General features: G+C 43.7%; 1 protein-coding gene across 4 annotated transcripts; it reads right to left on the reverse strand.

Annotated features, from left to right (window-relative positions):
* Positions 1-18163: 18163 nt before the first annotated feature.
* LOC139560674 (zinc finger E-box-binding homeobox 1-like) lies at positions 18164-115881 on the reverse strand. Of its 4 annotated transcripts, none has more exons than XM_071377676.1 (9): positions 115755-115881; positions 70105-70269; positions 30640-30825; positions 30276-30487; positions 28030-28147; positions 26982-27451; positions 25221-26690; positions 23949-24129; positions 18164-21472 (listed from the first exon to the last, which is right to left on the reverse strand). In XM_071377676.1, exons 1-9 carry the CDS (start codon positions 115810-115812, stop codon positions 20556-20558), a joined length of 3777 nt encoding a protein of 1258 aa, XP_071233777.1. In that variant the 5' UTR covers positions 115813-115881; the 3' UTR covers positions 18164-20555. The 4 variants fall into 4 exon arrangements, with proteins under 4 accessions (XP_071233777.1, XP_071233776.1, XP_071233779.1 ...); XM_071377675.1 differs by having other exon boundaries at positions 23949-24132; XM_071377678.1 differs by lacking the exon at positions 115755-115881 and adding an exon at positions 114614-114703 and having other exon boundaries at positions 23949-24132.
* Between the last annotated feature and the right edge of the window lie 28298 nt (positions 115882-144179).

The raw sequence follows: 144179 nt of genomic DNA on the forward strand, positions 1-144179 counted from the left end.
AACAAACCTATGCATGCGGACGCCTTAAACGCCAGCCGAAAATAGAGCCCGTGGTCTAAATCAAACACGTAAGGGCACAGAAAGCGGTGCAGCCCAGGAGACAGGCGTCCATAATGTCATCTCATCAACTTATTCTGGTTCAAACTTCAGTAGCCATGTACTCCCTGACGCACACGGACGCACACACACACAAACTGTAGTTTTACAAGCTCATAAAGCCAGTAAAGCTGTAAATGAATTTATGTTTATGAAACTGGAGCATCATACGGTAGATATGCAACCTACAGGTCGTTTGTCACCTTTGCACTTTTTTCAAATAATGCACCATTTCCTCCAGAAAACTGTTCAAATAAAAACATATTTTGGTATATACATACAGTACCAGTCAAATGTTTGGACACACCTACTTATTCACAGGTTTTTCTTAATTTTTTACTATTTTCCATATTGTAGAATAATAGTGAAGACATCAAAACAATGAAATAGCACATATGGTGTCTTGTTTTGCACACTTTGTACAATAATAATAAAATGCAGTACTACAGGATATTTCTTAACGTAGCTCTTTATTAGCTAGCTATAACTGGCATGTTCACATATCGCCAACCAGGATCAAACTGACCATCACCTAACCATTTGGGTGGTCTTAACCAATAAAATGGATCCAATTATAATTCAGTATGTTTGAAAGTATGAAAATTACATATGGAATCAAGTAGTAACCAAAAAAAAGTAGCCACCCTTTGCCGTGGTGACAGCTTTGCACACTCTTGGCATTCTCTCAACCAGATTCATGAGGTAGTCACCTGGAATGCATTTCAATTAACAGGTGTGCCTTGTTACAAGTTAATTTGTGGAATTCTTTACTTCTTAATGAGTTTGAGCCAATCAGTTGTGTTGTGACAAGGTAGGGGTGGTATACATACAGAAGATAGCCCTATTTGGTAAAAGACAAAGTCCATATTATGGCAAGAACAGCTCAAATAAGCAAAGATAAACAACAGTACATCATTACTTTAAGACATGAAGGTCAGTCAATACGGAACATTTCGAGAACTTTTAAAGTTTCTTCAAATGCAGTCGCAAAACCCATCAAGCTCTATGATGGAACTGGATCTCATGAGGACCGCCACAGGAAAGGAAGACCCAGAGTTACCTCTGCTGCAGAGGATAAGTTCATTAGAGTTAACTGCACCTCAGATTGCAGCCCAAATAAAAGCTTCACAGAGTTCAAGTAACAGACACATCTCAACATGAAATGTTTAAAAATATATATTTTATTTCACCTTTATTTAACCAGGTAGGCCAGTTGAGAACAAGTTCTCATTTACAACTGCGACCTGGCCAAAATAAAGCAAAGCAGTACGACAAAAACAATAACACAGTTACACATGGGATAAACAAACGTACAGTCAATAACACAATAGAAAGTCTGTTTACCTAGCAAAGACTTATAGACGACCTGGAGCCAGTGGGTTTGGCGACGAATATGTAGCAAGGACCAGCCAACGAGAGCATACAGGTCGCAGTGGTGGGTAGTATATGAGGCTTTGGTGACAAAACGGATGGCACTGGGATAGACTGCATCCAATTTGCTGAGTAGAGTGTTGGAGGCTATTTTGTAAACGACATCGCCGAAGTCAAGGATTGGTAGGATGATCAGTTTTACGAGGGTATGTTTGGCAGCATGAGTGTAGGAGGCTTTGCTCCGAAATAGGAAGCCGATTCTAGATTTAATTTTGGATTGGAGATGTTTAATGTGAATCGGGAAGGAGAGTTTACAGTCTAGCCAGACACCTAGGTATTTATAGTTGTCCACATATTCTAAGTCAGAACCGTCCAGAGTAGTGATGCTAGTCGGGCGGGCGGGTGTGGGCAGCGATCGGGTGAAGAGCATGCATTTAGTTTTACTAGCATTTAAGAGCAGTTGGAGGCCACGGAAGGAGTGTTGTATGGCGTTGAAGCTCGTTTGGAGGTTTGTTAACACAGTGTCCAAAGAAGGGCCAGATGTATATAGAATGGTGTCGTCTGCGTAGAGGTGGATCAGAGAATCACCCGCAGCAAGAGTGACATCATTGATATATACAGAGAAAAGAGTCGACACCCATAGACTGCCAGAGGTCCTGACAACAGGCCCTCCGATTTGACACACTGCACTCTATCTGAGAAGTAGTTAGTGAACCAGGCGAGGTAGTCATTAGAGAAACCAAGGCTGTTGAGTCTGCCGATAAGAATACGGCTTTTGACAGAGTCGAAAGCCTTGTCCAGGTCGATGAAGACGGCTGCACAGTACTGTCTTTTATCAATGGCGGTTATTATATGGTTTAGGTCCTTGAGCGTGGCTGAGGTGCACCAGTGACCTCAACTGTTCAGAGGAGTGTGAATCAGGCCTTTAGGTTGAATTGCTGCAAGGAACCACTACTAAAGGACACCAATAATAATAAGAGACTTGCTTGGGCCAAGAAACACGAGCAATAGACGTTAGACCGGTGGACATTTGTCCTTTTGGTCTGATGAGTTCAAATTTGAGATTTTCAGTTCCAACCGCCGTGTCTTTGTGAGACGCAGAGTTGGTGAACGGATGATATCCGCATGTGTGGTTCCCACCAAGAAGCATGGAGGAGGAGGTGTGATGGTGTAGGGGTGCTTTGCTGGTGACACTGTCAGTGATTTCTTTAGAATTCAAGGCAAACTTAAACAGCATGGCTACCCCAGTATTCTGCGGCGATACGCCATCTCATCTGGTTTGCGCTTAGTGGGACTATCGTTTGTCTTCCAACAGGACAATGACCCAACACACCTCCAGGCTGTGTAAGGGCTATTTGACCAAGAAGGACAGTGATGGAGTGCTGCATCAGATGACCTGGCCTCCACAATCACCCGACCTTAACCCAATTGAGATGGTTTGGGATGAGTTGGACCGCAGAGTGAAGGAAAAGCAGCCAACAAGTGTGGGAACACCTTCAATACTGTTGGAAAAGCATTCCAGGTGAGGCTAGTTGAGAGAATGCCAAGAGTGCGCAAAGCTGTCATCAAGGCATAGGGTGGCTACTTTGAAGAATCTCAAATATAAAATATATTTTGATTTGTTTAACACTTTTTTGGTTACCACATGATTCCATATGTGTTATGTCATAGTTTTGATGTCTTCACTATTATTCTACAGTGTAGAAAATAGTACACATAAAGAAAAACCATTGAATGAGTAGGTGTGTCCAAACCTTTTCCCTATGTAGTGCACTACTTTTGACCATGGCCCATACATAGTGCACTATGTAGGAAATAGGGTGCCATTTCGAACACATTATAGCTCCCATGGAAGACCTGGCAAGAGCTCACTCAATCACACAGGTGATTAAACCAATCTTAACACTTCATTTTTCTATTCTTGAAATGTTGTTTGAAGTGTATCTAGGAGTATTGATCTCCTTACCTTTGTAACTGTTGTGGGTCTACACTTGAGGAACCCTTTTGAGAGTGTCACTCTCCACTTCCATGGCCCAAATGGCACCTTATAATATTTCCTATATTGCACTACTTTTGACCAGAACCCTATGGTGAATAGCGTGCCATTTGGGCGATACATTTGTCAGCATTTCACTCCATGCATTCACAAAGATGGTCGAATGGTTATGCAGCATTTTTTTTAATCAGGAAAACATTGACGAGGTTAATTGGTTCAATTAATGACATCAGACAGCAAGTAACACGTCAGCTGAAATGTCTTCATCTGTGCAGCAGAGGGCAGAGTGGAATCTCTTCATGAGCATCTCTGACGATAAGAAGTGTTCCTTCACTTCACTGTCAGGGTTACCCTTCTGTCCTAAAAAAAGGTGCTATCTAGAACCTTAAAGGGTTCTTTGGCTTTCCTCACTGGAGAACCGTTTCTACACAGAGTTCTACCTGGAACCAAAAAGAGTTATCATATGGGGACAGCCGAAGAGTCCTTCTCAGCAGCAGAAGTTGTTCTGCTTACTCTCCTGCCTGTGCTTCCCTCAGGCTCTCCTGTGTATTACCATTCCTAAGATAGCACTAACAGACTGGTATCCCAGGCTGTCATTCGGCTCCTTTCCTCTCCTTGTCGTGCCAAACATCTCATGATTGGCATGACAAGGAGTTGGAATGATAGCACAAACAGATCTGGGACCAGGCTATTCTTAAGCCATCTTGTATTGATAATGACCGTGGCACGTAGTCATAAAGCGTCCCAGAGTAGGAGTGCTGATCTAGGATCCGGGAACCCATCCGTCGATATAAAATATGATTCATTATGATCTTAAAAGCTAAACTGATTCCAGATCAGCGCTACTACTCTGAGATGCTTTATGAATACAGGCCCAGAAACAAGAGGATGTGGGGTGTTCACAGAGGCTGGGAGAGGAGAGGGGTCTGGTCTAGCAGAACTCCCCCCCAGGCATTAGGAGTCAATCTACTGTAACAAACATGCTACCAGGGCCATCTGGCATGTTAGTTCATAGAGAGATTAGAGAGAGAGAGAGAGACACACACACACACACACACACACACACACACACACACACACACACACACACACACACACACACACACACACACACACACACACACACACACACACACACACACACACACACACACACACACACACACACACACACACACACACACACACACACACACACACACACACAGATGTTGAAACACAGAGTATAGGGGCATGTACAGGTATGACAGTATTAGTAATGAAGCGCTAAGCACACATACATACACACACTCAAAATCAATGAATAATGATGTTTCAGTCCATTCCAAAAACAACATTTTGTTTATTGCTTATAGGCCATACAGATTATGTTATTTTCATCCATATTGTCAGAAAATCAATCAATTTGTTTTAAGATGAAATACGTATTAACTGTTTCAAACTGTGTCAAAAAGTCCTTCAATTTGTAATATTTGTGTTGTGGAGAAATGACCAGGCAGGAGACGGGAGTACAGTTAGTTTTTGTTTACTCAAAACCTCTCGTGCTCTACAGTTCCCGGGCACACTAGTGCGCATGTGCATTTCCTATTAGGTGTAGTAACGTAACACTGTCGTAATACATCACCGCTTAGTAACAGTCGCCTAATGTTAAGTCCAAGACTTTGGAAAGCACTGGATCTTTCCTTGTTTCCTCTGCTATGTCTGAAGCAGATATGGGCAGTTCGTCAATGAGAGAGATCTGGAAGACTGCTCTATCATCTTCACTGTCGGAGTCACTATTGCATGGTAGTCTTGATAGTGCATCTGCATTTGCGTGATCACTGGATCGTCTGTACTCAATCTTGTAGTCGTAGGCTAACAATATCAGAGCCCAACGTTGCATTCGAAGTGCAGCAAGGGTTGGTATAGCTGATTTTGGTCCAAGGATGGCCAACAGAGGCTTGTGATCTTTCAGCAGTTGGAACTTCCTTCCGTACAGGTATTTGTGAAACTTCTTCACTCCGAATATTATGCTCAGGGCTTCCTTCTCAATTTGAGCATAATTTTTCTCACTTGGTGACAGAGTCCGTGATGCAAATGCAATAGGGTGTTCTTCACCTGACGATAGAACATGTGAGATGACGGCTCCTACTCCGTATGGAGATGCATCACACGCGAGTCTCAGCTTCATCTCTGTGTTGTAGTGGGCAAGCCGCTTACTCTTTAGCAGACGCTGTTTGCAAGTCTTGAATGCTTCTTCGCATTGTGGGGACCAATTCCACTTTGTATCGGCCTGCAGCAGTTGGTGAAGCGGATGCAACAATGTGGACAAGTTTGCCACAAACTTTCCGTAATAATTCAGGAGCAAGGTGCTCTCCAATGGTTGGTGCTGACACGAGGATGTCGTCCATGAAGCACACAACGTTGTCTATACCGTCCAAGATCTGATCCATTGTGTGTTGGAATAACGCTGGAGCTGTCGAGATTCCATAGGCCAAGCGATTGAATCTGAATAGCCACTTGTGTGTATTGATGGTCAGATACTGTTCTGACTCCGGATCCAGCTTCAGTTGCTGATAAGCGAATGCCAGGTGCAGCTTACTGAAAACCTTCCCACCAGCTAGAGTGGCAAACAGATCTTCAGCGTTTGGTAGTGGATATTCCTCTGGTAGTATGCAGCGATATACTGTGACCTTGTAGTCACCGCACATTCTGACGGTCTTGTCTTGCTTTGGGACTACAACAATCGGAGCGGCCCAGTCGCTCCTCGCTACTTTCGTGATTATGTTATTCTTCTGTAGGCGGTCCAGTTCCTTCTCTACTGCTTCCTTAAGAGCATAGGGAACTGGACGTGGTTTGTGAAAGATAGGCTTGGTTCCTTCTTGCACTCTGACTTTTGCTGTGAAGTCTTGTATTTCGCCGTAGCCATCTTTGAAAAGTTCTTTGTGCTTCTCCAGCATGTTAGTGAGTGTAGCCTGACTCACTGGTTTGTCCTTTCTCAGACTGAAGATTTCTCCCCAGTTCAACTTGATATTTTGTAGCCAGTTTCTGCCTAGCAAGGCTGATTTTTCTCCTTTAACAATGACAAGCGGTAGCGTCCACTCCTTCCCCTCATACCGGACTGGTACCTGGATCTGCCCTAACACAGGAATAGTGTCACCAGTGTATGAAGAAAGGCAGATGGATGCTGGCTGAAGAGGGCACTCTTTCAGTTTTTCTTTGTAGAGTCTCTCTGGAACCAGAGATACAGACGCTCCGGTGTCCAGCTGCATTTTTACTGGTTTTCCCGCTAACTCCATGTTGAGATAGATTCCATCTTTTTGTTGTTGAGCTGTGTACACTGTGAACAGTTCCAATACTGTTTCAGTTGTACCTTCCTCTTCTTGTGCTGCGTCTGACACTTTGTGCGCTCTTGCTGTGCGTTGTGAGGCTTTACACACTTTCTGTAAATGTCCAACCTTTCCACAATTGTGGCACTTTACATTTTGGAATCGACATTCACTGTGCTGATGATTATCTCCCCCACATCTGTAGCATCTTGGCTTAGACCAGGGGTGTCAAAGTCAAATGGACGGAGGGCCAAATAAAAAATTTAGCTACAAGCCGAGGGCCGGACTGTTCGAATGTTCATTGAAAATTTTTTAAATGACGCATATAGTCTAGTGAACCTAATTGAACCTACTGAAAACCTAACAAATATATTCCAATATGATCAGATAAATAAAGCAATATTTTCTTATGGCTCTGTCAGTAATCTTTAATTTTCAACAGACACAAAAGACAAATTTCCTTTATATAAAAATCCCCATAACATGAACATTAAATGAAAGAAACCGGTATTCAAGGCACCATCAGTAGCCTATATTTTCTATTTTAGCAAAAGTGGGCTAAATTTACTTCAAAGAAAAAAACAATAATAGCAATTTTCTATCATCCACTCAACTGAAATATTTTTAAAATATAATTGGATTGAAATACAATAAAATAAAGTGCAAAAATCTATTAATCAAAAACAACACTTTGTTTAAGGAGAAGTAACATGCAGTGAAAACAAATATTAAACTTTAACTTTTAAACTTGAACTGAGTAAAAACTCTAAATATGTGATTGCACAGTAATGTTCACTTGTTTGAGGTTGAGGGTGATACTTGGTGGTGTCCCATCTTTTCCACAAGTTCATCAATGTTCGGGGTAAGGCTCTGAGCTGAGGAAATCCTCAGAATTGAGTGGAGGTGTTCAGCAGTAAGTCGACTTCTGTGTGATGTTTTGTTCAGGTTCATCAAAGAAAACAGTTGTTCACACAGGTATGTGCTGCCAAACATAGACAACGTTTGAGCAGCCTGGATGCGCAGCTGGGGCATTGTGTCGGGGAGGAAACGGGCGAACTCCGCAGCACCCACTGCCGCATATTTTGCCCTCAGTGCATCATTGCATTGGAGGTCAATCAACTCCATTTGGAGGTTTGGTGGTGAGCTTTCCACGTCAACAGCAAATGGGTTACCGAGCAGTTCCAACCTGCTTTTTTGTGCTTCAAAGTCAGCAAATCGGCGTCGAAAGTCAGCGGCAAGCATACCTATTTTATCAGCCAACTGTGCGCTCGGGAACGCACTGGTAGAGAGCTTCTCTTTCATGGTCTGGCAGCTGGGAAAGTGGCTCAAATTTTCTTTCCGCATCTGCGTCTCCCACAGAGTCAGTTTGGTTTTAAATGCCTTCACTGTACTGTACATATCAGAGATGACATGATCCCGACCCTGCAGCTGCAAGTTCATTGCATTCAGATGACTCGTAATGTCACACAGAAAAGCCATTTCACACAGAAACATTTCGTCTCAGAGTTGTGTTGTGTCTTTCCCTTTGCTGTCCAAGAACAGACAAATCTCCTCACGAAGCTCGAAACATCTTTGAAGCACCTTTCCCTGGCTTAGCCATCGCACCTCTGTGTGATAAGGCAAATCACCATGCTCCGTTTCTAACTCCGTCAGAAATGCCTTGAACTGGCGGTGATTCAAACCTTTGGCTCTGATAAAGTTAACTGTGCGCGTGATGATGCTCATTACATGCTCCATTTTCAAGGCTTTACCGCACAACGCTTCCTGGTGTATGATACAATGATAAGCTGTCAGCTCACCTGTCGCGTTTTCCTCTTGCATCTTTTCCCGTATCTTCGCCACCAGTCCGCTCCTGTGTCCACACATCGCAGGTGCTCCGTCGGTTGTCATGGGAAATGGGAAACATGGGAAATGTAGTATTGGTGCGTGTAAAAGATCTGCGGGCTGCCGGCTTGCTGCGGTCTGCGGGCCGGTTCTAATAATAAATCAAGATCATCCCAGGGGCCGTAAAAAACCTTCTCGCGGGCCGGATGTGGCCCGCGGGCCTTGACTCTGACATATGTGGCTTAGACCTTTGAGATGTGGGCTGCTTTGTTCTTGTGTAACCTTGAGGACGGGACTGAGAAAAGTGTGACTTTTGTGAGCCTTTTTCACCACGTGCATCACTGACCTTGTGAACACCTTTCTGACGTTCTTCATATCCCGATAGCTCAATAGTATCCCTGTGGGCAAGCTCGAGTCCAAGTGCGATATCACAGGCTTTCCGAAAGGTCAGGTCCTTCTCTGACAGAAGCCTTCTGTGATATGCTTCACCTGTGAGACCACATACAAACTTGTCTCGAAGAGCATCATCAAGAAATTGTGCAAACTCACATGTACTTGCCAGCCTTTTCAAAGCAAGGATGTAGTCAGCCACGGTTTCCCCTTGACTCTGGTGACGTTGGTAAAATCTGAAACGTTCTGCAATGAGAATTGGCTTAGGCTTGAAATGCCTTGAAAGAGTTTGTCAGTTCTGCATAGTTCAACTCCACTGCTTTTATTGGTTCAATGAGACCTTTCAGCAATCCATACTCAGTTGGACCCAAAACACTTAGAAATACGTCTGCTTTCTTTTCATCTTTGATTTCATTTGCAGCCAGCCAATGCTCAAAACGCTCCAAATAGGAATCAAAATCCTCTTTTGTAGCCTCAAACTCTGGTACTCGACCAATGGTTGCCATTTTCACAGTTAATTGTTCAGTTTCCTTATTCCTTGTATTCCTTAATTTTCATCTAATTCTTCACTTCAGAAGTTTCTGCAATTACTTCGTTCACTGCACTCATTTGTAATAATGTACACACCGTGTTACGTTCCTTCTTCCTTTTTTTTCTTCTTGACAATATTTCTCCACTGAGATCGCCTAATTTCAATGGGTTCAATGACAGTTTTTCTTTTATTTAACCACCAGAGGGCAGTGTCGCTATTCTGGACTCCAATAGTCTTGCTACTTGGCAGCTCCTGAACACTGTACCTGCTAGCAGTGCTTAGCCTTTTTTTACTGGCGAAAGAAAATAAAAAATAACTGACGAATTACATAATTATTTTGAGTTTCATTACTCACGCAACATTCTTCCCTTCAAGCAATGTCCGTTAAAGAAGTTTAATCACCTCGTCGCCACTGTAATATTTGTGTTGTGGAGAAATGACCAGGCAGGAGACGGGAGTACAGTTAGTTTTCGTTTACTCAAAACCTCTCGTGCTCTACAGTTCCCGGGCACACTAGTGCGCATGTGCATTTCCTATTAGGCGTAGTAACGTAACACTGTCGTAATACATCACCGCTTAGTAACAGCATAGTAACTAATATAAACAGATGTAGATCCCAGATACTACACAATTATCCTCTTACAGTACATGGTGAAGAGCAGGTGACCACTAAAAGTGCTGTGGCGATTTCCATGATCATTTATCTGATTCCCAGCCCCGAGATGCATGTAGACCACATCTTCTACCTCCAGTAGCAGTGACACTCCATTGGAGGAATTAACAACATGGCCACTACCTTGGTGATCATAAGTACAAGCAAGCCATTTGTTGTTCATTCTTAAACTTCTTGTCAATAGGGGGGCGCCATTCGACTTTGTAAAAATTCGTTCCCAAATTAAACTGCCTCGTACTCAATTCTTGCTCGTACAATATGCATATTATTATTACTATTGGATAGAAAACACTCTCTAGTTTCTAAAACCGTTTGAATTATTTCTCTGAGTGAAACAGAACTCATTCTGCAGCACACTTCCTGTCAAGGAGTGAGATTTCTGAAATCGAGGTCTCTGTTCTGGGGTCAGTTTATAAATTCCCATGTAAGCTATGGGGCTACATGCACTGCATACGCCTTCCTCTAGATGTCAGTAAGCGGTGAGAATTTGAATGGAGTGGATTGCACCATCTGGGGCACTATAAATGCCCGTGGAACGGAAGGTCCGACCTTTTCAACGGGGCGCCTGGCGCAGGAGGGACATCACAATGGCGTCCTGAAAAGCTTTCGTTTTAGCAGTTCTATATCTCCGGCTCTGATTTAATTAGATTTTTGTCTTAAAAACTTCATAAGGTAGTTAATTTAAACCGACTTATAGCAGTTTATATCAGTTTATTGCGATTTTCTGGAATTCTTTGTCACGCGCTTTCACGAGTTGGACACCTCTCCTGCACATAGCTAGCGTTAGCTGCTATTTCTACAGGAGAAGAGGACATCTTTCAACCAAAAGACGATTGTTCTGGAGAAAGGACACCTTGCCCAAGATTCTGATGGAAGCTCGTCAAATAGTAAGAAGTCTTTATGCTGTTAATTCGTATTTATGTTGACAAATGTTAAACAATAATTGCGCCATGAATTTCGGTGCGGTCTCGCTTTAGCGCACGCTGTATTGCGCAGTAACGTTAATTTTAAAAATCTAACACAGCGTTGCATTAAGAACTAATGTATCTTTCATTTGCTGTCCAACCTGTATTTTTTAGTCAAGTTTATGAATAGTTTTCGATTAGATTAGGTGCCTCTCCAAGATGGCGCCGGACAGATTGCTTGAAGTTTTGACCACTACTCACATTGTATAACCACGATTTGTGCCGCTACATATGCACATTTACGAACAAACCCTATATGCATTGTGTAATATGATGTTACAGGACTGTCATCTGAAGAAGTTTATGAAGGTTAGTCAAATTATATATCTTTTGCTTGCTTGTTACGATCGCTAACCTTTGCTGCTGGTAAATGGTGTTGTGTTTCTGGCTATTGTGGTAAGCTAATATAATGCTATATTGTGTTTTCGCTGTAAAACACTTAAAAAATCTGAAATATTGGCTGGATTCACAAGATGTTTGTCTTTCATTTGCTGTACGCTGTGTATTTTTCAGAAATGTTTTATGATGAGTATTTAGGTAATTCACGAAGAATGCACATGTAGGTTGTGAACTAAAAACTCCATATACAAAAAACCTGAACAGGTACAGTTGAAGTCGGAAGTTTACATACACTTAGGTTGGAGTCATTAAAACTTGTTTTTCAACCACTCTGCAAATTTCTTGTTAACAAACCATAGTTTTGGCAAGTCGGTTAGACATCTACTTTGTGCATGACACATGTAATTTTTCCAACAATTGTTTACAGACAGATTAGTGCACTTAATTCACTGTATCACAATACCAGTGGGTCAGAAGTTTACATACACTAAGTTGACTGTGCCTTTAAACAGCTTGGAAAATTCCATAAAGTGATGTCATGGCTTTAGAAGCTTCTGATAGGCTAATTGACATCATTAGAGTCAATTGGAGGTGTACCTGTGGATATATTTCAAGGCCTACCTCTTTGCTTGACATCATGGGAAAACCAAAAGAAATCAGCCAAGACTTCAGAAAAAAAATTTAAGACCTCCACAAATCTGGTTCATCATTGGGAGCAATTTCCAAACGCCTGAAGGTACCACGTTCATCGGTACAAACAATAGTATGCAAGTATAAACACAATGGGACCACGCAGCCATCATACCACTCAGGAAGGAGACGCGTTTTGTCTCCTAGAGATTAATGTACATTGGTGCGAAAAGTGCAAATCAATCCCAGAACAACAGCAAAGGACCTTGTGAAGATGCTGGAGGAAACAGGTACAAAAGTATCTATATCCACAGTAAAACGAGTCCTATATTGACATAACCTGAAAGGCCGCTCAGCAAGGAAGAAGCCACTGCTCCAAAACCGCCATAAAAAAAGCCAGACTACTGTTTGCAACTGCACATGGGGACAAAGATTGTACTTTTTGGAGAACTGTCTTCTGGTCTGATGAAACAAAAATAGAACTGTTTGGCCATAATGACCATCGTTATATTTGGAGGAAAAAGGGGGAAGCTTGCAAGCCGAAGAACACCATCCCAAACGTGATGCACGGGGGTGGCAGCATCATGTTGTGGGGGTGCTTTGCTGCAGGAGGGACTGGTACACTTCACAAAATATATGAGCATCATGAGGTTGGAAAATGACATGGATATATTGAAGCAACATCTCAAGACATCAGTCAGGAAGTTAAAGCTTGGTCGCAAATGGGTCTTCCAAATGGACAATGACCCCAAGCATACTTCCAAAGTTGTGGCAAAATGGCTTAAGGACAACAAAGTCAAGGTATTGGAATGGCCATTACAAAGCCCTGACCTCAATCCTATAGAACATTTGTGGGCAGAACTGAAAAAGCGTGTGCGAGCAAGGAGGCCTACAAACCTGACTCAGTTACACCAGCTCTGGCAGGAGGAAGGGGCCAAAATTTACCCAACTTATTGTGGGAAGCTTGTGGAAGGCTAACCAAAATGTTTGACCAAAGTTAAACAATTTAAAGGCAATGCTACCAAATACTAACTGAGTGTATGTAAACTTCTGACCCACTGGGAATGTGATGAAAGAAATAACAGCTGAAATACATCGTTCTCTCTACTATTATTCTGACATTTCGCATTCTTAAAATAAAGTGGTGATCCTAACTGACCTAAGACAGGGAATTTTTACTAGGATTAAATGTCAGGAATTATGAAAAACTGAGTTTAAATGTATTTGGCTCAGGTGTCTGTAAACTTCCGACTTCAACTGTAGATTCCTCACAGGGATTTTCACAGCACCAGTGAAAATCCCTGTATCAGAACACAACATTAATGTAAAAACAGTGATCATTCAGAATACATAACTTTACCACCACATTTATTGCCCGTTTCCTAGAGAAAAATATAAACATACTGAACAGAATTAAGATGAAACAGCATCTATTCTCCCTCTGTTGTTTAAACATCTATGAATTCAATTCCCATCAATTTGATTGTTTATCAAAACAGCAGGTGATATATTTACTGTGTCTGTGAAGTTCTATGAATAATCACCATGATTTCAACTGTCAATAAAGATCATACCAGGACAATGGATCATTACATTTACTGTGAGTACAGACGCTGGGAAACGAGAAGCAAGTACAGGGAGTGAAGATTTAATGGATTAACAGACAAATAACAAAACAAGAACAGCGTCTTGACAGGGGGAACAAAACGGCATTAATGCTGACACGGGGATGAAACAGAGGAACAGACAGATATAGGGAAGGCAATCAAAATGTGAAGGAGTCCAGGTGAGTCCAATGAGCGCTGATGCACGTAATGATGGTGACAGGTGTGCGTAATGATGAGCAGCCTTGCGCCCTCGAGCGCCAGAGAGGGGGACGGGAGCAGGCATGCGCTGGACAAGCCGGGTGAGGCGTGGGAGCCGGGTGAGCCTGACGATCCCGCTGAGACGTGTGAGCCCGACGAGCCGGCTGAGGCATGACGTGAGGTGGGAGCCTGCCGAGCCCACCTTGGCAAGGAAACCTCTCGAGCCAGCTAAGGCGTGAAAGCCGGACGAGCCAGCTGAGGCACCCCCGGTTCCATTGGCGGTGGCACCCAGACCCGATGTCACCAACAAAAACAAACCCAAAAAGATCTCCCTGATGCTTCAAATTGTGGTGTCAGCATTCCGTGAGGACAGACTCTTGGAGACAGGAAGCAAGTACAGGGAGTGAAGATTTAATGGATAAACAGACATATAACAAAACAAGAACAGCGTCTCGACAGGGGGAATGACAATTAACTGTTTGATATCGCATACCAGGACCCTATATACTGTTTGCTTAATAAAGCTTGAATCATGCTAACTGCACATAAGCTTTAATGTGTGTGAGTTACTGCAGTCCGTTTTAGGTAACAGCACATATGAACAATTACAGCAGGGTCACCTTATGCATAGCGTTTTAGTCACATTCTCCATGTGAGACTTTTGGGATCTGAACCATCATTATGCACACCTGGCACCATCGTTAAGCGCAGCTGCACTTCATTATGAGACTCACCTGGACTCCATCACTTCACTGATTACCTCCCTTATATTTGTCACTGCCTTAGGTTTATTCCCATTAGCAGTATTGATTATGTGTTTGAGGTCCAGACGCTACTCTTGTTTTGTATCGTTCCATGGTCATTGTATTATTAAGCTCACCACCTTCTTCTCGTCTCCCAGCGTCTCTGTTACAGAATACTGCCTCAACAAATGGAAGCAGCAGGAAATCATGACATCTCCCAGTCGACGAACAGGTATATCTACGTCGTCAACAGCACGGCCAGCTGGCGCAACTGGGGATGGCTATGGAAGAGGTTCTTCGCAGTCTTCAACATCTCAAAACATACCCGAGAGGCGTTGCCTTCAACTAGGGGAGGATACTCTAACACCAGTCGAGCCAGCACACCAGTCCATTCAGCAGTCTGGCCAGGTTAGCGATGCCCGTCTGTCCCTCCCGGATAAATATGACGGAACTCCATCTAAATGCCGTGGCTTCCTAGTCCAGTGCTCCCGCTATTTTGCTCGCCAGATGGGAGCCACGGTTATTTCTCTGCTGACTGGGCGGGCGTTGGAGTGGGCTACGGCCGTCTGGGAGAGCGAAGAGGAGGTGCTGGCTTCGTATGAGGGGTTCATGGCTCTGTTCAGAGGTATCTTCGATCATCCACCGGAAGGCAGAGAGGGGGGTGAGCGCCTACTCCTACTACGGCAGGATGATCAGACCGCTGTCAAGTACGTTCTCACCTTCCGGAGGGGGGGTGGTGGTGTGTGTGTATGTCACGTCTAGTCCCTCTTCGGCGCTCGCCGTCACCGGTTTACTAATCACTGGCTCTGACAACCATCATTACGCACACCTGGCACCATCGTTATGAGACTCACCTGGACTCCATCACGTCACGGATTACCTCCCCTATATCCCTCACTCCCTTAGGTTCATTCTCCAGGCAGTATTGATTGTGTTTCATGTCCAGATGCTACTCTTGTTTTGTATCGTTCCATGTTCATTGTGTTATTAAACACACCGCCTGCTTCAACTCCCAGCATCTCCGTTACATTCAGTTTGATTCTATTCTGCTGATGTGTTTCCCCTGAATGAAAATGTGCTTTCTCTAGATGCATTGCACTCCACAAGCTGGCTCTGTGTCAGAACTGTAGAATACCTTTGGTCCCCAGAATATTACTGGCATAACAGATAATGTTCAGGAAATAGTCAGGTATTTCATTTTAAAGGCCATTTCCCTGACATTCGCTTTCATGGTAAACGCTGCGGAAGACGGCTCAAGTGTAAATTACCTTTAAAAGGCACATTGTAGATAGTGCCTTTGAATGAACCCAAACCTGAATCTCTGATATGGTCATCTGATACAAACATACAGTCAGGTCCCAAATTATTGGCACCCTTGATAAAGATGAGTAAAAAAAATTATGAAATATTACAATTACTCAGTTGAAGTCGGAAGTTACATACACTTAGCTTGGGGTCATTAAAACTTGTTTTTCAACCACTCCACAAATTTCTTGTTAACAAACTATAGTTTTGGCAAGTCGGTTAGGACATCTACTTTGTGCATGACACAAGTCATTTTTTCCAACAATTGTTTACAGACAGATTATTTCACTTATAATTCACTGTATCACAATTCCAGTGGGTCAGAAGTTTACATAAACTAAGTTGACTGTGCCTTTAAACAGCTTGAAAAATTCCAGAAAATGATGTCATGGCTTTAGAAGCTTCTGATAGGCTAATTGACATCATTTGAGTCAATTGGAGGTGTGGATGTATTTCAAGGCCTACCTTCAAACTCAGTGCCTCTTTGCGTGACATCATGGGAAGAAAAAAAAAATCAGTCAAGACCTCAGAAAAGAAATTGTAGACACAAGTTTTGTTCATCCTTGGGAGCAATTTCCAAACGCCTGAAGGTACCACGTTCATCTGTACAAACAATAGTATGCAAGTATAAACACCATGGGACCACGCAGCCAACATACCGCTCAGGAAGGAGAAGCTTTCTGTCTCCTAGAGATGTACGTACTTTGATGCGAAAAGTGCAAATCAATCCCAGAACAACAGCAAAGGACCTTGTGAAGATAATGGAGGAAACGGGTACAAAAGTATCTATATCCACAGTAAAACAAGTCCTATATCGACATAACCTGAAAGACCGCTCAGCAAGGAAGAAGCCACTGCTCCAAAACCGCCATAAAAAAGCCAGACTACGGTTTGCAACTGCACACTTTTTGGAGAACTGTCTTCTGGTCTGATGAAACAAAAATAGAACTGTTTGGCCAAAATGACCATCGTTATATTTGGAGGAAAAAGGGGGAGGCTTGCAAGCCGAAGAACACTATCCCATCCGTGAAGCACGGGGGTGGCAGCATCATGTTGTGGGGGTGCTTTGCTGCAGGAGGGACTAGTGCACTTCACAAAATAGATGGCATCATGAGGCAGGAAAATGACATGGATATATTGAAGCAACATCTCAAGACATCAGTCAGGAAGTGAAAGCTTGGTCGCAAATGGGTCTTCCAAATGGACAATGACCCCAAGCATACTTCCAAAGTTGTGGCAAAATGGCTTAAGGACAACAAAGTCAAGGTATTGGAGTGGACATCACAAAGCCCTGACCTCAATCCCATAGAAAATTTGTGGGCAGAACTGAAAAAGCGTGTGCGAGCAAGGAGGCCTACAAACCTGACTCAGTTACACCAGCTCTGGCAGGAGGAATGGGCCAAAATTCACCCAACTTATTGTGGGAAGCTTGTGGAAGTCTACCCAAAACGTTTGATAAACAATTTAAAGGCAATGCTACCAAATACTAACTGAGTGTATGTAAACTTCTGACCCACTGGGAATGTGATGAAAGAAATAACAGCTGAAATAAATCATTCTCTCTACTATTATTCTAACATTTCGCATTCTTAAAATAAAGTGGTGATCCTAACTGACCTAAGACAGGGAATTTTTACTAGGATTAAATGTCAGGAATTGTGAAAAACTGAGTTTAAATGTATTTGGCTAAGGTGTACGTAAACTTCCGACTTCAACTGTATATTGTAATGATTTTTAAAAATATGTTATACTAATTGCTTAGAGAGATTTTTGTTTAACAAGTAATAATTATTTCTCAAAGACGGTCAAAAGTATTGGCACCCCTGTTTTCAATATCTTTCAATACTTCACATTGCAAGGCACTGAGCCTTGTCCTAAAATGTTTTATGAGATTGGAAAAAAACATTGGGAGGGATCTTAGACCATTCCTCCATAAAGAATTTTGTTTACATTTGTTGGATGACATAAATGTATTTATTTGGCGTTGAAATAAAGATGTATAAGCAGAAAATAACCCCATACCTAATGTAAAATATGGTTGTGGGTCCTCTAGCAACGACAAGCATCAATCACTACATCAACCATTGTCTCCTGACTCCCACTAAGAACTAAAGAGCAAGTATACGATATATTACAGATGAATTAAACATTGTTACATAAAAATAAAGATCATCCAATCTCAGAAATGCTTTCTTGTATTTTATTGTGATGTTGGGGTCATAAAAAAAACAACTATAAAAACAAAGATTAAACAGGAAATGTATAAAACAAAGTGTAGCCTCTGACATATAACAGTACAATGTAACAAATTGGCACAAAACTGAAAGAAAAAGAGTATGTTGACAAAAAAAAAGGAAGTTACGTATATATCTTCATAACAACAGCGAGGACTCATGCATTTAGTCACACAGTTAGTTTTCAGTAGCTTCACATCAAATTAGGGACAGGTCAGTCTAACCAACTAGTCTGATGATGGATGCACATGGAACACTTTCCATTTCTCTCTTCATTTGTATCTTTTGTTCTTCCCCCCCCCAGCTTAAACAGACATCATGTTAACGTAATACTTCAGGTTGTTTTTTTTTTAATTAACAACCTTCATGACTCCTAGAGCTGTACTTCAGACCGCTCTGGATTCATTGACCTTCAAATCATTTTTCATACTAAAATATATTATTATTGTATCAATTCAAACTACAGTATTGTACACTACAATGTGTGTAATAAATAACCATAAAGAAATATAAAAATAAGACACATAAATAGAAAAAGTCCTCTAAAAACTAAATAGGTACACTTTCATCAGTGAAAAGGGTTCTAATACTGCCATTGTTGAAAATGCACACATACATTTTTTTTTACTAAAGCCAAACTGAAAAAAGAATTAAGTAACACTGTTAGGTAAAATCAACTGAAAAACGTCATAAAACACAGGGACCATATTCACTAACATTTGTTACCTGAAGTGAGGGTTAGTTTGCCACCATTTAAAAAAAAACAAGTGCACTCAACTAATAATGGCTGACTCTCCAACACAGGAAAATCCCCTTAAATACAGTAAAAACCTTTCCTATCCATCTTATTCTCTTTGTCACTTTTTGTTCACACACACATGAAAGATTCCTTATTCATGCTATTGTCCGCGTCCCGAATGGCCACTTCTTCCCTACATAGTATAGTACTTATAGTGCACCAATAGGGAATATGGTGCCATTTGGGATGAAGCCCTCTTTAACAAAAAATGTGTCCAAGCAAGTAAACAAACATTATTCAATATGGGCCTTGCGCAGATTGAAAGATGTACTGGCTACATCCGTGAAGTCAAAATAACACTGTTCAATGGCACTTACAGCACACAGGACTGGTCTTGCATAAGGCTGGAGGCATTGGGGTGGGGTACAATGCAGAACTGCCCCCCTCCTGCTTCATATGACCCTATAACACTGATGATCATTGATTAACAACTAACCAAACCTAAGACAAGGGGTATGTCCCAATAATCGAACCTTTCTCCAAACGTGTGCACTTGTTCTCTTCCCTTCATGGATTTGAAAGGAAATGACTGGTATACAAAATATGATGGAAACGTCTTCCAGTTTAGCCCATGCCGACACCAATCCAATGCTTTTCAATTTGTGGGGAGTAGTAAACAAGTGCACACTTCAGGAAGGAGAGATTATTGGGACGCGACCAAAGGAGGAGCATGGTAAGAATGCTGGATTTGAAGTTGTGACACCTTCCCTGATAGGACAGTTTGGTTATGGCGCCAGATGCCACATCATCATCCCCACCCTCTCACCCCTCCCCTAGCCTGGTCCCAGATCTGTTTGTGCCCATCGCCAATTCCATTGCTGTCCTTGACAAGCCAAACATGGCAAGCCAATGAGTGACAAGGAGTTAACATGATAGAACAAACAAGACTGGCACTCAGGCTAACCCCCTCCCACCCAAACCCCAGAATCCTCTTTACTTCTTAAGGCTGACAATCCAACTTAAAACAAAATGCTATGCTAAGGTTAGCTAACATAAAGAAGATCTATAGCTAGTGTGTACATAATCATACTAAAGGGCGAACAACACATCATGAGGCATGTTTTATCCATAGGTAAACCAGGAATACTGTAGTGCAGATGTTTTGTTTTTTTAGAACTCAATAAAATACTGATTTTAGCAAACACCGTCATTTGGCAATAAAAAGGTATAGAAATGTGTCTTCAACTGTACAGGTTAAAAGGTTCAAACATGAGCTGCAAAATTAGTAATAACACTGACAAACAGAAATGACCTGGGATCGGATGTCTCACTCTCAGTAACAAATGTCCATGGGTGTTTTTTTTCTTCCTTCTTTTAAAATGTATAATACTTCTATAAACAAGGTCTAAGTAACACTGATTTTCCCCCCCACAAATAAAAGTCACTTATTTTTTGTCTAGTTCAGGCACACCTGGGTTTGAACACAGTAGTGGACCGACAGCACAGCATCAACATGGCAGCCACGTTCCTTTTGTTTCTTCCTTTGACAACAAGACAATATTTTCCTGTCCTGCTATTTGACATTTTCAACACAAAATGTATTTTTCATTCACTGTTCATCTTGTTTTCCTCTGTTTCTTTCTGTCCATTTTCTAATGTATCTGTAATGTTCTCCTTGTCCACATGCGGTTCTTTGTCCTCTGTTTCCTTAGCTTTCTCTGTTACCACAGTTTCCGTCTCTGCCACGCCTTCCTCCCCCTCCCCATCTCCCATCACTTGTACCTCCATCTCCTCCTCCTCCTCATACACATCCTTCTCCTGCTGTACAGACTCCTCTCTGCTCTCTTCCTCTCTCCTCCATTCCTCCTCCTCCTGGTGTGCCTCCTCCTCTCTCCTCCCTTCTTCCTCCTCCTCCTCTCTTCTCCCTTCCTCCTCTTCCTCACACACCTGCTCCTGCTGTACAGACTTCTCTTCCTCTCTCCTCCCTTCCTCCTCCTCTTCCTGCTGTCCCTCCTCCTCTTCCTGCTGTGCCTCCTCCTCTCTGCTCCCTTCTTCCTCCTCCTCTTGCCTCTCCTCTCCAAACTCCTCCACCTCGTAGATCTCACCGTCTTCGCCGTCCTCGCCCACCTGCACCACCCGTATGTCGTCCATGCTCATGGCTTCCATGCCTTCCTCCTCTCCTTCCTCTTCCTCCAGCTCCTCCTCACTCTCCCTCTCGTCTGAGTCCAGTTGGGAGGGAGGGGAGGTGGGCCGGCTGTCTGACTGCTGCTCCTCTGCTCGGGGGCTCGTTTCGGGGGTCATCCTGAGCCGACGCCCCACCTGATGATCTCCTTGGGGCTCCTTCTTGCAGTATGAGTATCGGTGGTTCATGTGCTGGGAGTAGGAGCCCGAGTGGGAGAAACACTTGCCACACTTGTCACACCGGTAGGGCTTCTCTCCGGAGTGCAGACGCGTGTGCTCTATCAAGTGGTGCTTGTGTTTGAAGGCTTTGTTGCAGATGCCACACTCGTGTGGACGTTTTCCTGTAAAACGGAAGAGAAGAAGAGTGGATTACTTTAGTGTCCAATGTACATGGATGTTGAACAGACACTTTATTTAAAACCCTCTGAAAGGACACACAGCCACATACTGAGTTTGGGTTGGAAAAGTTGGAGAGAGAAACAGACTTTCGAACTCAACCAACCTCTCCATTAAACACACCACAGATGTCTGCTGAACCCTGTAAAAAATATATATTTTGGGGGTGACCCATTACTCTTGATTTGCTCTCTGTGTGGTGTGTGTGTGTGTGTGTGTGTGTGTGTGTGTGTGTGTGTGTGTGTGTGTGTGTGTGTGTGTGTGTGTGTGTGTGTGTGTGTGTGTGCCTTGCTTTTACCATTACATCAGGTCTGTCACTGTCTACATTACACTGACCTGCCTGTAGACTTACTACCTGTGAAACCAACAGCATTTGTTATGGAAACAGTATCATAACACAAACCCTCACAATTAAATATGCTGAACAAAAATATAAATGCAACAATTTCAATGATTTTACTGAGTGACAGTTCATATAAGAAAATCAGTCAATTTCAATAAATTCATTAGGCCCTAATCTATGGATTTCACATGACTGGGCAAGGGCACAGCCATGGGTGGGCTTGGGAGGGCATAGGCCTATCCACTGGGGAGCCAGGCCCAGCCAATCAGAATGAGTTTTTCAACAGAAAAGGGCTTTACTAGAGACAGAAATACTCCTCAGTTTCAACAGCTATCCGCGTGGCTTGTCTCAGACCATCCCGCCGGTGAAGAAGCCGGATGTGGAAGTCCTGGTTACACGTTGTCTGCGGTTGTGAGGCCGGTTGGACGTACTACCAAATTCTCTAAAACGAAGTTGGAGGCGGCTTATGGTAGAGAAATTAACATAAAATTCTCTGTCAACAGCTCTGGTAGACATTCCTGCAGTCAGCATGCCAATTGCACGCTCCCTCAAAACTTGAGACATCTGTAGCATTGTGTTGTGTGACAAAACTGCACATTTTAGAGTGGCCTTTCAAGCGCAAGGTGCACCTGTGTAATGATCATTCCGTTTAATCAGCTTCTTGATATGCCACACCTATCAGGTGGATGGCTCACTAAGAGGGATGTAAACAAATTTGTGCACAAAGTTGGAGAGAAATACACTCTTTGAGCATATGGAAGATTTCTGGGATATTTTATTTCAGCTCATGAAACATGGGACCAACACTTTACATGTTGCGTTTATATTTTTGTCCAGCATAAAACACTTCAGAATATTCCCCCAAAAGGATTCCAGCAGGTCTGTTGCATAGGAATATTTTTCAGTAAAATAAACAAACATCTTAGGGGGAATGGAGATCAAGCTAGCTGCCAAATGCTGAAATGTTCAAATATTCTGCTTGACCGGTCCCCTAGAAGCCCTGGTTAAAAGTAGTGCACTATAAAGGGTTCAACTGGGCCCATCCAACGGGGCCGTTAATTTGGACACTGCCTGCCAGGCCAGGATTGCTTCCCAAATGGCACCCTATTTCCTATATGGACCCAGGTCAAAAGTTGTTCACTTCATAGGGGATATGGGGCCATTTGGGAAGCAGACCCAGGCTTCACAATGCCACTGGCTATGTGTGGTCTGAGAGTAGTGCAGTCATGGCTGGACCAGACCAACACCCACCTGCCCTCTCAGAATAGAATGGAGCACGGCTAATTGTAAACAGACCCTGTGTCCCAAATGGCACCCTATTCTCCTATGGGCCCTGGTCAAAAGTAGTGCACTACATTTGCACTACATGGGTGCCATTTGGGATGCACCCGGAGCCTTTTTTGCCAAATCCAAATCGAATCAAAGTGCTGGAGCCAGTAGTTACGCGTGCATCGCATAGGAAATAATTCACGTGTGTTTTAGGAGGACATTAGGTGGTTTAAAGATGCACCACACAGAAAAATCGCTCCTCCATTTCCTGGTTGCAAAAATTCAAATAGTTTGCCTAATTTCAGTTAACGTGACAAAACAAGCAGTTATTGGGTAGAATCTGTACCATCTAAACCGCTGTGAAATATATTTCCCACAACCCAAAATATTGTATTTTCAGCTGTTTGAAGCTGGTGTACAGAACCGAAAGTCAAAGACACCAAAATGTTAAATACCAGCTTCAGGGAAGAACCATTGGTTTACCATATGACAGTAACAGGTAAAATAAACACCTTGGTGTTTTAAATGCCTGTCAATGCTTTCCACGTTCTTCATATCATGCAAGAAGTGAAGTGATGTCGCGTAGCACAGACGAGAAGGAATGGCATAGGCCGGGCAGCACTCATTAAAAAGTAAAGAATTATCAGAGTAGGAGTGCTGATCTGAGATCAGGTTCCCACCTTGTCTGTATAATCTTAATCATCGTGATCGAAAAAGGCAAAGCTGATCCTAAATCCACACTCCTACTCTGAGATGCTTTATACGGCCCCTGACCCAATGGACCCGCAACCGCCGGGCATATGTTGTACCTGTGTGTTCGTATTTATGCCTGAGCAGGGAGCTGCTCTTCTGGAAGATCTTGTCACACAGGTCACAGGCGTACATGCCGCTCTCCAGCCGGCGCATCTTCCTCTGCGGAGGTGCTGAGTCCGAGTCGTTCTGCTCCTCGACCGCCGACACGCTCTCCGAACTGGTGTCAGCCTTCTCCTCCTCCTCAAAGTAAAAGAGAGATGCTTTCATCATTTATCATTATTATCAAGTATTTCACTTATTACGCTTTTCATTGCATAAACATTTCCCCAGTGCTTAAAAAGCAAAATAATTATAATGCAAAATCCGAAATCTGTTCTAATGTGACATTGCTATTACTGTATAATCATGCAAGACTAGACCATAAAAGCAGCAGTATGTAAAACACAATGTTTCCACTGTCAAAGGGCTTTGTGTCAGTTCTAGTGAGCCAGCAGGAGTACTTAGAGAGATCTCTCTGCCAGACCTGTCTGCCAGACACTGACAGACGTGGGTTTTCAGACAGACACTGCGCTGTGAGCCGCTCACATGTATAAACATGCAAGGATTCATTCTGCTAGTCTTTCTTTACACACGCACGCACACACACACACACACACCATCCCCTGACTCCTACAGGAAGAATCCAACTCAACTCCAGGCTGCGGCAGATAGATCTGTCTGCTGTCATGCACGCACAGAGTATTAGGTAACTTCACCTGGTACATACATCATCCAGCTCAGGGAAGCCTGGAGGGAGCCCAAACCATTCAGCCAGGACTGCTTTCATTTTTCCACAGGCAGGCGGAGAGCGTTCCAAATTGCATCCTATTCCCTATATCGTGCACTACTTTTGACCAGAGCACTATGGGCCCTGGCCAAAAGTTCTACACTATATAGGGAACAGGGTACCAATTGAGACGCAGCCTTACTTCTTGGTGCTGGGTTATTCAGGCTAGTCAGTAAAACTGCAGGAAACTAAGGGAAACTCACAGTGCATTCCTTCCACTGTGTTCTTCTGCTCGGCTCTTCAACTGAATCAATGTGTGCTGTTAGACATAACACTCTCCTCTGCTGGTGTCTGTACAGTGTGTGTGTGTGTGTGTGTGTGTGTGTGTGTGTGTGTGTGTGTGTGTGTGTGTGTGTGTGTGTGTGGTATCCCTCTCCTTCACTGATTGATTTTCCCCTAATAGTAACGAATAACCATCTGTGTGTCCCATCTACTGTATATCTTCCTATTGTCTCATCTCACACATTTCAAAACATTCTGAATAGCTTGCTCACAAACCAACCTGGCAGCCGTTGAGTATGACAGTCTTCTGGGCTCCGTCGGCCCCAGTGGCGTTGCTGCATGCTTTAGTGGTGTATGTGTAGGTAAGCTGGGGGATGAGGATAGTCCGTTTGGTGGTGCCAGTGGAGATGGCCCTGAGACAGGGCACGCCGCTGCCCTGGTTGGTGATGGCTACTAGCTGGGTGGTCATGATATTAACCGGGCTGGAGGTGGCCATCTGCGATGGGGAAGTGACGTAGATGGTGTTGGTGGTTCCCTGAGCCTGGAGCTGGGTTTGGAACCCTGGGAGCTGGGCCTGGAGCTGGGCCTGGAGCTGGGGTTGGAGCTGCGCCTGGAGCTGGGCCTGGAGCTGGGACTGGAGCTGGGGCGTTTCCTTCTTCAAACAGGTGAGGTTGAGGGGTTGCTCCTGGGGGACATGGGGGACCTGGGGCTCTGATTGGGGCTGCCTGGGCAGGGACAGGTCCAGGGGAAGATCTTGAGACTCGCCCTCCGAGTCCTCCTCCGTTTTCACGATGACCTGGCCACTGGAGGAGAGGTTTAGTGGTGAGGGAGCCGAGGCTGAGACCAAGGGGGAGGCGGAGGTCGAGGCAGGGGAACTGTTGGGAGGTTGGGAAGACGATGTCTCCTGGGTTTGGGCCGAGGCGAGTTGCTCCTCTGTCTGCTCGCCGCTCTTCTCTTGGGCCGCCTGGGTCTCTGTGCTAGGACCTGTTGAAGGTAGAGGGGAAGAGGAACCAGGCGGCTCGGCAGTAGTCTGACCGGACTGCATCTTCTCAAACCATTTCTTGACTATGTCCACGGGCAAGCTGACGTTGTCGGAGATCTTGGCCAGCTCTTCCTCGGTGGGCTCTGCGTTTAAGGCAAAGTAGGCCTTGAGGAGGGAGAGCAGGTTCTTCAGAGGGGGCTGGCCTGGTGTTATCCCTGCTTCTGCCAGCAGGGCGGCGATAGAGGGGTCCAGGGGGCTGCCGTCGCCCCCCTCCCCATTGGTAGGTTTACAGTGCTGGAGCATGTGCAAAGCATCCAAACCACCAGGACAGTCATCACACAGCAGACATGTTGTCTTGCCTGTCTGGGCCTTTGGTGTTTCACCCTCCTTACTCTGCTCTGCCTCGGCCCGAGCCTCGTCTTTCTCCATCTCCTTCTCAGACTCAGAGTCGGGCTGCTCGGTCTTGATGATGCTGAGGGCCTGGGTGAGTTTCTCTGTTACTTTGGAGGCTGGCTGTGTGTTTGTGGTGGTGGGGGCAGGGGGAGGTTCCTTCTTGAGGAGCTGAGGTGCGCTGGGCTGTTGGGCCAAGCTGGGCTCCAGGGTGTAGTTAATAATGATCTTGGTGGTTCCGTCTTGGTCCACGAAGCCAGGGAGGCTGATGGCTGAGATGACCTGCTGCCCAGCCTGCCCCACCACCCCCTGCTTGGACGTCACCAGCCCGTTGGCCGTCCCCAGCACCTGGCGAAACACGTTCCCATCCATGGCCACCTTGGAAAAAAAGAGGACCACAATGGAAATAAGTAACCTTTTTTTGTGCTATCCTTGATGAGTAGTGTTACTAAAGCTTATTGTTAAAATGTGTAAAAGTCACTGGGATGATAGACACACCAACAGCGAGGTTAACAAATGACCACAACATCAAGAGGCACCATACAATAGCTAGATTTGGTCATTTCTGACCACAAGGGGCCCTTTAAACCTTTTAGTAATTATAACATAATCATTTTAAATGCACGGTTGAATTCTGTTTTTAAATCGCCAAATAATTACAAATCAAACCTTGAGTACGTTCTGCAGGTCGCTGAGATTAATACTGATAGGAGACATCAAACCAACGGTGGGCAGTACCACCGCTTGGACCATGCCCTGTGGCAGCGCCGTGCCCTGGGATACGGCCATGCCACCGGTAAACACTGTCCCGTTAGTCCCTGCTGCCCCGTTGGGCCCCACCGCTACCGGCTTGTACTCATATTCCACCGGCTCTGATTTGATCTGGTTGACGGGGAGCTGCTCCTGAAGGGGCTTGCCATCTGTCTTCTCCCCCCGGAGGAGCAGTCGGGTAGGAGCTACGGGGGCAGTGCCAGAAAGCTGGTTCTGGGTGGTGGGGGTCTGGGAGGCCTTCATGACTGGTCGGGGGGTACCGTTGACAGGCACCATGCCAACACACTTCTTACTGCTGATGTGGGAGCTGTAGGACCCCGAGTGGGAAAACCTCTTCTTACAGTTGGGGCACTCGTATGGCTTCTCTCCTGAGAGAAATGTGTAAAATAAGAAGAATAGAGTAATCAAATAAAGCTACTTCCAGGAAATCTGAAAACATACGTTTTGTGTCCCAAATGGCACCCTATTCCCTATATAGTGCACTATGTTTGACACCTATGGGCTCTGGTCAGAAGTAGTGCACTACCTGGGGAATAGGGTCCCATTTGGGATGCAGATGCACCTATTATTAACAAACAGGCTGAGGTAATGGAAGCCAACAGCAACAGAATTATGACACATTGGCCAGAAGCACAGATTCAATAATTATCATAATCAAGAATCAGAAATTATAGAGCTGCATATTATAAACATATCAAAGGAAATGGTTAGTTAGATACATCTGGACCAGCAGTGCTGTGAATATATTGGTGAGTCACTAGGATTCTGTCCCAAATGACACCTTCTTCCCTATAGCGCACTACCTTTGACCAGGACTGTGTCCCAAATGGCCAATAGGGCTCTGGTCAAAATTAGTGCACCATAGGATAGCATTTGGGACTTAACCATGTGAGTCATCCCATGTGTGTGTTGCCATGGTGACCAAGGTGTTGCCAGTATTACTCACCGCTGTGAATACGTAGGTGCTCCTTCAGGTGGTGCTTGTATTTAAAAGCCTTGGAACACTCTGTACACATGAACTTCCTATTCCCCCCTGTTGTTGCCGTGGTTTGGGGCATGTGGCGCTAGCAGACAGACAGAAGGACAGACAGGGGTGAGTGAGGACACTCTCCAGTCAACGGGTACAGCGTAGTTCATTTTTTTGCATCCCAAACAGCACCCTATTCCCTATGCAGTACACTACTTTTGACTAGGGTTCTGGACTCTGGTCAAAAGTAGTGCAAAGTAGTGCGGTATATAGGGAATAGTATGCCATTTGGGCACATTTCTGACCAGAAAAAATAATGCACTATATAGGGAATAGGGTTCTATTTGAGACGCATATTTAGTTTGCATCTGTGTCAGCAGACAGTGATAAAAACAGTGTTGAGATAAGACAGAATTGTGATTCGTAATGCAAAACAGAAATCCATAAAGTTAATTTATTCAACAGGAGCAGATAAACATCCAGGAATTTTTATAATATACAGTATCAGTCAAAAGTTTGGACACACCTACTCATTCAACGGTTTTTCTTTATTTTTTTACTATTTTCTACATCAAAACTATGAAATAACACATATGGAATCATGTAGTAACCAAAAAAGTGTCATACAAATCAAAATACATTTTATATTTTATATTCTTCAAAGTAGCCACCCTTTGCCTTGATGACAGCTTTACACACTCTTGGAATTTTCTCAACCAGCTTCACCTGGAATGCTTTTCCAACAGTCTTGAAGAAGTTCCCACATATGCTGAGCACTTGTTGGCTGCTTTTCCTTCACTCTGCGGTCCAACTCATCCCTAACCACCTCAACTGGGTTGAGGTCGGGTGATTGTGGAGGCCAGGTCATTTGATGCAGCACTCCATCACTCTCCTTCTTGGTCAAATAGCCCTTACACAGCCTGGAGGTGTGTTGTGTCGTTGTCCTGTTGAAAAACAAATGATATTCCCACTAAGCCGAAACCAGATGGAATGGCGTATCGCTGCAGAATGCTGTGGTAGCCATGCTGGTCAAGTGTGCCTTAAATTCTAAATAAATCACAGGCAATGTCACCAACAAAGCACCATCACACCTCCTTCTGCATGCTTCACGGTGGGAACCACACATGCGGAGATCATCCGTTCACCTAGTCTGCGTGTCACAAAAGACACAGCGGTTGGAAACCAAAATCTAAAATTTGGACTCATCAGACCAAAGGACAGATTTCCACCGGTCTAATAACTATTGCTCGTGTTTCTTGGCCCAAGCAAGTCTCTTCTTCTTATTGGTGTCCTTTAGTAGTGGTTTCTTTGCAGCAATTCGACCATGAAGGCCTGATTCACGCAGTCTCCTCTGAACAGTTGATGTTGAGATGTTTCTGTTACTTGAACTCTGTGAAGCATTTATTTGGGCTGCAATTTCTGAGGCTGGTAACTCTAATGAACTTATCCTCTGCAGCAGAGGTAACTTTGGGTCTTCCTTTCCTGTGGCGGTCCTCATGAGAGCCAGTTTCATCATAGAACTTGATGGTTTTTGCGACTGCACTTGAAGAAACTTTAAAAGTTCTTGAAATTTTCCGGATTGACTGACCTTTATGTCCTAAAGTAATGATGAACTGTCGTTTCTCTCTGCATATTTGAGCTGTTCTTGCCATAATATTGACTTGGTATTTTACCAAATAGGGTTATCTTCTGTTTACCCCCCTACCTTAATGCTCGAACGCATTAAGAAGGAAAGAAATTCCACAAATGAACTTTTAACACACCTGTTAATTGAAATGCAGTCCAGGTGATTACCTCATGAAGCTGGTTGAGAGAATACCAAGAGTGGCTACTTTGAAGAATATAAAATATATTTTTATTTGTTTAACCATTTTTTGGTTACTACATGATTCCATATGTGTTATTTCATAGTTTTGGTGTCTTCACTATTATTCTACAATGTAGAAAATAGTACAATTAAAGAAAAACCCTGGAATAGCTGTGTCCAAACTTTTGACTGGTACTGTATATCAAGTGGGAGGACTGACCACTTCATGGTATATTAATGACAGGCAGGCTGTGAGGGGGAGCGAGCTCAAGCAATTACAGAATTAGTGTTGCAAAAGTCTGGTAACTGTCCCAAAACACACATGTTTTCCAGAAATCCCGTACACACACACACACACACACACACGCACACGCACACGCACACGCACACACACAAACCAACATGTTGGTTGTGGTACCTGTACAGGTTCCTTGTGTTGAGTCTTGTGTTGGGTCATATGACGGTCCAGCTGTGTGCGGTAGGCGAAGGTGTAGCTGCACTGGGAGCAGCTGAAGTTGTCCTCGCTCTTCTCGTGGCGCAGCTTGATGTGCTCCTTCAGGGCGGTGCAGCGCTTGTAGCCCCGCGAGCAGTACGGGCAGGTCAGGAGCTGGGAAAGAGCGTCTGGCGTGCCTGTGTATATAGATAGAGAGAAGGAAAATACATTAAACACAGAAGACCACGTTTTTATGTGCCAAATCACTGAAAAGCTCTGCTATCTCTCTGAAGATAGCGTCATTATGAGTAGAAAAATAATGTACGAGTTTTACGGTGCAGTGATGTACCATTCTCGTCTGGGACCCTTCTCTCAGCCATGCTCTTCTGCTCGTCCTCTGGAGCTTCGGGGTAGATGACCGCTGTATCCCCCTGCTGTAGCATCTCCTCTACCAGGGCATCTTTACCCCCCTCCTCCTCCTCCCCCTCTTCCCCTTCCTCCTCATCCTCCTCTTCAGAGCCACAGTCCTCCTTCACTGCAAAACAGAAACACATGGATACGTGGTTTATTATATCATGAAGCTATTGCAGGTTCAGGTTGTTAAGTATGTCTTGTGGCTCTCTCAAACATTTGTATCTACAAGGAACTCTTTGCATATAACCATAATCTGTTGACAGGTTAATGTGGACTAAAACGTCACTGCAAAATATGAGGGTCCTAAAATCATTTCTGATCTAGTCTGTAGATTGTGATTCATTTATTCCATGAGAGAATAGTTCTCCCTTCTCCCTCTGTGTGACTAGTCTCTCAGATAACCACAGTATTGTGGGACCAGTCTTCCAGACCGTGTGCAGTGTGACAGCGGACAGCTGGAGGGCGCCTCAGGGCCTCTGTAACCTCAACCAGCCTTCAACCAGCTCTCCCTTCACACGGTATAGCCATGACTGCAGTACAGCGCAAGACCCTGGGCCATCTCTCTCTCTCTCTCTCTCTCTCACATATTACTCACAAACAAACAGACAAACAGCACGTTGGATTTCAATTACACCCGAGAACAGTGTCTAAAAGAAGAACAATTCCAACCGTGACCTGAAAATAATGTAAAATGAAAACATGCATATACCAAGTTGATGTAGGCCTATGCCTTACTAATATTGAACAAAGTGAAAGTGTGAAAGGTTAACCATAACCACATATTAGTGTAAAACTCACTGCTCCATGCCTTCACAATGACTGACTCTTTCCATCTAATAAGGTGGCACGAGAGCCCTACAAGCTGACGAAGGCTGTCATCGAAACACGTCCGTTTGACCTCTGCTGCTGCTAAAGAACATAAAATACTATTCCAGTGAGTGCAGGTTTTCCTTTTCTCTGGCCCAGGTCAGGAAGGTCTGCCTGCCATTAGAGTTAGTAGGACTGCCTGTTGGACATCCACACTGAGACCTACACCGGCAGCACCCTTCCCTCCACTCCTCCCCTCACTTCTTTGTCTCCTTTTTTCTTCTCCAGTGACTCCTTCTCTCCTCCTCCTCTCCTTTATCCTCTCCTCCTCTCCTTCTCACGCCACTCCAAGAGGAAAACACCCCACTAAACCTTCCTTCCCAGCCCCACTAACACCTCACTAAACCTTCCTTCCCAGCCCCACTAACACCCCACTAAACCTTCCTCCCCAGCCCCACTAACACCCCACTAAACCTTCCTTCCCAGCCCCACTAATACCCCACTAAACCTTCCTTCCCAGCCCCACTAACACAGCCCCACTAACACCCCACTAAACCTTCCTTCCCAGCCCCACTAACACCCCACTAAAACTTCCTTCCCAGCCCCACTAACACCCCACTAAAACTTCCTTCCCAGCCCCACTAACACCCCACTAAACTTTCCTTCCCAGCCCCACTAATACCCCACTAAACCTTCCTTCCCAGCCCCACTAACACCCCACTAAACTTTCCTTCCCAGCCCCACTAACACTCCACTAAACCTTCCTCCCCAGCCCCACTAACACCCCACTAAACCTTCCTTCCCAGCTCCACTAACACCCCACTAAACCTTCCTTCCCAGCCCCACTAACACCCCACTAAACTTTCCTTCCCAGCCCCACTAAACCTTCCTTCCCAGGCCCACTAGCCCCCCACTAAACCTTCCTTCCCAGCCCCACTAACACTCCACTAAACCTTCCTTCCCAGCCCCACTAAACCTTCCTTCCCAGCCCCACTAACCCCCCACTAAACCTTCCTTCCCAGCCCCACTAAACTTTCCTTCCCAGCCCCACTAACACCCCACTAAACCTTCCTTCCCAGCCCCACTAACCCCCCACTAAACCTTCCTCCCCAGCCCACTAACACCCCACTAAACCTTCCTTCCCAGCCCCACTAACACCCCACTAAACCTTCCTTCCCAGCCCCACTAACACAGCCCCACTAACACCTCACTAAACCTTCCTTCCCAGCCCCACTAACACCCCACTAAACCTTCCTTCCCAGCCCCACTAACACCCCACTAAACCATCCTTCCCAGCCCCACTAACACCCCACTAAACCATCCTTCCCAGCCCCACTAACACTCCACTAAACCTTCCTCCCCAGCCCCACTAAACCTTCCTTCCCAGCCCCACTAACACCCCACTAAACCATCCTTCCCAGCCCCACTAACACCCCACTAAACCTTCCTTCCCAGCCCCACTAACACCCCACTAAACCATCCTTCCCAGCCCCACTAACACCCCACTAAACCATCCTTCCCAGCCCCACTAACACCCCACTAAACTTTCCTTCCCAGCCCCACTATTACCCCACTAAACCTTCCTTCCCAGCCCCACTAACACCCCACTAAACCTTCCTTCCCAGCCCCACTAACACTCCACTAAACCTTCCTCCCCAGCCCCACTAACTAAACTTTCCTTCCCAGCCCCACTAACCCCCCACTAAACCTTCCTTCCCAGCCCCACTAAACCTTCCTTCCCAGCCCCACTAACACCCCACTAAACCTTCCTTCCCAGCCCCACTAACCCCCCATTAAACCTTCCTCCCCAGCACCACTAACACCCCACTAAACCTTCCTTCCCAGCCCCACTAACACCCCACTAAACCTTCCTTCCCAGCCCCACTAACACAGCCCCACCAACACCCCACTAAACCTTCCTCCCCAGCCCCACTAACACCCCACTAAACCTTCCTTCCCAGCCCCACTAACACCCCACTAAACCTTCCTTCCCAGCCCCACTAACACCCCACTAAACCTTCCATCCCCAGCCCCACCTAACCACCCCACTAAACCTTCCTTCCCAGCCCTCTACTAACGGACCCCACTAATACCATCCTGTCGCCGAGCCCCACTAACACCCCACTAACACCTTCCTTACAGACCTGTACGCCCCACTAGACACCGCTCACTGAAACGCATTCCAGGTGACTACCTCATGCAGCCCATCTAGACACTGCCAGAGCGTGCAAAGCCTTCCTTCCCAGCCCCACTAAGCACCGCCACTTAAACCATCCTTCCCAGCCCCACTATACACCCTCACTTATTTAACACTTCCTTCCCAGCCCCACTAACACCCCACTAAACGCATCCTTCCCAGCCCCACTAACACCCTCACTAAACCTTCCTTCCCATGCCGCCACTAAAGACACCCCACTGAAACCAGTCCTTCCCAGCCCCACTAACACTCCACTGAACCTGTCGCTCCCCAGCCCCACTAACCTTTCCTTCCCAGCACCGCACTAACACCCGCACTAACACCTATCCTTCCCAGCCACCACTAAACCATTCCTTCGCCAGCCCCAGTGTTCACAAGGTATTATTATTCTGTTCTACACCTCCTGTCTCAATATTGGACTCCCACCACACTTATGACACACTCCCGTACTTACAAGCCTTAACCAGCTTGACAAAACTGCGTGTTTGAGAGAGAGAGAGAGAGAGAGAGAGAGAGAGAGAGAGAACTTCTAACGCGAGTGGGGCTGGTGTGGCTTCATGACAATGATCAAGAGCAGTCGCTCACCAATTTCACAGCTCCAACGCAGTTACAATTCCGACACGCCAAAACATTGGCTATGCGGGTGTCGGCTATCGCCGGTTAACGCTTGATCTGACTGAATCTAGGCCTTCGAGACAATAACGCGGTCATTAAGGTTGTTTAAAATGTGACACTAGCGAGGAATGTGACCTGTGTGTGTGTTTGACCTGAGGATGCAATGATACACAGCTCTGCTCTACCCCCTTCACCACCCTTCCTCCACTTCCTCTAATTAACACAACATACTCTGCTCAAACTGGCCTCAGGGCACACACACGCTCACACACACGACCGCACACATAACTTGGTTATGATGAGTAACGAAAGGGAGCTTTTCTTCCTGTATACCGCTCCGTGGGAATTCTCCGACATTTTATATAAAGTTGATTTGATAGAATCCAACCTGAGAGAGAAACTGAGTTCCCATGGATGGGTTTCATGTTAGGTAGCAGGGATAAGATAAGAAGACATTAGATTCTAGTATGACTGACAGTCAGAGCTACAGTTTAAAGTCTCAGTGGATCCACTCAGTGGATCGCTTAATACGACAAACTTCTGCAGGTAGCTATAGCGTTGCCATGGGGATGAAGCATTTTAAACGGTGCCAGGACCTGTGCCAGGAGGCCCTGGCCCTTCCTGCTGAGAGCAGCCCAGAGAGGGACAGGTGCAGCTTGAGAGAGAAGATTCTGCCATAGAATTAGAATAAAGTAGAACGGACATCCCCATTCACCAGCCACAATTGCCATGGTCAGAGCTTCTGCCCCCGTTCTACTCATTCTAATTCTATGGGCTCTGCTGCTAAAGGCCGTCTCATAAAAGAAGGGGAGGAGCCCAGGCTACAGGACTCCTGCTAACCCTCAATCCTTTTACTTCCCATGACCTCATTTTTTACCAGCTCTCCAAAACAATCCTGCTCTCTCTGCCTCTCCCTCTTTCTCTTACTCTCTTGCTATCTTCCTTTCTCTATTTTACTCTCCTTCTCTTTCTCTCTCCCCCTCACTCTCTGAGCTCATTCTTCAGAGACCTCTGAGTATTTCCTTCCACATTCTTTAATTATGAGGCTTGATCTCTCTGTGAATCATCAGACTTGAGTAATTCCCATTGAAATACAAAAATGAACGGCAGCAGTCAAAGCCTCAATGGAAAATGTTCTATTTCAGTGAGGAGGAACACAGTAAATCATCAGACCTCGGTTCAAATACTATTTTTAAATACTTTATCTGCGCTTGATTGAGCTTGCCTGGTGCAATGGCACTAATAGAATCGTTGAAAAGGTGAAAACCCTGCCCATCTGGCACTCCAGGTAGGCTAGAACAAACACTCAAAGTATTTGATAGATTTCAAATAGTATTTGAACCCACCCAGGTCTGAATAGCGTATGGTGCACCACTGTTTAGGCTTTCCTACACCGCGCTACAACATTTCACACGGACCCAACTGAATGTACAACCCAACATGGGTCCAACTGCAATGTAAAACATGTACTGTATATAGAACCCCACATAAAAAAATGCTATAATATACTATGGTATAAATACTAGTATTCACTGTAGTGTTTCTGCAGACTTTACTGTAGTATTTACTGTCGTATACTGTAGTATTCAAATCAAATCAAATCAAATTTTATTAGTCACATACACATGGTTAGCAGATGTTAATGCGAGTGTAGCGAAATGCTTGTGCTTCTAGTTCCGACAGTGCAGTAATATCTAACAAGTAGTCTAACCTAACAATTCCACAACTACTACCTTATACACACACACAAGTGTAAAGGGATAAAGAATATGTACATAAAGATATATGAATGAGTGGTGGTACAGAACGGCATGGCAAGATGCAGTAGATGGTATAGAGTACGGTATATACATATGAGATGAGTACTGTAGGGTATGTAAACATAAAGTGGCATAGTTTAAAGTGGCTAGTGGTACATGTATTACATAAAGATGGCAAGATGCAGTAGATGATATAGAGTACAGTATATACATATGAGATGGGTAATGTAGGGTATGTAAACATTATATTAAGTGGCATTGTTTAAAGTGGCTAGTGGTACATTTTTACATAATTTCCATCAATTCCCATTTTTAAAGTGGCTGGAGTTGAGTCAGTATGTTGGCAGCGGCCGCTAAATGTTAGTGGTGGCTGTTTAACAGTCTGATGGCCTTGAGATAGAAGCTGTTTTTCAGTCTCTCGGTCCCTGCTTTGATGCACCTGTACTGACCTCGCCTTCTGGATGATAGCGGGGTGAACAGGCAGTGGCTTGGGTGGTTGTTGTCCTTGATGATCTTTATGGCCTTCCTGTGACATCGGGTGGTGTAGGTGTCCTGGAGGGCAGGCGTTCTGCAGACCTCACTACCCTCTGGAGAGCCTTACGGTTGTGGGCGGAGCAGTTGCCGTACCAGGCGGTGATACAGCCCGACAGGATGCTCTCGATTGTGCATCTGTAGAAGTTTGTGAGTGCTTTATGTGACAAGCCGAATTTCTTCAGCCTCCTGAGGTTGAAGAGGCGCTGCTGCGCCTTCTTCACAACGCTGTCTGTGTGGGTGGACCAATTCAGTTTGTCCGTGATGTGTACACCGAGGAACTTAAAACTTTCCACCTTCTCCACTACTGACCCGTCGATGTGGATAGGGGGGTGCTCCCTCTGCTGTTTCCTGAAGTCCACAATCATCTCCTTTGTTTTGTTGACGTTGAGTGTGAGGTTATTTTCCTGACACCACACTCCGAGGGCCCTCACCTCCTCCCTGTAGGCCGTCTCGTCGTTGTTGGTAATCAAGCCTACCACTGTAGTGTCATCCGCAAACTTGATGATTGAGTTGGAGGCGTGCATGGCCACGCAGTCGTGGGTGAACAGGGAGTACAGGAGAGGGCTCAGAACGCTGATCCTCCCAGTGTTGAGGATCAGCGGGGTGGAGATGTTGTTACCTACCCTCACCACCTGGGGGCGGCCCGTCAGGAAGTCCAGGACCCAGTTGCACAGGGCGGGGTCGAGACCCAGGGTCTCGAGCTTGATGACGAGTTTGGAGGGTACTATGGTGTTAAATGCTGAGCTGTAATCGATGAACAGCATTCTCACATGGGTATTCCTCTTGTCCAGATGGGTTAGGGCAGTGTGCAGTGTGGTTGCGATTGCGTCGTCTGTGGACCTATTGGGTCGGGAAGCAAATTGGAGTGGGTCTAGGGTGTCCGGTAGGGTGGAGGTGATATGGTCCTTGACTAGTCTCTCAAAGCACTTCATGATGACGGAAGTGAGTGCTACGGGGCGGTAGTCGTTTAGCTCAGTTACCTTAGCTTTCTTGGGAACAGGAACAATGGTGGCCCTCTTGAAGCATGTGGGAACAGCAGACTGGGATAAGGATTGATTGAATATGTCCGTAAACACACCAGCCAGCTGGTCTGCGCATGCTCTGAGGACGCGGCTGGGAATGCCGTCTGGGCCTGCAGCCTTGCGAGGGTTAACACGTTTAAATGTTTTACTCACCTCGGCTGCAGTGAAGGAGAGCCCGCAGGTTTTGGTAGGGGGCCGTGTCAGTGGCACTGTATTGTCCTCAAAGCGGGCAAAAAAGTTGTTTAGCCTGTCTGGGAGCAAGACATCCTGGTCCGCGACGGGGCTGGTTTTCTTTTTGTAATCCGTGATTGACTGTAGACCCTGCCACATACCTCTTGTGTCTGAGCTGTTGAATTGCGACTCGATTTTGTCTCTGTACTGGGACTTAGCCTGTTTGATTGCCTTGCGGAGAGAATAGCTACACTGTTTGTATTCGGTCATGCTTCCGGTCACCTTGCCCTGGTTAAAAGCAGTGGTTCGCGCTTTCAGTTTCGCGCGAATGCTGCCGTCAATCCACGGTTTCTGGTTTGGGAATGTTTTAATCGTTGCTGTGGGTACGACATCGTCAATGCACTTCCTAATGAACTCGCTCACCGAATCAGCATATTCGTCAATATTGTTGTTGGACGCAATGCGGAACATATTCCAATCCGCGTGATCGAAGCAGTCTTGAAGCGTGGATTCAGATTGGTCGGACCAGCGTTGAACAGACCTGAGCGCGGGAGCTTGTTGTTTTAGTTTCTGTTTGTAGGCTGGAATCAACAAAATGGAGTCGTGGTCAGCTTTTCCGAAAGGGGGGCGGGGGAGGGCCTTATATGCGTCGCGGAAATTAGTATAACAATGATCTAGGGTTTTTCCAGCCCTGGTAGCACAATCGATATGCTGATAGAATTTAGGGAGTTTTGTTTTTAGATTAGCCTTGTTAAAATCCCCAGCTACGATGAATGCAGCCTCAGGGTGTGTGGTTTCCAGTTTACAAAGAGTCAGATAAAGTTCGTTCAGGGCCATCGATGTGTCTGCTTGGGGGGGAATATATACGGCTGTGATTATGATTGAAGAGAATTCCCTTGGTAGGTAATGCGGTCGACATTTGATTGTGAGGAGTTCTAGATCAGGTGAACAGAATGACTTGAGTTCCTGTGTGTTGTTATGATGATCACACCACGTCTCGTTAATCATAAGGCATACCCCCCCGCCCCTCTTCTTACCAGAAAGATGTTTGTTTCTGTCGGCGCGATGCATGAAGAAACCAGCTGGCTGCACCGACTCCGTTAGCGTCTCTTGAGTTAGCCATGTTTCCGTGAAGCAGAGCACGTTGCAATCCCTGATGTCTCTCTGGAATGCTACCCGTGCTCGGATTTCATCAACCTTATTGTCAAGAGACTGGACATTGGCGAGTAGTATGCTAGGGAGTGGAGCGCGATGTGCCCGTCTCCGAAGCCTGACCACGAGACCGCCTCGTTTGCCCCTTTTACGGCGTCGCACAGGGTCGCCGGCTGGGATCAGATCCATTGTATTGGGTGGAAGGCAAAACACTGGATCCGTTTCGGGAAAGTCATATTCCTGGTAGGAACGATGATGAGTTGACGTTAATCGTATATTCAGTAGTTCCTCCCGACTGTATGTAATGAAACCTAAGATTACCTGGGGTACCGATGTAAGAAATAACACATAAAAAAAAAAAATACTGCATATTTTCCAAGGAACGCGAAGCGAGGCGGCCATCTCTTTTCGGCGCCGGAAGAGATGTTTACAGTTAGCTACAGTATAAATACTGTAGTGAAATAAAACTGTAAGTGTATTCTATAGTAATACGTGTAGTCTTTTGTGGATTGTCTACTGAACCAAAAAATGTACGCAACATGTAAAGTGTTGGTCCCATTTTTCATGAGTTGAAATAAAAGATCCCAGAAATGTTCCATATGCACGAAAAACATATTTCTCTCAAATTGTGTGCACACATTTGTTTACATCCCTGTTAGTGAGCATTCCTACTTTGCCAAGATAATCCATCCACTTGACAGGTGTGGCACATCAAAAAGCTGATTAAACAGCATGATCATTACGCAGGTGCAACTTGTTCTGGGAACAATAAAGGGACTCTAGAATGTGCAGTTTTGTCACACAACACAATGCCACAGATGTCTGAAGCTTTTGCTTCAAAAGGCATACTGACTGCAAGAATGTCCACCAGAGCTGCTGGCAGAGAATGTAATGTTTAATTCTCTACCATAAGCCACCTCCAATGTCGTTTTAGAAAATTAAGCAGTACATCCAACCGGCCTACAACCGCAGACCATGTGTAACCACGCCAGTCCAGGACCTCCACATCCGGCTTCTTCACCTGCGGGATCGTCTGAGATCAGCCACCCGGATAGCTGAGGAGTATTTCTGTCTGTAATAAAACCCTTTTGTGGGGAAAAACTCATTCTGATTGGCTAGGCCTGGCTCCCAAGTGGCCGCGCACCTGCCCAGTCATCCATTGATAAGGTCGTAACGAATTTATTTAAATTGACTGATTTCCTTATATGAATTGTAACTCAGTAAAATCGTTGAAATTGTTGCATGTTGCAATTCTATTTTTGTTCAGAATAGTATACTGTAGTATTTAGTCTAATGTTTTTGCAGACTGCAGTATACTGTAGCATTTACTGTAGTGTTTTTGCAGACTTCAGTATACAGTAGCATTTACTGTAATGTTTTTGCAGACTTCAGTTTACTGTAGTGTTTTTGCGGACTTCAGTTTACTGTACATTTACTGTAGTGTTTTTGCAGACTGCAGTATACTGTACATTTACTGTAGTGTTTTTGCAGACTTCAGTTTACTGTAGTGTTTTTGTGGACTTCACTTTACTGTACATTTACTGTAGTGTTTTTGCAGATTGCAGTATACTGTACATTTACTGTAGTGTTTTTGCGGACTTCAGTATACTGTAGCATTTACTGTAGTGTTTTTGCAGACTTCAGTATACTGTAGCATTTACTGTAGTGTTTTTGCAGACTTCAGTATACTGTAGCATTTACTGTAGTGTTTTTGCAGACTTCAGTTTACTGTACATTTACTGTAGTGTTTTTGTGGACTTCACTTTACTGTACATTTACTGTAGTGTTTTTGCGGACTTCAGTATACTGTAGCATTTACTGTAGTGTTTTTGCAGACTTCAGTTTACTGTAGCATTTACTGTAGTGTTTTTGCGGACTTCAGTTTACTGTACATTTACTGTAGTGTTTTTGCAGACTGCAGTATACTGTACATTTACTGTAGTGTTTTTGCAGACTTCAGTTTACTGTAGTGTTTTTGTGGACTTCACTTTACTGTACATTTACTGTAGTGTTTTTGCAGATTGCAGTATACTGTAGCATTTACTGTAGTGTTTTTGCAGACTGCAGTATACTGTAGCATTTACTGTAGTGTTTTTGCAGGCTGCAGTTTACTGTAGCATTTACTGTAGTGTTTTTGCGAACATTACTGTTGTATTAACTATAGTGTTTTTGTTTTATTATCTTTGACATAGAAGTGAGGAAACCGACTGGAGAAATAGTAAGAGCACATTTTCCACAACCTGATGGGTAGGTAGAACTTGTGCATAAACAGATATTTCAGCGCTTCTGCTCTTTTCGATAACCTGTAGGGAACACAATATATGGTCCATACTTGGCATGTATGTTTCTCACTTATGGGTGGCACTAATTTGAATATGGGGAAGGGGAATGGCCAGGGTATACAGTATGCTAATTAAATACTGTAGTATTTACTATAGTTAAAAAAAACAGTAGTGTTTTTGCAGACATTACTGTACATAGTGTTTTTGAGTGAATAATACTATATTATTTACTATAGTATTCTACAAAATTCTATAGTAAGTTCTACACATGATCGAGGGATACTACTGCGTGTTATATAGTAAAGTGTAGTATTTGTCATGTGGGACACTGCATCCAGAGTCGCATAGTAAACAGTTGTAACAGGGTGTCAGAGGGCGCTATAGCTGTGCATTAGAGCACAATGTGAAGTCTACTGAGTGGAGAAGTTTATGTATTGTAGGTTTATTGTTTTGTTTATTATGATCCCCATTAGCTACTGCACATGCAGCAGCTACGCTTCCTGGGGTCCACATAAAATGTATAAATGACAAAGTACAGAACAGTTATAGAACATAACAAAATAAGATGCATTAAATTCCCCCCAACATAAATAAGAGTTATATATTTGAAAGACATATATTCATATATACAGTTGAAGACTGAAGTTTACATAAACCTTAGCCAAATACATTTAAACTCAGTTTTTCACCATTCCTGACATTTAATCCTAGTAAAAAATCCCTGTCTTAGGTCAGTTAGGATTCCCACTTTATTTTAAGAATGTAAAATGTGGAATAATAGTAGAGAGAATGATTTACTTCAGCTTTTATTTCTTTCATCACATTCCCAGTGGGTCAGAAGTTTACATACACTCAATTAGTATTTGGTAGCATTGCCTTTAAATTATTTAACTTGGGTCAAACGTTTCGGGTAGCCTTCCACAAGTGTCCCACAATAAGTTGGGTGAATTTTGGCCCATTCCTCCTGACAGCTGGTGTAACTGAGTCAGGTTTGTAGGCCTCCTTGCTCGCACACGCTTTTTCAGTTCTGCCCACAAATTTTCTATGGGATTGAGGTCAGGGCTTGTGATGTCCACTCCAATACCTTGACTTTGTTGTCCTTAACACATTTTGCCAAAACTTTGGAAGTATGCTTGAGGTCATTGTCCATGTGGAAGACCCATTTGAGACCAAGATTTAACTTTAAATCTTGACCAAGATTTAACATGACTGATGTCTTGAGATGTTGCTTCAATATATCCACATTATTTTCCTGCCTCATGATGCCATCTATTTTGTGAAGTGCACCAGTCCCTCCTACAGCAAAGCACACCCACAACATGATGCTGCCACCCCCGTGCTTCACGGTTGGGATGGTGTTCTTTGGCTTGCAAACATCCCCCTTTTTCCTTCAAACATAACAATGGTCATTATGGCCAAACAGTTCCATTTTTGTTTCATCAGACCAGAGGACAGTTCTCCAAAAAGTACAATCTTTGTCCCCATGTGCAGTTGCAAACCGTAGTCTGGCTTTTTTTATGGTGGTTTTGGAGCAGTGGCTTCATCCTTGCTGAGCGGCCTTTCAGGTTATGTCGATATAGGACTCGTTTTACTGTGGATATAGATACTTTTGCACCTGTTTCCTCCAGCATTGTCACAAGGTCCTTTGCTGTTGTTCTGGGATTGATTTGCACTATTCGCACCAAAGTACGACAGAATGCGTCTCCTTCCTGAGCGTTATGCTGCGTGGTCCCATGGTGTTTATACTTGCATACTATTGTTTGTACAGATGAACGTTGTACCTTCAGGCGTTTGGAAATTGCTCCCAAGGATGAACCAGACTTGTGGAGGTCTACAATGTCTTTTTGGAGGTCTTGGCTGATTTCTTCAGATTTTCCCATGATGTCAAGCAAAGAGGCACTGAGTTTGACGGTAAGTCTTGAAATAAATCCACAGGTACACCTCCAATTGATTCAAACGATGTCAATTAGCCTATCAGAAGCTTCTAAAGCAGGGGTGTCAAACTTATTCCACGGAGGGCCTAGTGTCTGCAGGTTTTTGGTTTTTCCTTTCAATAAAGCCCTAGACAACCAGGTGTGGGGAGTTCCTAACTAATTAGTGATGTTAATTCATCAATCAAGTACAAGGGAGGAGCGAAAACCCGCAGACACTCGGCCCCCCGTGGAATGAGTTTGACACCTGTGTTCTAAAGCCATGGCATAATTTTCTGTAATTTTCCAAGCTGTTTAAAGGCACAGTCGACTTAGTGTATGTAAACTTCTGACCAACTGGAATTGTGATACAGTGAATTATAAGTGAAATAATCTGTCTGTAAACAATTGTTGGAAAAATTACTTGTGTCATGCACAAAGTAGATGTCCTAACCGACTTGCCAAAACAATAGTTTGTTAACAGTGGTTGAAAAAATTGTTTTAATGACTCCAACCTAAGTGTATGTAAACTTCCAACTTCAATTGTACATATTCACAGTTTTGTATACAGTACAGTTGTCACGCCTGCACACGCCTCTCCCTCTCTGGCGCTCGAGGGCACCAGGCTGCCCTTCATTACGCACACCTGTCACCATCATGACGCGCATTAGCACTCACCTGGACTCCTTCACTTTGTTGATTGCCTTCCCTATTTCTGTCTGTTCCTCCATTGGTTCCCTGTGTCAGCATTGATGTCGTTATGTGTTCACATCCAGATGCTGTCCTGTCCTGTTCCATTGCTATTAAATGTTCACTCCCTGTACCTGCTTCTCGTTTACCAGTGTCAATAATTACAGAATGCTGACACCACAAAAATAATCATCAGGTAGTTTTTGTTTTTGCTTTGGTTTTTGACGTCGGGTCCAGGTGCCATCGCCGAGGGAACCGGGGGTGCCTCAGCTAGCTCGTCGGGCTTCCACACCGTAGCTGGCTCGAGAGGTCTTCTTGCCTCGGTGGGCTCGGCAGGCGCCCACCCCACGTTACACTTCAGTCCGGCCATCAAGCTCTCACACCTCAGCCGGCTCGCAAGGCTCCCATGTCTCTGCCGGTTCGGTGGGCTTCTATGCCCCAACTGGCTTGTCCAGCGCCCATGCCTCGGCCGGCCCGTCAGGCTCGCCCAGGTGGGATGCCGGGTGGCGCCCCTAGAGATGGGGGTACTGTCACACCTGCACCCGCTCTCCCTCTCTGTCCCTCATTACGCACACCTGTCACCATCATTACGCACGTCGGCGCTTATTGGACTCACCTGGACTCCTTCAGGTTGATTGCCTTCGCTATTTCTGTCTGTTCCTCCATTGGTTCCCTGTGTTAGCATTAATGTCGTTATGTGTTCATGTCCAGACGCTGTCCTATCCTGTTCCATGTCCGTTGCTCATTAAATGTTCACTCCCTGTACCTGCTTCTCGTCTACCAGCGTCGATCCTTACAACAGTTAAATTAGATCTTTAGAAAGAGAAGAGGCGCAGTGGTGCAATAATTGTTTCAAAAAAAATAAAAACGTACATTTGCTTTTTTTCTGCGTAACCTCTGGTGGCAGAGCATTCCACGACGACATACATATGCTCTATACATAACTGAGCTACGCATTACATCTGTTTTGGTTTGGGCACCGTGAAGAAGCCCATAGTGACGTGTCTGGTGGGGTATGTATGTCTGTTTTTACGCACATCTGCTACACATCATTACGCACACCTGCTCCCCATCATTACGCACACCTGGACCTCATTATCACCTTGATTACTCTCCCTTCATTTAGCCTTCAGTAGCCTCAGTCATCAGGCTGTATTGGTTTTGTCTCATTCAGTACGCGTCTCCTGTTTTTGTTTATCTGTCTTTTATTATTATTAAACTCACCTTCTGCACCTGCTTCCTGACTCCCAGCGTATCCATTACAACATAGACATTTTTGCCTCTTGTAACACGAGTGACAAATCATTTGTAAAAATAGAGAAGAGTAACGGCCCAAGGAAATTGCCCTGAGGGATACCGCACCGTACATATCTAATGTCGGAGAAGCTTCCATTGAAGAATGCTATTGGATAAGTAGTTCTCCAACAATGTGATGGCAGGTGATGTAAAGCCATAACAATACAGCTCCAACTATCATTTTATTATCAATTTATTTTAGCCAATCCTCTGTCATCTGAGTCAGTGCAGTATGAGTAGAAGGCCCTTCCTTATATGCATGCTGAAAGTCAGCTGTTAGAGCCAGCAAAGGGTTCTTTACTATTTTTAGGTAGTGAAATGACTTTAGCCTCCTTCCTCGCCTGTGGACACACACTCCTTTAGGCTTTGGTTAAAGACATGGCAAATAAGGGTGGCAATACAGTCAGTCTGCTACCATTTTGAATAGTTTCCCATCTAGGTTGTCTATACCTGGTGGCTTATCATTACTAACGGATAAAAATAATTTCCCCACCTCTTCCACACAAACTTGACCATATGATGGTTCACTGTTCATTTCACTTCTCAGTTTGTCCACTTCCAGTGAAATAGTCATTGAAATGATTGGCTATATCAAAAGGTATTGTTATAAATGACCCATCATGAACGATGGAGATGAATTGGGTTTTCTGCCCATAATATAATTTAAGGTGCTCCAAAGTCATTTATCTTGTTTTGGTAATATAATATACATATATTAGTTTAGTCACTGTCAATTGAGACATGTTGTATGTCAAACAATCAGCTGTTCTATATAATACTGTACACTTTGTTGAATTTGTTCTGGATTTGGGGACTGTGAAAAGACCCCTGGTGGCATGTCTGGTGGGGTAAGTGTGTGTGTCAGAGCTGTGTGTAAGTTGACTATGCAAACAATTAGGGATTTTCAACACATTAATGCTCCTTATAAAAAGAAGAAGTGATGCAGTCAGTCTCTCCTCAACTCTTAGCCAAGAGAGACTGGCATGCATAGTATTTATATCAGACCTCTGATTACAATGAAGAGCATGCCGCTCTGTTCTGGGCCAGCTGTAGCTTAACTAGGTCTTTCCTTGCAGCACTCGACCACACGACTGGACAATAATCAAGATTAGACAAAACTAGAGCCTACAGAACTTGCTTTCTGGAGTGTGGTGTCCAAAAAGCAGAGCATCTTCTTAGTACGGACAGACCTCTCCACATCTTTACAACCATTGAATCTATGTTTTTACCATGACAGTTTACAATCTAAGGTAACGCAAAGTAATTGAGTCTACTCAACTTGTTCAACAGCCACACCATTCATTACCAGATTCAGCTGAGGTCTAGAACTTAGGGAATGATTTGTACCATGCAGCAGGAGATAGTTGGTGGGAAAGAGAGATAAAGAGATAGAGAGAGAGATGGGTTGTTGTGGAGTGAGGCCATCTGAGGGGACCTTAACCCAATGCAGCCAGGGTCTGTGACTAAATCTAGAGATTATGTGTGTGTGAGTGTCTGCGTGGGATAGTGATTTAACAGCTGCCTCCAGATCCAATGACCTTTCACCCTTACTTTCTGATCGTTAAGATCAGGCCCCAGTCAGCTTCCTGTCTCCTCTGTACAGAGAGACATCACAGAAAGGCATTTCACTGTATCACAGATAGGCATTTCACTGTATTTGTGCACTTGAAACAGTGCCCGCTTCCAAAATGGCACCCTATTCCCTATTTAGCGCACTACTTTCGACCAGAGCCCATAGGGACCATAGGACCGGGCCTAAGGTATTGTATTATATAATGAATAGGATGCCACTTGGGACGCCATCACTTCTCTGGGACACAGCCACTTTCTAGACTGTAAATAGCTGTCAATGACTAATTACCATGTTTAACTCTCTGGAGCTTCCGGAGAAAGGCAGGTCATACACAGTCAGGGATTTTAGCATGTAAATCCTGGAGGGGCAAATAACAACAACAAAAACTTTTATAGCTGCATGCCAGCAAGCCCACTACACAACGCAACACATTAATTGCACTACAACGGTGACAAATGATGCCCACATACTGTTAGGGCCTACATTAAGCTGTCCCAACAGCAGAGTCCCAACAGCATTCCCAACACTTTACCACTGCTACACCTGTCTATTAGCGGAGCCTTGTCTAGCAGCGAAACAGTTCATTTTATTGATTTATTTCACCTTTATTTAACCAGGTAGGCCAGTTGAGAACAAGTTCTCATTTACAACTGCGACCTGGCCAAGATAAAGCAAAGCAGTGCGGCAAAAACAACAGCACAGAGTTACACTTGAACAAAGGTACAGTCAATAACACAAAAGAAAAGAAAAATAGAAAAATCTATGTACAGTGTGTGCAAATGTAGAAGAGTAGGGAGGTAGGCAATAAATAGGCCATAGAGGCGAAATAATTACAATTTAGAATTAATACAGGAGTGGTAGATGTGCAGATGATGAATGTGCAAGTAGAGAAACTGGGGTGCAAAAGAGCAAGAGGGTAAGAAATAATATGGGTGGGCTATTTACAGATGGGCTGTGTACAGGTGCAGTGATCGGTAAGCTGCTCTGACAGCTGATGCTTAAAGTTAGGGAGGGAGATGTAAGACTCCAGCTTCAGAGATTTTTGCAATTCGTTCCAGTCGTTGGCAGCAGAAAACTGCAAGGAAAGGCGGCCAAAGGAAGTGTTGGCTTTGGGGATGACCAGTGAAAAATACCTGTTGGAGCACGTGCTACGGGTGTTGCTTTGGTGACCAGTGAGCTGAGATAAAGCGGGGCTTTACCTAGCAAAGACTTATAGATTACCTGGAGCCAGTGGGTTTGGTGACGGATATGTAGCGAGGGCCAGCCAACGAGAGCATACAGTTCGTAGTGATGGGTAGTATATGGGGCTTTGGTGATAAAACGGATGGCACTGTGATAGACTACATCCAGTTTGCTGAGTAGAGTGTTGGGAGCTATTTTGTAAATGACACCACCGAAGTCAAGGATCGGTAGGATAGTCAGTTTTACGAGGGTATGTTTGGAGGCATGAGTGAAGGAGGCTTAGTTGTGAAATAGGAAGCCAATTCTAGATTTAATTTTGGATTGGAGAGGCTTAATGTGAGTCTGGAAGGAGAGTTTACAGTCTAACTAGACACCTAGGTATTCATAGTTGTCCACATATTCTAGGTCAGAACCGTCCAGACAAGTGATGCTAGTCGGGCAGGAGGGTGCGGGCAGCAATCGGTTGAAGAACATGCACATAGTTTTACTAGCATTTAAAAGCAGTCGGAGGCCACGGAAGGAGTGTTGTATGGCGTGGAAGCTTGTTTGGAGGTTTGTTAATAACCTGTTTGGGATAGGGGGCAGCATTTTCACTTTTGGATGAAAAGCGTGCCCAGAGTAACCTGCCTCCTACTCTGTCCCAGATGCTAATATATGCATATTATTAGTAGTATTGGATAGAAAACACTGTGAAGTTTCTAAAACTGTTTGAATAATGTCTGTGAGTATAACAGAACTCATATGGCAGGCGAAAACCTGAGAAAAATCCAAACCGGAAGTGGGGAAGTTTGTAGTTTTTGAAAGCTTGGCCTATCGAATACACAGTGTCTATGGGGTCATTCTGCATATCCTAAGGCTTCCATTAGATGTCAACCGTCTTTAGAAACTTGTTTGAGGCTTCTACTGTAAAGGAGGGGCTCATAAGTGCTCTTTGAGTGAGTGGTCTGGCAGAGTGCCACAAACTCTGACGCTCGTTCACGTGAGTGGTAGCTCTCGTTCCATGGCTTTTCTACAGACAAAGGATTTCTCCGGTTGTACCATTATTGAAGATTTATGCTAAAAACATCCTAAAGATTGATTCTATACATCGTTTGAAATGTTTCTACGGTCTGTAATAGAACTTTTGGACTTTGTCTGGACGTAGTGCTCACGCCTCATGAAGATGGATTACTGGGCTGAACATGCTAACAACAAGGAGGAATTTGGACATAAATGACGAACTTTATCAAACAAATCCAACATTTATGTTGGAACTGGGATTCCTGGGAGTGCATTCTGATGAAGATCATCAAAGGTAAGTGAATATTTATAATGCTATTTCTGACTAATGTTGACTCCAACATGAAGGATATTTCTGTGACTGATTTTGTCGTCTGAGCTCTGTGCTCAGATTATTGCATGGTATGCTTTTCCGTAAAGTTTTTTTGAAATCTGACACAGCGGTTGCATTAAGGAGAAGTCTATCTTTAATTCTGTGAATAACACTGGTATCTTTTATCAATGTTTATTATGAGTATTTCTGTGAAATGATGTGGCTCTCCGCAAAAATCACCGGATGTTTTGGAAGGAAAACATTACTGAACGTAACGCACTAATGTAAACTGAGATTTTTGGATATAAATATGCACTTTATCGAACAAAACATACATGTATTGTGTAACATGATGTACTATGAGTGTCATCTGATGAAGATCATCAAAGGTTAGTGATTAATTGTATCTCTATTTCTGCTTTTTGTGACTCCTATCTTTGGCTGGAAAAATGGCTGTGTGTGTTTTTGTGACTTGGCTCTGACCTAACATAATCATATGTTGTGCTTTCGCTGTAAAGCCTTTCTGAAATCGAAAACGATGGGTAGATTAACAAGAAGTGTATCTTTCATTTGGTGTATTGCACTTGTTAATGTGTGAAGGTTAAATATTTCCAAAAAATATTTTTGAATTTCCCGCGCTGCCTTTTCAGCGGAATGTTGTCGACACTAAGAGTTAATACATTGCCCAAAGAAGAGGCAGATGTATACAGAATGGTGTCGTCTGCGTAGAGGTTGATCATGGAATCACCCGCAGCATGAGAGACATCGTTGATATATACAGAGAAAAGACTCGACCTGAGAATTGAACCCTGTGGTACCCCCATAGAGACGGCCAGAGGTCCGGACAACAGGCCCTCCGACTTTCCTAACTGACTGAGTATATTGGTTCCTGATTTCCCTGAAAAGTTGCATATCGTGGGGGCTATTCGATGCTAATGCAGAACGCCACAGGATGCTTTTGTGCTGGTCAAGGGCAGTCAAGTCTGGGGTGAACCAAAGACTATATCTGTACTTAGTTCTACATTTTTTGAAAGGGGAATGCTTATTTAAGATGGAGAGGAAAGCACTTTTGAAGCGCAACCAGGCATCCTCTACTGACAGGATGAGGTCAATATCCTTCCAGGATACCCAGGCCAGGACGATTAGAAAGGCCTGCTCGCTGAAGTGTTTTAGGGAGTGTTTGACAGTGATGAGGGGTGGTCGTTTGACCGAGGACCCAGTACGCACGCAGGCAATGAGGCAGTGATCGCTGAGATCCTGGTTGAAGACAGCAGAGGTGTATGGATTTAGGGTTGTATCTGGTAGGTTCCTTGATGATTTGTGTAAGATTGAGGGCATCTAGCTTAGATTGTAGGACGGCCGGGGTGTTAAGCATGTCCAAGTTTAGGTCACCTAACAGTACGAACTCTGAAGATAGATGGGGGGGCGATCAATTCACATATGGTGTCCAGGACACAGCTGGGGGCCGAGGGGGGTCTATAACAAGCAGCAACGGCGAGAGACTTGTTTCTGGAAAGGTGAATTTTTAGAAGTGGAAGCTCGAATTGTTTTGGTACAGACCTGGATAGTAAGACAGAACTCTGCAGTAGATTGCACCCCCCCCCCCCCCCTTGGCAGTGCTATCTTCGCGGAAAATGTTATAGTTAGGGATGGAAATGTCAGGATTTTTGGTGGCCTTCCTAAGCCAGGATTCAGACACGGCCAGGACATCAGGGTTGGCGGAGTGTGCTAAAGCAGTGAACAAAACAAACTTAGGGAGGAGGGTTCTAATGTTAACATTCATGAAACCAATGCTTTTACGGTTACAGAAGTCAACAAATGAGAGCGCCTGGGGAATGGGCGTGATGGGGGCTGCAGGGCCTGGGTTAACCTCTACATCACCAGAGGAACAGAGGAGGAGTAGGATAAGAGTATGGCTAAAGGCTAAAAGAACTGGTCATCTAGTGCGTTTGGAACAGAGAGTAAAAGGAGCAGGTTTCTGGGTGCGGAATAATAGATTCAAGGCATAAGGTACAGACAAGGGTATGGTAGGATGTGAGTACAGTGGAGGTAAGCCTAGGCATTGAGTGACGAGGAGAGAGGTTTTGTCTCTAGAGGCACCATTTAATCCAGGTGTGGTCACTGCACGTGTGGGGGGTGGAACATACGGGCTAGCTAAGGCATATTGATCAGGGCTGGAGGCTCTACAGTGAAATAAGACAAAAGTTACTAACCAAAACAGCAATAGACAAGGCATATTGACATTAGAGACAGGCACGTGTAGCCGAGTGATCATAGGGTCCAGTGAGTAGCTAGGCTAGCTGGAGGCACGGCGATTCAGAAAGCTAGCAGGCCAGGGCTAGCAGCAGGCTAGCAGATGGGCCTCAGGGGGACGTCGCAACGGGAGAGTCTGTTGAAACCCCCTCAGATGGTTACGTCGGCAGACCAATCGATGGATCGGCGGGGCTCCGTGTCGGCAGCAAAGGGTCCAGGCCATTTGGCAGAAGAGGTATTGAAGCCCAGGAATTATCTGATGGAATTCTTCAGCTAGCCGGGAGATGGGCCTAGTTCGAGGCTAGCTCCAGGCTAACTGGTGCTTGCTTCGGGACAGAAACCCCCTCGGACGGTTACGTCGGTAGACCAGTTGTGATGGATTGGCGGGGCTCCGTGTCGGCAGCAGAGTTCAGGCCAATTGGCAAAAGAGGTAATTGAAGCCCAGGGATTGGTTGATGGAATCTCTTCGGCTAGCCGGGAGATGGGCCTAGTTCGAGGCTAGTCCCAGGCTACCTGGTGCTTGCTTCGGGACAGAGACGTTAGCCAGGAGTAGCCACTCGGATAGCAGCTAGCTAGCTGCGATGATCCGGAGTAAAGTTTCAGAGCTTGCGGTAGGAATCCGGAGATGTGGTAGAGAAAAGCAGTCCAATATGCTCTGGGTAGATATCGTGCTGTGCAGGCTGGCAGGAGTTGCCCGAGGCTGGCAGTCCGCGTTAACGGTGACCACTAGCAGTGACTACTAGCTAGTAGCTAGTTAGCTTCTGAAGGGGGTTCCGTTTAAAAAGTGTAAAAATAGCAGATCCATACCACATTGGGTGAGGCGGGTTGCAGGAGAGTATGTACAGTCCATAGATGGAAAATGAGATAAAAAAATAATACAAATATATACGAAATATAGTGGGGCAAAAAAGTATTTAGTCAGCCACCAATTGTGCAAGTTCTCCCACTTAAAAAGATGAGAGAGGCCTGTAATTTTCATCATAGGTACACTTCAACTATGACAGACAAAATTAGGAGAAAAAAATCCAGAAAATCACATTGTAGGATTTTTAATGAATTTATTTGCAAATTATGGTGGAAAATAAGTATTTGTTCACCTACAAACAAGCAAGATTTCTGGCTCTCACAGACCTGTAACTTCTTCTTTAAGAGGCTCCTCTGTCCTGCACTCGTTACCTGTATTAATGGCACCTCTTTGAACTTGTTATCAGTATAAAAGACACCTGTCCAGAACCTCAAACAGTCACACTCCAAACTCTACTATGGCCAAGACCAAAGAGCTGTCAAAGGACACCAGAAACAAAATTGTAGACCTGCACCAGGCTGGGAAGACTGAATCTGCAATAGGTAAGCAGCTTGGTTTGAAGAAATCAACTGTGGGAGCAATTATTAGGAAATGGAAGACATACAAGACCACTGATAATCTCCCTCGATCTGGGGCTCCACGCAAGATCTCACCCCGTGGGGTCAAAATTATCACAAGAACGGTGAGCAAAAATCCCAGAACCACACGGGGGGACCTACTGAATGACCTGCAGAGAGCTGGGACCAAAGTAACAAAGCCTACCATCAGTAACACACTACGCCGCCAGGGACTCAAATCCTGCAGTGCCAGATGTGTCCCCCTGCTTAAGCCAGTACATGTCCAGGCCCGTCTGAAGTTTGCTAGAGAGCATTTGGATGATCCAGAAGAAGCCCTAACCCTAACCCGGACGACTTAGACCACTGCACCACTCGGGATGAGTTGGACCGCAGAGTGAAGGAAAAGCAGCCAACAATTGCTCAGCATATGTGGGAACTCCAGTTGTGGGAACTACATTCAATCTCTGTCTTTTGTTTGACAAGCTCTTTCATTAACTGAGTTGAACATCAAATGAATCCACCCCCACGGACGGGCTGGCCACCACAGAGATGGAACTGTTCTATTATCTATGTTGGCCTGAGTCTTTTTATTTAAAATTGTAAACAACACGGCAACTGTTTTATTCCTCAAGCTTCTGAAGTAGCAACCGTGTAGAATGATGAGACAGAAACGAGAGAGGAGACCAAAACATAACCAGCTGAGAGTAGAGTGTAGAGAGTAAGAGACACTACTAATATGATATACAATCCTCCCTGCCTCTCCTCTCCCTGCACAGTGCTCTATGGGCTGATTCTGACCCGAGATAAGCGAGTGTAAATGGAAAGTAATTCCCCTTTTATGCACTTTTCTCTCTGTGCGTAGTCTGATCTTGAATTTAAACATGAGAATAGCATGCTATTCACCCGCTATTCGAGATGAAGGTGTGGCGGAGTGTGTCTACAGATACACCGTATTCTGACCTTGACTTAATTCTCTCATAATATGCACGAGGAAACCATGAATAAGGTCTAGCGAACCTATCGGTTCCAAGTGGGAAAAGCATCTAGGCTACTTTCTTATTTTTTCCCAATAGAAAAAACAAAAGCTACTGATAACAGCTAGGTAAATGAGTAATTTTTTTGTAGATGATTTTTCCTTATGATCCCTGGAGACGAATGTGAAAATCATATAAACATGGCATATATTGTGGCCCCTTTTCCGAAGTAAAGTAGGCTATAAATAACTGCGCCTTTATTTAGAATTTTTATTGTATGCCATCATAATTTGTGTGGATGACATATGGAGATCCAAGCTATGGGCTTCTGTTGGTTTGAACCTGACGAGTTGATGTATGCGCTTTAGAATGCTTTAATTATATAACCAGGATTTTCACCTTTTTATTTGACAATTTGTATCATGTTAAATATTAGCCACTGTCAGGAGCCACCGTCAGTAATACCTACATACATTTATAACTGTCCCTTTAGTGTTTCTTCATTTGTAGTTTATAATTTGCATAATTCCATTTCAATCCGTTTACCTTTCTTTCCTCTGTCATGTCTGTGTAGTTGTTCCTGATGGTGGCTAGCATTAGTGGATCCTATTAGGCTAATAAAGTGCCATCATTTGGGACATGTAGCCTATTTGAATCATTATGGAACGCACAGTTTACGACGACTCGACCGCTGTCATACAGTTCCACGATTACTGAGGATTAGGGTAGATTTATAGGATTATTGTTCAACCGTTAATGTACACTTTTTTCAACCTTAATAATATTTTACTGAAGGAACTTGAATACGAACATTTTCAGGATGAATCAAACCACTGTATTTTTGATTCATCATTATATTTTGTGCGTAAAGGCTCTCCAAACCAAGATTTTTTATGATTCAGACATACTTTACTAACCCTAATTAAATCAACAAAATCTGAGTGTTTTTAAATCTACCAATTGGTGCTGAAACGGAGACGAATATGCATATATTTAGATGGCTTCCTTCCATTGATCCCTATATTCTGAACCCGTTCTCTTGATGTATTCTAGTCTATCGACAAAATTGTAATTAAAGGTACACCGTATCTAAAGGAATGGCTTCAGATAATTGTACTGAAAACCCTATTGAATGAAAACTCCACGAGAAAATCTGTTGGCCAGCAAGTGGGAGGGTTTTCAGCAGTTTAAATAAATGTATTCAGCGTGCGCAAAGGGAACCACGCCTGCAAAGCCTGCTACGCACCTGCTTGAGGCAAGTCTGAATACCAACTACTGACAAGTGCGTAGGAAAGGCGTGCATAGGAAAAACCTTTCACATAATTCAACCTAGGTTTTAGTCAACACAGAGTGAGAAGGGGGGGTGGGGGGGGGGGGTGGAGACAGAGAGTTTAACACTGAGAGTGCTAGGTTTACTGAGGTAGGTGGGTGCAGACGGTTAGCTACAATGCATTCGGAAAGTATTCAGTCCCCTTGACTTTTTCCACATTTTGTTACGTTAAAACCTTATTCTAAAATTGATCAAATATATTTTTTCTCATCAATCTACACACAATACCCCATAATGACAAAGCGAAAACAGTTTTTGGGAAATTTTAGCAAATGCTTTAAAAATAAAAATAAACTTAAATACCTTATTTACATAAGTATTCAGACTTTTTGCTATGAGACTCGAAATTGAAGGTGTGCACATCCTGTTTCCATTGATCATCCTTGAGATGTTTCTACAACTTGATTGGAGTCCACCTGTGGTAAATTAAAATGATTGGACATGATTTGGAAAGGCACACACCTGTCTATATAAGGTCCCACAGTTAACAGAGCACGTCAGAGCAAAAACCAAGTCATGAAGTCGAAGGAATTGTCAGTAGAACACCGAGACAGGATTGTGTCGAGGCACAGATCTGGGGAAGGGTACCAAACAGTTTCTGCAGCATTGAATGCCCCCAAGAACACAGTTGCCTCCATCACTCTTAAATGGAAGAAGTTTGGAACCACCAAGACTCTTCCTAGAGCTGGTGACCCGCCAAACTGAGCAGCATGGTGATGGTGCCAGCGTGGTGATGGCAGCATCATGCTGTGCTGTGGGAATGTTTTTCAGCGGCAGGGACTGGGAGACTAGACAGGATCGAGGGAAAGATGAACGGAGAATAGTACAGAGAGATCCTTGATGAAAACCTGCTCCAGAGAACTCCGGACCTCAGAGTGGGGTAAACATTCACCTTCCAACAGGACAACGAACCTAAGCACATAACCAAGACAACGCAGGAGTGGTTTATAGACAAGTCTCTATATGTCCTTGAGTAGCCCAGCCAGAGGCCGGACTTGAACCTGATCGAACATCTCTGGAGAGACCTGAGAATAGCTGTGCAGCGACATTCCCCGTCCAACCTGACAGAGCTTGAGAGGATCTGCAGAGAAGAATGGGAAAAACTCCCTGAATACAGGTGTTCCAAGCTTGTAGCATCATACCCAAGAAGACTCAAGGCTGTAATCGCTGCTAAAGGTGCTTCAACAAAGTACTGAGTAAAGGGTCTGAATACTTATGTAAATGTGATATTTCATTTTTTTTTTATTTTATACATTTGCAAACATTTCTAAAAACCTGTTTCTGCTTTGTCATTATGGGGTATTGTGTGTAGATTGAATAGGAATTTTAGAATAAGGCTGTAACGTAACAAAATGTGGAAAAAGTCAAGGGGTCTAAATACTTCCCAGATGCACTGTATATAGCCATTTCAAATAAGTCTCTCTCTCTCTCTCTCTCTCTCTCTCTCTCTCTCTCTCTCTCTCTTTTTTTTTATCTCTCTGTGTATTTAGGAGTCCAGCCAAAACCAAATGGAGTTTTTATTTGACTAATTATCCCTGCAGTAGAGGAAATTACCAGCATAAAGCGCCAACAGGGTCAACAGAGACTGTTTGTTTGGGCAGTGACTTAAAGTGATGGAGGTTAGAAAGAGTGTAAGAGGTCAGGGTTATTGAGAGAGAGAGAGTGCGAGAGAGAGAGTTTGTCTGCCTACCTACCTACCTACCTACCTACCTACCTACCTACCTACCTACCTACCTACCTACCTACCTACCTACAGTTGAAGTCAGAGGTTTACATACACTTACTTAGCTTGGAGTCATTAAAACGTGTTTTTCAACCACTCCACAAATTAATTGTTAACCATCTATAGTTTTGGCAAGTCGGTTAGGACATCTACTTTGTGCATGACACAAGTAATTTTTCCAACAATTGTTTACAGACAGATTATTTCACTTATAATTCACAATTCCAGTGGGTCAGAAGTTTACATACACTAAGTTGACTCTGCCTTTAATGCCTTTAAACAGCTTGGAAAATTCATGAAAATTGTCATTGCTTCTGATTGAAATGGCTGGGTAATTGACATCATTTGAGTCAATTGGAGGTGTACCGGTGGATGTATTTCAAGACCTACCTTCAAACTCAGTGCCTCTTTGCTTGACATCATGGGAAAGTCAGAAGAAATCAGCCAAGACCTCAGAAAAAAAATTGTAGACCTCAACAAGTCTGGTTCATCCTTGGGAGCAATTTCCAAATGCCTGAAGGTACCACGTTCATGTACAAACAATAGTATGCAAGTATAAACACCATAGGACCACGCAGCCGTCATACCGCTCAGGAACGAAACGCGTTCTGTCTCCTAGAGATTAATGTACTTTGGTGCGAAAAGTGCAAATCAATCCCAGAACAACATCAAAGGACCGTGTGAAGATGCTGGAGGAAACAGGTACAAAAGTATATACATCCACAGTAAAACAAGTCCTATATCTACATAACCTGAAAGGCCGCTCAGCAAGGAAGAAGCCACTGCTCCAAAACCACCATAAAAAAAGCCAGACTACAGTTTGCAACTGCACATGGGGACAAAGATCATACTTTTTGGAGAAATATCCTCTGGTCTGATGAAACAAAAATAGAACTGTTTGGCCATAATGACCATTGTTATGTTTGGAGGAAAAAGGGAAAGGCTTGCAAGCCGAATAACACATCCCAACCATGAAGCACGGGGTTGGCAGCATTATGTTGTGGGGGTGCTTTGCTGCAGGAGGGACTGGTGCACTTCACAAAATAGATGACAAGATGAGGAAGGAAAATTATGTGGATATATTGAAGCAACATCTCAAGACATCAGTCAGGAAGTTAAAGCTTGGTCGCAAATGGGTCTTCCAAATGGACAATGACCCCAAGCATACTTCCAAAGTTGTGGCAAAATGGCTTAAGGACAACAAAGTCAAGATATTGGAGTGGCCATCACAAGCCCTGACCTCAATCCCATAGAAAATGTGTGGGCAGAACTGAAAAAGCGTGTGCGAGCAAGGAGGCCTACAAACCTGACTCAGTTACACAAGCTCTGGCAGGAGGAATGGGCCAAAATTCACCCAACTTATTGTGGGAAGCCTGTGGAAGGCTACCAGAAATGTTTGACCCAAGTTAAACAATTTAAAGGCAATGCTACCAAATACTAATTGAATATATGTAAACTTCTGACCCACTGGGAATGTGATGAAAGAAATAAAAGCTGAAATAAATCATTCTCTCTACTATTACTCTGACATTTCACATTCTTAAAATAAAGTGGTGATCCTAACTGACCTAAAACAGGGAATTTATACTAGGATTAAATGTCAGGAATTGTGAAACTGAGTTTAAATGTATTTGGGTAAGGTGTATGTAAACTTCAGACTTCAACTGTACCTACCTACCTATCTGCCTACCTACAAACATACCTGCCTGCCTGCCTGCCTGCCTGCCTGCCTGTCTGTCTGTCTGTCTGTCTGTCTGTCTGTCTGTGTCTGTCTATCTTTCTGTCTGTCATCAATGTGAACTGTTGTTTTGAGGGTGAAATTTCAACCACAGGATTATGTCATCATAAAATCAAGCTTTATTTAAACAGCACAGTTCAGACATGGAATGCAACACAATGTGCTTCACAGGAAAAAACAATGAAAAACAATGAAAATAAAAATGGAAATATTTACTACACAACAAACAAAAGAGGATAAAAAACTGAAGAATAACAATAAAAACTGAATGACTAAAAAGCACCCTGAGGAAAAGCAAAGCCAAAAAGGTGTGTTTTAAGTTTTGGCCCCCCTCAGGTTCCCTGGCAGGCTATTCCAGAGGCTGGTCGCATAGTAACTGCCTCTCCATGCTTTGTGGTCCTAGGCTTTGGGATAGTTAAAAGGCCAGTGCCAGAGGACCTAAGGGACCTACTGGGTACATAACTTAAAAGCACGTCTGACATGTATTGGGGTGCATAATCGTGGAAGGATTTAAAAACCAATAGAATAATCTTAAAATGAATTTTAAAACTCACAGGCAGACGGTGCAGAGCCCTGGTCTTGGTCAGTACCCATGCTGCAGCATTCTGTATGTTTTGCAGTTGACCAATGGCTTTCAAAAGTTCCCGGAAGTCGTACTACATTCGGCAAAATACGAAGTATACAAGCAATGGACACTATTTCTTCAGAAAATGGGAGTGGCTTCACAATATTTTAGCATATCGTTACAGCAGTTGCTTGTATGTACCGGTATGTTATGTTGATTATTCACGTCATTATTAGCTAAGCGGTACTGTTGTTGTGCGTTCTCAATGGATTTTGTTAATGAAGTCGTAAGATGTCTAGCTAGTAATTTGTTAGCCATACTAACAAGCTAGCAAGAAGTTGCGTATCAACAGCATCAACTTCCAGTAGACAGGCGAAGAGCTAGTACACTCAACTGAAAGGATATCGTTTGTTTACAGTATACTAAAATGTACTAATAGTATGTAGTATATACTCATTAAGTATGTAGTATACAGTATGTTAGTATGTTAGTATTCAAACACAGCTCTGGTGTTTTATCATTATTGCCCGTGAATTAAAATATGCGGCCAGATTCTCTCTCTGTGCTTTGGCTCCAACAATAAGTATCTCAGTGTTGTCTTGATTTAGCTTAGGAAGTTGTGAGCCATCCAAGTATTTAAAAAACTAACACGTTCTAATAATTTATCTGTGGAGCTAAAATCCCCTGGTGACACAAAAATGTAAAGTTGTGTATCGTCTGCATAGTATTGAAAATCAATGCTGTGCTTTCTGATAGTACCGGACCCAAAATCGAACCTTGTGGAACCATTTTCTTTGAGTTATGTTCACCAAGGGTGACAAAAAACTATTGACCGGTAAACCAGGTCTTAATCCATTTAAAAACCGGATCGGAGAGGCCAACCCACTTCTCCAGTCTGTCCAGAAGGACATCATGGTCAACAGTGTTGAATGCAGCACTTAAATCCAAAAGTACAAGGACAGAGAGCTGTTTGGCATCTGTGTTGGCTCGAAGATAATTTACCACTTTAACTAAGGCTGTGGTGGGCCCGAAAACCAGAATTGAAAAATAAAAACTAAAAACAGTTGTCACTTTAAAAAAACATTTAGGTGTTTGAAAACCAATTTCTCCAGAATTTTGATTAAGAATGGATGGTTGGAGATTGGCTGGCAACTGTTAAGAGCTGGAGAATCTAGATTAGTTTTCTTCAGAAGGGGTTTCATCATAGCAGTTTTTAGTGCAGTGCCTGTGAGCTTTTCTTCAGAATGGGTTTCATCATAGCAGTTTTTAGTGCAGTGCCTGTGAACAGGGAGGGATAAACAATAGCTTGCACTTCTTCAGATATGCAATAAAACCTGTTTTGAAGAAGGTGGTGGGGATAGGATCGAGAACGCAGGTAGAAGGCTTAAGTTGTGATGTCACTTTCCTGAGCATGTCTATGTCAACCAGGGAAAATAAATCCATGGTGCCTCTACGTGGTAAGCTAGGGCACATATCATCAAACTTCTCATCAGGTCTTGCTTGATTTATACCCAGCCTAATGTTTGTTATGTTATCTTATGTCGCAAACTCATCAAATTTAGATGTGGAGGAAAGTTCACATAGATTTTCGGGGGTAGGATTTATCAGGCCATCAATGGTCAAGTGATATTAGTGATAAAGTTAGAAAAATAAGCCAGTGTGGCATTTCCAATTGCCTTGTTATATATGCCAAGTTGCTCTCTCAGAATATCATAATGGACCTGCAACTTTGACTCCCCACTCTGCCTTTCTGCAATTTCTCTAGAATTGATTCGTTTCTTCACTCATCCAAAGGGGTATCCGTTTGGATGTGGCCTTTTCAACTTTACTGTAGCTATGGCATCAAATGGTTGCCCTTAATTTGCTATTAAAGTTATCAACTAAATCATCACAAGAGGAAGGCAGAATAGGTGATGGAGTATTGTTCTTACACTCAATAAAATCTGTCGCAACTTCAGAGATAAGATAGCGTTTCTTAATAATGCATTCAGTATTACCCTGTGCTATGGCAACAAGGTAGATAAAAATACACAGTGGTGATCAGATAAAGCAACATCAACAATAGAAATCCCCTTGGTATTAACCAGGTCCAGAGTATGGCCACGGTTATGGGTGGGCCCAGTAAAACATGTTGGATAAAGTCCATAGAGCTCAAAGGATTCATAAATGCAATGGCCTTGGAGTCGGTCTCTTTTGTCAACATTAATATTAAAATCACCCAGCACGATGATTTTTGTCATAGTTCTCAAGGACAACAGACAATAGTTCAAAAAAATCAGTAAAGAAAGTGGGGCAGTGCTTTGGTGGCCTATACAGGGTTATGGCCAGCACTGGTGGCTGATATTTAAACAGTATAGCATGATCCTCAAAATACCCAAAGTCGTCAAATGAAATGTCCTTACAGCTGAGAGCATTGGTAAAAATAGAGGCTTTAAAAATAGAGGCACCCTTTTCCCCTTTTTTGATAGAGTATGAAAAGCTGTAGTCCAGGGGGAGGCTTCAATAAGAGTGGAACTACAGTTTGAAGACAGCCAGGTTTCAGTGAGAAACATGCAATCAACTTTGTGCTCAGTAATGAGTTCATTTACGAGAAAGGTTTCACGCTCTAATATTTAAAAGTGCCATATTCAATGAGTGTGGGCCACTCTGCCTTGGGGCGTCTGCCTCGAGGTAACCAATGGAATAACAACCAAATTATTAACGTTACAACCATGCTTTCTGACAGTCTCTAATCTACCAGAATGGTAGGAGATGACCGTTTGTATAAACTCACTAGAAGAGTTAAAGGAACATAAATTAGGTTACTTACAATAACCATAGTGCCATTTCTGCAGGAGTTGATATGGTTTCCAAGTCATCTGTTGACCCTGTCTGTCAGTCTCTAAAACAGTTTGTGATGTTGCTGGAAATAATCGTGGAACCTCTGCGGTTAGGGTGAACCCAGTCTCTTTTAGAAAGTACTGGTTGCTCCCAAAGCAACGTTTTTTCAGGTAGTCTTTTAGGGCAGAGTCGGCTCAAACGTTCTGAATCCCTTCGGTAGTATGGGAGGGGGCCAGAGATAATTATTCTCTTCCCTGTGCGAGCGTGGGTCTTTAAAAAAAATGGTAGTCCTCCCTCAGTTCCTCAGATTGCCTAAAACGAAGGTTGTTAAAACCTACGTGGGTGACGATGGTGTCAATATTGGAGTAGTTGGCCATAACCATGGGCAGGAAAGAGCTGATGTCATGGTCACAGGCTCCTGGGTGACAGTGGACCTTGGTCGGTCCACAGAAATCTCTCACCATCGAGCTGCCCACAGTGATGGTGGTTTTAAGGACCGACGCCAGAGATGAGAAGCAGGTACAGATGGGTAACAGGACAGGAACAGCGTCAGCACACGGGTATACAAAGACATACGGGCATTAATGCAGCAGCGGGGAACAGAGATGGGGAACTGACAAATATAGGGGAGGTAATAAACAGGTGATTGAGTCCAGGTGAGTCCAATAATACGCTGATGCGCGTGACGGGGAAAGGCTGCTGTGCGTACTGATGGTGGCAGGAGTGCGTAATGCTGGGGAGCCTGGCGCCAGGAAGGGAGAGCGGGAGCAGGCGTGACAGGTGGTAGTGATGGAATCCGATGGGGAAATGAGCTGCTGAACTGTGGTGGCCGTGGGGGAGGGTGCCACCAGGCGTCCGCTGGCTGTTGGTATACACCCAGGATTCGTGCTGACTGGTAGGTCCGTCTCAAGAGGGGCAAAGCTGCTTGATAGCCGGATCGGATCTTCTCAGATAGATGGGTGGCCAGGTCACCCATGGGCCGTGCAGTTGATTTTAACATCTGTACATTAGATCAACGCTGCCCAAATCATAGACAGCGTTGCATTTAAAAGCGAGATTCGGTTTGCCTGGTTCTATAGCAAGGTCAGTGTACATGTCATTCGTGTTCATCGTGGTAACCACTTATCAACATAGACAAAGCTTGTATAAATTATGTTGAATTTGTATCTTTGAAACAACATCAGATCTTCAACGTTATATCCACTATAAAAAAATAATAAGTTGGGCAGCACCGCCTACTGGAGAGTTGCTCTATCTACAGCTATCCATTTGGTCTCCCATCCAGGGTTTTAACCAAGCTTTGATATTTTTTATTTATTTATGATTTATTTCACCTTTATTTACAACTGCGACCTGGCCAAGATAAAGCAAAGCAGTTCGACAAAAACAACAACACAGAGTTACACATGGGATAAACAGACGTACAGTCAATAACACAATAGAAAAATCTATATAAAGTGTGTGCAAATGTAGTAAGATTAGGGAGGTAAGGCAATAAATAGGCCATAGTGGCAATATAATTACAATTTAGCATTAACACTGGAGTGATACATATGCAGATGATGTGCAAGTAACGATACTGGGGTGCAAAAGAGCAAAAAAAGAACAACATGGGGATGAGGTAGTTGGGTGGGCTATTTACAGATGGGCTGTGTACAGGTGCAGTGATCGGTAAGCTGCTCTGACAGCTGATGCTTAAAGTTAGTGAGGGAGTTATAAGTCTCCAGCTTCAGTGATTTTTGCAATTCGTTCCAGTCATTGGCAGCAGAGAACTGGAAGGAAAGGCGGCCAAAGGAGGTGTTGGCTTTGGGGATGACCAGTGAAATATACCTGCTGGAGCGCGTGCTATGGGTGGGTGTTGCTATGGTGACCAGTGAGCTGAGATAAGGCGGGGCTTTACCTAGCAAAGACTTATAGATGACCTGGAGTCAGTGGGTTTGGGACTGAATATACTCTCCTGCAACCTGCCTCACCCAATGTGGAACGGATCTGCTATTTTTATACTTTAGAACTGGAACCCCCATCAGCAGCTAGCCAGCTAACTAGCTACTAGCTAGTAGTCAGTTAGTCACTGCTAGCGGTCTTCACTGTTAACTCGGACAACAGCCAGCCTCAGCTCGGTCAAGACCTGCCAGTCTGCACAGCGCGATATCAACCCAGAGCATATCGGACGGATTTTTCTCTACCACATCGCCGGATTCCTACCGCAAGCTCTGAACCTTTAGACCGGATCATCGCAGCTAGCTAGCTGCAATCCGAGTGGCTACTCCCGGCTAACGTCTCTGTCCCGAAGCAAGCATCAGTTAGCCTTGAGCTAGCCTCGAGCTAGGCCCATTGGGGCGACAGGTAGCCTAGTGGTTAGAGTATTGGGCCAGTAACCAAAAGGTTGCTAGATTGAATCCCCGAGCTGGCAAGGTAAAAATCTGTCGTTCTGCCCCTGAAAAAGGCAGTTAACCCACTGTTCCTAGGCCGTCAATGTAAATAAGAATTTGTTCTTAACTGACTTGCCAAGTTAAATAAAGGTTAAATAAATAAATCTCCCGGCTTGCCGAAGAGGTCCACCAGCTAATTCTTGGGCTACAATACCTCTTTTGCCAATTGGCCTGGACCATTTACTAACGACGCGGGGGCCCACCGATCCATCACGACTGGTCTGCCGATGTAATCGTCCGAGATGGTTTCAACAGGCTCTTCCGTTGCGACATCGCCAAAGGCCCATCTGCTAGCCCCGGCCGGCTAGCTGTATGAATCGCTGTGTCCCCAGCTCGCCTAGCGTAGTAGTGACTACTGAATCGGCTCCCTGACTCATCTATTGCTACTCACTGAATCCTATGATCACTCGGCTACACATGCCTCTCCCTAATGTCAATATGCCTTGTCTATTGCTGTTTTGGTTAGTGATTATTGTCTTATTTCACTGTAGAGCCTCCAGCCCTGCCCAATATGCCTTAGATAGCCCTTTTATCCCCCACACATGCGGTGACCTCACCTGGCTTAACTGGTGCCTCTAGAGACAAAACCGCTCTCATCGTCACTCAATGCCTAGGTTTACCTCCACTGTACTCACATCCAACCATACCCTTGTCTGTACATAATGCCTTGAATCTATTCTTCCATGCCCAGAAATCTGCTCCTTTTACTCTCTGTTCTGAACGCAATAGACGACCAATTCTTACAGCCTTTAGCCGTACCCTTATCCTCCTCTGTTCCTCTGGTGATGTAGAGGTTAACCCAGGCCCTGCAGCCCCCAGCATCACTCCCATTCCCCAGCTGCTCTCATGTGAGGACTTCTGTAACCGTAAAAGCATTGGTTTCATGCATGTTAACATTACAAGCCTCCTCCCTACGTTTGTTTTATTCACTGCTTTAGCACACTCCGCCAACCCTGATGTCCTAGCCGTGTCTGTACCTGTACACAGCCAATCTGTAAATAGCACACCCAACTACCTCATCCCCATATTGTTATTTATCTTCTTGCTCTTCCGCACCCCAGTATCTCTACTTGCACATCATCATCTGCACATCTATCACTCCAGTGTTAATGCTAAATTGTAATTATTTCGCCTCTATGGCCTATTTATTGCCGTACCTCCCTAATCTTCTACATTTACACTGTACATAGATCTTTCTATTGTGTTATTGACTGTACGTTTGTTTATGTGTACCTCTGTGTTGTAGTTTTTGTCGCACTGCTTTGTTTTATCTTGGCCAGGTCGCAGTTGTAAATGAGAACTTGTTCTCAACTGGCCTACCTGGTTAAATAAAGGTGAAATAAAAAATAAAACAATATAAAATAATCTCCTTTGAATGTTGATATTTGTCTGCATTGTCAACCAAACACAATTTCATATTCATTTTGTAATAGCCTAAAGTTAATCTTACAAACAAATGTAACCGTATTTGTTCAACCTTAAAATGAGTAACACATCTATGGCCACAATCTGAGGTCACTGTTACTAAATGTCTTCTTATGTAATCATAGAAAGTGTGCATGTTCAAGATAGCATGTAAAGATTGCAGGTCTGTGGAGATCTTCACAACTGCTGTAATAATCTGCACAAAATCTCAAACCACAAATTAGTGTTAAGTGCCTTGTTTAAAGGGCAAAGGTTTTACCTTGTCGGCTCGGGTAGTCAAACCAGCAACCTTTCGGTTAGCGCAATCCAGGACATTTGATTGTGCTATTAGATGAAGCACAGTGATAACTCATTAGGTTTATGTATAAATACAAAATATCTGACGTTGTATTCCCATTTGAACTTTGTTGTGCTTTTTAAATGGTTGAACGTGGGTGAATGAAGGTTGAAATCTCATTGATCAAAGTCTCAACCAAATATTACCCAAATGTCCATGTTGAAATGACATGGTGTTCCCAGTGAATGAGTATGTGTAAGTGTCAGTGTGTGTGCACGTGCCTGCGTGCGTGTCTCAGATCTCCCAAAGGTAGCCGCCCTGCCTGAGGAGAGCAGAGATAATCTGTTCAGGGAAAGAGAGAGAGGGAGAGAGAGTACTCCCAGGCTCTGAGTACAGTACTCCCAGGCAGCTCCCAGCCCACACTAAAACACAGTACCACACAGGAAGCCGGGTGGCGCCAGCCAACAGGGGCTATATGAAATCAAGAGCGTAATGGAGTAACCTCCCATCAAGCTTCCCATCTCTCTTCTTTCCCACAGCACACAGAATGGACACTCACAGAGGATATCATGTTCACCTTAATTATTTCCTAGGAAGGTGTTTTTTACAGAAGAAATGCCTGAATATGCCCTTAACATACATGTTATTAAACAATTTTCAGAAAGACTCATATTCCAAAAGTGTCACTGCTTTAGTTGCATTCTCTGCTACTAAATCCCTACTCACTCAAGATATCCTCACGATGAATCAACCCTGGCGCAAGAGGGATTTGGTGAGTGAGGCATGTTTTTGGCACTCATACTGTGTGAGACGTATCGGAGCAGGTGGAGGGATCAGGGTGCACAACTGTTTCCAAATGGACAGAGTTAGTAAGGCTAGTGTTGGCACAGGCACTGGATTACAGTACGCTCTTAGGGGGAAAAAAAGGTGCTATCTAGAACCTAAAGGGGTTCTTTGGCTTTCCCCATAGGCGAACCCTTTGAAGAACCCTTTATGGTTCCAAGTAGAACCCTTTTGGGTTCCATCTTGAACCCTTTCCACAGAGGGTTGATCATTTGAGTCAGCTGTGTAGTGCTAGGGCAAAAAACAAAACGTGCACCCCTGGGAGGCCCCAGGACCGAGTTTGGGAAACCCTGACCAATATAGTGCACTACTTTACAACAGGATGCGGCCTATCAAATATAACATGGTCCTCGGTGGGTCTATGTGAGGAAGATTTGCAGTATCAGGGGAAAGTTGAGTAATGCAGTACTGATTTGAGCAGCACGTGGGACTAGACAAGCATTTTTCAGTATGAAAGTGTGTAAAGAAGACGGCAACAAGTGTCCGCGGAATACCATCAAAATCCAATGTTCCGTGACATATCTAGTCTAACTGAAGAGAGGGAGAGAGAGAAAGAGAGGGAGAGAAAAAGGGGAGAGAATAATAGAGGGATAATAATAATAGAGAGAGCGAGAGCGAGAGAGAGAGAAGCTGGGTAAATAGTGGACAGAACACGTGTTGAGTTATTTTTGACCCAGCCAGTTGGGTCACTTAGTTGGGTTATTGATCTATGATCTACCGGGTCAGATCAGAAGACTGGAGGCGCGGCTTGGTAGAATTGTGGCTTTCAGATAGTTATTTTTGGCCACATGTGAGAGTAAATGTCATTCCGGTTAATCTGTTCTGTTGTATTGTCAACACATGTTAAGGTTAAGCACTGACACTTTTGTAGCTTAATGAGTCTTACACAATTTGAGTTCCTCAAGTGCCTATGCGTATCCCAATGTTGGGATAGTTACCACTTTGTTATGGTATTTAAATAATAATGTCATTCATTTTATAATACAAATATGTAAAGTGCAAAAATATTGAAGGGAAATTTAAACACAAACATAAAAAGCATGAGCTGCCGCACACCCAGATACAATTATTTAGTGTAGAGGTACTGACTAATGGCGAATAAACAGTAAGCTATAAAAACAAAGAGAGTCGCATACTCCATATGTATAAACTCCCAGTTATTTATTGGGTAAAACACCAATGTTTCGGCATGCCTGTGCCTTCTTCAGGTTAAAAATAACGTGATGAACAGGAACGACATTTACTCTCTCCTGAAAATAGCCTATGGACTACATTAAAAACGACCCGTCTGCTGGATCACCCCAGCATGAAAGTGAATAAAAACCCAACTGATGGTTAAATTAACCCATGTTTGGGTAATCCAAAGGTGTGGCCTATTGCGGCGTGGCTTTCAGATAGTTATTGTAGGCCACCCGTGAGAGTCAATGTCATTCATGTTCATCGTGTTAAATTTGTACACTGCAAATTTCAATGTTCCTTCAATATTTTTGCACATGAGATATTTTCATATACAATTTACAATTATTTAAATATTATAACAAAGTGGTAACTATCCCAGCATAGGGGATGTTTGATTGAGTGTGTGGACAGGTGTCTTTTATACAGGTAACAAGTTCAAACAGGTGCAGTTAATACAGGTAATGAGTGGAGAACAGGAGGGCTTCTTAAAGAAAAACTAACAGGTCTGTGAGAGCCGGAATTCTTACTGGTTGGTAGGTGATCAAATACTTATGTTATGCAATAAAATGCAAATGAATTACTTAAAATTCATACAATGTGATTTTCTGGATTTTTGTTTTAGATTCCGTCTCTCACAGTTGAAGTGTGCCTATGATAAAAATGACAGACCTCTACATGCTTTGTAAGTAGGAAAACCTGCAAAATCGGCAGTGTATCAAATACTTGTTCTCCCCACTGTACATAGGCATTTAAGGAACTCCTACTCTTGTGCTAGCCTTATTAAAGCTACAAAAGTGTCAGGGCTCAACCTTAACATGTGTTGACAACACAACAGAACAGATTAACTGGAATTACATGTGCTCACAGGTGGCCAAAAATAACTATCTGAAACCCACACCCCTACTAAACCACACCTCCAGTCTTCTGATCTGACCCAAATGGATCATAGCTCAAAAAGCCTACATCAACAACCCAACTTAAAGAAAACAGTGGGTTGTTTGTGACCCAACTGGCTGAGTCAAAATAAACCAATTTGTGTTCTGTTCAATATTTACCCAAATTGTGTTGTTTTAACCCAGCATTGTTTTGTGTGTGCACGCAGACAATAACATAAATGGTGCATAAACTGCGAGCAGTCATGTCGGTGTCCAGTCCATGTGTGCAATCTTCAATACGACAGCACGTCCTCAAACAGACCACACCTAAAAAGACATCTTAACCACAACTATTCTCTTCGCAGCGCACTAACTTTTGACTCGGGGCCAATAAGGCTCTGGGCGAAAGTAGTGCACTACATAGGGAATAGGGTGCCATTTGGGAATCAGCCGTAGTGTGAAGGACGACTGAAATTCACTGCTTTAAGACAGACCGCGTGAAACAAACATCACGGAAACCATGTAAGAACATTCCAGATCCAGGGGGAAAAGCGATGTCTTAGTTGAAGCCTGGGCCAAATGCCCACAGACTTTGGCGAGCAGGATAATGTAAATGTAGCTGTCCTACCTCTTGAATATGCCTGATGTGTCAGTGTCATTACCAGTTGGAAATTGGTGTGTTTCTAAAGTCAATGAAAAGATGTTAACAAAAAAAACGAAACGGCAATGTGGTTGTGTGTCCTGTTTTTTTGCACTCACACCTGCATTTGTTTTTTTCTTCCTGGCACGGATTCTGCTGATAGCAGCTATTTCGAAGAAGGGCAACGACTTGCAATGACTGTCATATGCAATATTTTTTCCCTACTAAACTTAGTTGATGCATTGACTGCAAATCATTCTAGATTAGAGCGTCAGACAAATGAATACAATTGAAAAGTAATTGTTCTGTATGTACTGTATAGTCTAACCACACACACACACACACACACACACACACACACACACACACACACACACACACACACACACACACACACACACACACACACACACACACACACACACAGTTATCGTATTCTATGTTCTAGCCTAGAGTCTCACCTCCATCCCAGGTGTCTTGGTGCGTCTCTGTACCGTTCTGGGTTAATACTACAGAGGCGTCGTCTGGGACCGTGCTGTCACCATCAGGGTCCTCCTCCACTATGTGTAGCTTGTCCTCATCGTCAGAGTCTGACTGGCCCTCCACAACATTGTTGTAATTTGTTACTGTGGAGACACAGAGAGAAGAGAAAGAGGATGGTCAATGAATAAGTAAGTAAAGAAGTAAGTCTCAGCCAGAACAGCCCATAGAGCAGGAGCTCCTTTTCCTGTAGTGAGGTAGCTTGATGTACAAGTACACCCCCTGGACAGGACGCTAAGTCAATAAGAGATAGAGGAAAATAATCTGGTAGTCGAAATGCCTGTGGCTTACAGTTCAGTGGGTCACTGTTGCATTGTTGTTGCAGAAATCTAACATACTATTATAATGGCTTAGTAGAAAGATAAGAGAATTACTTGGCTTACATGTAGGTGCGTTGGAATTGTTAAGTGGGAAAAACAGATATAAAAAGTTTGGAAAACGTAATGGAAAATGCTAAAATCATTCCAAATACAACAAATAAAGAGTAACCTTTGTCCTCTAACCTTTGCTCTCTACGACATGTTGAAAGTTGAAATGATCCATAATAACACTGCTAGCTATCTTGAATGTCATTTTCTCAAGTGATGAACCCTGAGACCTCTGTTCCAGTGTTTACACAGCCCCATTGACAAATAAAGGCGAGAGAAATAGAGAGGGAGAGAGAGAGAGAGACCCATTGACAGATAAAAGAGAGAGAAATAGAGGGAGAAAGAGAGACCCATTGACAGATAAGAGAGGAGAAGAACATGTTGATTTGATGCAGAGCAGCAGCGCCTTTAAATAAGCTAGGCTGTGTATGCTAAGAATATGTGTGTGCTAATGCTGCATCCCAAATGGCACACTATTCCCAACATAGTGTACTACTTTTGACCAGAGCCCTATGGGCTCTGGTCAAAAGTAGGGCACTATATAGGGAATGGGGCACCATGTGGGACACAGCCTATGCCTCCTCCTCCCCTTTAGTCCAGACATATTTCCTTCTGGGCTGATTCAGTGTTTTCTGCCGGGCAGGCAGACGATCATGCCATCATGACCAGACAAGTCGATGACAATCTGGATTGATGTGGAGGGTGGGTGTGTTGGTGACCGTGTGTGTGTGTGTGTGTAGAGTTACGACATGCACCTAACCACAGAGTAATGAAGAAGCACTGTGACTGCAGCACCTGTCACCTGTGAACAAACAACCACTTCTTAGCCCTCCTTAAACAACCTCCTCATCGCTCCCAACACACACACACACACACACACACACACACACACACACACACACACACACACACACACACACACACACACACACACACACACACACACACACACACACACACACACACACACACACACACACACCCTCCTGCATTTTCAAATGGGTCTCGTTCCTCACTCCAGCACCATGCAAACATCTTTCCTCCCTCCCGCCTCCCTCCTCCCCGTAGTCGTCTTCACCCGCCTCCCTGTGCACCCGTACAGGAGCAGTTCATTCAAGCAGTGTGGACGGGCAATTTTTCACACAGTCCCCCCATTAAAACAAAGTGCCTACAGATAAAATCAGTGACTGCAGCCATGTGAAATACATTTGCTCTCTCCAGGGTGATAAGCAAGTGATTATTTTTCCTCCTGGCTGCAGTTTGTCCTTTTCAGATGAACTCTCCAGGAGAAATAGCTCTGGGATGATATGATGTGTTGGGCAGCCGGGCGGGAACAATAATGTCTGGTTCCAACCTGAAATGAGTGATGAGAAGTACCATACCGATGCATCATCAGCCATAGATTGGAAAGTACATCTGAAAAGCCAGATTCAACACATAGCCTAGGCTAGAATCGTTGTGAAATGAACCCGAAAATGACGGCCGATGTTCTGTGGTCAGAGGCGATAGTACGGCGTTCTGCTGGTTTTTAACCATTCATCTGCGCAGTCTGCTTTGTTCTCAAGAGAGGAAGTAGCAAGACAGACAGATGGCAGCCCCCGGGGCATCTAAGTCTTATCTGCATGTTATCACCATGCTACACTCACAGTGTTTAGATAACAGCCAGTCGTCACAGCTTGCCACTAAATCAATTTCCCATCTCCTCCTATGGCCGTGTGTAATTAGACCTGCATACACACCTGGCTGAGACAAGGCATGCACAGGGTGAGTATGACTGTGTGCAGCTGGTGGGATGGTGTGGGGTAGGGAGGGGTGGGCTGGACATAGGCAATCACGGGTGCAGCCGCAGCTGGGGGGCTAGTGGGGGGGGATGTAGCGACACAGAGAGACTCTAATTCTATTTGCTCATACTAGAGGCTCCTATGACAGAGGCACAGCCTGCTACTGATGATGTGAGGCAGGGTGTGGCATCATTCCCTTGTCTTTGTGTGGAAGCTGGCAGAGAAGGGCCATGACGATATGATAGCAAAGGAGAGAAGCTTGGGCCAGTGGTCAAGATGGAGAGCAATGCCTCAGCCAGTGATGTATTTCAGTATGGTACTGCTGGTGAAATTGAGGTTATTTAAAAAAATATATAAGTTTACCTTTATTTAACTAGGCAAGTCAGTTAAGAACAAATTCTTATTTACAATGGCCGACCGCAGCCAAAACCTAACCCGGACCGCACTGGGCCAATTGTGCGCCGCCCTGTGGGACTCCCAATCACGGCCAGTTGTGATACAGCCTGGAATCGAACCAGTGTCTGTAGTGATGAGATGCAGTGCCTTAAACCGCTGCGCCACTCGGGAGATTTCATTATCAATACAATAGCAAGTGTGAAAAACGATACACCCTTTTCAATCAACCATATTGTCACAACCCATAGATGGGTAGGTTTTTTAGCAACTAAACCAACGTGTGCACAACTATGTGTCACGCCCTGACCATAGTTTGCTTTGTATGTTTCTATGTTTTGTTTGGTCAGGGTGTGATCTGAGTGGGCATTCTATGTTGTATGTCTAGTTTGTCTATTTCTATGTGTTTGGCCTGATATGGTTCTCAATCAGAGGCAGGTGTTTGTCGTTGTCTCTGATTGGGAGCCATATTTAGGTAGCCTGTTTTGTCTTTGTGGGTTGTGGGTGATTGTCTATGTGTAGTGTTTTGTGTCAGCACTATTATTCGGTAGCTTCACGTTCGTTGTTTGTTATTTTTGTATAGTTCGTTCAGTGTTCTCTTTTCTAAATAAATTCAAGATGAACACTTACCATGCTGCATATTGGTCCTCCGATCCTTCCAACTACTCCTCCTCAGAAGAGGAGGAAGACGAACGTGACACTATGGGGTTGGCTTAGATTATGTGTCAAACTCATTCCACGGAGGGCCGAGTGTCTGCGGGTTTTCGCTCCTCCCTTGTACTTGACTGATGAATTAAGGTCACTAATTAGTAAATCACTTCCCTCACCTAGTTGTCTAGGTCTTAATTGAATGGTAAAAAAACAAAAACCTGCAGACACTAGGCCCTCCATGGAATGAGTTTGACACACCTGTCTTAGATTGCTGACAACATGTAAACCATCGAGGTCACCAGACCCGGGCTTTCAGGGCTTTAGCCCCAAATTATATTCTCTCCGTCCCGAGGCTTTTTCCACTGCTGGGATGGTTTAAAAGAAGCTAGGCAACACTGCATTACACACTGCAATTAATACTCCCAAACATGAGCCCTTGCCTGCCCTGCCTTTTTAGTGCTGCCTAATAACAGCATTTCTGTGTACGGTGGCACTTTAGAAGGCAGAGTCAACGTGGTTTTCCAAAGTCTTTTCTTATTTGTCCAAAGAACTTTGTTAGGTTGCTGTTACTATAGCACATTCTGTTAGCCCATGATTATTTCATTCAGAGTTATTGACCTCGTAAGCCAGGTTCGAGTAATTTACATTTAAACATGTCGACTCAAAAGCTTCACTGAGGGACTACCTAGTCTAGCTAGCAGTGCTGCTTCATTAGTAACCTAGCACATTTTATGCGCAGGGTTTTGACAGGAAAGGGAAAGGGGGATACCTAGTCAGTTGTACAACTGAATGCATTCAACTGAAATGTGTCTTCCGCATTTAACCCAACCCCTCTGAATCAGAGAGGTGCGGTGCAGAACGACAGATTTTTACTTTGTCAGTACAGTTATTGATTAGCTATCTGGACACTGAATACAACTGCTGGAGCTCTGCATCACCACCCGACAAAGTATCACTAACTAACCAATTACTGTCTAATCAAGTACTGTCCAAATATGCTAAAATTACTAAGAAAGATAGCTAGCTAACTTAAGGCTAACATGACAGTAGCTACGTTTGGTAACGTCAGCTCAATTAGCAAGCTAACATTAAGGTTATCTGTTGAAAAAACAAAGCTGGCTATACAGAATTGAAGATGTAGCTCAGCAAACACAGAGGCGGTTGTTGTATTTGCAGGAGTAAGTGAATAGATTGTGTGTGTGTGTGTGTGTTTACAATACAATTATTTAGCATCTAGCTACATAGATGGGTTGGCTGACAACGTCATGAAAACGATGTGTGCGCTTCCATGGGGCATACATATTTGAGCTGTTCTTGCCATAATATTGTCTTGGTCTTTTACCAAATAGGGCTATCTTCTATATACCACCCCTACCTTGTCACAACACAACTTATTGGCTCTAATGCATTAAGAAGGAAAGATATTCCACAAATGAACTTTTAACAGGGCACAACTGTTAATTGAAATGCATTCCACGCCTCATGAAGCTGGTTGAGAGAATGCCAAGAGTGTGCAAAGCTGTCATCAAGGCAAAGGGTGGCTACTTCAAAGAATATAAAATATATTTAAGTTTGTTTAACACTTTTTTGGTTACTACATGATTCCATATGTGTTATTTCATAGTTTTGATGTCTTCGCTATTATTTAGAAATAAAGAAAAACCCTGGAATGAGTAGGTGTGTCCAAACTTTTGGACTGGTACTGTACACACTAACACCCTTGGGAAAGAGTGAAGTCATAGACAGGTTTGCACCTACAGTTTGTTAAATTTTCTATCTTTATGGATGGATTAACATCCTAGTACTGTGTAATATAACTCGCAAACATTGTGAATAATTAGTTGGAGAAAGGATTGCATGCTGGTATGTACATGTGTGTAAAATTGTGAAGTGTTGTTACGACAGGGGTGTTTGGAGGGGGTGTATTTATTTTTGTGTAATTAATTAGGTAGAAATATTGTCCTGTAGCTAATTGACCTTGGAATCTGTGATCTATTACCCCAAATATGATAAAATCAGGATTTTCAAGCGGGATTGTACATATTATCTGCAAAAGCTGTCACCCCCCCACTCTACAGTTATAATTCAAGCCTACTGCTAACGTGAGTTTATACAGTTCAAACATAACCCAAAAGGAAGTCAACCTAAAATCCCAATCGTGCTATATTACATGGAACTAGAAAAATGCTTCGTGCAAAACATTCATTAGTGGTGTAGGCTGCCACCATTTTGATTATTTTGAAACTGCACAGTGAGCACAGCATAACAAACTCACATTAGTTAGCAGTAATGTCACCAACATCAACAAGAGGCTTTTGCTATTGCCAATAAAATATTGGACATAGTTTATGAAAACATTGCAACAAAATTATAAATACTTATCCCCAACTATTTTTCTTCATGGAAAATTAAGATGTAGTTATGCACTTGTAATTTGTACTTCATTTTGGTCACGCAGAGATAAAGTCCCCCCTTCCGGAGTTAGCCGCAGGTCTTCAGGGCTGAGACCCGGATGTTCTGAATGTCTAGTGACGTCCCTGATGTAAACTATATTTGGTCTCCAAATGTTTATTGAAAACATAAATACTTTTGCACAATGAGCACTTGTTGTCTCTCAAATACAATGTCACAGTTGTTGGTTAGCTAGCTAGCGAATTTGAGCCATATTAGCATTGACATGAAATCAGCCAAAACACCTCAAAACAAGACATGGTATCAAGATAAAAGATAAAACGAGCTAAAACGAGCTAAAACGAGCCACCTATGATTCCCCAAATTGTTGCTAGCGATCTGACCATCATAACAAAGCACGGCTTCTGGACCCATCGATGCGCGCTCATCATTTTCGTGACGTTGTCAGCCAACCCCTCTATAGGACTCTAGCCAAAGTAGATCACTATAGGAATAAGGTGCCATTTGGCACACACGTCACCAACTCAGCAACGCAGCTCTTTACAGAATAGATGAGACGCCACTGTGTGTGACGACCTGAAAGAGCATGAATCATGAATTCAAAGTTAGAAAGCTATTTATACTTACCTGGGTCACCTTTCATCTTTTTAAAGACATAGCCTACCTATTAAATGTAGCTTGTTTTCTGACAACTTCTGTGAAAGAATACTATCAAATCTACCAATGACTGCTTAGTAACAATATGAGCCTATTTTCTTTTTGACAATGTCCCAAATGGCACCGTATTCCCTATGTAGTGCACTACTTTTGACCAAGGCCCTAAGGGCTCTTGTCAAAAGTAGTGCACTACATAGGGAATAGGGTGTCATCTTTTCCTCCTGTCCAATGCAGCATCCACTTCAATATACAGTACTGTACATCATCCTAGTTTAAAGTGACATTCCTAGTCTTCTGAAACCCATACTGTACTTCCTGATTCCCTGGCGTGGCTCTACAGGCTCTCAGGCTTGTGAAATAGGCTAGCAGCACATAAACTGAGTCACAGAGTCACTGCCCTACTAGTCCCCATACACATCTCCGTCCCACATGTCAACCTATTCCCTATATAGTGCACTACTGTTGACCAGAGCCCTATGGGGCCAGGTCAAAAGTAGTGCACTATATAGGGTGCCATTTGGGATGTAGGCAGTATGCCTATCAACCTGTGTAACCAATTTAAGTCTATTACTCTATATTTGGCAAATGAGCACGCATCAGGAGGAGGTCAAATTAGACAAACTCATTTGAAACACACCTGAAACAAATGTGGGCCAATTTGAAAGCAGCGTGTCCATTTCTGGGAAGAAATAATAGCTAGGTCTATTTTGCGGAGGTGCTGGTGACCAAGGAGGTGTAGGCTACTTGACAGACTGTCAGAGCAGTCTACTCACAGAGGACGCATCTCAAATGGTACTCATTTCCCTATATGGTGCCCTACTTTTGCCCTACTTTCAGAATTAGTGCACTATGTAGAGAATAGGGTGCCATTTGGGACGTATCCAGATGGTGCTGGTGTGGTCCCGTGTGGCTCAGTTGGTAGAGCATGGCGCTTGCAACGCCAGGGTTGTGGGTTCATTCCCCACGGGGGGACCAGGATGAATATGTATGAACTTTCCAATTTGTAAGTCGCTCTGGATAAGAGCGTCTGCTAAATGACTTAAATGTAAATGTAAATGTGCTAACACCAGTGACCAGTGGTCATATAAATCAGTACAGATAGGGGGCAGCACAGAGCAGGTTTAGCAACAGACAAAACAATACAAAAGCTGCTACATACACACACACACACTGCTAGTTATTTATTGAGCAGCAGCTTCTCCTAGTAGTGTGTGTGTGTGTGTGTGTGTGTGTGTGTGTGTGTGTGTGTGTGTGTGTGCGCGTGCGTGTGTGCGTGTGCGTGTGCGCGTGCGCACGTGTGTGCGTGTCTTTCTGGAAGTAGTACACTACATAGGAAAGAGCGTGCCATTTGGGATCCAGCAAGAGACAAGTACATTCCTGCATTCACACAGACACAGCCTGTCTGTTCGATTGAGCTGTTAACATAAAACAGGGAGGCCCAGCAACAACGTAGGAGTCCTCTGTAGCCACGTCACAGCAGAATCCGCTGTCAGACAGACTTTGCATGTTCTCTGGCCGCTCTGACATAAACTGCCGAAGCAAACAGCAAGAAAAAGGTCAACAGTGGAATCATATAGGAGATATGAAGAACATACCGGTTGCTATGTTTCAAAGCACTCTCAGTATAAAGACTTGCACAGACAGACACACACACACTTGCAAACATACACACTCACACACTGTGACAGCTGGGGTCCGTAGGTACATTGAAACAGTTCCTCCCACAGGTTGGAGTTGGACCTGTGTTGCCCCTGGCTTGAAACTCTATCACATAGATTTTCATTATTCTCCACTCTCTTTTCTGGCATTTGTGTGCTAGCTGAGTGGGTTCTGAGAGAGACAGAGTGACTGAATGGATGCAGCAGAACCGTAAGCCCTCTGGGTCTTCTGCTCTGTGACGAAGCATCATAGGTGACATCAACTACACACAGCACAGACCACTTTCCTTCTCCTCCCACCTTAGTGTGTGTGTGACTTGTTCAAGTGTGTGTGTGTGTGTGTGTGTGTGTGTGTGTGTGTGTATGTGTGTGTGTGTGTGCTTTACACTATTTGCTTACATTATATACATCTGAATTTTCTACAGTATAGGCTTTGTGTATACGTCTTACAGTAGTGTATATAGGCTGTACGTGTGATATGTGTAAGGCTGTATGTGTGTGTGTCTGTGTGTGGGATATGTATAATTCCTGTGATAAATTGTGAAACTTACTTCACGTCATTATGCTCTGGGTCAGTTTCAAAGAAGGAAGGAAAGGGGGTCAGCACAGTTTCTCCTAATCTCTTATTCTTGGCAGAGCAGCCTTAGCTGTGAGACACGCACACACGCACGCAGCACACACACACACACACACACACACACACACACACACACACACACACACACACACACACACACACACACACACACACACACACACACACACACACACACACCTGTGCTATTTCTGTCTGCTCCAGTCCCTCCCCTCAGCCCTGCACCAGCCCAGGGGGAGGCTCTTACCAAACACAGACATGCCACGGCCACAGGGAGGCCATTTTTGTCACCCAAATGGCACCCTATTCCTTATATAGCGCACTACTTCTGACCAGGGCCCGTAGGGAACAGGGTGCCATTTGGGACGCACCCCAAATCATCCTCTAATATTCCAGTCAAACGAGACTCCGGGAGGAAACTCGTGGAAAACCTTGGCAGGCACCAAACGCAAGGAGGGACTACGTGAACTTGTCGTCGTTTTCCGTTGCAAATAGTTTAGTACTGTGTACTAACGAATACGACCCAGAGCTAGACACATACAGTCATGGCCTGATCACTCCCTCTCCAATCACCTCACAAACATGTTTACATAATACCACAGAATTTATTTAGGCTACATCAGTATTTCTCTGAGCCCGGTGTATAAACACAGGAAGGCTACATCAGTGTTACACACACACTGTATAAACAAACAAAGAGCATGATGCAGATTCACTCATTAATCATAGATTATAAATCCCTATAATCCAGGAGAGAGCGTATATCAACAACACAGTGTCACATGAGATTATGAGGCTGGTTGTGTTTGGCCTGTTGTTGTCACAGTAGATTAGTACTGTACTTGTTATCTTCAGGATATCAGCTCTGATCATCTATCTGCAGGTTGTTTGGAGAGGAAGAGGGGCCACGCCCTGTGTGTGTGTGTGTGTGAGGGACTTTGGCAGGCGGGCGGTCGATCATGTTACATGCACCAGGCACCTCGGAGTGCAACACACACACACACACACACACACACACACACACACACACACACACACACACACACACACACACACACACACACACACACACACACACACTAGTGATGGGGAAAAAATCTATAGTTACACATCAGGATATTATTTCTGACGATGTCGTTTTTGACAATATCTCAATATTATTTTGGCGCTAGTTGTCTGTACCTACCTGCACCAAAACTACAGTATTTTTCCTTCAGAGCTTGTTCTCCATCTTTTTAAATAGGGACCAAATTTGTTTTCAGCACTTTTATTTCCATGATTGATCAAAATGTGTTGACTCATGGCTCTCTCTCTCTTGTCCCTCTGCAGCAGACATATGGTGAGCAATATGTTTGAAAAGCTCTATCGCAGTAAAATCACAGTATCGAATTGCAATACATCATCGTGAGAATCGCAGAACAAAGTATTGTGATCATTTCATATCGTGAGGTCCCTGGCAATTCTCAGCCCTAATTACACACACACACACACACACACACACACACACACACACACACACACACACACACACACACACACACACACACACACACACACACACACACATGCACACACGCACCCGCGCGCACACACAAACACACACACACACACAGCAGACAGATATCACTTGGTAACCAGATACCCCCTCTTCTTTAACGTGATAGCTGTAAGCGGGCAGGCGTGGTGACTTCTTGATTTGATCACTGAAGTATTTAAAGACCATGTGCCACCATGCATAATGTAACACACACACGCACACACACCAGTGTCTGTGTCTGACTGCTATCTAACAGATGATCCCTTGAGTGATCCGGAAGCTATTCGAAGAAGCCAAATGGAGAACTGAGAGCAAAGGGGGTGGAGACAGAGGGAGTAATCTCAACTGCACACTCCTGCTGTCCTCGCTCCTCTCCTCCTTCTCAAAACCCATTGGGTGAGAAAGCCAGAGGTGCCTCCCCCTCTGACATTCTCCTCCAATGGGGTTTTGAGGAGGTGAGGACTCCACCCTCTTCTCTGTAGCTGTACATCACATCCTCATAGTGCATTCTACCTATGAGATCATCTGTCTTCTTCTCTACGGGCTCAGAGACGACAATTCAGACATTTTGCTAGATTTGACCACATATTTACTCCAGGGTTTTTGCGTGTGTGTGTATGTGTGTGTGTGTGCTAGGTTGTGCCTGTGTGTCTTTGGCTGTACTGCTACAGTTATCTGGTCAGGGGGCCGGTGGGTATTTTAAATGGCTCTTGTCACGCTTGGCTGCTTCCAATCACACCTCGCTGGACAGATAGCAGGAAGAGCAGATAGCACGGTGCGCGCACGCGCGCGTGTGTGTGTGTGTGTCTCCAGTCTGCCAGGTTACACTGCCCTGCCCTCTCTCCTAGATAAATGGCCTCTCTGAACGAAGCTGACTGACTGACAGACAGCTCTCAGGAACTGACTGCTCTACTTTGTCAAATCACAGTAGAAGGTTGTGGGTCGGCTCCGCTAGCACTGTCACACTGGTTTAGAACCACGGAAAACACTCTGTGGATATAGCCACAGCACACAGACACGCGTGTGATGGTGGTGGTGGTGGGGATTATGATGGTGGTGGTGGTGATGGTATTGTAGTGCACTCACTGAGGATGCTGCTGACGCTGTTTATGTGTCCTGTTAGCAGCCCTTCCTTAGTGATTGGTCCAAAAGGTGTAAGAGTGTGTTAGGTACTGCTGAAGGTACACAGTACAAGCACGCACGCACGCACAAATGCACACACACACAAATTCTCTATCTCTCTCTCTCTCTGATGGACTCTGTGTGATTGTGATGACGTGTTACCTTGTCTCCAGTACAGCAGTACAGTAACTCTCTCTGGCAGGTAAATGTCACATCCTAAAGTGTTGCCTGGGTGGAAAACCACATTATTAAGCTAACACTACACACTGTAAAGGGGTTACCATGAATTTGACAGTAGCTTACAGGCAGCTCAGTCGCAAGTATAATACTGTATTTCATATTAGAGTACACCTACTGTAATATAAATACGGTATCAAAGGAATTGTACTGTAAAAAAGTCGAGGCTACTGTAATCGGTATGAATGAATGGATTCATTAAATTCTTTGAGAGGAGGGATTAGTAATGATTAGTAATTGTATACGTGTGTCCTTGGTTTACCATTGTCCTGTCGATTATTGTTACTATGTCCGTTGGTCGTGTGAGTACCTGTGCTGTGTGTTTTGGATTTCGTGCCATTGTGGACGGCGCAGGTGATTACGGGTCTCGTCCCGTGTGATAATCATTGTGCGCTTGTGTTATTTATTCGAGGTACTCCTCGCTCTTTTGTTTGGGTTTCAACCCTGTGTTTTGTATCGTGTTTGTTTGGTCTTTGTCCCCGTGCCTTTACATGGCACGCCGTAATTTGGGTGTAATAAAAACCCCCGATGACGCATTCCTGCGCCTGTCTCCCGACCCTTTATGCCAGAGTGACAGACATGGCAAATGCTCAACCATTTAAGATTTAAGACTAGCTGGCGAAGGTTTTTGGCGCTCCAAAGATATGGTTGAGTACTACTGTATTCTGTTGGGTGGAATTACAGTACCATTAGAAATACAGCAACTTTCCCATAATGCACCATCATTTACACTAAAACGTTTCTGAGTTTTTTTTTACTGTTGATAAAACCTAAAATGACCAGATACAGTTTTCCATCACAGTACAGGAGAAAGGCTGAAAGGACATTTAAGGAGTTGGTTAAAAAATAATATTTCTGAACAATAGCCGATCAGCAGTTCGGTGTTTTACCATGTGGAGAATAGGTAGCCTAATTAGCCTACTTAAGATATTACTTCTATAGAATGTTGGATGGTTCCCTCACACATACACACACTCAAAATCTCCCCCACACTTCCCTCTAAGCATCTGCGCTGAGTGAGAATGGAGTCACCAAATTTCCCCTGCGACTGTATCACTAAATCATGATGATGCCATTGGATTTGCCAGGTAGCACACACACAGGAGCACAGCAGACTGATTTCACCACATCACTAGGTGTGCCAGGTAGAGTCTCATCTGATCCACTCCGAGCCACCGTAAAGGCAACCTGCCCTGGGCTCTAGTCTAAAATCCTAGAGCTTTACACTGGAGCTCCTCCAATATTGATTAGACTCAGACATGCACTATGAAAGTCTCTGCAAACAGAGGAAAGCTAATCTCATGGAGAGTGACTGTGTCAAATTGGACTTTGCCCAATATTGTCCCCTGGGGGTTCTCAGTGTAATCGTTACTCAGTGTATTACTGTTAAGAGACTGACTCTACCTTAGATAACCAATGGTTACAGATCTGGGGTCAGTTCCCCCTGTCATCCATCAGCTGAATGAGTGTGGCCAGATAATAGCTGAGGTAGTGAGGTCATGGCCCTTAGTTTGGGATTTTGTTTGTTTGGTTTCGAACACTGACGAGGGAAGGGGGAGCTATTAAGGAGACTGCTTGTGTGCGTAGTGTGTTTGTATGTGCATGTGTCACAGGTGGCACCTTTTCACGTGTTTTTTATTTATTTTTATTTTTTATTTCACCTTTATTTAACCAGGTAGGCCAGTTGAGAACAAGTTCTCATTTACAACTGCGACCTGGCCAAGATAAAACAAAGCAGTGCGACAAAAACAACAACACAGAGTTACACATAAACAAATGTACAGTCAATAACACAATAGGAAGATCTATGTACAGTGTTTAAATGTAGTAAGATTAGGAAGGTAAGGCAAATAGGCCACAGTGGCGAAATAATTACTATTTAGCATTAACACTGGAGTGATAGATGTTGATGTGCAAGTAGAGATACTGGGGTGCAAAAGAGCAACAACAACAAAAAATAACAATATGGGGATGAGGTAGTTGTGTGGTGTCACGCCCTGGCCATAGAGAGGCTTTTATTCCCTATTTTGGTTAGGCCAGGGTGTGACTAGGGTGGGCATTCTAGTTTCTTTATTTCTATGTTTTCTGTTTCTATGTTTTGGCCGGGTATGGTTCTCAATCAGGGACAGCTGTCTATCGTTGTCTCTGATTGGGAATCATACTTAGGCAGCCTGTTTTTCCACCTTAGTTGTGGGTAGTTGACTTTGTTAGTGGCCTGTATAGCCCTAGTAAGCGTCACGGTCGTTTTTGTTGTTTTTGTTGGCGACATTCATAATAAAAAGACATGTACGCTCACGACGCTGCACATTGGTCCGGTCATTTCCCTGACGACGTTCGTGACAGGTGGGCTATTTACAGATTGGCTGTGTATAGGTAAGCTGCTCTGACAGCTGATGCTTAAAGTTAGTGAGGGAGATATAAGTCCAGCTTCAGTGATTTTTATATTTTTATTTTTTACAATTCGTTCCAGTCATTGGCAGCAGAGAACTGGAAGGAAAGGCGGCCAAAGGGGGTGTTGGCTTTGGGGATGACCAGTGAAATATACCTGCTGGAGCGCGTGCTATGGGTGGGTGTTGCTATGGTGACCAGTGAGCTGAGATAAGGCGGGGATTTACCTAGCAAAGACTTATAGATGACCTGGAGCCAGTGGCGACGAATATGTAGCGAGTGCCAGACAATGAGAGTATACAGGTCGCAGTGGTGGGTAGTATATGGGGCTTTGGTGACAAAACGGTTGGCACTGTGATAGACTACATCCAATTTGCTGAGTAGAGTGTTAGAGGCTATTTTGTATATGACATCGACGAAGTCAAGGAACAGTAGGATAGTTAGTTTTACGAGGGTATGTTTGGCAGCATGAGTGAAGGAGGCTTTGTTGCAAAATAGGAAGCCGATTCTAGATTTAATTTTGGATTGTAGATGCTTAATGTGAGTCTGGAAGGAGAGTTTACAGTAACCAGACACCTAGGTATTTGTAGTTGTCCACATATTCTAAGTCAGAACCGTCCAGAGTAGTGATGCTAGTTGGGCGTGCGGGTGCGTGCAGCGAACAGTTGAAGAGCATGAATTTAGTTTTACTAGCATTTAAGAGCAGTTGGAGGCCACGGAAGGAGTGTTGTATGGCATTGAAACTCATTTGGAGGTTTGTTAACCCAGTGTCCAAAGAAGGGCCAGATGTATACAGAATGGTGTCGTCTGCGTAGAGGTGGATCAGAGAATCACCAGCAGCAAGAGCGACATCATTGATATATACAGAGAAAAGAATTGAACCTCGTGGCACCCCCATAGACTGCACACCTTAATTGGGGAGGACGGGCTTGTGGTAAAGGCTAGAGGGGAATAGGTGGAATGGTATCAAATATTTTCTCCATTCTAGCCATTATTATGAGCCATCCTCCCCTCAGCAGCTTCCACTGATATGTGTGTGTGTGTGTGTTTGTTTTGTGTGTGTGTTTTGCGGGGTTTACTGTCCTTGTGGGACCCAGAGGTCCTCACAAGGATAGTAAAATAAGGAAAATTTGGAGAAGTGGGGACATTTCGCCGATCCCCACAAGGAAAATTGCTATTTTAGGTTAATTAAGGTCATTGTTAGGGTTATGGGGTTAGGTTGAGGGTCAGGAGTTAGGGGTAAGGTTAGGAGTTTGGGATTAAGGTTAGGATTAAAGGTTTCGCATTAGGGGTTAGGGAAAATAAGATTTTGAATGAGAATGAATTGTTTGGTCCCCACAAGGATAGTAAAACAAATGTGAGCGTCAGCGTGTGTGTCACATGTGTGTCTGCTTCTGTATATGTCTAGGTGTGCTTGTGTATTTCTGTCTCGTGTGCCTGTATTCGTGTGTGTGGAGGCACAGAGGTTAACTCCTCTCCCGTTCCAAGTTCCTGCCATTCTGTGCTGGGGGCCAGCACTGGCTCTGTCTGCATCCCAAATGGCACCCAATTCCCTATATAGTGCACTACTTTTGGCCAGAGACCATTGGGGCTTTGGCCAAAAGTAGTGCACTCTATAGGTAACAGTGTACCATTTGGGACTCTGGCGCAAGCTGCGTCTCTGGGGGGAGGGCCTGAGCACCTGGGTCTCCCCACACAGGAAGCAGCTGGAGAGGCCTGATTACAGCTAACCCTGATGACTCCCAACACACTTCCCTCCCTGCCGGGGTCTCTCTCACTACGTTCCACTATGTCACACACACGCACAGCGCACACCTACAAAACACACAACCGTATGTAGTCAAAAGTTTTTTTGGGGGGGAAGTCCCTGGCTTACAGCACTGGCTACCTCTAGAGGGGCTTTCCTCTGTGTCGGGGGTGTACGTGAGTGTGTGTGTATCAGGGTGTGTGTGTTCTTTGCTGAGGGCGGGCATGGAAACACTCGTAGTGTGCCTGGGAATTACTGGCTGCCTCTCATCTCCATGGAAATGACGATTCCCGAGTCTTACTTCATGATTCTGGATTTTGCCAGACACGCCGTGTAGCTATACGACACGAGGAAAGAGCTCTGGTTTTTAACCTGCATCGTAACTACGATACTGGATTCATTCCAATGATGCCCTAAGCCACATAAACGGTCATATTCATCTCTCATCTCCCTCTCTCTCTGTTGCCGTTTATCACGGTTATATTCACACTGTATGTGGGTTATTTGTTGCGGTATTCATGTGATTGTCAGTGCTTAAGTGAACGAGCTAGTAAAGTGATCCGCGCACCGCATTGTTTGTCAGTGTCAATCTGCACCGCCATTCATCACCACCTGGCAAAAACAATGGAGGGAATGCCATCAATTGACCAGCGATTCACCATCATCAGAGGCGTGACAAATTGCAACGACACCTGAATTCAACTGTTAGGGGCTATTCTTTTATAGAAATATAGCATTAGGCCTCTCTCGCTCTCTCTCTCTCTTTCTCTAGCCTTATAGTCATTTTAGTAGCAGGGCCTCTCTTCTCACAGTTCTCTTCCCTGTGTGTGGTTCTCTCTCTATCTCTCTCTCTCCACCCCTTCCACCCCTCTTTCGCTCTCTTTTTGTCTGTCTCTCTCTTTATCTCTCTCTATCTCTCTGTGGTTCTATCTACTCTCTCTCTCTCTGGGCCTCGTCACTAAACTGTCTGTCAGAGCAGCTCACGTGCCGCATCGTCAATGTCTCGCCTTTAACACTGACAGAGAAAAGGAGCGCAATGCTGCAAAGCATCCCACCTTAGTTCACCTCTGCCCCCTCCCCTTTGACACTCTCTCTCTTCTCCCTCTACGCCCCCCCGCTCTTCACTCTCTCTACCTCTCTGTCCTGTCTCTTCACCCTCTCTCTCTCTTCTCCCTCCTCCTGGTCTAACTCTATCGGGCTGTCCGCTGTGACACACTCACCTCCCCCAGGCCGGCTTCATGCACAAATGAGCACCGAGGACTGACAAGCCAGGTTTTGTGTTTTTGAGTCATTAGCAGTTTCTCTTCCCTCAGTCCTCTCTCTCTCGCTGCTTCTCTTCTATTTTAGATGCGCCCAGAGGGGCAGAGACGGGCCTCACCACTGCAGGTCATTCACAAAGTAGTTTACCACTAACATTCACTGCTCTAATCAGGCTCACTGCTCTAATCAGGCTAGGGTGCGGAGTTAGTTTTTTACCACATGACCTGATCAGGAACAACTCCCTAGATGGCCTGATTGGTCATTTGTGAACCACTGTAAATTCCCAGTGTCAGCAGTTCCTGGCTAGACGCCTATTTCTCCCCTCTATTGTTCGACTCAAAGCTCTTCTCCATCGTCTATGTTGCATCTTTTCTCTCTGTCACCCTTGCTAACAGGCAATACGTTATGAGACTATGTGTGTTCAGAGAGAAGCTTTATCAGAGCCATATGGTTTCAGGTGAAGGCGGTGTTTAATATGCAGTCAGCCATCATGAGTGAGTGAGTGTGACTGCCTGGGTGGGTGGGTGAGTCTGCATGCACTACAGTCCCCTCACCTTCTCTCATAAGCAACAAGTAACAATCACACCATGACCAAAATAGTGCCGATATTGAGCATGTGTTGGTTAGGCAGAGAGAGAGAGAGAGAGAGAGAGAGAGAGAGAGAGAGTCTGCCTAGCATTTTTTTATTCTTATTTTCTATAGTGCCTGAGCATTAGGGTTTACTTCAGTGTTTAAACTTTAACAGCAGGAGTTTGAGTAATCTCATAAGTTTAAAAAAAGATAAGTGTGAGAATCTTTTAAAACTAGCTATATGGGAATACTTGTGGTATTCTGGTATTCCCTGTCAATGTTGTGAGCTACTGGTATGAAGTCAGGTGCAGGAGAGCAGTGAGTTGTGACCAGGCACACTTTTATTTGGCAAAAGCACAAAAAAATCCTCCAGCCATAGATAAAAATCAATAAGCGCAAAAACACTCACAAATATACAAATGTATGACAAATACAAATACAACGGGTCAAAATACGATACCCGGGGGGGGGGGAAACCAGTCTGGCGCATCACACTAAACACGTAACAAAACAATTTCACACAAAGACATGGGGGGGAACAGAGGAATAAATACATGCAGTGTGATTAGGGAATGTAAACCAGGTGTGCGGGGAACAAGACAAAACAAATGAAACAATGAGAACATGAGCGGCGATGGCTAGAAAGCCGGCGACGTCGAACGCCGCCCGAACAAGGAGAGGAGCCGACTTCGGTGGAAGTCGTGACATTCCCTTATTAATTGTACATATACAATGCTGAGGAGTATGACTGAACCAGCAGTGTATTGTACTGTATGGTACATAGCAAATTGTCCCGTTTTACCTCGTGTTGATTTTTAGGGGAATCTTTCCAGTGTTGATTCAGGAGTTAAATTAACACTCAGTGGTGTAAAATAACCCTAGTGTTAATAACCAGAGTTGAGTGTGATTGTGTCATTTTTACTCTGCGTTGCCGTGTTGAGTAAAACACTCAAAAGCCAAATTATTATAGATGACGTCCCATACATTGTAGAGGGTGTGCAGAGTAACCACATTTTGTCTTCTACCATAACCAATACCAAACCGATCAGGTCAGGTGATTGTTCGACGAAACGAAGCTTCGGACGTCATCGATAAACGTGCTTCTGATAAAGTGACGGAGGCATCGGGGCAAAGTAAACCGCTTAGCGATTTCGACCGCATGCTTCGGAGCTCCGGTATCAAACGTAACATCACTAGTCCCAGGTAAAAACCAATTACATTCGTTTCTATGAAAACCCCAGCATGGAGGGTTTCTACGTAGCACTTTCTTCCTAACAATGTAGGGGACGGAATCCCCCTGACCCTTTTCTGCTTCCTCTTTCTTTTTCTCCCTCCCTTTTCTACCTTGCTTTCATTCTCTCTCTTTCTCGTGCACTCTCTCTACTGAACTCTCTCTCTGCCACACCACCAAGTCTCCCCCCCATGTAACAACTCCCGTAACAAGAATAACACTTTTAGAATCTTACTCTGGAATTCCCAGACAGGCCCCAGTCAGTCACCTGTTCCCACAATGCAGCAGCTGAGCTCCCCAGAAGCAGTTCCACCTAGGTGGGATTGAAACCGGTTCAATCCGGTTGTGGCCCCTTCTGTACTCTGAGCTGAGGGACCTGTCGAGGTAGAAATACTTTCGAGCCTTTTACAACCTCGGAGTGGAGCAGTATCACAGCTGATCCAATCCACATTGACTATCATGAGAAAGAGAGGGAATGAGAGCAAGATAGACAGGGCGGGAGAGAAGGAAAGAGGAATAGAAAGAGGGAGGTTTCTCCTATAAATAAGCTCCACACCTCTCTCCTCTCTCTCTCTCTCTCTCTAGGTGTAGGCAGCCACCCTCACAGTCTATAGGCCCTGTAAAATCCTGTTGTGTCTGGGAGCAGAATGAGGCACATGCAGGGCAGAAAAGCTATTAAACCTCGCGCACTACCACACTGTGAATGACTAGGCCATATATACCACACAACTGTTTCTTCCGGTGTTAACTTTACTCTCTGTCTCGACACGACCTTTTTCTCTATCATCGCCCTCTCGGTGGACTGCTCCCCAGAGTGCTGTCAGTCCCCAGAGGCTCTAGTCTCTTCTCCATAGTCCCTGAGCTCCCCTTTCATCTCCTCTCCTCAGTTTTACCACTGTCCCCTGTTTACATTCCCCAGGAGTTGACTCACCTCAGGGGACTCAGCAACCCCCCCCCCAAAAAAAAATTGTACAAACACAGACGGTATACACAGTCGTGCATGCTGTACTATCCCTTTCAAACGGGCACACTCTCTCTGCCTCTCATGCACATACGCACACACACACACAATCCTATTGCCCAAAACATAAAGGAAGCAGCACTAACCGTAAAACACTAGCAGACCCTAGTCATGTGACAAGCTCTACTACTCCCTGAGGAGAAAGCTGGTCCACATCCATGCTGGAAGCCCAGTCACACACACACACACACACACACACACACACACACACACAGCTTCTGCTTGCTGCTGTCCTGATGCGAACCTATCCTGTACACGTGAAGCGTTCTCTCTCTCTCTCCTTTCAGCCAACTACCACTGAAAGGTCCCACTCATCATGGGCTAATTGAATGAAATATACCTCAAAGCAGATGAAATTGCTAATCCCTATATAATGCACTACAATTTGTCAAGAACCCTATGGGACCTGGGTCAAAAAGTAGTGCACTACACAAGGAATAAGGCTCCATTTGGGACACACCCTACGAGAAGTTTAGTCTAAAATATCTTCTCCGGCGAGCAAAAGCCCGTGTGCATGTTTCAGGATGTCTCCCCGAAGCGCTCTACTAAAAAAACCTAACTCGATTGAACTCAAAGGGCCAAAGGTAATATCGGGTTGATTCAATAACAGAGCCATGTTACATTCAGTTACAGTCTCAGGAACTGGCCCTTTTAATTCAATCACTGAGCACATTCTCCATTCCAGTACCATGTCTTAAAAGAGGACGCATCTTTAGAACCCATTCTATATTATAACCTTGGGAGGAAGTGCAACACACACAATCGTGGCAATCTGTAATGGAGGTTACAGCATTACGCGATGTGAAGGCAAACATAGGTTTAAGGTGCAAACTAGTCTGCTAAGTGGGGTTTTTATAAACATATTGTGAATGTCAGAAATGCACGTGTATTCAACAGCAACTGAAAATAATGTCACAGAACACTCATTCTGCCTACACCTCTGTGCGCAGTTATAATCTTGGTCCACTTCTAAATGCATAGGGTGCAGCCGGGCAGAGTGAAGTGTAAAGTAGGACCTAGGACTCTGGTCAAAAGTCGTGTCCTACATGGGGAATAGGGTTCCATTTGGAACACAGCCTAGCTTTTAAGTGAACAGTCGTAGAGTGCAGCCAGGCATTGTGTAGGCCTAGTAGTGTAAAACCAGGAGCTAGCAGACAGAGGCAGCCTAGCAGAAGAGCAGGCGACACTAATCACTCTTAAAGAGGTCGTAAAGGTCACCAGAGAGGCATCTGGGTGTCCATTGACTGGGAACAGCCACAAACCCGTGGGGGGGAGTGGAGCCTGGAGGAGGAGCTGGAGTCTGCCTCCCAATTTTGCAAACTAGTCCCTATATAGCGCACTACTTTTGACCAGAGCCCAATGGGCCCTGGTAAAAAGTAGTGAACTATATTGGGAATAGGGACAAAGTCACAGTCTCCTCTGATGCCTTGTGACCATAGAAATAGATTCGTCATTACAGACCTACTGACTTGAATGGGGATGCCATTCTAGTGATTATATTTCTATTCATTAGAAATGCACAACTAGAGGGAGAAGAAGGCATGTTGGCACATACTGTTCTTACATCAATCTCATATCCAGGGTTGTTCCTGATTCCATAGTCAGAACCCTTTTACATTCCATTTTGGCCTATTCCAAACTGTGCAGGTGCGGCCTCTGTGGAGCCTGAATATCGGCCTTACTGTGGCTATATATACTGTGGCTGATTTAAGCATGAACTAAACTAGACCTAAATAACTGTCACCACATTGGTCAGACACCTACCTGAAGCAGGCCATGTAATAGACAATGATCATGGTGCCATGACAACCCCTGACTGCTTCCTGCTTCCTAGGATGAGGCATTGTCTTATGTTCGATGCCGTCACTCCAATGCAACGCTCGTTCCTCAAGAGATTTGTCTTGTAGGACGTGAAACTCATAACATTTTTATAATCCCGAGCACCCGCCATTCAAAAATTAAAAAATAGTTCCTTATTTATGATATCACTGTGCTCGCGCATGTAGTGTTGCTAACTTAGCAAAAAAAAGTATATGGATTTGATAGCATTTAACTACTTTTCCCACTCAGTTCTGCCACAAACGAGAGTGGGAGAAGCTGTCTGGCTAGCTTTTTGTTGGAAGCATTCAACATTGTGTGCGCAGCACTAAGTACTGTAGGTGGCTGGTTGGTTAGCAGAATCGTTTCAGTGACTGACTCGGTGGCAAGCTAATATTGGACAAATTTATGCTCGTTTTCATGCCCATTGTCAAACTTCAGAAATACTGTGGACACCGTAGAATGAAATCGCTTGCATTGAGCGATTAGCCCTGGTTCCCAGTAGTATTTGTGTGCCTATTTGACGTAGGATGTGAAATCTGAAACCACTTGAAGCTGGGATGTCCCTCCAAACCATTTCATTCGCTCTTCCGAATGTTCATCAACTCCTGGCTGAACCCTACGTCACAGCCATTGACAAACCACATGCCTGCTATCCGTCGTAGTGCAGCAGGAGAGTGTCACGTTCCTGACCTTATTTCCTTTGTTTAGTCTTTGTTTAGTTGGTCAGGATGTGAGCTGGGTGGGCATTCTATGTTTTGTGTTTCTATGTTGGGTTTATTGTTTGGCCTAATATGGTTCTCAATCAGAGGCAGGTGTTTGTCATTGTCTCTGATTGGGAACCATATTAAGGTAGGCTGTTTCTCACTGTTTGTTTGTGGGTGATTGTTCCTGTTCGTTGCGTTCTTTGTTTTATTAGGTTCACATGTTCAGGACTGTAGCGTTGTTGGTTTCGTTTTGTTTATTGTTTTGTTCGTCTTAAAAATAAGTGTTCCAATAAATATGGAAACGTACCACGCTGCAATTTGGTCCTCCTCTCCTTCAACCAACGACGAGCGTCGTTACAGAGAGAGTGGTTTCATCACTATTGCACCTTCAGATTTATAGCCATTAATTTAAAATATTTCATCTTTTTTTTTTTTTTAACAAAAACCCTTACTGTTTGTCATAGATGGAAAATATCAATATGAGATGAAAAGAGTTCCTCGCGAGTTCAAGAAGCCAAGCTAGAGCTCTGTGTGACATTCACAGCGGTGGGGGCAGATGTTTTGATCAAGAGAGATATGCACATTTTCTCTAACACTAAATATACAAATATGTATTTTACAGTTATAAGGAAGGTTAAAATATTATAGTTAGTGGTTTTATAATTTGATTCTACTATATTTAGAAAGCATCTAAGTCACGTCAAGCCTTATTCATACAGTTGAATAGGAAATAGGTCATATAAATATTTATTATTTTCATCATATTTGTACTGTGTACTTATGCTTGTCCTTAAAAGTGACTGCACCTCAGGAATTTATAAAAACAAATGATCAGAAAGGTGAGATTCTATCCTTTGTTGGAGTATGCAGCATTACTAGTTATTGTTTATGGTCCTCTCATGATAAATAATTACTTTAGGGGGTTACGCAGATTACATTTTAGATTACTTGTAGTTACATTTTAAGAAGTTATTACATAGATGTGAAATTGTTCGACTATGACTTTCCTAACCAAAACACACCAACATTATTTACAGATGTATTGTTTTAGCTTTTATTAATTCAGCCTGTTTTGAGGAATTAAATGGGGTTCGTTAGGGGAAGTTACATAGGTCACATTTTTGTTAAACGTTAGACAGCACATTGTAGCCAAACTACTTTCGTGCTATCTCATTACCCTTTGCGAGATACGAGAGTGATCAGCCCAGGCAGAATCGACGCGCTGTCAAACGTAAGCCAATGACTATGAGGTGATTGGTGCAACTTGTTTAGTGCACATGCCACACTGACCCCTGTTTCCAGTGCATCGGTCAACCAATCACAAAGTGTCAGACTGAGGCAGCTCATTATTGGTCATTGTCTAAAAACAATGGTAATACACCAAAACAGATTGTGAAGTAATATAAACGTGTTCAAATCCTACCTTGATTCAAAATGACATGCTTGAATGACACTCAAGAAGAGATACGCTCATCAAAAGCCATCAACTGAACCTTGAGGATGGAAATTATGCCGCGCAGCAACACGACCATAAACACCTGACGTGAGAATTGAGAATAGTGCTACGATAGCAACAAAAACAGCCTGGAAGCTCCACTAGAATTTGCCATCAGCAGCCATGTGACTCTCCCTGTCCTCCCCTGCTGTGTGTCAGCTTTGGGCACATCTGGAGAACACAGCCCAGCCCCTGAACCAGCTCGTGAGAGTAAAGCAACATCCCATCCCAGACTACCCCAGAAAGAGCCTACGCTTCTCTTTCCACATCCCACACATACAGTACTGTACAGTACTGCTTGTGCAGGAAGTACAATCAAACAGACAGACAAACATGCAGGGCTGACACTTTTATAAAACAGCTGAGGTACTGGGGGTTTTGTGCCTCGTATTTCGCCCTCCCAAAAGGATCCTTGATTGCTCCAACAAAGTGACAGAAGAGTAGGTGAACTGGCCAATAATATTGTGATAACTTGAGCGATATCTCCACACTACATGACCAATAGTATGTGGACACCTGCTTGTCGAACATCTCTAACCAAAAATTATGGGCATTTTTGCTGCTTTAACAGCCTCCACTCTTCTGTGGGGACTTGCTTCCATTCAGCCACTGTCACGACTTCCGCCGAAGTCTGGTCCTCTCCTTGTTCGGGCGGCGCTCGGCGGTCGGCGTCGCCGGTCTTCTAGCCATCGTCGATCCACTTTTCATTTTCCATTTGTTTTGTCTTGTTTTTCCTCACACCTGGTTTCAATTCCCTCATTTACTTGTTGTGTATTTAACCCTCTGTTCCCCTTATGTCTTTGTGTGGGATTGTTTATTGTAGTGCTTGTGCACGTTCCGCTGGAGCGCACGTCGGGTTATTTTGTGCCCATTTACTCTTGTTGTTCTGGATGCCGTTGGTTTTGCTTAATAAATCTCCGGTTATTACCAAGTTCTGCTATCCTGCGCCTGACTTCTCTGCCGCCCATTACGCACCCCGCTACAGCCACAAGAGCATTAGTGAGGTCGGACATTGGTGTTGGGCGATTAGGCATGGCTCGCAGTCTGCATTCCAATTCATCCCAAAGGTGTTCGATGGGGTTGAGGTCAGGGCTCTGTGCAGGCCAGTCAAGTTCTTCCACACTGATCTCGACAAACCATTTCTGTGTGAACCTTGATTTGTGCACGGGGGCATTGTCATGCTGAAACAGGAAAGGGCCTTCCCCAAACTGTTGCCACAAAGTTGGAAGGACAGAATTATCTAGAATGTCATTGTATGCCGTAGCGTTAAGATTTCCCTTCACTGGAATTTCCCTTCACTGGTTCGGTCCTAGCCCGAACCATGAAAAAACATTATTTCTCCACCACCAAACGTTACAGTTGGCACTATGCATTTGGGCAGGTAGCGTTCTCCTGGCATCCGCCAAACCCAGATTCGTCCGTCGGACTGCCAGATAGTGAATTGTAATTCATCATTCCATAGAACGCATTTCAACTGCTCCAGAGTCCAATGGCGGCGAGCTTTACACCACTCCAGCTGACGATTGGCATTGTGCATGGTAATCTTAGGATTGTGTGCGGCTGCTCGGCCATCCCAACGAACAGTTATTGTGCTGACATTGCTTCCAGAGGCAGTTGGGAACTCCGTAGTGAGTGTTGCAACCAAGGACAAACAATTTTCAGCACTCAGCGGTCCCATTCTGTAAGCTTGTATGACTTACTACTTTGCGGCTGAGCCATTTCCACTTCACAATAACAGCACTTACATTTGACCGGGGCAGCTCTAGCAGGGCAGAAATGTGACAAACTGACTTGTTGGAAAGGTGGCATCCTATGATGGTGCCATTTTGAAAGTCACTGAGCACTTCAGTAAGGCCATTCTATTGCCAATGTTTGTCTAAGGATTGCATTGCTGTGTTCTCGATTTTATACACCTGTCAGCAACGGGTGTGGCTGAAATAGACAAATCCAATAATTTGAAGGGGTGTCCACAGACGTTTGTATATATAGTGTATCTAACAGGAAAAGCTGTGACATTATTATATAGAATAGCCTACAGATAAGGCCTATAGCAATATGAATAATATCAAGATGAATCATATTTCTATGTGCATTAAACAAAAGCATGTATTTCAGAAGCAATGCTGAAGAACAGATTTCAAGTGAGATACAAGTACTGCTTAGAATTTCCAATGTAGTTAACAGTGCAAAAGATGACTGCATTACCTAGAACATCCTTACCAATAAATCCACACTAGGTTGCGTCCCAAAAGGCACCCTATTCACATTGTAGCGCACTACACTTAACCAGGGCACATAAGGCTCTGGTAAAAGTAGGACACTATATAGGGAATAGGGTGCCATTTAAGACACGAAATGTGCTTTTGCAGAGGCTCTGGGTCTCTAACATGGACTTTCCGTTTGCAGTACCAACACATTATATTATTTTCATTTAGCTCAATCCAATCTTTTTCATCCACCTCGGTCTGCCGAACTGAAGACTGGCACGTAGCCTAATCCACGCAATCCAGCAAAACATCTATAGCAACAACCATGTAATCATATAGAAAGCCCCTATATGATTATAAAACGTATTCTCTCTGTTGGTGTGTGTGTGTGTGCCGATGCACTGTTTGTAGGCGTAGGCCTATATTAATGAAGATGACTATTACTAAGTCTCTAATACGGAAATTCATTGCCGAAGACGTAATATCTATTTTCTAGCCACTAAATCCTACCCTGTATGACAGCAAACCACTCCACTAGCTTCTATGGGTCTGATAGTACATCATACAGACAACGCAGCAGGTAGGCCTAAGCACGGTACGCTGATGTTGATTTGATAATAATGTACTGCTGCTTAGCGCTGAACTCTTCATTTTCTCTACTGACTCTCAACATCCACTTCACACGCACACACAAACACACACAGACACACACACTTTGCATGAGAAGAGCTTTCCATTGTGTGATGGAGAGGAGCAACCACATCATGACAAATCTGCCAGGGATGGGATGTGGTGATGGTGGAACAGACATATAAACAAGCCTGCAGGCGCAAGGTGGATAGTCCATTCCATGACTCTTTCTGTGTAGTGTGTGTGTGTGATTTGATTTTTCTATCCTTGTGGGGACCAGAAGTCCTCACAAATCAAATTTGATTGATCACATACACATGGTTGGCAGATGTTAATTCGAGTGTAGCGACATGCTTGTGCTTCTAGTTCCGACCGTGCAGCAATAATCAACGAGTAGTCTAACAATTTCACAACAACTACCTTATACACACAAGTGAAAGAAATGAATATGTACATGTAAATATATGGATGAGCGATGGCCGAACGGCATAGGCAAGATGCAGTAGATGGTATAGCGCACAGTATATACATATGAGATGAGTAATGTAGGGTATGTAAACATTAGGATAGTAAAACACGTGTAGTAAAACAAGTGGCCGGTCCTCACAAGGAAAAAGGCTATTTTAGGCTTAGGGGTTTAGGTTTAGGGTAACAATTAGGGTAAGGGTTCAAATTAAAGTTAGATGTTAGGTTAAGTTTTAGGTTTGTGCTTCGAGACCACCTAAAGCGAGACCGATTCAAGACCAAGACCGGCCAAAATCAAGTCCGAGTCAAGACTGATACCGGAAGGGGGACGAGGGGTCCAAGACAGAGACCAATAAAATGTGAGTCCAATTCAAGAATATAATTGTAATTGTGTCAAAAAATAAATTGTAATTGTCCAGTACTTCCATGTTCATATTTCAGAACATGTGGATTCTTTAGACCAGGGATGGGCAACTAGGAACTCAGCCGGGGTCTCAACTTACTGTTGAGAGTTAGAATAGTAGAATACACAAGGTGCAAGTTCAAAAGTTGGATGTGCATCAGCAGTTTCTCTCTTGTTGCAGTATGCCAGTCACTCAATTAGCCTATGTCAGCTAAAATGTTTTAGTTAGTCCACCGGCCAGCTAATAAAACCTGCAAACATTTGTCTCCACCCTATGGCCGAATCTCAAGTCCAACTGTCAGAGTCAGTTGGAGCGCCGGTGCGCAATGTCTTCAAATCAAAGGCCTGCAGTATAATAGGCTAATAGCCACACCACACTAAAACCTTCACAAAAGTTTTCAAAACTTTATTAGGATCATATCAAAAGTAGGCCTAAGTCAAGTCATTGTTTATCGGAAAAATACGAGCAAGATACTGTATTATATTGCGGCAAACACAACATTACATTAAGAACTAAATTTGATGGCTCAACAGATTTAGAACATAACTTCATGGCTCAACAGAATGAAATAAAACACTTACGAACACAAACGTTTTTAACAGGCTATATTGCAGCAATTACCAAATAAGGCCAGTGCCTACCGTATCCAACAAATGACAGCAATAAGCTAATGATATTTATTTTACAACAGGCCTACTTATACTAAACTAAACTGTCACTAAACACTAAACTGTCCAGAGCACACAATTAAAAATATTTTGGGGTTTCTAACTGTTTTTAATAAAGGTTTTTATTCTAAGAGAAACAAAAATGTTCTATTATAATTCCATGATATTCTTAATTCAAAGGTTTGGCGTCACTTAGAAATGTCCTTGTTTTTGAAAGAAAAGCAATTTTTTTTGTCCATTAAAAATAACATCAAATTAATCGGAAATACAGTGTAGACAGTGTTAATGTTGTAAATGACTATTGTAGCTGGAAACGGCAGATTTTTTAATGGAATATCTACGTAGGCGTACAGAGGCCCATTATCAGCAACCATCACTCCTGTGTTCCAATGGCATGTTGTGTTAGCTAATCCAAGTTTATAATTTTAAAAGGCTATTTGATCATTAGAAAACCCTTTTGCAATTATGTTGGCACAGCTGAAAACTGTTGTTTAGACTAGTTGAGTATCTGGATGGAGCATCAGCATTTGTGGGTTTGATTACAGGCTCAAAATGGCCAGAAACAAATAACTTTCTTCTGAAACTATTCAGTCTATTCTTGTTCTGAGAAATGAAGGCTATTCCATGCGAGAAATTGCCAAGAAACTGAAGATCTTGTACAGCGCTGTGTACTACTCCCTTCATGGAACAGCGCAAACTCTCTAACCAGAATAGAAAGAGGAGTGGGAGGCCTCAGTGCACAACTGAGCAAGAGGACAAGTACATTAGTGTCTAGTTTGAGGAACAGACTCCTCATAAGTCCTCAACTGGCAGTTTCATTAAATAGTACCCGCAAAACACCAGTCTCAACGTCAACAGTGAGGAGGCGATTCCGGGATGCTGGCGTTCTAGGCATATTCTTCAGGTAATGGGCACAGCCATCTTTGACTTCCTTTATTTGCATTATATAGTGAATGGCATTCTGGGATGAGGGAGTTTTTGCTTGTCGAACATAAACAAACATGGCTGCCATCATAAAGAATTTAGCTGCGGTTAGTTTAGCTAACACGCGTCTCTTTTCTAAACAATATTACATTTCTCCCTTGTTCAAGTCTAGCTGTTAGGTCGCTAACTTATGTTAAAATTTTTTTTGCATGGAATGAGTTTGTCTTTGGATGTGTTTCATGTGATGTTTGGATGATGAAGTTCGCATTTATCGTTTACAATAAAAGGTGAAATTGAGAAATGAAGTTGTGAAGACCTTTATTTCCCATCAGTACAAAACATTGTTGAGATGCTTTTCAGACAACAATGCTGCTTAGACACGTTTGCTGCACCATACGTTCTGTTGCTACTATTCCAATCACATATTTGCGATGATACGCTGCCGGGACCACTCAACAATGATCACAAATATGTGATGGTACACGTCAAAGGGTTAAGCCGATTAAGCCAATGCCTATGCGCCAGAAGTTTCTCCCGGTCTTTCTCTTTTGGCTAATGAAGGCCAAGTTTGACACGTTGGTCCACCAGACTCTTCGCGTACAGAAGTTTCTCCCGGTCTTTCTCTTTTGGCTAATGAAGGCCAAGTTTGACACGTTGGTCCACCAGACTCTTCGCGTACTTGGGGGGGAACTGTCTGCGAATGAGATTAGGTCTAGGTTAGCGTGGGCAAGGCTAGCTACAGTTTTAATGGCTGTCAATGAGCCCGGCATCAAGCTGTGGGATGGGAGCGCTAGGACACTAGAAGCTGGCAGCTAGTCAGTTGAGTTGATATTTGAGTGGCACAGACCCCAAATGGCAACCTATTCCCTATATAGCACAGTATTTTTGACCATGGTCAAAAGTAATACACTATAAAGTAGTGCTTTATAAAGGGAATAGGGTGCCATTTGGCACAGACCAAGAGTGGAGAAAGCGTTGCTAGTGCCGTTATATTAGAAGCTTGACTGAACCATTGGGGTGGGGACTGGGCTGGGAAGGAGTTTTGTCCAGGATAGCCTAGGCACGATGGGGAAAGGTGATCTGTAACGTCTGCTTCCAACTCACACTTTCAAACACGTAGATCCCCTGAACGCAGCTCACTCTCGTGATCCCAATCACCTGAATTCTGATCACCTGTTCACACACCTGATAGGTCATTTACACACACACTATTTAGTTCAGTTCTTTGTACCGCATCATTGTGAGGTATTGTTTGTTTTGTTACACGTTCTATTCGGAGCTCTGTTTATTTCCGTATTTGTCCTCCTGTGTATCGTAGTTTTTGGCCATCCTCACTAACGATGCCTTTTTGCCTATTCCCTGCCTGTACTTTTGCCTATCAGATTTCCTGTCGTCAACCTCTTGCCTGATCTCCAGGACTACGTTATTAGCCTTTTCCCTGCCTATACTGTTACCTTTTTGGAGTCCCTGTGTATGACCTTCTGCCTGTCCCTGTCCCTGGACCCAGCTACCTACCTCTTCCTGTGTATTACCTTCTGCCTGCCCCTGCCCCTGTCCCTGGACCCAGCTACCTGCCTCTTCCTGTGGTCCTTTACTAATAAACACCTGCTGTGCCCTGCGCTTGAAACCAACACTCTGTCTCCCATCGTATTCATTACATGATCACAATCATTCTGAGTTTGACCTCACAAGGCACTGCACACGGTGCAGGTTAAAAGTGATTCCCCTTACAACATAATTAAATGATGTGTGAATTTGGTAATTAAATTGACTCTGACTAGAGCACCTAACTATAATGTTCATTTGGTGGGAGGATGAAATGTAAATGTTTGAAGCCTTTGTACTGTACTACATGGGAGTAAAATAGAAAGAGGGTATTACTGTATGTATACAGGAACAATAATCCTCAGCCTAGCTGTACAAGTACTGCTGCACTGTTATCCCCAAGGGGCATGCAGTCTGTCACAGTGTTTTCACTGCACGTTTAACCCGACTGCATCCCAAATGGCACCCTATTCCCTACATAGCGCACTACTTTTGACCTGAGCCCAGTGCACTATATAGGGTACCATTTGGGATCCACCCTCTAGTTACACAATGCAGTGCAGAGTGGGGGAGAAGGAAGGAAACGCAAGGACAGGCAGGACCCTCCGAACGCAGTTTAGCAAATGTCAGACGCATTCAGAGAGCCGTCTTCTAAAATGTCACCCAGACGAGGAGGCAGGAGAGGGGTGAAGCTGAGGGGGGAGATACGGAGATGCGTGCACGCAGCGAAGAATGCCACACACATACATAAATAAAATTAAATGACAAAAACCATGCAGATGGCTGCATTGAAAGTATGAGAACCAGTCTTACATTTGCAGTACACACACGCTGTGAACTAACATTCACAATGGCAAACTGACTCACACTGACAAACAAACTAAACAAAACACAACACAAACAATGTGGTAACCAATTTGAGCCAGAAATAAGAAGCATGTTAACCAGATATTTCAGGTACCTTTGAAAACGTCGGAGGGTCATTGCACACGCACATGAAACTGAAGTGTTATGTCTTCAGAAGAGAATGTCAGTGTCTTTCAGCCTATTAGCACATTCTAAACATTGTCTGCGACCCTATGGGCCATGGTCAAGTAGTGCACTACACAAGGAATAGGGTGCCATTTGAGACACAGACGTTTTCATGAATGGATGACACTAAGGATGGAACATTGTACAGTATGTGGAGTAAATATTCCATGCCTCCTACTGCCTCCCTCTCCTCTTCACCTGTCTTCCCCACCTCCTCTCTGCCTCCCCTCGCCCCGTCTATTCCAGCAGAGCAGACAGATGCCTCTGGGCTCCAGTCCCGTTAAACCTCTCACAAAGAACACCTGACAGAGTTTGGTCAGGAGGATTTTATAACCGTTTCCTCCGTGGCGTGAGCGTGCAGCAAGGCCTTCAGGACAATTATGTTAACATGTTTCGAGGGGGAAAAGTGATACCCATTTCTAATGCCATTTAAAAGAATAACCTGGACACGAGCGGTTCCTTCCTCCCTCCGTTTGTATATAGTAGAACTTAGCCCAGCTGAACACCTAACCAAAAGGTGAATGGACATTGGGATCTAGCATGCTATATAAAGCTCAGCTAAAGAGCTCTGGTCAAAAGTAGTGCACTAGCCTACATGGGGAATAGGGTGCCATTTGGAAAACAGACATTACATGTATACTATACCAGGACTTCCTGCTAATACTAGTAGCCACACTAGTAGCAAGTACCCTTGCTTCACAGAGCCTGATAGCTGATGATGTCTATCCGTCTGTCCGTTGCTTTGACAGCAGATAGTAAAGCTGATAGTTTACCAAACCATGTAAAAAGTTAAGAGAAACCCAGGGAAACCAACCAGCCATTCACATCCTGCCATGACAGACCCACCTCCTCTCTCCCTGACAGCACACACACACACGCTCACACAGGCACAAACTGCCAGGTGTATAGTTAGGCCTAGGTAGAGAGGTGTGGAGGAGGACCGGGCTCTCACTAGTGATAGGGGAGCTGGGCTGTAGTGGAGCAGGCTGAGAGCTTCAAGTTCCTCGGTGTCCACATCACTAAGGATCTATCGTGGTCCAAACACACCTACACAGTCGTGAAGAGGGCACGACAATGCTTCTTCCCCCAAAAGGAGGCTGAAAAAATTTGGCATGAGCCCTCAGCTCCTCAAAATGTTATACAGCTGCACCATTGAGAGCATCTTGACGGGCTGCATTACTGCTTGGTATGGCAACTTCTTGGGATCCGACTGCAAGGCGCTACAGAGGGTAGTGCGGATGGCCCAGTGCTTCACTGGGGCCGAGCTCCCTGCCATCCAGGACCTCTATACCAGGCGGTGTCAGAGGAAGGCCCTGAAAATTGTCAAAGACTCCAGCCACCCAAGTCATAGACCGTTCTCTCTGCTACCACACGGCAAGCGGTACCGACGAACAATTCTGGAACCAACACGAGTCTGAACAGATTATACCCCCAAGCCATAAGACTACTAGATAGTCCGGCTAGCTAACTAGTTAACTAACTATCTGCATTGACCCTTTTGGCACTAACTTTTCTTTGCCATGACATACTCTGCTGCTACTGTTTACTATCTGTTACTTTATTCCTAGTTATATGTACATATCTACCTCAACCAACTCGTACCCCTGCACATCCACTCTGTACTGGTACCCCTTGTATAGCCAAGTTATCGTTACTCATTGGGTATGTGTTATTACTTTTATTATTACGTGTTATTACTTTTCTATTATTTCTCTATTTTCTTTCTCTCTGTATTTTTGGGAAGGGGCCGTAAGTATGCATTTCACCATTAGTCCACACCTGTTGTTCACGACGCGTGTGACGAATACAATCGTATTTGATCCGACTACAAGGACATAAAATACAATCGTATTTGTCAAATGCACCAAATTCAACGGGTGTAGACTTTACAGTGAAATGCTTGCTCGCGAGCCCTTCCCAACAATGCAGAGTTTAGAAATAGTAACACGAGAGGAATAAAAATAAAAAAAACATGAAGCTATATTCAGGGAGAACCAGTACCAGATCAATGTGCAGAGGTACGAGGTACAGTTTGTGAGGTAGACATGTACAAGAAGGCAGGGTAAAGTGACTAGGCACCAGGAAAGACAATAATAATAGTAAAATAAATTACAGAGCAGCAGCAGAAAATTATGAGTGTAAAAAGTGCGTGTATGCGTCTTTATGTTGTGTCGGTCTGCGTGTGTGTGTTATGCATGTGTCTATGTAGTGTATGTGAATGTTTGGCCGTTTTGTGAGGGAGTGTCAATGTAGTGTGTGTGTGTGAGTGAGTGTGTCTATGGTTTGTATAAAAAGTCTAGCAAGTGTGTGTGGGGTCAGTGCAGATAGTTTGGGCACCCTTTACTGACTATTTAGCAGTCTGGCTATTTAGCAGTCTGGCTATTTAGCAGTCTTATGGCTTGGGGGGTAGAAGCTGTCTCGGAGCCTGTTGGTCCAAGAGCCGATGCTCCGGATCCGTTTTCCCGGACGGTAGCAGAGTGAACATTCTATGGCTTCGGTGGCTGGAGTCTTTGGCAATTTTTCGGCCCTTGACTGTGAAATTAGACTGTGAGTGAGCTCAGGGCAAACTGGAAAACATTGGATACATCGCAAATGGCGCCCTAGTAAAAAATTGTACACTACATAGGAAATAGGTTGGCTTTTGGGTTGCACATACACTTCAGGAACTAGAGAGCGTATGGTATTCTCCAGGATACAGGAAAGAGAGCAAGTGTCCCAGATCTTATCCACTCAGCAGGAAGGTAAACCAAAAGAACAACAAAAACAACGTCCACAATGACAGAGGACAACTCTGAGGGGAGGTAAATATTGTGTGGAGACTGAGAGAGACAGATATATAGGGGGAAACTCTGTACCCAGACCCAATCACCTAAGTGAGTCAAGATGTTTTATGCAACTGGGCCCAGGGCCCCTTATTCTTTAGCCCACTGTTAACCCATAGTGGGTTTCTTTCAGACAAAGGCGACACACACAGTAGGCATACAGCGTTCTCCTCACAGCCTCATCAATACAACCTCCGCTGACACACACGCATACACATCCACCATCAACACAGCCTCCCCTGACACACCCTCTGCTCACATCACCTCTGAAGAGGACATTTAGCTGACATAACCTCCAATTCAATACCACACATGTACACACGCACGTGCACACACACATATAATATACTCTGCACACACCCTGCAACATAAACTCATATTAGGCCATGTCTTTCGGTCATCAATCTGCTCCCCCAAAACAACAAACCGTTCCAGTGTTCTGTGTCCCCCCCCACCACACACACACACTCCCAGGGGCCTCTTTGTAGAGTACAGTACCCCTCACCCACCTGTCTGGCCCTGATTTAATGTCCTCAAAGACAAGCTCTTCATCCCAAATGGCACCCTATTGCCTATGTAGTGCACTACTTTTGACCAGAGCGCATGCAAAAGCAGTGCACTATATATAGTGGCAAGAAAAAGTATGTGAACCCTTTGGAAATACCTGGATTTCTGCATCAATTGGTCACAAAAATTTGATCTGATCTTCATCTCGGTCACAACAATAGACAAACACAGTCTGCGCAAACTAATAACACACAAACAATTATACGCTTTCATGTCTTTATTGAACACACTGTGTAATCATTTACAGTGCAGGGTGGGAAAAGTATGTGAACCCTTGGATTTAATAACTGGTTGACCCTCCTTTGGCAGCAATAACCTCAACCAAATGTGTTCTGTAGTTGCGAATCAGACCTGCACAACGGTCAGGAGGAATATTGGACTATTCCTCTTTACAAAACTGTTTCAGAACTATTTCAGTTCAGCAATATTCTTGGAATGTCTGGTGTGAACTGCTCTCTTGAGGTCATGCCACAGCATCTCAATCGGGCCGGGCCACTCCAGTGGGTGTATTTTCTTTTGTTGAAGCCATTCTGTTGTTGATTTACTTCTGTGTTTTGGGTCGTTGTCCTGTTGCATCACCCAACTTCTGTTGAGCTTCAATTGGTGGACAAATAGCCTAACATTCTCCTGCAAAATGTCTTAATAAATTGGGAATTTATTTTTCCGTCGACGATAGCAAGCTGTCCAGGCCCTGAGGCAGCAAATCAGCGCCAAACCATGATGCTCCCTCCACCATACTTTACAGTTGGGATGAGGTTTTGATGATGGTGTGTTGTTCCTTTTTTTCTCCACACATAGTGTTGTGTGTTCCTTCCAAACAACTCAACTGTAGTTTCACCTGTCCACAGAATATTTTGCTGGTAGCGCTGTGGAACATCCAGGTGCGCTTTTGCAAACTTCAGACATGCAACAATGGTTTTTTGGACAGCAGTGCCTTCTTCCGTGGTGTCCTCCCATGAACACCATTCTTGTTTAATGTTTTACGTACCGTAGACTCGTCAACAGAGATGTTAGCATGTTCCAGAGATTTCTGTAAGTCTTTAGCTGACACTCTAGGATTCTTCCTAACCTCATTGAGCATTCTGCGCTGTGCTCTTGTAGTCATCTTTGCAGGACGGCCACTCCTAGGGAGAGTAGCAACAGTGCTGAACTTAATCCATTTATAGACAATGTATCTTACCGTGAACTGATGAACATCAAGGCTTTTAGAGATACCTTTGTAACCCTTTCCAGCTTCATGCAAGTCAACAATTCTTAATCTTAGGTCTTCTGAGATCTCTTTTGTTTGAGGCATGGTTCACATCAGGAAATGCTTCTTGTGAATAGCAAACTCAAATTTTGTGAGTGTTTTTTATCGAGCAAAGCAGCTCTAACCAACATCTCAAATCTCGTCTCATTGATTGGACTCCAGGTTTGCTGACTCCTGACTCCAATTAGCTTTTGGAGAAGTCATTAGCCTAGGGGTTCACATACATTTTCCAACCTACACTGTGAATATTTAAATGATGTATTCAATATAGACAAGAAAAATACAATAATTTGTGTGTCATTAGTTTAAGCACACTATGTTTGTCTATTTTTGTGACAGATGAAGATCAGATCAAATTTGATGACCAATTTATGCAGAAATCCAGATAATTCCAAAGGGTTCACATACTTTTTCTTGCCACTGTAGGGAATTGGGTGCCATTTCGGACACAACAGAAAGCGGCTGGGCTGAGGCAAAGGTGCCTGCTGCTGGGAGGTCTCTCTCTCTTCCTCCACCCACCTCTCTCTCTCCTTCTGTCTCTCTCTCCCCCACCTCTCCTTCAGTTTCCCTCCCTCCACCAGTTTCCCTCCCTCCGCTCATAACTCAGCAGATAGCAGCACCAAAACCACCCTAGCTGCTGTTAGCACTAGCTAATGATCCCTCATTACGCTACATCACAGCTCCTCTATACTGTCAACTCCCCAGCGATCCCACTCTAACACTGAGTCCTTGCCTCTCCCTATTACTGTACTGTATTATGGTTTGGGATAATGTTAGTGAACCCTGTTAGTGAAGACAAATGACCTGTCTGTTTACAACAGACATCACAATAGAAACTACTGTATTTCCATGACCACCACCAGGAAGACATAATGCCCAGAGGGGCTAAGAGCCGAGGCATAGCTAGTGAGATTTCAAATGATTTCATAACTTCCTGGAGTGCCTCACGCTTTAAAAGGTAGGAGGGAGGCCAGTCAATGGCAAAGGTAACTAGGGATGCGTCCAAAATGGCACCCTATTCCCTATAGTGTGCACTACTTTTGACCAGGGGCCCTAATATGTTCCCACCATAAAGGGAATAAAAGTGCCATTTGGGACATAGGGGCCTTCTTGGGCCTTCTTTCACTCTAAATCCAGCACACAATAGCTTAGCCTAAGCCATCACAAGACCCAATAATGCACCTATAGGCTATTACTGGTATTCAGGTGACTGAATGAAATAATTTTTTTCTTAATCCTTTATTTAACGAGGCAAGTCAGTTAAGAACAAATTCTTATTTACAAACGACAGCCTCGGGACACTGGGTTAACTGCCTTGTTCGGGGGCAGATCGACAGATTTTTTACCTTGTCAGCTCGGGGATTCGATCTAGCAACCTTCCCAGTTACTGGCCCAATACTCTAACCACTAGGCTACCTGCAGACCCAGCTAGTGTGTGTGAGAGAGAGAAGAAAAACATGTTCTTTCTGGAATGAAGTTTCTCAAACAATAACGTGGTGGCCTCTGGAAGAAATCAGTCCAACCCACTCTCAAATCATTCCAACTGTACTAACTCAGAGTTAAGATAAGCCTATAGTTTGACATGATAAAAAGCCTACCTAGGCCTATACTGTTCTGGTAACAGCGTAAAACATTGATCACGGCCTAGCTGACGGGACATTAGAACTAGGCCTACAACTGGATGAGATCTCTTTCAGAGGGTTGAGAATTAGCCTATGTTTATAATCCCAGGCCCCGTCCCCAAAGGAGACCGTTTGCCTTCTGGTAGGCTGTCATTGTAAATAAGAATTTGTTCTTAACTGACTTGCCTAGTTCAATAAAGGTTAATAAAATATCTAATAAAAAAATCACTCGGAACTAAATGGAAACCAAAACAGGGAAGGACTACTATTTGAACGTGTCCAATAAGGAACCATTGTTTTCGTTTTTCTGTTGCAAAACATATTGTTACAGTGTGCACTGATGAATATGACACTGCAGTTCTGTATTTTGTATCACTTGAGAATTTAGGATTGTTAACATGGATATAAATGTTCCTGTAAACCTAATACACAATAATAGCCTATTTTAGCCTATTTCATCTGAATAATTAAGCCATCTCTCACAAACAAGCTGGACAGTAATAACCTAAGTGTTATCTGGCTAGTGGCTACATCATTTCATTACAACACAAAATACTCACAATAGGGAACAAGTGCTTAAAGGAAAACTCCACCCAAAAACTATCTTTTGGTATATGTTTCATTAGTCCATTGTTGATATAGTCCCAAAATGTTTTGCATGTCAGCAATCAAGTTTTCAAGATGTGTACCTTTCAAAATACAGAAATATTGCCGGAATTATGCAATTTGCATCATGTGGTATTTTGAAAGCTAAATATCTTGAAAACTTGATTGCTGACATGCAAAACATTTCAGGACTGTATCAATAATGGGCTAATGAAACAAATACCAAAAGATAGTTTTTTGGCGTGGAGTTTTCCTTTAAGCCTTGCCACACATTAATTCATGTAAATTCACCAACCATTTCGAATCCCACCGTACCTTCGCCGCTATGCAATCTGGTTTCCGAGCGGGTCACGGGTGTACCTCAGCCACGGACTCAATAGCCTTGGTTTCTCAAATGACTGCCTCGCCTGGTTCACCAACTACTTCTCAGATAGAGTTCAGTGTGTCAAATCGGAGGGCCTGTTGTCCGAACCTCTAGCAGTCTCTATGACGGTGCCACAGGGTTCAATTCTAGGGCCGACTCAATTCTCTGTATATATCAATGATGTCGCTCTTGCTGCTGGTGATTCTCTGATCCACCACTACGCAGACGACACCATTCTGTATACATCTGGCCCTTCTTTGGACACTGTGTTAACAAACCTCCAAATGAGTTTCAATGCCATACAACACTCCTTCCGTGGCCTCCAACTGCTCTTAAATGCTAGTAAAACTAAATGCGTGCTCTTCAACCGATCGCTGGCCGCACTCACCTGCCCGACTAGCATCACTACTCTGGACGGTTCTGACTTAGAATATGTGGACAACTTCAAATGCCTAGGTGTCTGGTTAGACTGTAAATTAAGACATTAAGCATCTACAATCCAAAATTAAATCTGGAATCGGCTTCCTATTTCGCAACAAAGCCTCCTTCACTCATGCTGCCAAACATACCCTCGTAAAACTGACTATCCTACCGTTCCTTGACTTCGGCGATGTCATTTACAAAATAGTTTCCAACACTCTACAGTACTCAGCAAATTGGATGTAGTCTATCACAGTGCCATCCATTTTGTCACTAAAGCCCCATATACTACCCACCATTGCGACCTGTATGCTCTCGTTGGCTGGCCCTCACTACATATTCGTCGCCAAACCCACTGGCTCCAGGTCATCTATAAGTCTTTGCTAGGTAAATCCCTGCCTTATCTCAGCTCACTGGTCACCATAGCAACACCCACCTGTAGCACAGCAGGTATATTTCACTGGTCATCCCCAAAGCCAACACCCCCTTTGGCCGCCTTTCCTTCCAGTTCTCAGCTGCCAATGACTGGAACTAAGTGCAAAAATCACTGAAGCTGGAGACTCATATATCCCTTACTAACTTTAAGCATCAGCTGTCAGAGCAGCTTACCGATCGCTGCACCTGTACACAGCCCATCTGTAAATAGCCCACCCAACTATCTCATCCCCATATTGTTATTTTTTTTGCTGATTTGCACCCCAGTATCTCTACATGCACATCATCATCTGCACATCTATCACTCCAGTGTTAATGCTAAATTGTAATCCACCCTGCAATCCGTCCTGGCATGCTGTCAATTAACTTCTGGGCTACATCCTGACTGATGGCAGCCCATTCTTGCATAATCAATGCTTGGAGTTTGTCAGAATTTGTGGGGTTTTGTTTGTCCACCCGCCTCTTGAGGATTGACCACAAGTTCTCAATGGGATTAAGGTCTGGGGAGTTTCCTGGCCATGGACCCAAAATATCAATGTTTTGTTCACCGAACCACTTAGTTATCACTTTTACCTTATGGCAAGGTGCTCCATCATGCTGGAAAAGGCATTGTTTGTCACCAAACTGTTCCTGGATGGTTGGGAGAAGTTGCTCTCGGAGGATATGTTGGTACCATTCTTTATTCATGGCTGTGTTCTTAGGCAAAATTGTGAGTGAGCCCACTCCCTTGGCTGAGAAGCAACCCCACACATGAATGGTCTCAGGATGCTTTACTGTTGGCATGACACAGGACTGATGGTAGCGCTCCCTTGTCTTCTCCGGACAAGCTTTGTCCAGATGCCCCAAACAATCGGAAAGGGGATTCATCAGAGAAAATGACTTTACCTGATCCCGCAGCTGAATCAACTTTAGGAGACGGTCCTGGCGCTTGCTGGACTTTCTTGGGCGCCCTGAAGCCTTCTTCACAACAATTTAACCTCTCTCCTTGAAGTTCTTGATGATCCAATAAATGGTTGATTTAGGTGCAATCTTACTGGCAGCAATATCCTTGGCTGTGAAGCACTTTTTGTGCAAAGCAATGATGACGGCACGTGTTTCCTTGCAGGTAACCATGGATGACAGAGAACAACGATTCCAAGCACCACCCTCCTTTTGAAGCTTCCAGTCTGTTATTCGAACTCAATCAGCATGACAGAGTGATCTCCAGCCTTGTCCTCGTCAACACTCACACCTGTGTTAACGAGAGAATCACTGACATGATGTCAGCTGGTTCTTTTGTGGCAGGTCTGAAATGCAGTGGAAATGTTTTGGGGGGATTCCGTTGATTTGCATGGCAAAGAGGGACTTTGCAATTAATTGCAATTCATCTGATCACTCTTCATAACATTCTGGAGTATATGCAAATTGCCATCATACAAACTGAGGCAGCAGACTTTGTGAAAAATAATATTTGTGTCATTCTCAAAACTTTTGGCCACGACTGTACATAGATTTTTCTATTGTGTTATTGACTGTACATTTTGTTATTCCCATGTGTAACAACTCTGTGTTGTTGTTTTTGTCACACTGCTTTGCTTTATCTTGGCCAGGTCGCAGTTGTAAATGAGAACTTGTTCTCAACTGGCCTACCCGGTTAAATAAAGGTGAAATAAAAAATAAATCAAATGTAAATCAAATCAAAGTAAACTTGTCACGTGCGCCGAATACAACAGGTGTAGACCTTACAGTGAAATGCTTACTTACAGGCTCTAACCAATAGTGCAAAAAAGGTATTAGGTGAACAGTAGGTAAGTAAAGAAATAAAACAACAGTGAAAAGACAGTGAAAAATAACAGTAGTGAGGCTATATACAGTAGCGAGGCTATAACAAGAGGAGGCCACGCAAAGCCCAGGGGAAGGAGCCATTTCCCACCTTCCTAAACACACACACACACACACACATTAGCCACAGCAGCCCCTCCCCCAGTCTAGATTCACCTCCCCTTTACCATAAAAGTAGAAAGGTGGGGTTTGTTATTCCTCAGCACCATTTCATTAAAGGAACACGTACGCACACACACATACATACATACACACACACTGTATATACACACACACCCTCAGGGTCTAGGATAAGGGGAAAGTGAAATTTGATGTCTCCGGTTACAGGTCAATCAACACAGTTAGGGCTACTGTGGCAAATCTCTGCCATTGAAAGTGTGAATTAACCCCTCTTATAATCAACTAGGCCCATTTAGCCAGATGCCAGTTGCAGCTACATCAAAGTCAAAGCAGAATGTCTTTAATTTAAATACTCAAAACATACTGTTAAATAATTAATATCTAGACTATCAGAAACGGTTTGTAACATCTAGGCAGTCATTGAGGGTGTGACTTTACACGTGGATTTGGCTCGTCTTTAATCAGGTGCAATAGTCCCAAATGGCACCCTTATTCCCTATTCAATAGAGTACTTTTCACCAGAACCCCATTGGCCCTGGTCAAAAGCAGTGCACTACATAGGGAATACTATGGCGCCATTTGGGACATAGACAGTGAGTCTAAGTGAAATCCTAAGCAGCTACAGGGCCAGTGCTGAGAAGGCTGTGTTTATACTGTGAAGTATGTTAACACGAGCCCACATTCCTCTATTCCCAAATTGTCGTGTTAAAATTACAGCCTCGGCAGAGAGGCGTGACAAAAGCAGCGCGCTTAGGGATGGCCGGCACCTGTTAAACCCAGCCAGGACACACACACACCGTCCTCCTTGCTGCCAGTTGCTGAACCTGACGCCCTGATTTTTACAGCTGCATGGGCCATAATATCAGGTCCGAGTCTCAAATGGCACCATATCCCTACATAGTGCACTATATACGGAATAAGGTGTCATTTGGGACGCCATTTGGGACGCAAGCCCAAACCGTCATCTGTCAAGGCAGGGTACTGAGCAGCCTTGGTTCGTATAAACTGTACCTTAGCAGGAGGTCTTGCTCACACACACACACCACACACACACACCAATGTGCTTGCATACTAGTCTCTCCAACAGCTGGTAGAATAAGTCCCAAAATCGGAAGTAGGCTATGATACCATAATTGGCTACAAGATGGAAATAGCAGCTTAACTACAAGATTCAAGTACCCGAGAAGAAACAGCATCAAGGTAATGAAAACATCCCCCCATGTATGGAGGAGAGACACCACGTGACACCCTGCCTGCTTCTAACATCTTTTGATTTGCTACTGGGAGGGAGAGCTTCATGAAATAACACTGTTATTTTCCATTATTACGCATCAATAACGTAAGCATATCACATCAGTCCAACATGTAATTAATTATTTCAAATGTAGGCCTAACGCAAATTATTAATACGAAGCGGGACAATGTTTATTTTTCAAAACAATAAAAAATGACAGAATGACAAAAAATAACACTGAAGGGTTTAAAACATAAGGTGTAGGCTAAAATAAAACGGCATGAAGACGTGGACCTCAACCCTATGGCCCGCGGTCAACCGTCAAATGATCGTTGCCCGTCATAGAATAACACTAAACATGCCTTGCTATCATAAATGACACGTGATCGAATAGACTGGATATATATTAAAACAATAAAAAAATGACGCAGTAATATAAAAACGATACAGTTCGAGGCACCTTCATAGGTGTTGCATCACCTTGCATACCTGGCCGTCTCATAACATAAAAAGCAGCAGCCCCGCCTTCACTGCAGTAACGGTACACACCGCCATTCCATTCCATCGACCCACTCGGAAATTGCGTAACGATATCATTGAAAACAATAGATGGAAAACATTTAGGTGTGTGCTGTCTGTTTCACAATATTGCTATCTATTACTGGAAATAACGGAGTCATTCGCATTCGCAACCGCCTTGTGTACTGCTTTCCTTTTCCGTCACAACCTATTCTTCCCTTGCCCGCACGGTGACACACACACAGGGCGGTAGGCTACACGAGAGTAGATTATACATCACTTGTTTCGACAAAAAGAAAAAGAACGGAACAAAAACCATCATAATCAAACATCAACAAATTGGACATCATCATGCATGTTTATGAGTGAAAAACCCCGCGAGAACAAAACCAACAGTGAGAAACCAAGAATCTACTGACGCTGATATGCACGGATAAACTAAACAACCATTCATGTTTTTCTACCTGCACAAGTTGCCATTTGCTGCAGCGTATATTGGAGTCTTTTCCCTCGTCTGCTCTAGAATGAAGATAGGTTTAAAATAAACAAATACTTTCCCGCAATCTGTGCCAATAATACTGTAAAGATAAATGCCGCAGGTAGGGTTTTATAGGAGGACATTTGCGAGCCCCGTTTTCACTGTTCAGGTGAACATGTTGATGGCTCCTGCCTGCGCACGGACGCTGCCTGGGCGGCACGGCGCTCAGCTCTGTGTCACATCTTGTGTCGTCAGCGGCCACAGGAAAAGGTGCTTTCCTGTTTCCAGCCCTCATCTCACTACTCGAATAACGGTACTACCTATAATATTTTATTGGCCGGTAGGTAGAGTGAAAGTGAGGAGGATAGGTAGAACACAGGTAGACACCCTCCAATGAGAGGGAGCTACTCTTTTCTGATCAAATCTAAAGTGGAATCCGAGCTACAATCATTTGCTGACAAACGTCATAAAAATCAAGTGAATGATTAGGCTACATCGAAAAAATAAATTGCCGTTCTATGCTATTGTAGGTAAAATGTTGTTAATTGAGCAAACTGAGTATCATTAGCCTGTTTATGCTCATGTAGCAATTGAACTATTCAATAAATAAAAAATATTTCGTGCAGTGTATTATTTATGTGTTCTGTTACCTTTCATTCACGTGAAGTTTGGGTCGTTAGACAGAATGTCCAGGCTGCGTTGTTGCTGCTGCATAACTCGATTCCTTATATAGACTGCAGCAGTTGCTCACACACATAGGAAGGCTATGGGCTGTGTGACGCCCATTTCTTTCATGCATTGCTTGCACCACCCAGAATAACAGGTAAGTACTAGCCTAGGCAATATATCAGCTTCTCTTCCACATATTAAAATCATCACAAGCTATTCAACAAGCTAAATTTGAGGACTAACATGTCAAGTAAAACGGATCGGGTTAAGACCAAAACAAAGTTACGCTACCTAAAAAGGAGACCACGAGAAGCCCGAGTGTGATGTATTCAAATCTAAATGGACAAAAGTGGACTAATACGACAATACTTTGTACAACACAGATCTCCTACCTTAGCAAAAGCCTCGACACCAATGCATCAAACAGTGTTGCGTGCGGGATAATAGAAGGGGCTGCTGCCCAAGTCACAACACAAGCCCGATTAAATGTATTTTATTTATCTAGTAATATAGGCCTAATGCAAGTCCAGATTGACATGCAACTAGTGAGTGTACAAAGTCAAATGGAAGAATATACTATGCATTCAAATAACTCTGCTACCTGTAGCAAAACACGACAGACTAGCTATTGCCATTATCTCGTAATTTTTCAGTAAAATTACAGGTGGCTGAGTTTAACTGAACTGAATGTCTGGGACAGCAAGTTAGCAAGCTGTTAGCCTGTTAGCTTAGAAGTTTTTGTTGAGTAAAAGCGTAGCAAACGACAGGATTTCTGTTTACAAATATAACACATTGCATCTCGTCTCTTACACAAACAAGGTGACAAGTGACCGTAAAAGAAAATTGGATCGAGGAACAAAATCAGTCTCTCACTCAAATCCACGGGATGAGAGGTGCGTATAACGGTACGCTCGAGCAGTGCTGCTGCGCTAGGCGGAGAGAAGCGAGCCAGGTATAACGGTACACACCACATTTGAATATACGTACTACTTTCCAGCACTTCAACTCCCTAAAACGTGGGTCAGAAAAGTCCCAAAGTCGGCGAACACAGTTGAATGAACCCAAAAGTACGTAGTCCATCTCACTTAATCGTTTCCCGTCGGCTTACGGAGTTTGGCTTACCGTTATTCCTCTTCGGGTTCGCCTGTTTTCTGCGCTTACACCTGGGGCCATCCGCCATGATCCTTTCGCTCTGTCTGAATAATGCCTGCCGGGGCGAGTCACCTCCTCTCTCGCCACCTCCCTCCCGTACCCCACTCCCCTCTCCACTCCACCTCCCTCCCTCCCTCCCTCCTCTGCACCTGGTTTACGACACTTTCTGCTTTACGACATCACATTATCCAGTCTCCTAACCTACTAAATTCTTTCTCCTAACCTGCAGCGTAAATTCTAACCTGCTACGAAGAAGTCACTTCGGTACCGAAGTGGCGTGAAAAGAGTGTTTCCCCACTGCTAACACCCCAGCACATGGCCCATCTACCTACTGGCAGCACATAGAGTCCACCCCGAGCTTTTGCTTTCGCCGGACTCTTGATCGTTTGCTCCTGTTGCCGAAAATATAAGATGCATTGTTAAAATAAGAACCTGGTCATGTGTTTTGACAACAGATAACATTTTGACAGGTAACAGACAGTCCATCAGTAGGCTGCTACAATTATAAACACTTCTTTTGGAAAGGAAAATACTTTAAGCGACAGGGAACAGTTCACGTGACAGAGCATTAACCCCTTAAATGCCAAACTGTTCCTGGCGCACGACTACGTTTCAAGTAGGCTATTCTATAACCGATTTTAACACACACACACACACACACAGTTTAGCAACACGTTTGATGGCAACAAATGCACCATTTATACATTATTATGATCATGATGAAATTGATAACAAAAGTATGATATCCTGATTATAATAATGATAATAACACAATGGTTATTATGAATATAAAATAATATTGTAATATATTTTCTTAACACAGACAGCACTTTTGGGACCTATGTCTTTGGCTTGTGTCTTTACTTCCAGTGAAAGTGGGAAACCAGGATGTTATGTTATACGTGGACAGTCATGGGTTGAGTCTCTGGAGGCTCGTCGAATGGCACCCTATTCCCTACAGTGCACTTTTGACTAGGGCTCCGGTCAAAACGAGTGCACTATATAGGGATTAGGGTGCCATTTGGCATGTAGCCTCTGAGATGGGATGCTGTACACAGAGAATAGACCCGCTGTTCTCACTGAGCAGGAGGAAATATGACGTATGCAGGATTCCTGGCTTTATAGACATAGAGAGAGAAGAAATGTCTCTTCATCTGTCCAGATTCAGACTGCTATCATTGTATCACGTCTTGCATAAGCCTAACCCAGATAGATAGATTTTTTTTTACCAGACAAGTAAATTAAGAACAAATTCTGATTTAGACATACATTCTTAAGATGACCCACCTGAAAGAGGTAAGATAGAGAGAGACACAGTCCGATGCAGCGATCAAGGTTTGTCTCTTCAAACAAGAGTACATGGTAAGGCTACACTCCTTTCCTCAAAAGGGACAAGCAGCCATAAGTTCAATGACAGTTCGTTACCGGTCACAAGAGCAGCTTCCAGACTGCAGACCCATCAAGCTATTCTTGTACCTGAGGTCAGTTTTCGGACTGAACCTGGACTTGCCAGGTGCTGTATATGTTCCATGCCTTTCCTTTCAAAGTCGGCTAGTCTAGACTGTTCATCATTTCCCTTAGATAGGCCTATGTCAGTTCCAGTACATGACATAGACATTTTACAGATTGTTACATTCTATTTCAGCTCTTATGCATTTTATATCCATCTTCACTTTCAATTTTTTGGCATGGATCTAAGTTTTCATTTCTCACAGTACTGAACACAGTATGATGACATAATTCAAGTTTTGTCTTATTTTTCATTTTTAGCAAATCTGTTTTAAATCAGATCAAATCAAATGTATTTACATAGCCCTTCTTACATCAGCTGATATCTCAAAGTGCTGTACAGAAACCCAGCCTAAAACCCCAAAACAAAGCAGCAATTAGCAGTTAAAACAATAACAAAGCTAGTCCCAGCTCCTGTTTTAGTAAAAAGCTGAGAGATTGGGCTGGAGAAATGTAACCACTCTCCAATTCATAGACAGCTAATGGATGTTCACATTTACTTTGTTTACAAACATTGGAGTAAAACAAGCTTATATTTTGGGTTCTGATGGGTTACGCCAGTTGAACTTAGCTCATGAGGCATTTATAAGTTACCTTCTTCAAGAATCAATGCGTACATATCATTCATTTATATGTTAAACAATTGATGTAGCAACTGCGGAGTGCCCCTTTAAAGATTCTAGTAAATTAAAAGATCTATTGTCTTTATAGAGGGTGTAACAACATTTCTAGTGCACATGATGAAGTCAATTCCCAGCCCCTGATGACAACAACAAACAACTCACCAGTCTCCCCCATGAGGATTTACCACACCCACCACCAGGGGACAATCTCTGGAGGTATTTTATTGCATGAAAACATTTGTTTATGTTCAACCAATCAAATAAAGTATGGAATGTACCCCGGGTTTAACTGGCAGGTGCTAGATTACATCACCCAACATTTTTTTATATTATAACACAATTTGGCTGCAATCTGAACTACACAGGGAGGAAAATAGCATTGAATGGGAGGGGAGCTATTGTCTAAATCAGAACACATCTGTCAAGCCTGGTCCTCCTGTACTCACGTAGAGCTACAACAGCGCTCCTGGGTCTCTCTCTCTCTCTCTCTGTACCTTATTCCCAGTCTGCCCCGTATGGAGATTGCAGGGGCCCGGTATCCAAACATTCATGGCTTGAGAGATGTGGTCATCCGTCAAGTGTGTGTAGCTGGCTATCTAGTTTGAATATCAACAGTACTGCCACAGCAGCATAACATTTGATTAACACTTGATTTACACATGATTTAGCTTACATCGTCATCATCAATATTCAGTCTAGTTGGCTGATACACGCAGCAGAGGGAGGCAGAAACACATGAGGTAAATAACAATCAGTAAAATAAATCGAGCTTGCTAACTAGCATGAACAATGATATTATTTTGTTTACGGGGGAGGGGTGCCCTTTTTAAATTTTGAGTGCCTGCCCCCTGAAAGGTCTGTGAACGACACTAGTGACAGTGCATGGTCCAGTCCACAGGCAGTGTCTGTGTTCTTTTGCCCATATTAATCTTTTCTTTTTTTTGGCCAGTCTGAGATATGGCTGTTTCTTTGCAACTCTGCCTAGAAGGCCAGCATCCCAGAGTCGCCTCTTCACTGTTGACGTTGAGACTGGTGTTTTGCGGGTACTATTTAATGAAGCTGCCAGTTGAGGACTTGTGAGGCGCCTGTTTCTCAAACTAGACACTGTAATGCACTTGTCCTCTTGCTCAGTTGTGCACCGGGGCCTCCCACTCCTCTTTCTATTTTGGTTAGGTCCAGTTTGAGCTGTTCTGTGAAGGGAGTAGTACACAGCGTTGTACCAGATTTTCAGTTTCTTGGCAATTTCTCGCATGGAATAACCTTCATTTCTCAGAACAAGAATAGACTGATGAGTTTCAGAAGAAAGTTATTTGTTTCTGGCCATTTTAAGCCTGTAAACGAACCCACAAATGCTGATGCTCCAGATACTCAACTAGTCTAAAGAAGGCCGGTTTTATTGCTTCTTTAATCAGAACAACAGTTTTCAGCTGTGCTAACATAATTGCAAAAGGGTTTTCTAATGATCAATTAGCCTTTTAAAATGATAAACTTGGATTAGCTAACACAACGTGCCATTGGAACACAGGAGTGATGGTTGCTGATAATGGGCCTCTGTACGCGTATGTAGATATGCCATATAAAATCTGCCGTTTCCAGCTAAAATAGTAATTTACAACATTAACAATGTCTACACTGTATTTCTGATCAATTTGAAGTTATTTTAATGGACAAAAAAATGTGCTTTTCTTTCAAAAACAAGGACATTTCTAAGTGACCCCAAACTTTTGAACTGTGGTGTAGGTCCTGGATGGCAGGAAGCTTGGCCCCAGTGATGTACTGGGCCGTACACACTACCCTCTGTAGCGCCTTACGGTCAGATGCCGAGCAGTTGCCATACCAGGCGGTGATGCAACAGGTCAGGATGCTGTCGATGGTGCAGCTGTATAACTTTTTGATGATCTGGAGACCCATGCCAAATCTTTTCAGTCTCCTTAGGGAGAAAAGGCGTTGTGGTGCCCTCTTCACGACTGTCTTGGTGTGTTTTGACCATTATAGTTTGTTGGTGATTGGACACCAAGGAACTTGAAACTCTCGACCCACTCCAATAAAGCCCGTCAATGAGAATGGGGGCGTGTTGGCCCTCCTTTGTCTTGCTCATCTTGAGGGAGAGGTTGTCTCCTCCCTATAGGCTGTCTCATCATTGTTGGTGATCAGGCCACTGTTGTGTCGTCAACAAACTTAATGATGGTGTTGGAGTCGTGCTTGGCCATGCAGTCGTGGGTGAACAGGGAGTACAGAAGCGGACTAAGCACGCACCCCTGAGGGGCCCCCGTGTTGAGGATCAGTGTGGCAGATAAGTTGTTGCCTACCCTTATCACCCTTAATGACCAGCCTTTAAGGATCAATTGGAAGGATGTCCTAGTGCAGCCTTTACAGACATACTGCCTTTACAGACAGCTATCTGAGCAGCTAACCGACCGCTGCAGCTGTACACAGCCCATCTGTAAATAGCCCATCCAATCTACCTACCTCATCCCCATATTGTTTTTATTAACTTTTTTTCTCTTTTGCACACCAGTATTTCTACTTGCACATCATCATCTGCACATCTATCACTCCACTGTTAATTTGCTAAATTGTAATTACTTCACTACTATGGCCTATTTTTTTGCCTTACTTCCTCACGCCATTTGCACACACTGTATATAGACTTTTTTTCTATTGTGTTATTGACTGTACGTTTGTTTATTCCATGTGTAACTCTGTGTTGTTGTTTTTGTCTCACTGCTTTGCTTTATCTTGCCCAGGTCGCATTGTAAATGATAACTTGTTCTCAACTGGCCTAGCTGGTTAAATAAAGGTGAAATAAAAATTTAAGAAATTTAAATAGAGATAAAAGTAAAGACCATTTAAATATACTGTATGACATCCTCTGTGTTTAAAAATCACTCTGCCATTTCCTGGTTGCTAAAATTCAAATAGTTTGCCTATTAAAACAAGCAGTCATTGTGTAGAGTATCATTGTACCATCTAAACCGCTATAAAATATATTTTCCAGAACCCAAAATATTGTATTTTCAGCTTTTTGAAGCTGGTGTATAAAACCGAAAGTAAAAGACGTAAAAACTAAACTTCAGAACCGGAAGCATAGAAATAGCGCACATCTACCGCTTCTTAGACTTCAAATCAAATCAAATTTATTTATATAGCCCTTCGTACATCAGCTGATATCTCAAAGTGCTGTACAGAAACCCAGCCTAAAACCCCAAACAGCGAGCAATGCAGGTGTAGAAGCACGGTGGCTAGGAAAAACTCCCTAGAAAGGCCAAAACCTAGGAAGAAACCTAGAGAGGAACCAGGCTATGAGAGGTGGCCAGTCCTCTTCTGGCTGTGCCGGGTGGAGATTATAACAGAACATGGCCAAGATGTTCAAATGTTCATAAATGACCAGCATGGTCAAATAATAATTATCACAGTAGTTGTCGAGGGTGCAGCAAGTCAGCACCTCAGGAGTAAATGTCAGTTGGCTTTTCATAGCCGATCATTGAGAGTATCTCTACCGCTCCTGCGGTCTCTAGAGAGTTGAAAAGAGCAGGTCTGGGACAGGTAGCACGTCCGGTGAACAGGTCAGGGTTCCATAGCCGCAGGCAGAACAGTTGAAACTGGAGCAGCGGCACGGCCAGGTGGACTGGGGACAGCAAGGAGTCATCATGCCAGGTAGTCCTGAGGCATGGTCCTAGGTCTCAGGTCCTCCGAGAGAGAGAAAGAAAGAGAGAGAGAATTAGAGAGAGCATACTTAAATTCACACAGGACACCGGATAAGACAGGAGAAGTACTCCAGATATAACAAACTGACTCTAGCTCCCCGACACATAAACTACTGCAGCATAAATACTGTAGGCTGAGACAGGAGGGGTCAGGAGACACTGTGGCCCCATCCGATGATACCCCCGGACAGGGCCAAACAGGAAGGATATAACCCCACCCACTTTGCCAAAGCACAGCCCCCACACCACTAGAGGAATATCTTCAACCACCAACTTACCATCCTGAGACAAGGCCGAGTATAGCCCACAAAGATCTCCGCCACGGCACAAACCAAGGGGGGGCGCCAACCCAGACAGGAAGATCACGTCAGTGACTCAACCCACTCAAGTGACGCACCCCTCCTAGGGACGGCACGAAAGAGCACCAGTAAATCAGTGACTCAGCCCCTGTAATAGGGTTAGAGGCAGATAATGCCAGTGGAGAGAGGGGAACCGGCCAGGCAGAGACAGCAAGGGCGGTTCGTTGCTCCAGAGCCTTTCCGTTCACCTTCACACTCCTGGGCCAGACTACACTCAATCATATGACCCACTGAAGAGATAAGTCTTCAGTAAAGACTTAAAGGTTGAGACCGAGTCTGTTTCTCTCACATGGGTAGGCAGACCATTCCATAAAAATTGAGATCTATAGGAGAAAGCCCTGCCTCCAGCTGTTTGCTTAGAAATTCTAGGGACAATTAGGAGGCCTGCGTCTTGTGACCGTAGCGTACGTGTAGTTATGTACGGCAGGACCAACTCTGAAAGATAGGTAGGAGCAAGCCCATGTAACGCTTTGTAGGTTAACAGTAAAACCTTGAAATCAGCCCTTGCCTTAACAGGAAGCCAGTGTAGGGAGGCTAGCACTGGAGTAATATGATCAAATTTTGGGGTTCTAGTCAGGATTCTAGCAGCCGTATTTAGCACTAACTGAAGTTTATTTAGTGCTTTATCCGGGTAGCCGGAAAGTAGAGCATTGCAGTAGTCTAACCTAGAAGTAACAAAAGCATGGATACATTTTTCTGCATCAGTTTTGGACAGAAAATGTCTGATTTTTGCAATGTTAAGTAGATGGAAAAAAGCTGTCCTTGAAACAGTCTTGATATGTTCGTCAAAAGAGAGATCAGGGTCCAGAGTAACGCCGAGGTCCTTCACAGTTTTATTTGAGACGACTTTTCAACCATCAAGATTAATTGTCAGATTCAACAGAAGATCTCTTTGTTTCTTGGGACCTAGAACAAGCATCTCTGTTTTGTCCGAGTTTAAAAGTAGAACGTTTTCAGCCATCCACTTCCTTATGTCTGAAACACAGGCTTCTAGCGAGGGCAATTTTGGGGCTTCACCACAAATGTACAGCTGTGTGTCATCCGCATAGCAGCGAAAGTTAACATTATGTTTTCGAATGACATCCCCAAGAGGTAAAATATATAGTGAAAACAATAGTGGTCCTAAAACGGAACCTTGAGGAACACCGAAATGTACAGTTGATTTGTCAGAGGACAAACCATTCACAGAGACAAACTGATATCTTTCCGACAGATAAGATCTAAACCAGGCCAGAACTTGTCCGTGCAGACCAATTTGGGTTTCCAATCTCTCCAAAAGAATGTGGTGATCGATGGTATCAAAGGCAGCACTAAGGTCTAGTAGCACGAGGACAGATGCAGAGCCTCGGTCTGACGCCATTAAAAGGTCATTTACCACCTTCACAAGTCTCAGTGCAAGTCATAGTCTCAGTGCTATGATGGGGTCTAAAACCAGACTGAAGCATTTCGTATACATTGTTTGTCTTCAGGAAGGCAGTGAGTTGCTGCGCAACAGCTTTTTCGAATTTTTTTGAGAGGAATGAATGATAGGCCGATAGTTTTTTATATTTTCTGGGTCAAGGTTTGGCTTTTTCAAGAGAGGCTTTATTACTGCCACTTTTTTAGTGAGTTTGGTACACATCCGGTGGATAGAGAGCCGTTTATTATGTTCAACATAGGAGGGCCAAGCACATGAAGCAGCTCTTTAAGTAGTTTAGTTGGAATAGACTTGCTTTTAATGAGAATGAAAGATCTATAACTCACATTTCTATGTGAATTTGGTCTAGTCGCCCAAAAAGTTGTATCTTTAACTGAAGGATTTGTATGACAAGTGTCGCTGTGAAGTCGTCATTGATATATATTCATACTTAACAATGCCATTAAATGCCATTAAACTACACTGAACAAAAATATAAGCGCAACATGCAACAATTTCAAAGATTTTACAGTTCATATAAGGAAATCTAATCTAGGCCCTAATCTATGGATTTCACATGATTGGGAATACAGATTAAAGAATTTTTTTTTTAACCTTTATTTAATTAGGAAAGTCAGTTAAGAACAAATTCTTATTTACAATGATGGCCTTAACCCGGACGACGCTGGGCCAATTGTGCACCGCAATATGGGACTCCCAATTATGGCCGGTTGTGATACAGCCTGGAATTGGACCAGGTTCTGTAGTGATGCCTCTAGCACTGAGATGCAGTGCCTTAGACTTCTGCGCCCCATCTGTTGGTCAAAGATACCGTAAAAAAGGTAATTCTGGTGGCTACTCCACCAATTTTATTGGTGGGGTAGCCCACGAGCAGTCTTTCAATCACTGTGAATGCGCTTTTCAGATCAGAGCGCAGAGTGGCACACATTTGTTGACATTCTTTGCTAGTTAGCGAGTTATTAGCCCAGTTGTAGATAAGTAAAGGTCAGCAATAGGGAGTTACTGCTTCCTACAAGAGCAAAAGCAGCCAAGTAAAAAGCTTATGTCTTTATTAAAGGGGCAGTGTTGTATTTTGAGACAGGCTATAGAGGGGTAGCCTGCATTGTCTAATTCTCTGTATATGAACACCACATATAGGCAACTGTAGGCTATATCATAAAAATGTAAAGCTATTTCCATGTGAAAATGTTATGGGATTTGCTCCATTGGTTTTGTTGGTAGGTATCACGTTTTAGGGAAGACCCAGATGCAGACAGTGTCGAAGTAACACACGTTTATTACTAGAACAGGGGGCAGGCAAAACGACAGGTCAAGGGCAGGCAGAGGTCGATAATCCAGATCAGAGTCCAAAAGGTACAGAACGGCAGGCAGTCTCAGGTACAGAACGGCAGGCAGGCTCAGGGTTAGGGCAGGCAGAATGGTCAAATCCGGGAAAACTAGAAAACAGGAACTAGAAACAGACAGGAGCAAGGGGAAAACCGCTGGTAGGCTTGACGAACTAAACGAACTGGCAACAGACAAACAGAGAAAACAGGTATAAATACACTGGGGATAATGGGGAAGATGGGCGACACCTGGAGGGGGTGGAGACATGCACAAAGACAGGTGAAACAGATCAGGGTGTGACAGTAGGCCTACATTATGCTCAAATAGCCACAATAGCCTATTAGCTACTGTGTAAAACTATAAAGGTACAGCCTCAGTGTTCACTGTAAACGCTCTACGGAAGTTGCACGAAATTCTCACAACGTTCAAGTTTCTGCTCACACGACCAAAAATTTGCCTTGTCCCAAAAAATTTGAGGAAACATTTCTGTTGATTGTGGCCTGTGGAATGTTGTCCCACTCCTCTTCAATGGCTGTGCGAAGTTGCTGGATATTTTGGTGGGAACAGGAACACGCTGATATACACGTCGATCCAGAGCATCCCAAACATGATCCAATGGGTAACATGTCTGGTGAGTATGCAGGCCATGGAAAAACTGGGACATTTGTGTACTGGGACAACTGTGTACAGATCCTTGCAACATGTGGCCGTGCAATATCATGTTGGAAAATGAGGTGATTTCGGCAGATTAATGGCACAACAATGGGCCTCAGGATCTCATCACAGTATGTCTGTGCATTCAAATTGCCATCAATAAAATGCAGTGTTCATTGTCCGTAGCTTGTGCCTGCCCATACCATAACCACACCGCCACCACATGGGGCACTCTGTTCACAACGTAGATATCTGAAAACCGCTCACCCACATAATGCCATGTCTGCCATCTGCCTGGTACAGTTGAAACCGGGATTCATCCATGAAGAGCACACTTCTCTAGCGTGCCAATGGCCATTGAAGGTGAGTATTTGCCCACTGAAGTCAGTTACGACGCCAAACTGCAGTCAGGTCAAGACCCTGGTGAGGACAACGAATTATTACTGCCAAATTATCCAAAACGACGTTGGAGGGCGCTTACGGTATAGAAATTAAATTCTCTGTCAACAGCTCTGGTGGACATTCCTGCAGTCAGCATGCCAATTGCACGCTCCCTCAAAACTTGAGACATCTGTGGCTTTATGTTTTGTGACAAAACTGCACATTTTAGAGTGGCCTTTTATTGTCCCCCGCACAAGGTGCACCTGTGTAATGATCATGCTGTTTAGTCAGCTTCTTGATATGCCAGACCTGTCAGGTGGATGAATTATCTTGGCAAAGGAGAAAATGCTCACTAACAGGGATGTAAACAAATTTGTGCGCAAAATTTGACAGAAATCGTCTTTTTGTGCATATGGAACATTTCTGGGATCTTTAATTTCAGCTCATGAAACATGGGACCAATACTTTACATATTGCGATTATATTTTTGTTCAGTATACATCAGTCATGAGTTATGATTGAAGCATTAGACATGTGTTTTAATACTTGAGTAGGAGTAATGCTATACTGTGTTAGACTGAGCATTCCTGACTGACTGTGGGTGTCCGTAAAGGAAAGCAAGACATGAGCAATTCCCAGTCAATGCACATTGACTTTGACTTTCATCTCGAATAATGTCAAATAAAATGACTCATGTTTCCAGAGAGCTTAATCAGCCAATGTGCAGACAACAGGAGAACTCTGGGGCTGCATTCTAAAATGGCACCCCAGTGCTCTACTTTTGACCAGGGCCGTAGGTTATAGTAGTATTAGTGGACTAAATAGGGAATAGGATGCCATTTGGGGCAGAGACTGGCTCTGCCCTCTATCCTATCGAGTTCATCATTGAGGTGAAGTGAGGTCGTCTGAGATGTGGATGGGGTTGAGCAGACAGACATTTACATTCAGTCCACCTGAACCCATAGAAGACATGGAGATCTGACCTAAATCAATACATAGGAACTGTACGCACGCACGCACAGAGCTTGTTTTGCATGCTGTCATAACCTAACACTCATGTATGCAAGTAAATTCCATGTGCATGCATACATTTGGCTACAGTGGTGGAATTATGCAATCCAGTTGCAATTCTCATGTCAGCAACACAAGACGTATTTCTTCTCACACATACTGTAGCTTGCTTGTATTAATAGAATGATAAATACATTCCTTGAACATCAGAAGTTAAGATTGACTTTAATTACTTGTTTATGATGGCTGGGATGTTTGTGATGTTCTAATGTAATGTACTTATTATTATCTTATAGTTTTATATTTTCTCTTATGTCCTAAGGTCTCAATTCATCTCCCCTGAATAAATACAAGTTAAAAAGAAAAGCATGGTATACACTGTAATTAATGTTTCCTCAGCAGGCCCTCTTTTCTCTGCCTGTGTTCTGCACAGCGGGGGTAGCAGAGGCACATGGTATTTTAAATGTCGAAATAAATACAATACGACTTGAAATAGGATTCCACCCTTGAAGTAATATGCATGTGTCACAAGGCCAATTGACTGCAGTGACATTAAACTGGTTGGGAGCCATGATGCTGCTGTTTTGTCTAGGAAGGAGGATTAATCATATGATTGCATCCAAAATGGCACACCATTCCTTATATAGTGCACTACTTTTGACTAGGGCCCTGGCCAAAAGTTTTACACTATATACAGTAGGTAAAAGGGTGCCGTTTGGGGGACAGACTTTATGTGGGCACCAGAGGAACCAAACTGTGCTCTCTCCCTGTTCGTAGAGGAAATAAAAGTTATACTGTCTATGAAAAATGCACAACGACTGAAGACAACAAACATCGTCAGTGTTGGTTGGCTTGGCTGTGTTAGGTGCATGCGATGAGACCGAGTCAATAGAACTTGGGGTGTTTAAGTCGATGTGATTTCAGAACTTTTATCAATTGAATGTTTTTCTGAAATATTGTATAAAATATGCAAATTAGGTGAGATGTACTGCAAATCAGTTTCTGTACACTTGATGGAGTCTGCCTAAATATTTTGGTTTAATTTTCAAAAAAAGAATTGAAGACATTTGGGTAACACTTTACTTGACACCCAGCGTCATAATATGTCACAACCAGTCATAATATGGTCATAACACTGTCATGACGCATATTTTTACACCAGTTGTGACATATTTTCCATTATTTTATGGCTGGATATGATATGACAAAAATCTAGCTTACAAATTTGACATATCAACAATTCTCTCTTATTAAGTCTGGAGAATCTATCTAAGGATAACCACACCAACCTTGGTGAATGAATATGCTTCTGAAGCTGAGAAAAATGTGTTGGCGTGTGGGAAGAGTCTGACTTTCGGGAAATGACAGTTAAAGACCAGTACATTGAATTTAGCCTACCAATCGCCAAATGCCTATTTTGAGCCAATCACCATCTATTCAAAGTAAGTTACAACATATAGTCCAGTTTTGTAACGTTCTCTATGGAATGGGCTTTAAGATTATATGAGCTTTAAAATTATGGATGTATGTCCATTTAAAAGGGGTTCAAAATCATGAAATATTGATGAAAATGCACATTTACATAAAGTTTTTGAAATGTTAGATTTTGAAAGTACTCATGGGTGTCCCTAAACCGGGATGGTTGTTGCTAAAGTGCGCTAATGTGACTAGAATGACATTGTATACAACAGCCAACTGTCCGGGACATAGACATGTCTTATATGGGCAGAAAACTTAAATTCTTGTTAATCTAATTGTAGTGTCCAGTTTACAGTAGCTATTACAGTGAAAAAGAACATGCTATTGTTTGAGGAAAGTGCACAACAACAACAAAAATTTTATCATGGCAACTGGTTTGATACATTCACCTATGAAGGTATATAATGTACTTATATTCAGTAACCTTGCTCTGATTTGTCATCCTGAGGGTCCTGGAGATAAAATGTAGCATAGTTTTGTTTGATAGAATAAATTTTTATGTTCAAATGTAGGAACTGGGTTTTACAGTTTGACCCCACTGCTGTTTCTGGCTCCACACCCACCCCGCCCGGCCATCTAGATATGTGAAAGTTAGTGTTTTAGCTAATGATCCATAATGTAAGGCATTCCTGGGAGTGTGTAAACTTTAATGTTTTATTACCATAACATTTTTGTATGTTCTCTATAGTTATGTACTTGAAAATGTATCAATTGACCAATTCGGCACATTTGGGCAAACTCCTGGCAGACTTGAAACAAAATATTGTACAGTAATGTAATTCTTCACTGGATCAGTCTGAAACTTTGGACACACACTGCTGCCATCTGGTGGCCAGAATCTAAAGTAAACATAGACTCCTATCTGAAAGTATGGCCTTTCTCTTTCATTTCAAATATGATGGGGGGGGGGAAATTATGTTTTTTTGTTTGTATTATCTTTTACCAGATCTAATGTGTTATATTCTCCTACATTATTTTCACAATGGTATCAAGAATAAGCATATGCTTACTTCAGGTCCCGAGCTACAGGCAGTTAGATTTGGGTATGTCAATTTAGGCGAAAATTGAAAATCTCAAAATGTATATAAGTAGATAGGTTGTTAAAATGTAATTTCAGCCTGTGGTGCCTGGCCTTATTTTAAGAAGTAAAGTGGTGTTGAAGTTGTGATTTCTCTTGGTCATTGATTATTAATGGAATCACACAATACTGTCTGAAGTGTTGGTGATAAAAAGGTGACCTAGTTCCCTCCAGGTTGTAACACATGTTTTGGGGATCAAAGTCTGTGAGGAGGATATTTGATTGGGCAGACAAACAGACAGCTGAACCTGGGGTCAACTGGCTGACCAGTTTATTTCCTCCAACAGGTGTGCATTAACAACAACACAAACACACAACAGGGCTGGTTCTATCCTTTTGGGGGCCCTAAGTGAGATTTGGGCCCCCCTCCCCTCCTCACAGGCTAAATATTTTACGCTTCACAGTGAATTTCCTGCAATTCTACACATTTTGCCATGGCTTATGCCATGTTAATGGTACTGTATCTGAGTGAGTGACTAACAAAATCAAAGGGGGGCCCACTGGAGTTCAGGGTCGGTATTCAGCCACGATTACTACAAGTTTAGATAGCTGGCTAGACTAATTTACCAATTAAACCTTATACCTGGAGCCGGCCCTGACCAACATACACCCACAACAAAAACACACAGTAGCAGGAAACAGGTGATAAGTGAGTTAGCCAACAGACAGGACTTGATCTCTCTCTCTCTCTCTCTCTCTCTCTCTCTCTCTCTCTCTCTCTCTCTCTCTCTCTCTCTCTCTCTCTCTCTCTCTCTCTCTCTCTCTCTCTCTCTCTCTCTCTCTCTCTCTCTCTCTCTCTCTCTCTCTCTCTCTCTCTCTCTCTCTCTCTCTCTCTCTCTCTCTCTCTCTCTCTCTCTCTCTCTCTCTCTCTCTCTCTCTCTCTCTCTCTCTCTCTCTCTCTCTCTCTCTCTCGTCGGAGTGCATGCTGGGAGTGTGTCGTCAAGCAGGAGTGATTGTGAGAGCGAATGGAATTTCTTTTCACTCTATTGGGTTTTGGTATGTATATATATATATATTGATTAGTTTAGTTGTTTTAAGGGTATCTTGTCTAACTATCACTAAGCACGTATAGGGGTGGTGGGATCGTTGAGGTTGGTTTTTCGCGAGGGCACAACCAGCGGGTGGGGCTGGTTGCAATGGCCACTCGCGGAAGTGTGGAATTTGAAAAACTTAGTCGGAGGCATGGAGTAAAGATTCCTGCTGCGGCCGGGTGTTCAGTGGAAGAATGTAGCTTGGCTGTGGGTGCTATCATTGGGTATGATAGCATCAAATCAGCCTCAAGGATGAATAGCGCTGTAGTGATATTCTTAGATTCCATTGAAAAGGTGAATAAGATAGTTGAGAGGGGTGTTGTGTTGCGGGAGACACAGACGCCGGTATTTCCGCTTATGAATCCGGCGAAGAAAGTTATACTTTCTAACGTGCCACCATTTGTTAGAGATGAAGTGTTGGAGCGAGAGTTATCTCGCCATGGTCAAATCGTATCTACAATAAAGAAGGTTCTTTTTGGATGCAAATCTCCGTTGCTGAAACATGTCGTGTCTCATAGGAGACAAGTGCATATGATCTTAAAAAAGGACGGAGATGAACTGAATTTAGCGTTCAGTTTTAAGATTGATGGATTTGATTATGTCTTCTACGCTTCTACTGAATCAATGAAATGCTTTGGCTGTGGAAGAGAGGGGCATTTGGTGCGTAGTTGTTCCGAGAATGAGCGCGCTGAGCCCGGTAGTAGCTCTAGTGCTGGTGCAACTAACGCACCACCGTGAAGGGATGAACATGCTAAGGGTGCAGGGGAAGGGAGAAGGTGGGCAGATGTGGTTGGAAAAGTAGGAGAGGAAGGCATTGTGGATACGGGGGCAATTGTGGTAGATCAGATCAAAGAGGGAGGGGAAACAGTCGGTGAGATTGCGACTGCCGTCGCTGAGGTGGTGCTGGAAAATGAAATTGGAGGTCAAGAGGAGATTGAAATAACGGAAAAGGAAGCAGCTGTTTTCAAAGTACCGAGGAGTAAGAGGAAGAATTTAAGGGGTGGTGAAGGGTCTAATTCTAAGAGAAAGGTAGAGATTGATAAATCAGTTGAAGATGAACAAGTTGTAGAGATGGTGGAGTTTTCTTCTGGGGAGGATAGCGAGAGTGAGTCATCTGACGCGTCACAACAAAATAGCGAGATAAATGGGGTGGAAGGGAGGTATGGGATTGAGAAGGTACGTCAATTTCTGAAGTTGACAAAAGGGAAGAAATATATGCAGGATTACAATGTAACTGATTTTTTCCCTGAAAGTGAATTGTTTATTGAATCAGCAAAGTTTCTGATGTCAAAAATTACAGGGGGAGGTTTGAAAAGCCCTGAAATTGCTAGACTCAAGAAAGTGGTCACGAGAGTGATAAGTGATGTAAATTCTAAAGAAAATGAAAGAGTTCAGTTGCAGTTTTAACTCTGTAAAGAGATGTGGTGGCTGTATCTTCCTCTGTATATTTTTTTCATCCATGAGCAGTTTTAAGATTTCTTCTTTAAACGTAAATGGGGCAAGAGATGGTAAAAAAAGAGCCATAGTGTATGAGTTAATTAGGGGAAAGGGAAGTGACATACATTTTCTACAAGAAACGCATAGTAATTTGGAAACTGAAGTTATGTGGCAACAGGAGTGGGGGGGGCAGTGGTGTGTAGTCATAAAAACTCAAAAAGTGGGGGTGTGGCTATCTTGTTCTCAAAAGGGTTTTTGCCTTTGTCATATGAGGTTGAAGAGGTAGTTGAGGGGAGGTTATATTAAAAGTTAGAGCAAGGTATGAAAACATCACTATGTGTCTGATAAATGTATATGCCCCAGTGGTGACAGTTGAGAGGGTATGTTTTTTAGAGACATTATCAAATACCATTGAGAAATGTAACAAAGAAGATTATTTATTTATTGCTGGGGATTTTAACTGCACAGTCAGCGATTTAGATAGAAATCACCAAGAACCTCATATAGCCTCAAGGACTTTTTTAAAACGCCTCATTGTAACACATGAACTGTGTGATATTTGGCGGAGTCAACATGGAGGAACAAGGCAGTACACCTGGGCGCATGTGAGAGAGAACATCATCTCTATGGCCAGGTTAGATAGGTTTTATTGTTTTGAGCATCAATCTCAGGTCTGTAAATCAAGTGTGATAACCCCAGTGGGATTTTCTGATCATTGTTTAATAACAGAGGTGGTGTTCATTAACGATGTAAAACCCAAAAGCGCATACTGGCATTTTAATATAACTTTATTGAGTGATGCTCACTTCAGGAAATGTTTTAGTTTCTTCTGGGAGAGGTGGAGGTCTCAAAAGGCCAGTTTTGTATCCCTTCAACAGTGGTGGGATATAGGGAAAATCCAGATTCAACAATTCTGTAATCAATACACGAGGAATGTCACCAAGGATATCACCAGATCAATGAAAGCCCTAGAGTTTGAAATAGTGGAACTCATGACGTTGGTTGAGACCACAGGAGATCGAGGCCATACTCAGGCCCTCAAGAGGAGAAAAGCTGCATTGGCAGACCTGCTGGGTATCAGAACACAGGGGGCATTGGTGAGAAGTAAGTTTCAGGGAATATCTGAAATGGATGCCTCATCCAAATTTTTCTTTGGTTTAGAGAAAAAGAATGGACAAAGAAAAATTATTCATTGTCTCAAATCAGCTGTTGGACAAGAGCTCACTAGCCCTAGTGAAATTAGAAAGAGGGCAGTAGAGTTCTATGCTGAGCTCTACAAGTGTGAGTACAAAGAGGATAAAACAGTGACACAGCAGTTCTTTGATGTGCTCCCAAAGGTGGCTGCAGAAGCTCAGGTTGAGCTTGAGCAACCATTGTCTTTGCAGGATTTATACACTGCATTAAAAGGCATGGAAAATGGAAGGGCACCAGGCATTGATGGGCTTCCCGTTGACTTTTTTAAGTCTTTTTGGGCTATGTTGGGAGAGGATTGGCTAGCAGTAGTTAATGATAGTTTAACCGGAGGGTTACTACCAATAAGCTGCAGAAGGGCTGTCCTCACCCTACTGCCCAAAAAGGGTGACCCTAGGGAGGTGAAGAACTGGAGGCCGGTGGCTTTATTGTGCACTGATTATAAGATATTGTCAAAGGCTTTGTCCAACAGGCTGAGGGAGGTGATGGGGCAAATCATACATACGGACCAGTCCTACTGTGTTCCTGGTAGGCAGATAGGGGATAACATTTCTCTGATTCGTGATTTTTTGGACGTCTCTAGGGCTATTGGGTTGGATGCTGGTCTAATTTCAATTGATCAGGAAAAGGCATTTGACCGAGTTGAACATCAATATTTATGGCACACGTTTGAGGCGTTTGGGTTCAGCTCTGGTTTTATTGCCATGATAAAGGTGATATATGGTGACATTGAAAGTGTATTGAAAGTTAACGGTGGTTTGAGTGCTCCTTTTAAAGTGTGTAGAGGTATTAGGCAGGGATGTTCTTTGTCAGGAATGTTATATGCCATTGCTATAGAGCCACTACTAAATAGCATTAGAAGTCGCATTGCAGGGGTGTACCTTTCAGAGGATATTCCTCCTATTCGTCTCTCAGCCTATGCTGATGATGTAGTTGTGTTAGTGAAAAATCAAGCGGAGGTGGATAGTTTGAGTCTAATGGTTGATCGTTTTAGGGGAATATCCTCTGCAAAGGTAAATTGGGAAAAGAGTTGTGCTTTACAGATTGGAGAATGGTCTGGAGGGATCATGGCTTTGCCAGGGGGGCTAGAATGGTGTAAGGGAGGTTTTAAGTATCTTGGAGTGTACCTAGGAGATGAGGGGACTATGGAAAAAAATTGGAGTGGGGTGGTTGAAATGGTGGAAGGGAGGATGAGGAGATGGCGTTGGTTACTATCTCGTATGTCATATAGGGGGCGCACTATTATAGTTAACAATGTGATTGCCTCTGCACTGTGGCATCGGTTGTCAGTTTTAGAACTGGGATAAATATCACTGGGTTCCACAAAGTGTTTTGTATTTGTCAAAAGAGGAGGGGGGACAAGGTCTTGTACATCTTGCTAGTAGGGCTGCTGCTTTCCGGTTTCAGTTTATTCAAAGGTTGCTTTATGGACCGGAAAATGTGGTGTGGAGAGGGGTGGCAGGTCTTGTATTACAGAGGGTTGGAGGATTAGGTTTAAAGAAGGCTTTATTTCTGGTTGATAGTAGCCAGATTTCTAGGGAGGGAGTACCTCCGTTTTACAGAGGCCTTCTCAGAGTGTGGAGCATAATGAAGGTGTCAAGGCGAAGTTCAGCGGAGTCAGTGCATTGGCTGTTGGAGGAACCTCTGGTGTATGGGGCAAGACTGGATTGTACAACTGCAGCTGTTCCACATTTCTCCAAGATTCTGGTGAAGGGCAAAATCATCACCTTAAAACAGTTAATGGCCATGGCTGGGCCCGACTTAATGGATGGAAGAAGGGTGGCTGAACATTTGGGGATGAGGTCGGAAAGGATTGTCGAACAAATGCTGGGGAGCTGCAGGAAGGCTCTGTCAGCGGAAGAGTGGGGTATGCTTAGTAGTCAAAAGAAGAAGGTACAAGATGAAGACGTCTCATTTCCAAGACTAGGGATTACACCAAATATCCCAGAGTCAGAAAGAAAGGCGTTATTGCTGGATTTGAGAGGGTTGGAGGAGGTGGGTTTGGATGAGGTGAATGGGAAGGACTTGTATAGGGGGTGTGTCAAGGTGTTGAATAAAGATCAATTGAAAAATAGAAAAGACACGCCATGGAGGGTAAAATTGGGCATTGATGACAAGGTAAAGCCAGAATGGAGAGCACTGTACAAGCCACCGTTACAAAAGGGTACTGGTGATATGCAATGGAGGGTATTACATGGTATCATTGCAGTTAATGCTTTTGTATCTGTTATTAACTCAGATGTTAGAGATGGATGTCCTTTTTGTAATATAAGAGAAACCATTTTTCACTGTTTTATGGAGTGTGAGAGGATAAAACCTCTATTGGAAATGCTGGAATCTTTGTTTAAAGCTGTAGGGGAGTTTTTCAATAACACTGTTTTTATTTTGGGTTTTCGATATAGTAAGCAACAGAAAAGAAAATGTCAAATGTTAAATTTTATTTTGGGACAAGCTAAGATGTCAATTTTTCTGAGTAGGAAACATAAGATAGAAACGGGATATGGGCAGGATGTAAGATGTGTTTTTAAAGGATTAGTGAAAGCAAGAATAAAAGTAGATTTTGAGTTCTTCTCAGCTGTAAAAGATCTCATAGTGTTTGAGGAGAAGTGGGCATACGAAGGAGCGCTTTGTTTTGTAGAGGAGGGGAAATTATTTTTTGCTGATGAAATAAGTTGAATGTATATGTTATGTATTTATTTTTTTGTTTAGGAATTACATTTGTTATTTCATTTCTGAAAAGGCAGTGTGTCATTATTTATGTTAACACTTGAGTATAAAATAAAGGTTTTATAAAAACTCAAACTCTCTCTCTCTCTCTCTCTCTCTGTGTGTAATTTAGGCTTCTCTAGGTTACGTAATGAGTCACATACAGTATGTAAGGAGAAGATGAGGACAGGGTTTGAAGTCACTGATCATCACATCATTCCCACTGGGGACTGTGTGTGGGAGGCTTCTCCTAGGGGACCGCTGCTCACCCTCTGTTTGTGTGTGTTGCAGGGCTGGGAGTGCTTTTCCTATGGGGACCGCTGCTCATCCTGTGTGTGTGTGTGTGTGTGTGTGTGTATTGGAGTCAGTTGTACTCCTGTGGGACCGCAGCTCAGTGCTTGGTGCTAAGGCCCATACCTGGATGCTGACCTCATTGTTGCGGCAGCAGTGGCCACGCGGATTGCATATCACTTGAGTACTGAGTTAGGTTAGATCACAGCTCCCTCTGGAGCCTTGCTCTCCCCCTTCCTGTCTTAGGCAGCGTCCCAAATGGCACCCTATTCCTTATATAGGGAGACCAAGGCCCAAAGGGCTCTGGTCAAAAGTAGTGCACTATAAAGGGAATAGGGTGCCTTTTGCTTTTGGGATGCATCCTCAGTCTCGGAGACTACATTACATTACTAAACTCCCCAGCCGCTCATTCAGACACGGGATTTACGCTGACATCACTCATAGTAACACAGCATTCTACATTATTCCTTTGTTTGTTGATAATCCTCCTTTACTGTCTGTATGTGATAGAACTACATAAAGTAGCCAACAGAGCATTAATTGATGGCCAAAGCTATGAATACAGAGTTCACTCCGGTCCCGCCCCTCTGACCTTCTCCTCCAATGGGTGTTGAGAAGGAACCGAGGAGAGAGGAAAGAGGACATGAGGAGTATGCAATTGAGAATCTCCAAAGGTGTGAGTGAGTACTGAGCAGCAGCTGAAAGAACTCGAAGGGGGAAGTGCGCATGCATATGTCCCAAATCTTCCGTATCTTTAGTCCAAATCTTCTGGGTTCCAGAAAATCCGGAACCACAGCAACTACGTTAATTTATTCATGCAAACTGTAACAAAGGAAGGAACTCTATTAACAAAAAAGCAGTGTTTAACCTATCCAGGGGTACAGGCACATTCATTTGCCCCTCATTCACAGATCCAGCGAGCTCAACAAAGGTAGAACACCTACAGTACAGTAGTTATTCTCCAACGTCATAATACACGGCACTAAGGAAGAGGTCATGGAGGCTTTAGGCCTGTAGAGATGATTCCTTCTCAAAGGCAACATGCAGGCAATCCCCATTGGCCTATTCTTACACAGAATAACATTCAATAAACCTGTGAATGACTTCACTGGAGAAAGGGCGGCTTAGCTTCACTTTAAATTACAATGTTAATGTTGAAAATAGCATCCTCTCTGGGTTCTCCAGTAGCATGACAATGGGTTGTCTGTTGTTCAGTAGGACTCCCTCCCTGACTAAGGCTACATCCAAAATGGCACCCTATTCCCTACACAGTGCACTACATAGGGGCTCTGTTCAAAAGTAGTGCACTATGTAGGAAATAGGTCGGCCATTTGGGACTCACACTGATGCTCATCAAGCCGAATCCGTCCCGGCAGGAAATGCAATTAGCTCATTACTGAAGCAGAGAGGAGAGCATCATGTCCGCTAATGGGACGTATCATCTTACTGCTACACTGATGCTGTAACCATGTACAGTATGTGTGTGTATGTGTACAGTATGTATCTCAAATCAAATCAAATTGTGGTTCACATGCCCCGAATACAACATGAAATGCTTACTTACAAGCCCTTAACCAACAATGCAGATCAAGAAATAGAGTTAAGAAAATATTTCCTAAATGAACTGAAATGTAAAAATAAACAAATTACATAACAATAACGAGGCTGTATACAGGGGGTACCAGTTCCGAGTCAATGTGCAGGGGTACAGGTTAGTCGAGGTAATTTGTAAAGTGACTATGCACAGTGTGTGTGTGTTTGTGTATGTGTGTGACTATTAAACATTGATCAAGCCGGAACATTGAAAAAATATATACTGTAAGTGCAGGTTTGTATGTTGGATCATTAGACAAATAGGGCTAAACATTTTGAACCACAATCAACCCAAATTTAAATACTGTGGGTTTAAAACGACACATCTTAATGGAAAATAGCGTTCATTTGACTTAGTAAATCATTCAACTGTAAATATTATTTTCTGAATGAGAATTCTCAAATCACTATAGGTGTGTCAATGCATGAAAATCACATACTGCACTGTTGAATTTAATTATAAGAAGGTTAACTGTGTACAGTTAAGCACCAAAAATCCTGAAATTTCCATTTTCCGACAAGAGAGAAATGCCAAAGGGGGCGGAGTTGCAATCTACTGCAGAGATAGCCTGCAGAGTTCTGTCATACTATCCAGGTCTGTGCCCCCAAAATTTGAGCTTCTACTTTTAAAAATCCACCTTTCCAGAAACAAGTCTCTCACCGTTGCCACTTATATATTATATACCCCCCTCAGCCCCCAGCTGTGCCCTGGACACCATATGTGAATTGATTGCCCCCCATCTATCTTCAGAGTCCGTACTGTTAGGTGACCTAAACTGGGATATGCTTAACACCCCGGCCGTCCTACAATCCAAGCTAGATGCCCTCAATCTCACACAAATGATCAAGGAACCTACCAGGTACAACCCTAAATCCGTAACCATAGGCACCCTCTTAGATATCATCCTGAGCAACTTGCCCTCTAAATAAACCTCTGCTGTCTTCAAACAGGATCTCAGCGATCACTGCCTCATTGCCTGTGTCTGTAATGGGTCCGCGGTCAAACGACCACCCCTCATCACTGTCCAACGCTCCCTAAAACACTTCAGCAAGCAGTCCTTTCTAATCGACCTGGTCCGGGTATACTGGAAGGATATTGACCTCATCCCGTCAGTAGAAGATGCCTGGTTGCTCTTTAAAAGTGCTTTCCCCTACCCCGGCCAACAGCTCTGCACCCCCTGCAGCAACTTGCCAAAGTACTCCCCGCTTCTCCTTCACCCAAGTCCAGACAGCTGATGTTCTGAAAGAGCTGCAAAATCTGGATCCCTACAAATCAGCTGGGCTAGACAATCTGGACCCTCTCTTTCTAAAATGATCTGCCGAAATTGTTGCAACCCCTATTACTAGCCTGTTCAACCTCTCTTTCGTATCGTCTGAGATCCCCAAAGATTGGAAAGCTGTCGCGGTCATCCCCCTCTTCAAAGACCCAAACTGTTATAGACCTTTATCCATCCTGCCCTGCCTTTCTAAAATCTTCGAAAGCCAAGTTAACAAACAGATCACCGACCATTTCAAATCCCACCGTACCTTCTCCACTATGCAATCTTGTTTCCGAGCTGGTCATGGGTACAACTCAGGTCCTAAACGATATCATAACCGCCATCGATAAAAGACAGTACTGTGCAGCCGTCTTCATCAACCTGGCCAAGGCTTTTGACTCTGTCAATCACCGCATTCTTATCGGCAGACTCAATAGCCTTGGTTTCTCAAATGACTGCCTCGCCTGGTTCACCAACTACTTCTCAGATAGAGTTCAGTGTGTCAAATCGGAGGGCCTGTTGTCTTGACCTCTGGCAGTCTCTATGGGGGTGCCACAGGGTTAAATTCCCGGTGTATCATCATTTCCTGATCCACCTCTATGCAGACGACACCATTCTGTATACATCTGGCCCTTCTTTGGACACTGTTAACAAACCTCCAGATGAGCTTCAATGCCATACAATACTCCTTCCGTGGCCTCCAACTGCTTTTAAATGCTAGTAAAACTAAATGCATGCTCTTCAACCAATTGCTGCCCGCACCCGCCCCCCCGACTAGCATCACTACTCTGGACGGTTCTGACTTAGAATATGTGGACAACTACAAATACCTAGGTGTCTGGTTAGACTGTAAACTCTCCTCCCAGACTCACATTAAGCATCTCCAATCCAAAATTAAATCTAGAATCAGCTTCCTATTTCGGAGCAAAGCCTCCTTCACTCATGCTGCCGAACATACACTCATAAAACTGACTATCCTACCGATCCTTGACTTCGGCGATGTCATTTACAAAATAGCCTCCAACACTCTACTCAGCAATCACAGTACCATCTGTTTTGACACCAAAGCCCCATATACTACCCACCACTGCGACCTGTATGCTCTCGTTGGCTGGCTATCACTACATATTCATTGCCAAACCTACTTGCTCCAGGTCATCTATAAGTCTTTGCTAGGTAAAGCTCAGCTCACTGGTCACCATAGCAACACCCACCCGTAGCACGCGCTTCAGCAGGTATACTTCACTGGCCATCCCCAAAGCCAACACTTCCTTTGGCTGCCTTAACTTCCAGTTCTCTGCTGCCAATGACTGGAACGAATTGCAAAAATCACTGAAGCTGGAGACTTAAATCCCCCTCACTAACTTTAAGCATCAGCTGTCAGAGCAGCTTACCTGTCACACCCTGACCATAGTTTGCTTTGTATGTTTCTATGTTTTGTTTGGTCAGGGTGTGATCTGAGTGGGCATTCTATGTTGTATGTCTAGTTTGCCTATTTCTATGTGTTGGCCTGATATGGTTCTCAATCAGAGGCAGGTGTTAGTCGTTGTCTCTGATTGGGAACCATATTTAGGTAGCCTGTTTTGTATTGTGGGTTGTGGGTGATTGTTCCTGTTACTGTGTTCCTGTGTTTGTGTTGTAACTTTACGGGACTGTTTCGTCTTCGTTCGTTTATTTGTTATTTTGTTTGTTTCAAGTATTCCTATTAAAATGGATACTCACCACGCTGCATCTTGGTCCGACATTTCTTACTCCTCGTCAGAGGAGGACGAAGAATTCCGTGACATTACCGAGCACTGTACCTGTACACAGCCAATCTGTAAATAGCACACCCAACTACCTCAACCCCATATTGTTATTTATCTTCTTGCTCTTTTCCACCCCAGTATCTCTACTTGCACATCTATCACTCCAGTGTTAATGCTTAATTGTAATTATTTTGCCTCTATGGCCTATTTATTGCCTTACCTCCCTAATCTTCTACATTTACACTGTATATAGATCTTTCTATTGTGTTATTGATTGTTTATGTGTAACTCTGTATTGTTGTTTTGTTCGCACTGCTTTGTTTTATCTTGGCCAGGTCGCAGTTGTAAATGAGAACTTGTTCTCAACTCCCCTACCTGGTTAAATAAAGGTGAAATAAAAAATAAAAAATAAAAACTAATACATAATTTGAATTAAAAAATCCATTCATAAAAGGCACATGATCCAGGTTTGATCCAAGCCACTGGTGGATGAGTGGTTGCACTATAAAGTCAGCATGTCATAATTTAGAAAATGTCTCTTAATGGAGAATAGTCTCCAACATTGTGGGTAAAGTCTGGGATAGTACACTCACAGAAACACACACCCACACACAAACACAGTTTGCATACCTGTCTGTCACTGAAGATTCATGGAGGGTCCTGTATATGGTTGAAATATATTCGATGCTTATGACTGGCAGAGAGAGAGAGAGTGGAAGAAAGAGAAAGTGTGAAAGGGAGACAGAGCAGAGACAAAACAGAGGAGAGAGAAAGGAAGAGAGAGAGGGAGAGAGAAGGAGTAGGAGAGAGAGGGAGAGAGAAGGAGTAAGAGAGAGAGAGCACACAACAGCACACAACACACAGAGTCTATCGTACCTCTGGGTTAACCCTTGACTGCATCCCAAATGGCACCCTATTCCATTTATAGTGCACCACTTTTTGACCAGAGCCCTATGGCGCCTACTTAGTAGTTTTGCACTATAAAGGAAATATGGTGGCATTTGGGCCGGAACCCATGTAAGATAGATAGAGCCCCCCCGAACCCGAACCTTGGCTCTCTCCTCCAGACTACACTGTAGACTAGACTAGAGTCCTCTCTCTGTCTACTGCATGTTTTGGAACTAATTGCACTTTGTCAAGATCAAGATGGCACGCAGCTGTGTTTTCCTATATCCCAGAATTTGACAGGCAGAGAGAGACTGGATGTGTCCCAAATTGCACCCTATTTCATATATAATGCACTACTTTTCACCATGGCCTATAGGGTTCTGGTCAAAAGTAGTGCACTATATAGGGAATAGGGTGCCGTTTGGGATGCACAGAGCGAGGAGGCCTCTATCCGACCGAGGCATCACACCACGTCTAGCTGCCAGAATGATAAAAATCAGATGTAATATTCATACCTTCTCACTCCCTCACTCTTCCTCATGCCCCGTCTCAATGTTAAATTGCCGTACCCTCCTTTGGTTGGGTGGATCTCGTTCAAGGTGGGTGACGGCAGAATGATGAGTGTCAACACATCAGGAAGAAAGGAAGAGGTTATTTCCAAAACTCTTTCAAATCGACCAATTTCTCACATTTGTGTTTTTTCATCGGAAATGATTGCCTAGCTTAATGTTGCTTCATGTAGCTTCATGTGTGAAAAAAACGGCTACCTGGAGCCATCTGAGCTGTTGGTTGTAGATGCCCTTACCCGCTAGTGACTTAAGCTGACTCACCTTGGTCGAACCCACTACAGGTGGTCCGCAGGCAGATGTGTCCATGTCCAGAGTTGTATTTTATAGGTCACCACCACACATGAACACACACACACACACATAGAAGAAGTCATATTGCGGATGCACGGACAAAAACCTTTACAATAAACTCACTGATAGCTTGGTCGTCAGCCAAACTTGCATTTTCTCCTTCTGTTGACCAGAAACACTGACCCGGAGTGGGAGGGATCAGAGTCCAAATGTGCATTTAGGCATGATGATTGGTGGAAACCAGGAGGCTGTGATAGACAGCTGAGAAGGGGATAAATCACAGTGGGGAAAGTCACTTGCACAGGTATGGCCTTTTATAGAATGTGTTAACGAATTAATGACATGAAGGAGTTACATTTTATTTTCCTATCAAATCGTCTTTGGCAATCCATCCCTTACGGGATTAATTGACACATAAACAAACATTACAATAATTCACTGTGATAATTCAATGATAATTCTTCCATCCAGTGTCCTGTGCAGTGTGCACCGCATAAAGAGTGAAAAATAAATCAATACATAATTGTAAATAAGATTATCCAAGCAATAATTATAACCCTAGAGCAGTAAAAAAATTATACAAATAAATGCAAACAACCCAGTCTGGCACAAAGAGAAGACTCAAGTGTGAGACAGGCCTACACACAATCTATACACGTGTAAAATATGACTGTTCTCAGATTTTATTCATATATTTTAGATGTGTATGAAAATCCTGTTGATATGTGGTTGTCTCGCCTAGCTGTCTTAAGATGCAAGATGACGCCGACAGACATGGCAACTCTGCTTCTAGCTCCTAAGCAATTTTGCAGTGTTAAAAAAAAAAAGTGTGTTATTTCTTACATTATTAGGCCAGAAATGTTTTGTGTTATTACATACAGCTGGAAATAACTTTTGGATGTCAGAGCGGCGGTAACTCACAAGTATTATGACCAGGAATATGACTCTTCGGACGGGGCCACAGTGTCTCCTGACCCCTCCTGTCTCAGCCTCCAGTATTTATGCTGCAGTAGTTTATGTGTCGGGGGGCTAGGGTCAGCCTGTTATATCTGGAGTATTTATCCCGTCTTATCCAGTGTCCTGTGTGAATTTAAGTATGCTCTCTCTAATTCTCTCTTTCTTTCTCTCTCTCTCTCGGGGGACCTGAGCCCTAGGACCATGCCTCAGGACTACCTGGCATGATGACTACCTGGCATGATGACTCCGGCCAGTCCACCTGGCCGTGCTGCTGCTCCAGTTTCAACTGTTCTGCTTTCGGCTATGGAACCCTGACCTGTTCACCGGACATGCTACCTGTCCCAGACCTGCTGTTTTCAACTCTCTAGAGACAGCAGGAGCGGTAGAGATACTCTCAATGATCGGCTATGAAAAGCCAACTGACATTTACTCCTGAGGTGCTGACTTGCTGCACCCTCGACAACTACTGTGATTATTATTATTTGACCATGCTGGTCATTTATGAACATTTGAACATCTTGGCCATGTTCTGTTAGAATCTCCACCCGGGACAGCCAGAAGAGGACTGGCCACCCCTCATAGCCTGGTTCCTCTCTAGGTTTCTTCCTAGGTTTTGGCCTTTCTAGGGAGTTTTTCCTAGCTACCGTGCTTCTACACCTGCATTGCTTGCTGTTTGGGGTTTTAGGCTGGGTTTCTGTACAGCACTTTGATTTATCAGCTGATGTAAGAAGGGCTATATAAATAAATGAGATTTGATTTGACTTTCCAGAATTGGATCCTTTGTTTGTACACCCCAGGGCAATTAAAAAAATTTAAGACAAGCCTTTCGCTACACATAACATCTGCTAAATATGTGTATGTGACCAATAAAATTTGATTTGAAGATGAGT

Source organism: Salvelinus alpinus, chromosome 30 (assembly GCF_045679555.1).
Source record: "Salvelinus alpinus chromosome 30, SLU_Salpinus.1, whole genome shotgun sequence".
Taxonomy (NCBI): Eukaryota; Metazoa; Chordata; class Actinopteri; order Salmoniformes; family Salmonidae; genus Salvelinus; species Salvelinus alpinus.

Bases quoted from the DNA above. Each gene is read 5' to 3' on its own strand.
- LOC139560674 (XM_071377675.1), bottom strand. From the start codon at position 115,812: ATGGCGGATGGCCCCAGGTGTAAGCGCAGAAAACAGGCGAACCCGAAG. The intron at 28,148-30,275 runs GTACCACAACCA...TCTGTCTGCTAG, and splicing joins AACACAAGGAACCTGTACAG to CGCCACATGCCCCAAACCAC. The intron at 26,691-26,981 runs GTTTGATTTGTA...TTTTTTTCCAAG, and splicing joins ACCTGCAGAACGTACTCAAG to GTGGCCATGGATGGGAACGT.